The following is a 111,278-nucleotide window of genomic DNA, read 5'->3' as shown; positions in this document are numbered from 1 at the left end:
TACTTAGGGATGTGTATTTACATGATTAATAAATAAATTGTACAATTCTTACTGATTATCAATGAAATTGTGAATACAAAAACAAAATACAAACTTACCAACCCCTCTAATACCTTACATTTTAAATATGTATTTACTGTTAGTCTAATAAACTGTATATATTTATTTATCAAGTGTGTGTTTTTTAATTCACTAGGCGAATAAATTGATCTGATTAACCCAATCCTTCTGAACTCCAGGAGACATAGTAGATACAGTATAAAGCAAGTATACTGTGCAATACCACTACAAGATCAACGTTGTAATCGGTAGTCATGCATCTCCAGGTTTTCCAGGAGAAAACTGTTACTACTAAGCCTGTCAATTACTGATTCATGTGGAGAGCATGTAAATTGAAGAGTTGTCCCAGAGGTTTAAATTGGTAATCCATCCTTTCCTTTGAATTTAATCCTTATTATGACAATATAAATATGACAAGATCACATGTAGTCATTATTAAAATATATAAAATTCCCAATTAAAAAGACGTTTCTTGTGACTTTGTAATTTCAGATATGCTTACACATACTATAGTTCAAAGAACTACAAAGTACTAGTCAACATTTTGAAGGCCATGTGGTGCAGTGGTTAGCATTGTTGCTTCATCGCACTGGGTTCAGTTCCAGGCCAGGGCTGCGATCTGTGTGGAATTTATATGTTCTCCCCATGCCTGCGTGGATTTCTTCCCACAGTCCAAAATCATACTGGCAGATTATTTGGCTTCTAGGAAAATTGACACTAGGTGTTTGTCACGATCATCATCCCTCCTCTAGAGGGCGCGCCAACCCTTTTGTATTTTAGTTTCATTGTGTACACCTGTCCCTGGTTTCCCCTGTATTATTCAGAAAATGGATGCATGGAATTGATACACGCTGTGTTTTCTAAATCAATCAAAAACCCAGTACAGATTTCAGGAGAAACAAAAAGTATGATTTATGAAATGCACTAAAGCAATTAATACTCCAGCAAAGCTTTCTGCATGTTTAGACAACTAGCATTTAAAAACAGCTTACACTTTTACGTTTAGTGGTACAAACAGATTTCTCATTTGTGAAATCCAGATTAATCGTTCATTCTGAAGTTAAAGTGTGTGGAAACTTTCTGCACAATTGTCTATTTTCAATTGTTTTCATCTGTCAGCTTTAATCATCAAATCACCATTTATCTTCAGGAGAGCATTAGTATTGATACAGTAGATGGTACGAGTAATAATAATGACCCTGTATGCTTGAGGTCTGCATGTTTTATTTACCAGCAATTTAATCTGACAATACTGTAGAGATTAATCTTCCGAGTTGAGTGGGAAGTTTTCATAAACTAGTCACCCTAGGGCTGTGATTATTGAAAATAAAAATTTCAGCCCTATTTTCAATCTCTGATATCAACCCTAAACTGAACAAGCAGCCCCAATGACTGGTTAAAATGTAATTGGTTTGATTTAATCTGAAATAAAATCACAAAAATCAGGTCAAAGATGACTTTTGACTGCCAATTAAGGTTTAGATTATATACGTATGCTTAACCATTAAACACTAAAAAAAGAAATATTGAAAAGCAAAGGGAAAATTGTTACAATACTAAAACATCATACTGTACACCAATTACAAAAAATAAAAACAATATTACCAAAACTATATAGTATTAGTAATGAAAGAAAGAAGAAAATGAGGAGCTTATCTTAGGAGCTCTGGAGAGATCTGGTTAATATTCCCACGATACAGTAAATGTCACTTGGAGGAGATTTACAGAATTGATTACTGAAGTCACACAAAGAGAAATCACTCAGATAGCCAATAATCACCAAAGGTAGATATATGGCATTTACAGGTGGATTTTCAAAGCATTTTGCTCTATATTCCAAAGAAAAAGAATAATCTCTTCTTTTCCACTTGAAAGTATCATGTTTAATAAATGGAACACATTTTGTACTGGAGCAAATATCTATTGAAAGAACTCCTTATTTTTATAAACATTCAAAATTTGTTGTCTCAATATTCAGTTCCAGAGTTCAGTGATATAGTACAGGTTATATTTTCACATGTTGTATTTTGAGTGTCTATTTACTTTTTTGTATGAAACAATTGGAATGAACCTACAGTATGTGTTATGTTTGAATGTTGCGTTTGTGAAGTGTACAATAATAGGAGAAAGAATATTACTTGCCAGCCCTCCCACGTGATAGTAAACACCAAACGTTTCTATGTGTTGAACTATTTCAGTTTGTATCATCAACTTTTATGTGTCGTGCCTTTGTCTACACAAAACTATGCTTATTGGATTATATTCAAAAAGCAATTCTGTACATGTGATATATCTAATTAATGAATACTTTTCATTATGTCCTAGTCCGATATTCTAGGCAACATTTTAGACATTTCCTAACCCACCAGAACATTTAAATCTTGACGGGAGAATATTAAATTCAAACATATTTTGCTTTGCCATCTCTACTCTCAAAAGTTGGCACCTGTAGGACAGTGTAGGAAATGGCTATACAAGATTGCTTCATTCCTGTCAAAATGATTGGGTTTATAGAAAGGGTCTCGCATTCAGGTCTAATAGTGTCTTCAGTTTCAGCTTTAATCATACTTAATACTCAAAGAAAGAAAAATAAATTATTTTTTTAGTTAGACATACTGTAAATTAAGAAATATCTTAAGACTTTCCAGAAGTGATTATTCAGATATTATTCACTTTTTAAAGGTACAGTTACTTTTAGAAAATGCTTCAAGGCCTTACAGAAGAATTCCAATGACACAGATAAATAATTAGACCAACTATGGTGAGCTCAGAGCTCACCATAGTTGACCAGGCATCAACTATAATGTCTCAGACTAAACAAAAATCAGACAATACAAGGCCTGTAAGAATTGAGTTTGTGAGCCTTGGTTACACGGTTTGGTGAAAATGTGGTCAATCCTACAAAGACTACATCTTTAAAATGACTTATCACGCACTGCTGCAATCAGCTGTAAAGGTCACCTGACCCTGTCAAAACAGGAGGATGAATCAGTCAAACATGCTGTTTGTATGCTGTTCATTAGAAACATTAGTTCCTCGTGTCAATGAGGTGCCATGGCACCTGGGACAGATTCAGCATCACAAAAAATGAAAAAAAAACTGTATTAAAAATGTTATATACTTTAGGGAGAATTATTAATTTTTTGTGGATCATCCAACAGACATCATTAACCACTTTAGCCTGGAATATTACTTGTAGGCATTCATTATATATGTACACATTCATTTATGATTTGTTTAGCCCTTGGGGTACTGTTATATCATACTTAGAAAAGGTTTTCTTGAGCTAAAACCTGCTTTCACTCTGACTTTGCTGCTATAACTCATCAGGCTATTAAGGTATTTAAAAAGGTGGAAATTGTTAAAAGGCAAAAATTGTCAAGTCGCAAAGTGTTATGGGAGGTGCTGTATTTGAGTATAAATGTAAATTACTGCTTACATGGATTTGTTATTTAGGCTCAGAAGTATTATTAAGCAATTGATTCCTTCTCAGTATTAAAATCTGATGATGAATTAATCACTCTTAGCAAACCATTTAATTGCATGATCTTTGCATGAAGAAAAATAAGCTTTATTTGCTATGAAGTTTTAATAATCAGTCTAATGCCTTTCCAATGTGTAGGAACATGTTTTGAACATTACTTTTTATAGCCTGGGCTTCTGATCTGAGCCTGTGAGGGCATTCTTCATGAGAGCTCCTAAAAAAGTATACCAATATTGTTTTCTCTTAATCCTAATTAAGAGAATTATATCCTAATTATGATCCTAATTATAGCCCTAACTGTATTCTACATCAATCCTAATTATATTCTATATTCTGCTTATTTATCAATTTTGAGCAGTATGTGCAGAGTCTGAATTGATTGTCCTGTGAAACTCAGGTGGCAACAAAATGTGAAATTGGTGCAGGAGAGTGAATACTTCTGTAAACGTCTTCACAGAGTGCATGTTGCAATAATTGCTGGGATACAATACAAAATATTCAAATGTAGCAATAAGATGACAAGATGACATAGTTACAGTTAAAATCATAGAATTTGGACTAATGTTATGTTATGTAACAGCTGTAGGTGACTAGGAAGTGTTTCTAAGAGTTAAGATAACATTTGTAACACCTGGCAGTGTGAATATTACCAGCTTTAAGGCAGAGAGGATATTTGCTGAGGTGTACTGTAGGAGATCCCCTGAACAAAAACAATTGGAAAGTTTACCAAGTTAATTAAGTTGTGGGTAAATGATTGGCAATGAGCAGTCCAGAAACACATCATATAAGATCAAATTTAGGAGAAAAAAGGACAAGAGAGCAAAAGTGGAGAAAGGAGATCAGACCACAAGAGAGTCAGGAGGAGTTGGAATTTGAAGCTTATGCCAGGCGAGAGCCCCTACTTCATGATCATCCAAGCAAATCCTGATTGAAGCTAAGTATTTGAACCTTGCTAGAGAGAGCGTGCTATTCTGTTTTTAGGGAACTTGGGTTTCCTGAGTAAAAGATACGTTGGTTAAAGATGGTCCTTCTCTCTATGGGTACATTTTTAGAAAATAATTTTTAGAAAATGATCTCCTCTTATTTTTTTTTCTTGCTTGTTAAATACAGTCATTTCCTTCTTAAAACAATTTTGAAAATTGGTCAGCAAAAAAAGCAACAAGCTGTTGCTAGCAGATCATTTTTTCCCTTTTACTAGCACCAATACCTGTACACAATACAGTAATTCATTAAATTAAAAAATGCAACTGCTTGATAGATTTTATACAACCCATGTTTCGATCAGGAGACCCCAGTCCTGGTCCTGGGGCGCCGGTGTCACTGCAGGTTTTCTAGATCTCTTTCAAGCACCAGTACCTGAAGGCCTGGGAGAAGCAGGTAAATGTCACGATCGTAAGTCCGTCCTCTTAAGGGCGCTCTGGCTCTTTCTTGTTTCTGTTCATTTTTTGCACCTGCCTCCTGTTCCAGCCCTTCCTTATAAAAGCTAGATGCTCCTACCATTCTGGGCTCAGCTTTGGAAGATGGAAGCCTGGAAGCCCACCTACCAGCGAGTCCTGGAGTGGTCATGCTTTTAGCTGTACTTAAAACCTGTAAGCACTCCAACCCACCAGGACCAAGATTAGATGTATGGAATTATGAACATGATGTCAAAATAAACAAGGTTACAATATGCCCATGTCACTTGTATTTGAATAAAATGCATGCACACAATAAATAGCTTTTGCTCTTCAACATTGTCGTTTGGGTAATCTGGTCTGGTTTCAGGTATCGACCATTATAGTGTTTTGGGTAGAAACACTAATTCAGACTTAATGAAATAGCTCTTCTTGGCATTTCAACTAAATTCCTTGAAAGAAATTCCACTGTCATTTCTTTTGCATATTGCATCCTGATTTTTAATGAACATCAAGGCGAGGCGCAGGAGAATAATATAACCGATAATGACAGTGCTGAGACAAAAAACAAATGAACAGACCTTTCAGTTGTGGGTTCAGAGCTATTTTCAGTGAAAAAAAAATCCAGCAACACTTGATTCTGAGCTAGCAGACAAGGAGATAATCACACATAAAGTACAGAGTCTGTGGAATACATAGAACCTTTCTGTCCACGGCTGAAATCATTCCTCATAATTAAGGTGGTATTTTCTAGTCAGACGGTTCAATGGAATTAGGTGTCTATTGATTAGATTGGATGCACAGTGGGGTCGATTCCAGCCTTCTTGTAGCATTTGCATGTTCTCTCTGTGGCCTTATGGGTGAGCTCCGAGTACTTCAATTTCCTCCTGCAGTCCAAAGACATGCTGGGAACTGGCATTTCTAAATCGTCTCTCATGAGTTTGTCCTGCAATGGACCAGTATCCCATCCAGAGCGCATTATCCTGCCTTGTACCTATTCTCTACAGGATTATGCCCCAACTCACCCTGATCCTGTTTTATTTAATCATCAATATTATTGTATTAAGTTGCTTTTTGAAAATGGTTAAATGGCTGGCCAGTTTGAACCCCACTGCCTATACTGACCCCTAGAGGCACAGGGTTAAAATGGCAATTTAAACATCTATCCCCATAGCTAATTTTGTTTTTAATGTTTTATAAACCTTTTTAGCAGAATATTCCCAAAGCACTACGTATTTTAGAGTATTTATTAGTCTTTCAATGTATGTATAATCTGAATTTTCCTGCATGTCTAAAGTAGGTGTTGTGTGACATGCTTGTTTATCCAAATAAAAATAAACCAAATTGAAGCGGATTAAAAAGCAAATAGACTGAGGAAGTACCAGCAGAAACCCTTCATATAAAACAGTACTTGGCAATATTCTGCCTTGAACACTGGTGTTGACAAGCTCCTATGCCTTATATTGTTAGCGATAGCAGCATATAGTTGTGAATTGGCAATGAGTCATGTACTAATTTAGATCACACAGATATGTTAAATATGTAAATCAGATAAGGAGGATACGTTTTATCTTTGGACTTTAGATATTTTCATCATAGACTAGTAAAGGCTCATTTTGGGGCACTAAAGCAGGCTTTTCATCTATTGTGTCTATTGACATCATCTAATGGCTTTCCTCAATATTTTAGACGCTGTGGGATGCTTGCATGACTATGTTGAAATCACACATGCAACTTAATCCTAATTTAAAACATTGCTTATTTTATGAAAATGCTTCTGAGGTCATTTCTCTCTAATTGATTGATATTAGCATTTTCTGTACTTCCGTACTCTGATGTTGACTTCCAGCAGGTTCAATGTATTTTTTTTTAAAAAGGAGGCTACTAAATTTATATAAAAAAGGTTTATTGGTCCACACATACGTACCAAGAAAAACCAAAATGTGAAGCTGTGCACGTGTCAAACAAATGCTCAGTTTTAACTTTTCTCAGTCCAGTAAACTGTAAAGAATGAGAACATAAGTCTAAACCATAAAAGCACCATAATATAACTCCAGTGTCTTGAATTGCAAAAAATGAAAAAATAATTTGCGGGCATCATTCAATCAAAAGGGTGGGATGTCTGTGTACTATCTCAAAATCTAGTTCCACATTTCACCAGGTGCTTCAAAGAAGAAATGTTCTCTTGGATCAATTTCAAATGGTATGAGGCTGAATACTGTTCATGAAAGAACAGTGAATGCCACTTAAAAGTTTGTGTAGGTTTTAGTTTGTGTGTTTGTACCATTGTTGTGTGCTGGGATAGGGTGTTGTTCTAGTAGAGTTTGGCTAAATGATAGTTATCTTAGATTACTTCTAAAGTTCATCTTTTTTCTTCAGGATGATCTGCCGCACAAGGTCAGAGATGTATGGCCTGATTTCTCTAATGGACACACTGGGCCCCCATGAGTTCACAACTTTCCCATTGGTGTCCACCAGGTACTTCCAGAAATTCCAGTCTGGCTCCTTTCCTGAAGACTCTGATAAAGAATAAAGGAATTGTCACTTGCAGGAATAAAACAGAAATAAGATCGTTCAGGCAACACTGAAGCAGTATATAATCATACAGTACTTTTAATGAATGGCTAATTTATTTAGTAATTAACTACTTATTAACTATTTACTAATACAAAAAAGATAAACATTTCTGAAAGTTGAAATTTAAGTTAATTTAAGTGGATAAAAGACTCTAAAAGCAAAATCTTGATTTTTTGCCTATTAATCTTACCAATTGTACACAAGTTTTAAAGCAAGTGAACAGATGTAAATAAATATATTCATTAATTAATTTAGATATAAATAAAGGTTTATTTCTAAAACATTACAAAACCGAGTGGTTGTAAAATGGCTTCATTCAGATATGTTTTTGCATTTTGGCCCTTGGGGGTAATGGTCTGTTATATCCCAGATTGATAACTCTCTCTCTCTTTCCTAGCATCAATCCTGCATCAGCAGGGTCTGCTTGTCGGCACACCAGTCTCCATTTGGTGGTTTGAACCAAATCTTTGAGCTGACGTTGCAATTAACTGCGACCGAGAAATACTCCAACCGATGCATCGCTCCGCCTGCCGTCGTAGTGCCCAGATTGATAACTGAGAGATATAATATTACTTAACAATAAAGAAAAGGCAAAACTAACAAAATATCTGGGAAAACAGGATAAAAAGTGAATAATGTGGGAACTGTACATGTCTATTCATTTTCCACCAGGCTCTCTGAGGTTAATGTTATTGAATCTGTCAAAGACATTCCTGCAAATATCTTTGCGTGATAAGGTAATGTCTTTTATACAATTGCAGATTTTTTTACCAAAGCTCCTTGGAGGTGGTTTTCTTTCAGATGTTGTCAGTAGGATAAAAAAAAACCTTAGCACAAAGAAATGGCCTCTAAGATCCTAGTGTTAGGACATCAGATCACACACATAAAAGAAAGTTGGCTGTGCCAAAGGGTGTACTTTTCCCTTCACTCACCTGCCAGGTACTTGTAAATGTTATTGGCCCCAGTCCCAACCACAGCAATCTTACTGAACATGGGGAAGGAGACACTGTAGACCCTGCGGGCAAAGCTCTCGATCTCCTTGTCGCTGCCAGGCTCCTGCTGGCCAAACTGGTTGCAGGGGAAGGCCAGCACATTGAAGTGGTAGGGCCCGTAATTCCTCTGCAGCTCCTGCAGCTCCTTGTAGTGCTCGTCCGTGAAGCCACACTCACTGGCCACGTTCACCACCAGGGACACCTGCTCCCACACGTGCACACAAAAGCAGAGAAGGCAGCCATTTTGGTTTGAGAGCTGAGAGAGGGGGGAGCAGGGGGGAGGGGGGTACAAACCATAACAGGAGGCTGTTGTTCTTTCCTTTGCCTTTACCAAGGGTATCAGTTGTGAAAATTGTTCTATTATGTTAGGGTTAAAAATGCCAAGAAATGCCCTTGGACGGTTTTCACATTGTGTTGCATTTAACTTACAGTCGTGATACTTTGAATAAACAATTTTTGTTATACATATAACCCACTCCACACATTCAAAGAAAAAACAAAAGATAATATGAAAGAAAAATGGAAAATCCAATCACAAACCTAAATTAATTTAGGGACATAAAAATACCTTATTAGCTGAGTGGCTTCTGTCTGTGTAAAATATGGTTAGGCAGTCAATTTCAAGCAAAGATTCAACCATGAAGGCCAAGACGCCATCAAAATAACTCAGGGATAAAGTTGTATATTGTTTAGGCAAAATGGTATAAAGAATTTCAAAGACCCTAATATCTCTTTGAGCATGATAAATAGATCATTTTTAGTCTACACAAACCCTGCATGCTGCATCATTCAGTCTAAACCATCCCTACAGTCGAGCATGGTGGTGGTAGCAGTATGTTATAGTTCGGCTTCTCCTCAACTAGAACTGGGAAGCGTCTCGAGAATGCTGATAACATAAATAGAGCAAAGTATCGGCAAATGATCTGCTTCAGACCTTAAACTAGTCAAAAATGCACCTTTTTTACTTTGGCTGAGAGAGAATTTGGGCCAATCTGCCAAAAAGAACAGGTAAAAATTGCACCATGCCGGTGTGCAAAGTTAGTACCTACCCAGAAACATTTGCAGTTCTAACTATTACTGAAGATGCTTTTACCAAAAGTTGAGTCTTGTTTTTTTGTTTCTTTAGTTTTTCTTGACAAATGACTTTTGTTGAATGCTTCTGTATAAGCATTCAGGTTTTGTACAAAGAACTCACGTTTTTAAAAAAAATGCAGATGCATAATTTTGTGACTTTAAGGGGCTGGGCTGGAATTTTTGGAAAGTACTCCATATATTCAGAAGTTACTGTCTCTAATGTTTTAATACTACCTCAAAGGCAGAACTAGTCTACAGCAGACAGAAGGCAGTGTGGCTAGTCTTGGCTTAATGGGAGATGTCCCTTTCAATGTACAGTAGAGTGGGGATAGGTGATCCAGGCATTCTGCCTTACATTCCTATTTACCTTTGGAAAACTGATGATGATAGCTCAATGTATTTTTTCTTCACTCACAGCCAATGACAAAAGCATTGACACTGTTACCTAAATACGACTTTAAAGAAAGTATTTTAATATGGAACTGCATGTGATAAAACCTTAAACCATCTACAGTATTAAACACTTATGTTCTGCAGAATTATACTAAAATATCTGGTCATTAAAAAGGTATGGTCACTTATTCACTTCAAATGTGATGTCTACCCTTAAAAAAAGGCCTGCTTTAATTGTCACAGAGGTGTGATTCACCAGTTACAGGACTATCCCTGCTGTTTTTCCAGGAGATCCACTTTTTTTACCCATCTAAACAGTTGTATTAGGGAATGTATGAAGTTATGATTAAATCACTGATCTCATGACTGCAAGATCTTGGTCTTTGTTCCTGCTATGGTCACCTCCGTTGTTCCCTAAAGCAAAATAGTTTACCTGCATTTCTTTAGCTCACCTGGTTGTATAAAAGCAAGTAAGAACCATCAGCGAACACAAGTGATCTGCTAAATTCTGTATTACGTAAATTTCAGCAGCTGGTAGATAAGACTTTCTTTATACAAAGCCATATATATTACAATCACCCTCACACCCGAAGAAGACTCAACAGCCGAAATGTTGTGTTTTCTTTCTTCTCTTTTCAGCATGGAATAAATCTTTTTTTGTTTCTTTGCAGCCTACGCATGCTGACGCAGCTACCCACCTGAACTATATTAGAATCATTACATTTTTTATTAGTTTTTAGTGTGGTGTAATTGTATTAACTAGTGTATCTCATATTTCTCAACAGTTATTGTTGTTATTTATGAGCTCCATTCTGGAGGATTTAATCTCAGTACACGGACTACGGTGATTCAAATGTGAATCAATGGCTCCCCCTGGTGATACAAGTATTTCATTCTATTTCTGATTCTATTTAAAGATTTAAATGCCATAGTACACAAGCTACATGGAGTGCTGTTACCCTTAAATACATTTTTGTATCTCCTAATATGGTTAGACACTTATGACTTTATATATACTACTCAAATTACTTAAAAGTTAGTAAATTAAGGCATTCACTTATTAAGTGATTTTATTAGAATAACAGAAGTGTGCATTAGATAGTTAATTTAAGATGAAGCATCATGCCTATATGTGCAAGTTTATTACACATAATCCAAAAGTAACACAAGAAAATTGAATAATAAGCATTTAACTGATGAAGATCCCATAACTCTGCAGTAATACAATAAATTAAAGGTCTACATTCTACAAGGCCGATTATACAAAATGTATAAAAGACGACGATTTATAACAAAACTAGTCTTTTGGTAATAAAAGCACAACAAGCGCTGTTACGATATAAATTAAAAATGTAATTCTGGTAAATCGCACATTTTATTACTAGGTATCTAGTAAAAGGTATGTTCCTTGAATTACCACACCATAAAAACTTTAACCCTCTACTTTATATTTGCCATGCAAACTGTCGCGTATGCGTGTCAAAATTTGGGTTTTGCAGACAGACTACTTGCCACGTATACAGACGACAGGCACTCAGAACTCCAGACAGATTGTGGTTAGTATTTTATTTTAAGAGATAAAGACCAAAGCACAGAAATGGCATACAACATCTTTCAAAACATGCATGTTAGAATTTAATTGTATTCATGCAAAACAAACTACTAATAACCATGTTGGATGCATGTCACTATTTCTCGCACACGTCTGAGCATCTACGTTTGCATTGCACTTACCGAACCTCTGTATTTCTCCAAGGATACTAACTTTCCCCTGATGTTCACTACTTTAAAAGTATAAAAATCTTTCTGCTTTGCCTCTAAAAAGCTAGAAACAACTAAGAGCAATGTAAACAAGATTAAAAGCATTGTGAAAGATGTAACTATAACAATTCTGGTGAGCGAAACGTAATACTTTTACTGGATAGATCCTGAAGTAATTCAACCCCAGAACTCTGATTTCAGACAGAGGTTTTCTCGACGTCACATCTCATTGCCGTAAAGCACGTGCGTATCGTAAATTACAGTTAACCCCTTCTGGTCTTAATATTGGTTTTTGTTTTAAAAAAGGGAAGAAGTTATTAGTAATTTCATTAATGTTACCGTCTCTTCTTCTTCTTTTTCACAGCCTTAGTCCCAGACTGTCCTGGGGTCAGCTGCTTTGGTTGCTCTTCTCCATTTGTCTCTGTCGAGCACATCTTCCTCACTCACTTCACATACCTCCATATCTTTTCTCACACAATCTATCCATCTCTTTCTAGGCCTGCCTCTTCCTCTGTTACCTTCCACCTCAAATTCCATTACCCTCTTTGTTACTTCCTCAACGTCCCTCCTCATGATATGTCCATACCACCGTAACCTCGCCTCTCGCATCTTCTCAACCACATCCACCACCCTACATCGTCTACGGATTTATTCATTTCTGATCTTATCCTTCATTGAAATCTGCAGAATCCATCTCAACATCCTCATTTCAGTTCTTCTCATCAAGTTCTCTTCCCTCTTTCCAACTGCCAAGCATTCAGCTCCATATAGTAGTACAGGTCTAATCATAGTCTTGTACATTTTGCACTTTAACTTTCTGGGAATTTTCCTGTCACAGATTATTCCAGTTATTTCTCTCCACTTGTTCCATCCAGCTTTCACTCTTTGTTTTACTGCCTCCAGTGTTTCTCCTCCCTTTACCAGTTTTGATCCAAGGTATTTAAAGTCATCAACTTGTTTCAGTTTTCCTCCATTTGTCTCCTCAACATTGGTCATAGTATCTCCTCTTTTCTCCATTACCATTATTTCAGATTTTTCTGCATTCATTTTCAGTCCACCCTTTTCCAGACTCCTCTGCCATTTGAACACTATTAATGTTACCGTAGATCGACAAATAACTCAAAACCCGAATTCAGTCCAAAAAGAGAAAGAATATCCAAACCCACGTGGTTAGGAACGCTCCCAGAGTTGGGACACCCATTCTCACCTGTATATTCCCATTTCCTCAGTGGTCCCTGCCCATTGCTACCTACTCTGTCTTCTGCCCTGTGCCTTATTTATCTCCTACTGTACTTTGCTACTGTCCCTGTCACCTGAAGAAGGCTCCACAGCCTAAAAGTTTCTTTTCTTTACCCTTCGGCATGGAATGTGCCTTTACTTGTCCCTTTGTAGCCTAAGCATGCTGACTCACATACTGCACCTACTCGATGTTGAATGTACTCTTGTTAAATATTCTAACATTATTAGGTTTTCAAATGATTGTTTTATACTGAATATCAGTTTTCTAGATTTGAAAAATTACCAGTTTTATATGCTTTTTAAGGTTGATGAAAAATTCATAGAATAATGAATACAATAATTAGAATAATTCAACTACAGTGGTTCAAGAGATCAAGGGGAAAAATCATTTATGTGGAGTGAAACTCACAAAAGCATTTTCATTCACGCAAAGGAAAACTTTGCACTTTGAAACAAACTGCCCAATTCACACCTGGCCAGTTGTCATGGATGTCGGAAGGGACAAACCGTGGAGAGGCAGGAGAGCGAAAGAGACCCAATGCGAGGCGGCGGAACGGGGAGTTAGCCCGGGCTCGTTAGTGCAAAGAGTTCTCGAGTGCCGTATAGAAACCTATGCCCTCAGCCCACGGACGGAGCAGCGACCTGGTGCTAGGCGGGTCTCAGGACATCCGAACGTCAATGCCAAGCGAGGCAGAATAAGTGACCTGGAAATATATAGCCCAAGGAAAGAGGGAAACCGGAAGGACAGCAAAGCAGGAAACTAGGGACAGGACAGAGTAGGAGCGCCCTCTGGCTGCAGAGACACCAGTGTCCAGATTCTGCAGTCTTATATTATTGCTCACTGAAAATCTTCCCTTCCTCCTCTTTGCAGGTGGACTGACTGCAAACAGACACAAGGCTTGTTTTGGTTGACACTGTATTTTAACAAGTGATCTACACTGTTTTAGTCCTCAAGTCACTCTAGACCAATCTTTAAGCCAACAGCCATATCATCCTACAAATCACTACTGGTAACCCACTGAAGCTCAGTAGGTGTGAGCCTGTTCAGTACCTGAATGGGAGCTAAGACTGCTGCTGGAAGTAATGTTAGTGAGGCCAATAGGAGTGCTCACCCTGCAGTCTGTGTGGGTGTCATGATTGTAATCCCTCCTCTTAAGGGTGCTCTGGCTCTCTTGTATTTTAGTTGATTACATGCACCTGCCCCCTGTTCTGTCTTTGTATTTAAGCTTGGCGCTCCCACTATTCCTGGCTCAGCATTGGAAGAGGGACGCCCAGAAGCCCGCCTACAAGCGGGTCAAGGAGAGACCCGACAGCATAGGCTCACCACGGTGTCCTGACCATCTGGGTCCGGGGCTCAGAGCGCCTGGCCTCCTTATCCTATTTTTATTCCCTGTCCCTGTTCCGGATCTTAACATGTTTTGTCTCGTCTTGGATGGATCACCTGGTTTTAGACTTTGGACTGCTCCCCGGATTTCACACTTGGACTCCTTGGACTCGTTTGCCTTTATCCGGCCCCCGAGCACTAGATCACCATCGTCACGCCCACCCGTCTGTCAACCCATCCTGATCCTCGTCTTCTCCTCCCCGTTGTCCTTCTCAAATTAGTTCGGGTTTATACCGTCTACATAGGGTCCTGAACTACACTTCGTGGGAGCCTGGACTAGCCCCTGTTACAGAGGTGGAGGCACTATACTATAAAAAAGGTGTTGTCCATTGGATAAGATGTAAAATGGAGGTTCAAACTCTCTATGGTCATTAAAAAGTTTCTAAAAAAAAGTAGGGGTGTTGCCATAGTGCTCTGGCCAAATTTTCCATTGGCCTCTACTACTCATGGCCTGTTGCTGTTGCATCATCCATGTGGGGCTGCACATTGGTGGTGATGGAGGGGAGTCCCCATTTTCTGTAAAGCACTTTGAGCGCAGTGTCCAGAAAAGTGCTATATAAGTGTAAGGAATTGTTATATTATTATTACTCTTCTTTTGAATGACAGAAATGGTGTTTTACCACAGATTTCAGAGTAAATTCTGAATGAATTATCAAGTGCATTTTCTATCATTGCAAACAATAACCGGTGCCACCATTTCTTAGATCTCCTGTAGAGATCATAAACTCATAGGGGCAAGTATTTATTCAGTAAAACTCAACACCAATATCACCAGAGTGCCGTCTAACTGTAAATGGCTGCAGTGATATAGTGGGAGCTTCGCAGTCTCGCCAGGCAATAAAAGTCCAAATTCAAAGTTTAGAGAACCTATTTAGTTAGTTACATTAGGACATTTAAGTCAAATCAAGAACTCAGATTATTGCAGGTGTTCACATCAAGTGAATAAAAAAATTGATTAATTATGGTTGTCACAATACTAAATTGAGAGATCGACAGACATTTTATTCAAAGATTATTCAAATGTAAGCACCTTCGTTATAAGATTTCAGTGTTCAGTTAATTCGATTAGATAATGGCGTTTGCTTTGCTATAAACATACCGCTTGTGCATTCAGATAAATATCCGGAGATGACTTACACGTTTTTATTCACAACAAGGAGATATCAACTAAAGAAGAATCTTTCATTCAGTTTTGGGGAAAAAAAATGTTTAAAATGAAAATACGGATTAATTCTAGGATTTCAACTCAAATGGGTATGTGCTCGATGAGATCATTTTTTATAAGGTCCTTAAATCGATTAGTAAAGTAGATTTGTGAATTTCAAATTGCTTCATGGGCGGGGGGGGGGTATTCGATCCAGATATTCATCTTGCACATCATAAACCTTTGACACAGCTGTGGATGGTGATGGGCTGGTCCAAGAGTAGCTCTCTCGTAGCTACTGTGACTACTTAGGACTGACCTCGAAGAACTTCCTTCATCGGTCCAAGCGTGAAAATCCATCGATTGAAAATCCAAACGGTAAAACACGTGGAATCGTTCAGATCAAGGCATCTCAATGCACTCACTATTGGAGCCCTGGCAGTGTGGGGGCGCGCGTTGTTATGTTGCAGAAAGATATTCATCGCCCATGTTGAATTCCTTTATATGAAAAAGATATGTATAGTTAATTATATGAAATATTAAACCAAGAGTAAATTTGAATTTGAAGTCATAAGTCATTTAAATTTTGGGCAATTTGAATTTGTTTACTTTGTTGCTAAATGGGGGGTAACTAATCCTAACAGTAACATCCATGAATATTTCAAACCAAACGCAGACAGATTCTGCCCTCAGTTGTTTAATTAAATAACTTAACTTAATAACTTATGATTCGTATTAACGAAAACTTCCTTTGCAAAGCTTGATCTTCACTTTAACGTAAAAAAACACTCAACTAAACTTTTACTAAATTAGGTTTTGAGACATACAGTTATTTGAGAGTACAAAACAGGTCTCCGTGCCGTATCTCTTATGCTGCTTTGTCCCTCTTATGCCGCCCATAATGCTGTGCGCGAACAGTTTAACATGGCGGTCGTGGTTGCTGTTTTTATCAGGCCACAGGACGTACATAAACATTGCGAAGATGGAGGGCGTTTAAAATCTCGGTAAAGTAAGGAAGGCACAGAAACGTAAGGTAAAATAGTTGCCCCCTTTTTAAAACGTACAACTTTAGCTTCCTTATAATTTGCAAAACAGAGTTAAGAGATACGGGAAGAGGAGAAAGGTTCTTTTTGTGCGTGGGCTATGTAATGTAATACAAGCAGGGTATTTTGTAAGAATGTTGTTGCCCTAGTTGGTCGATCTGCCTGATCGTATAAACTGCTGTTTGAATTGCATTTCTTGTTTTACTGTACTTCATACTTTCAGAGCCTGAGGTTGATCCTGGGGATCACAAATGTGAATATATTTGGTAATGGCTACCTATATTATATACCCCCAACATAGGTTTATTAACTGCAGCTAAACGTTCATCTGTTGTTGATGGGTCAAATGTAATATTGATTATATATATTGACTGATTGCCAATTATCCAATAAATGTATTTTTATAAGGTTTACTCGATTAATTGTACCGATAATCTTCTATGCTTCACAAGCTGGATTTGTGAGATGGAAAAATTCGAGATGGTACACAACTGACATTGAACCTTCTGATTTTCTTTCATGTAGTTTTACTTTTTTCTAATTAGCTAGCAAAATATCTTACTCTAAAGTAACACTTAAGTATAAATGTCTTGCACCGCATTGCTGTTAGTTTAAAAATTGCATACAAATGGTTATCTTAAACAGCAGATTTGCTTAGTAAATATTTAGAGACGTAAAGATCGGTTTTAAAATCACTAGTATTTTGTGTTTAATGCAGAATGTTGCTATTATTAAATACGACATTCCTAGTTTCGTTTCCGTTTGCATTGATTAAAACAAAACACCAACATGCTTCTTCCTGCTCTCTTCGATTTTAGATTGCTTTTAAATAGAATTTTTCTTCTTCGTGCTTTAGTTCGATTTCTTTTTTAAGAGTTTGTCATCCGTTTTCCCATAAACCTTTATTTCATAGCTGATCTAAACATTGGTGTCGATTCTTTGCTACGGAATTTGTGGAGAACGTTGTAGGAGACGTGAACTTCACTTTTGTTTTTAAAGCTGTCGGTGAATAGGGAGTTAACAAGTCTTCAGCGTCACGTAGCTTATGTGTATGTATTTAATTTGGTCACAAATAGTGGTTATAAGGATTCATTTAAGAGTTTTAAACGATTGGCTGCCCCCCAAATACCTGAGAGGTTAGATCTTAAAATATTCAGGATTAGAATTTTATAAAGGTATACAAAAATATAATTGTATTGATGTTTGTTGTAACTGTTCAGTTTTATACAGAAGTAGATTACATACCTAAAACCTTGTTTTTTCGTAAGCAACGTGCACACACTGATGTAATCTGCAGCAGTTATAGTAGGGGGATTTGTTTTATTCGTGTCTTGCAACACCTAAATCTTGCATGTCCAGATTGCTCCTGACTCCATGCTGTTCCTTTCACCTACTCTAAGTAGAAAGTTGAGGATTCCTTTGTTTGTATTTTCCCTAGGTACCCAGTGGGCTCTGCCCCTCCTCCCTGTTGATCTATTGCTACAGTCTGCCAAGGTGGAGCCAAGGCAGTAGGTGTTGATCCCTAGGCAGCAACAAACATGCAGGAGCCCCAGAGCCCAAGGAAAATGGCTAAGCTCTTGCGCAGTGAGGCCAGAGCGGGCAAGGCCGTAGCATCCAAGAATGCGAAGGAGGCTTTGGCACCAAAGGACTGTGTTAAGACTCCGGGCTGGAGCAACAATGATATCAAAAACAGACCCCCAGATGAACCCAAAGACCCCGGGAGCCTGAGGAGCCCAGGTGCGACCTCACAGGAGCAGGGCCATGGGAAGTTTCGGAGACTGACTGGCAGGTCCAGCCCGGGAGAGAAGGGGAAAGGGGGAAAGCCGCAGCAGCAGCAGGCACAGGGATCGAATGCTGGGAAGAATCCGCCTCCCTCTGGAACAGAAAATCTCGGTACAACTAAGGGCCCTGCTCAGCTCCTCCAGCTGAGTGTGGAGGAGAATAAGAGCACCAAGGACACTTACGATAAAGAAGATAAAACACGGAGTAAGGCCACACAAAAATTGCTCCAAAATATTTTTTCAGTTTATACAGTGTTGTAATTTATAAATCAATGGTCTTCTCAAGAAGGCACTGATCCCCCAAGTTATATTTAATTAAATTTTAGATTAGAAGTATGCAAGACCACCTTGTAGTACCAGTCAAGTTCTGAAGGGGCTTTTCAAGCTCTTTTAGAATGTCAACAGCTCACTGCCTAAGAAAACAATGTTAAAGTAGTTTAGCTAGGGAAGTAAAGTAGCTGCGTTAGGTAATCAACAGCTCAGGTGGCATGTAAAGTTTAAACCCTTGTAATACTTGATGAGAGCTGGGAACCCCCTGATTTAATTAAAAGTAATTCATTCACATGGGATTAATTTGAATTTGCAGGTGAGGATGCTGCAGGCCAGTTGGCAGAGACACCCTCCCTGGAGAAGCCAGTCGGTGCTGTTGAAGTGATTGATGAGTCTAATCTGACCACTGAGCAGCAGCTGGGGCTGAAACAAGCAGAGGAGAGACTTGTGCGGGATTACATTCACCGGCTGCTCAAGGTACAGCAGTTCTCCTCTGCCAGCAGTGTGTTCCCTATGAATGCATCTGGGTCACTACAGCCCTTTTGTGACTGGAAGTATTAGCTTAAACTTTAATTATGCAGAGCTCCCTTATGTTCTTTTTAGGTTAGCTTTGATTTTTTTTCCAGGAAAAAGTGGGGTTTTGGTGATGAAAAAGGGAATAGCTGAGAAGAAAAAAAAACCTTAGGTAACTATAAACCTTGAGCACACAAGTAGAAGAGTAACTTATTGAAATACAGTTTCAACACCCAACATAATAAAGCCTACAAAAGGCAGTCAGAAGTAGTGCATTGAGATGGTTACAAAGGAAATTTGCTATGGAGAAGTGTTTTTTTTTTAAAGCAGGTATTGGCAAGTGAGCGTTTTAAGTATTTTTATGACAAATATAGTTTGTGTTTACAGATGGAGTAGGGTGAGCCCATTTTCAGGCACATTGAGACGTTAATGTAATTTGCACTGCAATAGAATTTGTGATGGTCTCCTCCCTTTTGTATTCAAATGGTGCTGAAATGTCTTTGCAGCGCTTGCCAGAGTATCCCAACTTCCAGTACCTATGCAAATTGTGCTCAGTGCACATTGAGAACATCCAGGGAGCACACAAACACATCAAGGAAAAACGGCACAAGAAAAACATCATGGTAAGTTCCTTAGAGGAAAAACCCACCTTCTTCTTCTGTCCCTGCATGAGAGTTCCCTTTATGGCATATTGCTGACCTTTTAGAAGAAAAAAAGTTGCTGCACAAAACAAGGGAATTATTTGAATGAAGGTCTTGCCGTGTTATTTACTTTAATTCCAGTGTGATTCAATGAAAAGCATAATCAGTCTTTACCGATAGGTCATTGTGAGTGAGATCTTGTTGTGTTTGGTTAACAGATGGGGTCATAAATATAAAATTTGTTCTTTCAATCTCCATCTGTTTTATTATCCTTTCAGTAGCTATCAGAAAGCTGCTTTTTTGGGTGAGGTCATGGCAACCTTAAGTCTATCGCAAACCATAGACCACAAGGTGGAACTATATCCTTGATATGACTCTAGTGCATCATATCACCCTGCAACTCACACCTGGCAACACACTGAAGCTAAGCAGGTGTGACCCTGGTCAGTACCTGGATGGGAGATCTCCTGGGGAAAAACTAAGGTTGCTGCTGGAAGAGGTGTTGGTAGGGCCAGCAGGGGGCGCTCACCCTGCGGTCTATGAGAGTCCTAATGCCCCCATTATAGTGACAGTGACACTATACTATAAAAAGGTGCCGTCCTTCGGATAAGATCTAAAACCGAGGTCCTGACTTTCTGTGGTCATTAAAAATCCCAGGGCGTTTCTCGAAAAGAGTAGGGGTGTAACCCCGGTGTCCTGGCCAAATTCCCATTGGCCCTTACCAACCATGGCTTCCTAATAATCCCCGTCTATGAATTGGCTTCATTACTCTGCTCTTCTCCCCACGGATAGCTGATGTGTGGGGAGCGGACTGTTACGCTTTGGCTGCCGTTGCATCATCCAGGTGGGGCTACTCATTAGTGGTGGTGGAGGGGAGTCCCCATTACCTGTAAAGCGCTTTGAGTGGAGTGTCCAGAAAAGCGCTATACAAGTGTAAGCAATTCTTATAATTATTATAGGACATGTGCCGTAGGACATAGGCATGCGTACACGCAGACATCTTTGAGATGCCAAATTAGTTAGCATGTTAGTTTCTGTGGAAAGTGGTTGAACAGTCATGCACAGGACAGAAGGCATTTTCTGGAATTGAACTTGGATTTAAGCCCTGTGAGGCATGCTTGATTACATGCTGCTCTTTGTCCTGTCAGTTACATTTTTAATAACAGCGAATAAATACAGGAGGGATTCTCTCAATTAATTAGTCTACAGAGCCTCATGTGTGCTCTTGGGCCTTTTCTCGTCTTGCATGGATGTAGGAGAAGCAAGAGGAGAACGAGCTGCGGGCTCTGCCTCCACCGTCGCCCTCCCAGCTCCAGGCAGTCAACGCTGCTGTGCTGGAGGCAGCCAAGCAGCAGGGCATCTCTCAGGAGGACCACGCTGTGCGGCAGGGTGTTGTCCTCACGATGGAGGAGATCATCAAGCAACAACTGTCCGGTAAGACCATTTGCATGCATTCTCCAGAATGCATTGCCATTGAAATAAGTGGTGAATGCCTACAGACAAGAGTTGAAATATATATAATTTTAGCCTGATTTGTATACTCAGCCTTATCACATGAATTGACAGCAAAGGACACAAAATTGATAGGACTGTGATTCAAATTTAAGAGCACTGCTGCTTCAAAAAATATACATTGAGCATATATTGCACAGTAGTAAAGAGTTGGAACTTATGACAGTAAAAAGGCATAATTTCTTAGGTGTTTTCCCCATTGCACTGTAGATAACAGTATTAAGTGCTGAATTATCTGTTTTAACCCTTTAAAAACTCTTTGGAAGAGGTACTGTTTTTATGCACAAGAAATAATCTGGTAAAAACATATATTAGAAACAAGGCTCTGTTTTGTCAAAGTTTAATGAATGCTTTAATTTTCTGCCTTTCAGCCTGTTCCCTCCGACTCTACGGCTCATGTCTCACCAGGTTTGCCTTCAAGACCAGTGATGTCAATATTGATGTCATGTTTCCATCCAATGTGAGTCAACACCCCCATTGAAAAACACTTGAAATGATTTGTTTTTGCGCTTAATCTTGTCAATGAGTGTATTAGTGGAAGGTGATTATGGCAGATAGCAGACAAAAGCTTTTAATCAGTGTGATTGAGTCAGCCAAGAACCTATTGTAAACACATCAGTTTACAAGGCTTGACTTTTGAATGGGCTTGCCTGGAGAATATGCTTCACTAGCTAAATGAGGATTGATTAGAAAAAAAATAACTGAAGATTTCTCCAAAGATTAATTCTTCTTGAATGTTAACAGCATATCTATTTTGCTTTTATTTTATAATAGTTTATAACAGTTTTAGATTATAGGTGAAATTTGAGTGAGAATTCAAATGTCTTTGAAGCACACAAGTAAATACTGATACATTGTTTCATTTCTGTTTTGTGAGGCAACAGGTTATTTGTTTACAAAAATAACTGCAGACTAACTGTAGGAATTGTTTTATATAAAAACTAAGTTTTGTTATGGTTTTTCTGTTGTCTTTTCAGATGACTCAACCAGATGTTTTAATACAAGTACTGGAAATCCTTAAAAGTAGCAGTAAGTTGACCTTCATTCATCCTTCATTTAGAAAATAAATATCAGAGCACATCATGTGGTTCGCCATGTAGTTCAAAATAATGAATCACTGCTTTGTTATTCATATTGGAACACAGCTGCTCTGTTGTAGTTAACAATGAGTTCATAATAAGTTCACAGCTATAGTCCAGTGTGATCTTTTATTTTTTCTTATCTCATAAATGGGCTAAGGGCATTTGTTCAAATCGCAAAGCTAAAACCATTAGCTGCTAAATTGTGTTTAGAGTGCATTTAAGAGTTAAGGTTGGGAATTGAATTACTACGACTTTAGATATTCATTGATGTGTTTTTTGGTGCAAAAGACAATGATGATTACAGTAACGTATTCCTTTTCAGGATATGCACGTTAGGTTTGTCATGATCCATGTTTAGAATAACTAAATGTCTTCTATTTTTTTACAGCTCAATACACTGATGTTGAGTCAGATTTTCATGCCAAAGTTCCTGTTGTGTTTTGCCGAGATGTTAGCAGGTCAGTGACCAATGATAAATGAAGGAACAAGTAAAATGTGAAAAAAACATTCACTGCTTTCTCCGGGATAAATAGTTAAATTAAATCGCTCGCGGGAGAAGGAAGTGTATGATGAAGTTTTCTAAAGTGTTTGAAAAATTACCACTGACTTTTTTACTTCAATACTTTAAGTAAGACCCTATGGTCAGTTGTCCAAAACCCTGATCACTGCTCCCTGTGGGAGATATACAGTCCTGGCTGGGCTGTTCTCTTAACCTCTAAACCCAGTGAACAATTTGCATGGCATTAGAGATTCAGTGACGCTTGGTCTGCTAATCCAAAAAGATTTAAATGGTTAAGATTAACCCTGTGTATGCTGTCTCTTCTTAGATATCCACCTTTTGCCCTTTGGGTTTAACGACCTATTTTTCTCTGTATGCAGTGGTTTGATGTGCAAAGTGAGTGCCGGCAATGATGTAGCCTGTCTGACTACTAACCTCCTGGCTGCCCTGGCCAAGCTGGAGCCCAGGCTAGTTCCACTGGTCCTGGCTTTTCGCTACTGGGCGAGGGTAGGTTCTTTATGTGCTACATTATCCATAGTTTGTTCATTTCAGCGTTTTCCTACCTGTGCAGAGCTCTAGTATTGTAGAAATTATCTTTCTGCCAGTAATGGCAGCTAAATTGCAAATACAGTATCACTCTTGCTAATGACTGTCTGCATCAGAACCTAATTTGTGTTCAGTTTTGATCTTGGTATCTTTTTTGCCAAATGTGTAAATGTTTCTTACTTTATTAATATACTTTATTTCATGTGCTGTTCATTAGTGTCTGGAACCCTGCTCATCACATAGCCAGATGCTCTCCCTTATTTTTCTTTGTCACTCATGCATGATTTGTGAAATGCATTTAGTCTATTTTGATATTTAGTAGATGATCTCTTAGTAAAAGTCCTGTTTTTTCTCAGTATATTTCGTTCCAAACACAGATGTTCAATAATATTGTTTTTTTAATAATGATTTCACACTAAAGTAATTGCACAGTATACTCAAAAAAGTATATCTAACACCACACTTATTCAAGGCCCCTCAGGACAATTCCAGATCATTCAGATGACATCTTGTACCACCAGCAACCTTATTTGTTGATTCACTTGCAGTTAATGCCCAGCCATCTACATTGGAGAAACAGGGCTGTGAAGATTAAAGATTTTTCCAAGCCTATTGTTGCTCATTTCACTTCTGATGGCCATGATCACACTAATCTCTCCTTTTGTGTTCTCAAAGACGGTTTTCCTAACTCCCACATCAGAAAGACTACAGAAATTAAAATTATCCTGCAGCTAGGATTACACCTTCCTCCTTCTCTCAACGACAGACTAATTGTCTTCTAAATTCACTCTATTCAATGTTGATTTCATTTCACACCTCTTTTCACCTATCCTGACTTCACACTACCTGATTGGCCTCTCTGTCTGTCCCCTGCTCCCACCCCTCGCTCCTTCTCTCTCACAGCTTTTGTTCTCCCACTACATTACCTTTGCTTACTGCCCTGTCTTTCTCTCACCTGAAGAAGGCTCCACAGCCGAAACATTGTGTTTTCTTTCTTCTCTTTTCAGCATGGAATAAACCTATTACTTGTTCCTACTCAAAAAGGCTGTTTCTGAATCTGTATATTAATAGCTGTCTAAATTAATTGTTTTCCAGATTTACATGCGTATGGTCTGTACAATTTTTTGGAAAACTTCCCTGACACAATTCATAGTTATTTTTATTGCAGCGCTTGCATTGGCAGTGCTTGTACACTATTACCTCATTTACTTTGTATTTTAACATGATGGGATTAACGGGGTGTCACTCTTTTCTGATGTTTTAATGTTAGCTTTTAACTTTTGCAGTTTGGCTGTTAATATGCGCGGTATGAGTACTATGCACTTGATTTAAATACAGTGATTTGAACCAAGATAATTTCTACAGTGTTATTGAACCTGAATGAATGAATTCAGAAAACTTTGATATATGAAGACAATTTAGTCAGAAGAGGGCAAAGGTAATGTGAATTGAATATTCTGTATTTCTATAGTAAAATATGTGTTTTCTTTAACATCAGGAAAAGTTCACAGCTGTTTCTGGACCGAAAATTAGAATCTCTCTATCGACACTTTGTGCAGTGTAGACCTTCCCAAAGTCTTCGTGTTCATTCATCTGAGCTGTGCACCACTTTGGCTTCACTGTGTTTGAATGCCGTTGGGCTGCGGTTCGATCTCTGCTCCAGCTTGCCCCTTGGCCTGACCCCAGTCTTTGTCCTTTCAGCTGTGTCACATTGACTGCCAGGCTGAGGGCGGAATCCCCTCTTACTCATTCGCCCTCATGGTCATCTTCTTCCTCCAGCAGAGGAAGGAGCCCATCCTCCCCGTCTACCTGGGCTCGTGGGTAGGTGAAGAATTGGGGTGTCTAATATAATACATTTTTTGGATCAATATATCAGTTTTTTTAAACCAGTCTTTTTCATCAAAATATTTGTATGCCCTTTTGTTCTGTGACATTGTAAGCCAGGTTTCTGCTGAAAGCTATGTGGAATTATTATTAGTATTATTATGCTTTAGTTTTTATTTATGTATGTATTTATAACCTGTATATATATATATTTATTATTGTTGATTCCATAGCACTCTATTGAATTCAGCAAAATGTGTTTGTTTTTTTTAAATATACCCCCTTCTGATATTGCTGTTTCAGATGGAGGGCTTTGATATGAAGCAGGTGGACGAGTACCACCTGAAGGGCATTGAGAAGGACAGGTTTGTGCTGTGGGAGCACCGGCCGTCCACCAGTGGGGAGAGTAAGAATGCCGGCAAAGCCAAAGCAGAGCAGAAGAAATCGGCTGCCAAGAAGCCCGAGACCTTGGATTCCAATGGCTGGCAAGGAAAACCCAAGAGCGGCAGGGTGCGCGCTGTGCTCTAATTCAGGTTTCTCTTGTCTTGATGTACACTTTGCAAGCCAGTGAGCTGCTAAATGGAATGTGGGATTGTCGTGCTTTAGCTCTTAATCTAAAGCACAACATTATTATTTTGTTATAAGTTCTTAAGGAGGTTTTCCTTTCCTATCCAATAGTTTGTTGGTGTTACCATGTCCTGAAAACCTTATGCGTGAGCGGACCCCGGTCGTGATTTCCAGTTGTCGATATCGTCCGATAATGTTTTGAGTATTTCATTCTCCTCTTCTCAGTTACATGTTATTCCCTTTCCTTTTATATAATGCATTACTAATGGTCGAATCCTGCATGCATTCATCACATCAAGAGAATGCTGGGTCTGGAATGGGAATTACAAGAAAAAAAGGCGAATCAAGTTGCTTTTGGAAACAGCACAGGATTTCTAAAAGCATGACATACAGAATAGGGAATTTCACTCATGTACGGTTTTGTGGCTCAAGTGGCATTTACACAAAGAATCATGGCTTTGGGCAGGGGGAAGACAAATCTCATCCAAAATGTTGAAGCCAAAACACTTGGAACGTTCCCAAATGTGAATCATTTGTGATTGATTGGTTCCTAATGATGAAGTGAATGAGTTTGTGATGCTTGTTACGCTGTAATGCCACCTCTGTGCTGTGCAGATACCGCTCACTTTGGAGTCCAGGCCGGAGGTGTCTCTGGGGCAGCTGTGGCTGGAGCTCTTGCGTTTCTACACTTTGGAATTTGCCCTAGAAGAGCACATCATCAGCATTCGCCTGCAAGAACTGCTGTCCCGTGAGATCAAGAACTGGCCCAAGAGGAGACTGGCCATTGAGGGTGAGTCCAGATCACGGAGTCGGATGCCTCTGATCCTCCAGCTTTGTTATTGCATGTGTCAGAAGTTCACTTGTTCAGTTTAGTGTGTTTGTCCACAGTCTGTTTTTTTACAATGTATTTAGTGAAATGTTACATTAATATCCTTCTGCTGTAAGAGGTTTGTGGTGCCATCTGACATTTTATTGAGCTCTAAAACAGTAATTAATTCTGACAATGAAACTGTAAAGCTGGTTGTAATCTGTTTATTTCAATTAATTTTCCTTAATGTATTGCAATGCACTGTAAGTGTGGAAGACTTTATTTAAATAATAGAGCATGGTTTGCCAAACATTTAAGGCCTACAGCAAGCACATCTGTATTAAGCAATGTGCATTTTTCTTGTGTTCCAATCTTTATTTTACCACAGCTTTTTCTCTTGAGTGTTGAAGATTGCAAATAAACCTTCTTTTGACTGCATCTTCTCTCTCTCTCAGATCCTTTTGCACTGAAGAGGAATGTGGCACGGAGCCTTAACAGCCAGATGGTTTTTGAGTACATTCTGGAGCGATTCCGCACAGCCTATAAATACTTTGCTTGTCCACAAAGCCGGGACGACACCACAAAGGGACAAGAAAGGGGCGGTAGGTGGGAGAAGCCAAGAGCTAAGGGGACTAGCAGGCAGCCGCAGGCTGGGACCCGGAGCAAGGGAGGAACACCAGACAACAAAGAGGGCAAAGGGACTGAGCCGAGGCTCCGGGAGATGGAAGAGGAGGAAGACACAGATGATGAAGAGGACGAGGAGGGGGTGCTAAGTGACGAGGACTACACTCCAGAGGGAGTTTTGCTGCCCGAGAGCTTTATGGACTTGGACTTGACCGACAGGGAGGAAGGCCTGTCCGAAACAACCCAGGGCAATTTTGCACAGACAACAGCTCCCAGGTTGAAGGGGAAGGCTGGTAGCCGCGGGGGGGATGGGGTCAGGTCGTTGCGCTCGGACCTAGCGGGCAGCCCCGAGGACGGGCCTGCAGGAGAAAGTGGCGTAGCTCCTCTTCGGGAGCACGGCCAGGAAGGCTACCTGGCTGGCGGCTCCTTATCTACCTCGCTTAACGGGTCAGCTGAGAACGGGCTGCTTGAGAGCGATGAGGAGGAGAGAGACGACAAGGGAGAGACGCCAAATGTCCCTGAAGATTTATACTACGTCTTTGATAGAATAATCTTCACAGGAGGAAAGGTAACTCATACTTGCATGTTTCATCATAGGTTAAGCCAGGGTGTCAGACTTATTTGATTTGATTAACTATGTTTGATTTATACTAGGTACAGCTAATACCCTTTAAAATGTAATTAACAGCCATTCTCTTCACTAGATGAAAATTTAGCAGGGTTTATTGATAATCCTCTGAGTACAGGATGTTTTTCAGCATTTTTAACCAGATTTTTTTTCAAATGTAATTGCAATTATTGTACATTAAATAATTGTAATCAAAAAATAATTTTTGCCAGGACAGAGATGAAAAAAAGTTCAGCTACATACACCACACACCATATGAACCATTGATTTACAAATGAGAGATTATTAAAATGAAAGCTTTCATCTAACATCAGTATTTTGGTGTTCAAAGTAATTTTCGTTACAACAAAGGAACTTTCCTTGTGACCTTGCTTATTAATATTGTTTTTATTTAATTTAATTTTTAATTTTGAATGTCTTCATTATTTTTAACATCATATTGGCAAAACATATTCAGTGCACCAGGTGTTCCAAAAAGTGAGAAGACAAGGAAAGAATTCCCCCAATACATAAAAAGTGATAGACAATATTAAAAAGATTGTAGTTCAGGTGGGTAGCTGCGTCAGCATGCGTAGGCTGCAAAGGAACAAGTAATAGGTTTATTCCATGCTGAAAAAAAGAAGAAAGAGAACACAACGTTTCGGCCGGCCGTGTAGCCTTCTTCAGGTGTCCGGTGTCAAAAGATGAGTTGTTGAATGACGTTTGCATTGCCTTGAACACTAACGCTCTGTCTATATGTTCAGTTTACAATTGGTACATATTTACTTAACTACCATACTAAGTTAAATAGGTTAAATATCATAAGCATGCAATAGTGCTCTTACTTTTATAAGGTTATAAAAGGTAATCCTGGGTAATTTTTTAAATGGTGCGTAAAAATAGGCAAAAATTGCACTGAGCCGGAGTACAAGGATGATAGAGACTTACACAACAAATTGTGGCTATAACAGCTGTCAAAGGTGCTTCCACTTAATATTACATTTATAGGTCTGAAGACATACACAATCACATTTTTCTTTTTTTCTCTTTAGTTTTTCCTGACCTTAACTGTAACTTGTCTCGACCGTCGAAATCTTCAGTTCGAACATTCAGGTTTTAAAGAAAATATTAGGGTTTGGAAATTTGTGTGCATCATTTTGTAATTTCACAAAAATGGGATACCATCGGAAGGGTAAGAATGCTTTTGCAAGTCACTGTTAGCATGTTCGCTTCTCCTGAACCACACGATACCCCGATGATGAAGTTCTTATTACTACTTTCCAACACCAGGGGTTTGGAGGATGTGTGCCTACAGCTCTTGTTTTGCACCGCTGGGGTTAGGCTGTGCAAAGTCTCTTGAATTTGTTGAGAGATCTTGTGTATTCTAGACATTTATTGGCTATTGTTCCTCTCCAGCCACCCACAGTGGTCTGCAGCATCTGTAAGCGGGACGGACACTTGAAAGACGAGTGTCCCGAAGACTTCAAGAAGATCGATCTGAAGCCACTGCCGCCCATGACGGCCAGGTTTCGGGAAATCCTGGACGGGCTCTGCAGAATGTGTTATAGTGAGTGCCATTCTAATTTTGATATTGAATTAATATAATTGAATATTCTATACGAATGTTATTGTTTTTCCGTAGTAATTCAAGTGCAGAAGATTGGATTTAAATGAAAGTCTTGTTTGCCAAACATTTCAGGCCTATAGCAAGCACACTAGAAATTTAGAAATGTGCTTTTTCCTGTATTCCAGTCTTTACTAAAGCTTTTCTCCAGAGTGTTGAGAGTGCAAACAGACCTTCTTTTGTCTGCGTCCTCTCACTCTTACAGATCGTTTTGCTCTGCACAGTGATTTAGTCAGTACCGTTATAATTATGATGATCCAGCCTTAAAGGTTAGGAAGGCAATACAATTATCTGTGGACATATTGTACATACTGTAGTGGTCCACATTGACAAACATTTTACTCCCAAGAAGCTGGTGCACAAAAAGTTTATTAACCCAGACGCCCGAGATGCTTGGTGAAAGTAGCTTGAGTGATATTTACAGGTACAGAATCAGTTTGACACATCTGATGCCTCTAAGACAATGGTGCACCATTGGCATAACTGAAATATAGCCTCTCAACAAACATTTGTTCGTCTTAATTATAGATGAATTGTCCCCGCGGCTGGAGGAGCAACAGAAGAGAGAACACATCCTAGCTAGCCTGGAGAGGTTCATACGTAAGGAGTACAATGGTAGGTGACAAGGTTAAAGATCCCAGACTTGTAAGAATAAGTTATATTGAAAGAGCTTTTCCTACGTTTTTTTAAAACTGTACTGTTCTGTCAAGCTTCATGGCTCTGTATTCGATGCATAACTCTTTTCCTTCTGCATAAGCGTATTTTGATGAGTTCTTTGTTTGAATACAGTAAGCAGTTTAAACACCCCAATTTGGTTCTTGGTTTAAATATAAAATGATGCTGATTGTTTGCATCTGATCATGACATTTGTGAAAATTAGATGAAAATTCAACATTTTAGTGTCATGTGCAAAGCTGCATCAGCATTCGTAGGCTGCAAAAGAACAAGTAATAGGTTTATTCCATGCTGAAAAGAGAAGAAAGAAGACACAACATTTCGGCCGTAGAGCCTTCTTCAGGTGTGTCATGTATGCAGTAGTGGGAAATACCTAATTTTTGTAACATCTGTGTATTTGGCCTTGTTAAACATACATAGCCTTGCTTACTGTTGGATATCTGCTTTTTGTTTCTTTCCTGAGTAAAGAAGTGCATCAGTACATAGGTAGCTGCTAGTCAGAGTGTGCTTGTAAGTGATACAGCATTTGCGTGCTCTCTGCCTCTTGTAGACAAGGCCCGGCTGTGTCTCTTTGGCTCCTCTAAGAATGGATTTGGTTTCCGTGACAGTGACCTGGACATCTGCATGACACTGGAAGGTCACGATACAGCAGAGGTAAGAAAATGTATTGTATTTAAAGTCACTGGGAAAAAATATGCAGACCTTAAAACAGTAATTCAGAAGAACACAGTAAGTGGATATCTTTCCCTAAATGTAATGCATCTGTGTTTGCTTTTTCTTCCAGAAGCTGAACAGTAAAGAAATTATTGAAGGTTTAGCAAAGGTTTTAAAGAAGCATGCAGGTAATAGTATTCATCTTAGTAGAATTAACTTCTTCAAGCCTAAGCTGTGCATGGTTGTTCTGATTTCATCCATTTTGTTTGCCCAGGTCTAAGAAACATCTTGCCTATCACAACAGCTAAAGTGCCTATAGTCAAATTTGAACACAGACAAAGTGGACTAGAAGGAGATATAAGCTTGTACAATACACTGGTAAGTCTTTTTGCAGAAATGTGACATGAGGTTGCCTTTGATGCATTGTTCTTGGTTCTGTCTTTGGGATACTCACCTGTAAAAATTAAAACAATTGTACGTCTAATCAAATGTAAAGGGGGAAAAGACTGAAGTAAAATTAATTTCATTTTCCAACAGGCACAACATAACACCAGAATGCTGGCTACATATGCTGCTATTGACCCTCGAGTGCAATATTTGGGATATACCATGAAAGTGTTTGCAAAGGTATAATTTAACTTGCACTACTGTTGCTTTGTTAAATTCTGTGAATTCACTTTTGTGAATTTAGAGTAAAGTTATTTTGTCGACTAAAAGAATTGGCAAAGTTTAAGGACATAATTCAGTGATTGGGAAATAAAAGCCTTTCCATCCTATTTATATCCAACAGTTGGAAATCTAATACACTCCAATTTCAGTTGCACCCACACAACACTTAAATGAAAATACTGGCACATCTCAAACTCAGATGAAGTACAAAAGTACTGAGCTTAGCAACACCCAGGAATTGATAAAAAAGCAACAAATTCTTCATGGCTGAACTGAGTTCTTTACTGTTGGAAGCTCACAATGTTTTTTTTTACCAGCAGCTGTAAAATAATAAGTTAGTATTAAGAAAAAAATCAATAAAATAATTTTCAACAATCATTAAATAAAGATGAAAAGGTCTGTTCTATGGTGAAACACCATATGTTGAGCAGTAGTGACTCTTGTATGTTCTCTTGTACTATATCTCAACTCAAAATGTTAATGCAACAGAAATAACAAAACACAATAGTGAAATGTGTCATATCATAGTTTCCTTATATGTTCTTGAAAAATCTTCAAGGCATCCAGTTTAAGTATACCTCCATAGAACTAGTTTTAAAATGTACTAAAAATCATTTATAGGTTTAAAACAATTCCAACTGTCTTGGTGGTAAGATCAAGTTTTATAGATAATTGGCAGTGTCTTCATTTCTGTATTTAAGACTTTGTTCTTTTAGCAAAATCATTTATTAAGGATTCACTGGATTTTATTTAAATAAAATAAACTTGTTAGATCTCAGTGGGTACAAGATTTTCTACTGGTGACATTCAGTATTGGTGACATTGAAAACTTTACTGGTTTTATGTTAAAGCTGAGGAAGTAACAGTTAGGAGCTTATGTTTTGCTCTTGGATGTATTTTACTGGCAAAGGTTTTAATGCAGCAAATCTCTAGGGTAAGTTTTTAGAACAGACTTTTGTTGACGGAACTGAACCTTTCCCCCTTATAGCGTGTCTATGTTTTATGGATGATATTTCATCAACACCAGGATGAATCTGAAAAATTTCATTTTTTCTGAACCACAGTTTACACTTCAATGTTCTTAGCAATTTGCTAGTTAATAGTCAACAGGGCGTGACTTTTTCTGGACTACATATAGAAGAATATCCTTATGCACACTAACCGTTCCCTCTAAAGTTTTGTAGTGAGATAATTTGTTCAGCAAGTTCAGAACACATTTTACAGGGGATAAAGATATCACTTATGCCAAAGAAGCTATAGCATGAATTTAGTAGAATCCAGGAAGGGATTTCCTATTGACCATGAGGCTCTTTCAGAAATGAAAAACAAAAGCAGAACCCGACAGATGAGTCTTCATGCTGCAGTGTAGTAATTGGCAAATAAAGTAAAACATTTTGAGAGTGAGCAGGTATTAGAGACTGTGTTCTAAGAACACATTGCCCTGTTGAGGGGGTCCCATTCAAAGTCATGGAATTTTATCCCTGATAGGGTAAACTTCTTTTGAATTTTAAAATTTGTTTGATCCATATTAGCATGTGGTCACTTAAAATGTCTCAGTGCAGCCATTCACTAAAGCCTTTCTGCTTGAAATTGATGCCTGAGTGTTGCTGTTCTCACTCTGAGGTAGCAAAAGTTAATGAGTGCAAGGAGGTAATCTGTTTCTAGAAATGGAAAAAGTTTATAGGTCTGCATGACATTTTAATTTTTTTCTGTGTTTTTGTTCCTCTGTTAAAGCGCTGCGATATTGGCGATGCCTCAAGGGGGAGTCTGTCCTCCTATGCCTATATCCTCATGGTACTTTATTTCCTGCAGCAGAGGAATCCCCCTGTGATCCCAGTCCTACAGGAGGTACAGTACGCTCTCAGTCACACCTCAGTCCCGGGTCACTAGGCTTTACTAAGGCACAGGGAGGGAGAAATCTTTTTAATATTTGATCTTCAATGTGTAAGCCCCACCACATATTTACATCAATATTGGCATAATGTTTTGTTTTCTTTCGGCATTTTACAGGAACAGATCAGAGGTTTTTTTTTCCAAAAAAGATAATTTGACGTTGAATGGTGGCATAGAAACCTGTTATCTTATAATGAGATCTTCTTATCTCTGCAGATATTTGATGGTAACAATGTCCCTCAGAGGATGGTAGATGGCTGGAATGCTTTCTTCTTTGATGATATTGAGGAGCTGGTAAGCTTTCAAAAAGGCAAGGGACTGTCAGAGTAATCGTGTCCCGACTTAAGATAATTTACCACATGGTGATTAATGGATTAGGCAGAGGTTCCATACAGAAGTCTGTTTGATGGTTCTGTTCTAATCTTTCATGATGCAGCTAGTTCAGACACCTAATATTGTAGCAAGACTGTACATGTGTTTTTTGGAATTTTTTTACTTGACCTCAAGTGTTCTATTGGCTGGGTAATTCAGACAGCAGTAGCCCTTGAGGCGAGCTGACTGTGTCCCGAGATCATGATAAATGGTTGAATGGAAACTAAGTGGTTGAATGCCTTTTCTTTCTTTGCTTTCATATAAACCTACAAATCCATTTTATAGCAATTGTACTGCTGGTTGTCTTCAAAATACACAATTTTCACTTGTTCTCTCTTTACAAGAAAAACTGTGGTGTGATTGTAGATTTGCACTGAACAGCCCAACTCCTACCTGACACAATCTGAGAGTCCTAAATTGTAGAAACTTCCATTTTGTAGACATAATTAAGAAAAAACACTATTAGATTAAGTGCTTTTGGCATTGATTTTTAAAGAATCAGTGCTGTGACATATCTATATAGTAATGGTCATAAAATAATGTTGACCATTATGGTCAGTACTACAGTGCCAAGGATCACAAAAGGCCATAAAATAAACGTGCCAAAGGTTTCTGATCTGGATATAGGTCTTGTTTGCAATCCACCTGTTTTCTCCAGATCCTTTGTGTTGTGATTATCTTGCACTTTCTGCTCATGCCCCTTCAGAAGAAGCGCCTGCCTGATCTGGGACAGAACTCGGAGTCGGTGGGGGAACTGTGGCTGGGCCTGCTGCGCTTCTACACCGAGGAGTTCGACTTCAAGGAGTATGTCATCAGCATCCGGCAGAAGAAGCTGCTGACTACCTTCGAGAAGCAGTGGACGTCCAAATGCATAGCCATTGAAGGTCGGGCTGAAGCGACATGTTGAAAACCCAAAACGGTCTTTCCAATTGCCAAGAGATGGAAAAAGTCGGGAATACGTCTTAGGCAGGCGTTTAAACTTTTTTCCCAAACCAAAAGCATCCACCTGTAACATTTCACAGTACAGAGACAAAAATAAAGAAATCTTAAAACGATTGAACAATCATAAATGTAAAACAAACACAATAAATCTTTTTGTATCTCCCCAAAAGATCTGCATGTTAGAATGACTAGAAAGGTGATGGAGGTATTACTGTCACGATAGGTTTGGAGATGATGGAGCCGAATGTTTGTGGGTAGGTGGCTCTTACTCTTTTCCTGCAGTGCTGGAAGTCCAAGGCTTAAGGAAAACATTGAGAAACGTCTGGATGGCTTTCATTCTCTTTTCTTGTTGTAGCTCTCGGTATTTGTTTTCTGGGCACTTTCCATCAATCGTGAGAATAATAAATGCCATGTTCCTTATTAGGGATATTTGCTTTCAGGTGGATTCTGTTAAACCATCATGTATTCATGGTGCAGCCTCCTATCATGTGGATATTTGTTGATATGAAAACTAGACATGTTGGAATGCAAGATATCTGAGTTTTGTCGGTTGGATTAATTCAAAATCTTGTGAGCCAAATGTTTGTAAACTGGGGGATAGGCGTAATAAGAATCTACTTAATCAGGTATGGTTTAAATGTGATGAGAGTGTTGCTCAAGAAATGTGTGTCAAGAAGTTTTTTTATGCTTATCTTACACTAATCGTAAAACGTGCAGGTAAGCAGCTTGTCTTCTCAAATAGTTCAGGTGGGTAGTTGCGCCAGCATGCGTAGGCTGCTATGGGACAAGTAATTGGTTTATTCCATGCTGGAAAAAAAAGAAAGAAAACGCAACATTTTGGGCGTGGAGCCTTCTTCAGGTGAGAAGGTTCCTGAAGAAGGCATCTGAAGAAGGCTCCATGGCCGAAACGTTTTTTCTTTATTCTTTTTTTCAGCATGGAATAAACCTATTACTTGTTCCTTGTCTTCTCAAATGACTAGCAATTGCCAAATTTGCTTCTTAGATATGTGTATTAGTTAGCTTACAAGGACCATGCTCCTTGAATACAGTGAAGTAAGAGGACCGAAATGGACTGTGGTGACAACAATAATTTATTTTTTTCCTTTCTTTTTAGATCCATTTGACTTGAATCATAATCTTGGTGCTGGAGTTTCTCGGAAAAGTAAGCAGTTCAGGTTTTTGTTCCTGTTCTTGTATTTGTTAATTGTAAGTTTCTAGCTCTTTGATATGTGTATATATATTTTTTTTTATTCTCTGCAGTGACTAACTTCATCATGAAGGCTTTTATCAATGGAAGGAAGCTATTTGGTACCCCGTTCTACCCTCAACCTGGGATGGAAGCGGTATGCAGCCAGAGCATTCTCTCCTCATTTACCTTTTTTGTAGTGAAGAAGAAGTTTATGTACATTTCAAGTAGATAGATACTTTATTGATCCCGTGAGGGAAATTGTAGTGCAACAGCAGCTTAACACACACAACACAGCCACAGTGTAACGAATTATATAATAATAGTACAATACATACAATACAATACAAGAGTTACTCACAGTCCAGACACACAAGAACGAACTAGAACAGAACAGTACACAGAAAAATCGTATCACACATATGAATATAAATATAGATGAAAATATAGATATAAATATAAATGTATTGCACAGGTCCCTGGCATATATTGCACAAAAAATGGTTGTAAACGGGAAAAAGAAAGAGAACAGATGTAGCAGTAGATGTGTAGATGCGTTTAGTCCAGAAACGGGTCACTGTCGATGTTGCCTCTGCCAAGACGCAAGGTGGATGTAGATGGCATGTTATTTAATTCTCTGTGATGGTTTCCTAAAGAAGTTGGCTTCTCCTTCAACATACCAGGTTAAACCAACTGATAATTTTTATTTTCAAAACAACATATTGTGATCAAATCTTAGGTGTAAAGTCTTAGTTTACCTCATTTTCTCCTCACTCTGACTGTCTCAATGTGCCCAGTCCCCATACTAACCAGATCTGATTTTGTTTGAAGGATTACTTCTTTGACTCCAAGGTGCTCACCGATGGGGAACTGGCTCCCAATGACAGGTGCTGTCGTATTTGTGGAAAAATTGGCCACTATATGAAGGACTGCCCCAAAAGACGCAGGTGGGATGTCTGGTTCGTTTTTGAGGGTTATTCTGAAATTTCCAAATCGTGAAGATGTTTTTGGGGCAAACTATTTTTTCAAAAACTTCTGGGAGGTGTGTGTGTGTGCAGAGGTACAGTTATCGCAGTGGCACGTCTGTGAGGTTGTGTGTATGCCTGTGTCAGGATGAAGAAGAAGGAAAATGAGAAGGACGATGATGTGAAGGAGGAAGAGCGAGAGCCCAGGGAAAGACGTTGTTTCCAGTGTGGGGACACGGGCCACGTGCGCAGGGACTGTCCTGAATACCGTCAGCTGCGCCAGAGGAGCGCAGCAGGGCCAGGTATACACCAGAACACACTGCTCAGGGTCACGAAATGTCACTCGTTTCCATCGTGTTTAAAAGATCAATGGCTAAAAGGGGGGCAGATCAGAGGAGTTTAACCTACGTTTTAATGAAACCTCCAAAAACTGCACAATGCAAGGGGCTAGAATTACTTTATTCAAGAAAAATAAATAGCTAAAATAAATTTGAATTCCAGTTCAAACAATGAGAAACATGGGGAAGTGGCTACAAAAAACAAGCTTTTTCCTTCTTTCTGCGTTCCCTCCATTGGCGCGCAGTCCCTCAGATGATGCGGACTATGGCGACTTCCCAGTCAATTCCTGTGCCTCAGCCAGTGGCGGCGTCCCAGGATCGGCCTGGCAGAACTCGGCAGTCCTCTGAGTGTGTGAGTACAATCTCCAGCTCCTGCACCAGGAAATGCACGACAGAAGCCTGACAGTTGAATTTAACTCAGATTGTCCAGGACTTTTGGTAAATGCCTGTACTTCAGTTTTTCCTTTCAGCTCAGTATACTGGTCGTGAGTGCCGTCGTAATGCAGTGGGTAAAGTCGCCAAGCCTGAGTATCTCTGGGGTATACAGTTGTGATCCTGGAGATACTTTAAATATCAATTACTTGTTCTTTGAGACAAATTCTGAAAACATTTTACTTATAATAAGCGTCGATTTAAACCACAAAATTATTACTCGCCATTTATTGAGGGGTTCCTTTTTCTTTCTGTGTGTTCACTTGCAGTCAGAGACACGTCAGACGCCTCCCTACTCTCCACAGCCCACACCCTTCAGCCAGTGTACCTCCCAGCCCGCCTGCTCCCCTCAGTCCCAGGCTGGGGGGGGCTCCTCCCAAGCTAAGGCCCCGGGGCCTCCCAAGCAGCACCCGCAGGTCCAGCTCCCGCTGTTCAGCTTCCATCCCTCGCACGCGGGACAGTACCACCCTGGGCTGCCGGCTCTGGGGCTCCTTCAGTCCCACCAGCAGCAGCACCACCCCGTGCCCATCCCCTCCACGTCCTGGCCCATCCACGGGCCGGTGCTCCAGGCCTCGGCCGCGGCGGGCCACCCCTCTCCCCCCGGGCTCAGTTTCTCCCTTCGCTCCACCCCCTCTAATGGCAGCAGCGGCTCCCCCAGTAACACCAGCCCCATGAGCCTCAACGACCCCAGCATCATTTTCGCCCAGCCGGCAGGCAGGCCACTGGGCCTCCCCCCCGGGGCAGGACGTGAGGGGCCCTGGCACAACCACCTCAGCCCGGGAGCACTGGTGGGGAATGGCACCATGGGGAAGTCAGGTACACACTGGGAGCACCTTCACGCACTCGCCTGCTCCTCCTGCTCTTTCTGCTTTTCATTCTCTCTGCCCTCTGTGCTTCAGGTGTGCTTTTCTTCTAACGTAAGAGTGTCATACCATACAGATGACATATGATAAAAAATGCCTGCATTCCCATTTGTTCTTGTGATCACACCTGCAAAATGTAAGAATCTATAGTGCGGATCACAAGCCCAAGTGCGTTAGATTTTAATCGAGTGATGGGAGAGTAATAACTCCGTCTTGCTGCAATTAGATTACATCTAACTCTGTCTTTCTGAAGTTAGATTGCAACTTTTGAATGCAATAATGTGGATAGGCTTTTGGATTCTGTTTCGTGGCATCTATTTCTTTCACGTGTCCGCCAGTTCTGCCTTGTGTGTTTCCAGCCCAGGTAAGTCTCACAGACACTGGGGCTATAAGGTTGCACCAGCAGAGTAAATCCCAGGGCACCTGTTTGGACGTATTGACGTATTTTTTGTGTGTGCTGTAGTGCCACTATGCTTTGCAGATGTAAGTGTGTGGTTGTGACCTTGAGCCTAACCTTGTCGTGTTTTCTTTGCTCAGACCAGGGTTTTCAGGGACAGTTTGGCAAAGCGACTCAGGGCTCTCTGCCCTGGGACCACAGCAATCCTGGTCACTACTCACTCTCTGCCTCATGGCCTTATCGGATGCCTCAGAGCTTCCTGCAGCAGGGAAACGGAGGTTTCCAACAGAACAAACCTTTCATAACACAAGGTATGACCGAGACACATCCACTTTGCTTTATGTTCTCAGCCAGGGATGCCATGTAGGGAGGGCAGAGGGTGGTAGTGGCACCCACCCTTGATTATTTTACAAACTGTGGAAAATGTGGGGTTTTCACATTTGCATTTTTTTCTGTTTTTCCTCATATACACCTACAATTCCACCACCTCTTTTTCGTGGGAGGTCTATTTGCTGTAATTCGTGGCTCTGAATGGGGCAGAGGTTTATTGACTTTTCTGTATTCTATTAAATTCGCCGAGTTTTTAAAACTAGATCTGTTATAATGTCATCTTATTTAAATAATGTGACTGTATGTAATTGAACTAACACTCAACTGCTTTGCTCCAGGTACAGTGATGCACAGCAACCAGCATTTCCCACTGTTGCAACATCGGCGGCATCATGCAAATCTCAACTACATCCAACAGAAGAAGTAAAGCCCCTTTTATTTTTCTCAGAAGTCCGTTCACGGTCTTACCTTTTAAAGAAAATATATTTTATCTTTGCATCATTTGGTCACGAGACTGTTTCTAAAAAAATATTGTATCATTTTTGTACATAAGTTTTTACTTTTTTGTGTCATCACATTGATTTGTGATACAAATGTCAAATATTTTAATGCCCCCATTTTTGAAGGGGTCCAAAAATGATTTTATTTTATGTGTAAAAGAAGGTTTTAAAATGTATTTACTTTTTATTAGCTGTGTTCATACTTCGCTTGCTGAAGGACAGTTTTTGAAAAGGAATTTGTTTTAAAAACATCGCCCTTATTCAGATAATTATGTAGTGCCAAAAAATAAATGTCCTTAACACAGACGAGAAAAATCTGAAAAATAAAAAAGCAAATGATCGAAATTGTTCCACGATTTTTTTGTTCATGCCAAGTTTGTAATCCTAGCTTACAAAAGGCATAATTGCATAAAATACATTTGACTGCTTCATGTAAAGTCTTTTTTCATGTGTTGACTGATCAGTATTGTGTGAAAAACATGGAATTTCTAAATACCAAAGATTTTTAATTGGGAAAATCTGGATTTGTTTTTCCGTTTTCTTCATTTTATAATTAATGGTGGTGGAGCTATTAAATAAATGTACAATCAAGATTGATGCACAGTTATACTGCCAGTTTTCATAATACATGGTGAAGTAGTTTTATAAGGTTTTATCCTTTTCTAAGTGATTAACTTAGCAAATGTTTTGCCCAGGAAAAACTGAGCTTTTAAATTTTCTTTCAATTTCAAATGTTATGTATAAGTATTGCTAATCATGCAAGCACCCATGTTTGTTCACTGGCTTGAATGTAATAACTTTACTGTGTTGAGTGTTTCATTAACACCTACTGTCCATCATATATACTGATACGATATATAAGAAAAGCTGCCTTTTTCTTATTGTTTAATATAAGTGTGTTATGCCCCAGAGGTGGATAAGTAGATCATGTCACTTCTTTCAGGTTTGTCACCTTTCTGGCACTTTTATTGTTAATTCTCTGCTTTACAGGAAAATAAATAGTAAAAAGGTTAGCCCCTTTAATATTCTGAGACCTCTGTTGCAAAGGCACAACATACTCTCGCATCACTATCACATCTAATCTCAGGCCCCACATCATCACATTGAAAGTAGAAAGTGTACTTTAGAGGGCTCTCTTATCTGCAGAATAAAGCATTACCTATTTGAACTGGGAAAAAACACCCATGCACTTCAATGTCCTTCCTTTTGTCTATATATATATAAAGAAAATTAATAATTAGAAAAATATAACGTTTGCAGGCAGACCAAATTCTGAACTCAAGGTCGTTTTTAAAGTCTAGAATCACACTGGGAACACTGTTACAAGGAGGTAGGTTTGGGTCATAAGGTAAAAATATGGAGCCAATTTCCTGCGCTGTAGTCAGTTTTTCAATTAATGCAGCTGCTTGCAACAAAACATTTATTGGAAGATGGAATCAGTGTGTAATGTGTGGGCATTTAAAAGATTTTAGCTGATGACTGATGAATACTTTTTAAGTACCAGAGTTATGATGACCAAAAGATTGCTGTTAATGCAAAGTAACATCGCTAATACAGAAGAGAGCAGTGATAGGAGTGATCAACGGCCGCAGGCAAGTACAAACCATCAAAAAACAACAGGATGATTGCAAAATGCTGCAAGAATTTCATTCCTCCCAGCTTTGTGGTGATAGGTGGCGTTTTAGAGATATTTCATTATGTCTTGGATCTATTTGTGCAAAAGTTAAATATGGAATTCAGAAATAGTCTCTATGCCAATACCACAGTGTAAGAAAACCTGAACAACTTACTGGTGTTTGTCTTGGAATGGACTTGGCAAATGGGTATGCTCACAGACTTTTCAGTTCCTATTAAGTGCATTATATTTTCTTTCCCAAAATTAAAATAGAACTGGAAAACAAGGCCTCAGCTTGAAATTTTCACCTGTAACAATCTTGTCGATTAAATTATTTCCAAGTTTCAAAACTAGCTTCATCCTTGTGGTTTTTAAAATTGCCCCTTAGTGTTGATTTCTTGAATTGATTCACTCCCAACTACAAATATCCAATGAAGTCAAAAGAACTGGCATGTTTATTTTTTAGCATACCAGTATCTTAGGAGCTGTAAATACATCTCTGTTACATACAGTAGCTTGTTTGTATATGGATTTGACATGAGGCACTAAAAATACTTCATTCAAGATCTTCATATTGAAGTTGAAAAAGGACAATTGTTTCATACTAGAACTGTTTCAGTAGGAATTTGAAATTTGTAATTTTTTTAAACATTCTTAGTCTGAATATTAATGTTGAATATTGTTTTACTTCTTAGGTTTGATTTTGTACAGATGCTACAGTTGCGGCAGATAGGAATATACAAATTGTCAAACTTTTTTTTTACTTAAAACTTATTTTTTTTCTTGCTTGGGTTATTGAATTAATTAATCTCTTAAATTTTGTTCATGTGTGATTTGAGCCTTCCCATGAGATTCTTTACTTGACACGAATGAAACACTAAATCTTCAGAGAAATGGAAAATTTACAAAATCATCCAGTTTTTCATTAATGCACATGCATTGAAACAAGTAAAACAAATGCAATAGGAATTTTAATTTAAAAAAATTTATTAAGAAGAATGAGGGCAACTATCTCTGGAACGGGAGGGTGCACTCCATACGAGGTAAAGTTTGCATACTGATGTTTAAGTAAACCAACTTTACAATTTGACAATCTAATTATGAAATTATGGATTAAAGATCTGCATTACACAAAAACAGACATGTGGAATCCACGACGAACCATAAGTAGGGGTAACCTGATTTACATTTTATATACATTATCAAATGTAAAATATTAACCAAATAACTGAAGAAGTCTATTAAAAAGACAAGAAAAACTGTTGCCTCTTTCAATGAACTGTAAGCAGAGTATGTACAAAACAATATTATCAGTCCTAGGTAGGTTATAAAAATCATCTTTCAAAAAATCTTTATTCATTTCCTCTGCGGCTCTTTTTATGACTCTTTTTTGACCTGCAAAACAAAAGGAAAATGTTTATAAACTTCTTTCTTTTGCCCAGAATGAAAAGCAGAACCAGTACTTTAAATTACAAGCTTCTCTCAGAACAGAACTTACAAACAATTTTCAATTTCTGCAGTCCTTTTTTGCTTGAGAAATTTGGATGGAAAAGCTGAGGTCTTAATAGGAATTATTTTGCCAAGTCAAAATTCAGTCTTCAATTTTCTTCTTAAGCATAAAATTAACTTTTACCTTTCTGGAGACTTGGAATGGCTCCGGTGCCTGTGGCTTCTGTGATGGCCTGGAATGAAAATAAATTACAAAGACATTCTCCTTTGGTAAAAACAGGAATCAATTGAGACCAAACATACTGCAATTAATGACAATGACCTGCCCAAGAGGGTCATACCCGTGTTGATAAGAAACAATACAAAGAAGAAAATAAATATCATAAGGCACACTCATAACAGGATAGGGTCATTAAAATGTTAAGTGTCAAGCAGAAAATATTTTCTTTGCATGATTAAAACTTCCTCAGAAACGAAGGTTGATAGTTACAGCTCTCTCTGCAGAATGTTCACGTCCAGGGCTTGCTTTTAAAGGAACAGCATCTTAAAATTGTAGGATATTACACAGACTCACAATGAATTAAGTAGGGAAAGTATTAAATTAGTACCAATTAAAGATCTATGAATTAAGTTAAGCATACATTTAGTACACAGGCAGGGCCAAATTAAAGATTAAGGTTGCATTAACTTATGAAAGAAGGGCAAAACACAAGACATCGCGAGAACAGGTCTAGAGAAATGTGAAAAACAAGCATTGACAGAAAGCGAGATTTAGCTTGTAACTTACCAAGTATTAATAAAAGGTATTACATAATGCCTTAAAAGATTCCTAGAAATTATATTTAAACATTTCATACATGTATTAATCTATTGGCCTATCAACATTACCTTTGAAAACCTCTGTGCTCCAGCCTATAGCCAAGGACATCTCAGGACTAGTCCTTGACAAAATTAGGGGACTCCACTAAGCTTTCTGTTCTTAGTAGCTTGGAACCAGTTCTACCATCAGTTCCAATTCATGCTATGAAATCAAAAGGGTTACGCTGGAAAGGAGAAAGAGTTAAGAAGTGGTTTGCAGAAACACGGGGGAGTACCTGGAGACTTGGAGCGGTGGCGCCTCTCTCTGGACCGGCTGCGGTGCCGGCGCGGGCTCTTGCTCCGATGCCTCTCACGACGGGGTGAAGGGCTGCTCCAGAGCCAAACCAAAAAACCCACAGCAATTACAATACCAGCCTGGCAAATCCCTGGCCCTATTTATTCATCGAGGCTGATGCTGACAATTCTGCCCTAAAGCGACAGGCAGGTAAACGAACGCTGATATAATAAAAGCATTACAAGGTGCTAGTTAACTTTTAAAATGTTATATCTTGCAATATAAAATATTGTCTATTGCTTCACATTAGTGTCCAGCTTTAAGTCACTGGAAAAACCCAAGTACTTGATTAATAGAAATATGCTGTTAGTAGACAAAGTGTTCCTGTTTTATTACTGGTCTGATCACTTCACAAAATAACACTTTGGTAATTTATATTTCATAGATTGGGAATTGGCCAGTGATAAGTGTCAATTAGTAACTACAAAAATCTCAACTTAATTACATCCCCGATTAATCAATGTTGCCATAAAAAGAAGGAATTCAAAAATTATATTACCTGCGCCTCTTAGGTGATCTGCTCCGTCTGAAAGTACAAAAGAGGAAGATAAAAAGTTTTAAGATTTTGTTATGCTGTTTTGGAGTCACTTTCTCAAACATGGTTATTCTATTTTCACACCGATGATCTCAAAACACCTTGAGAAAAACGTTCAAATGACAACAGCTTTAATCAAGTGAAGTGATCACAGCACTCTTGCTGGGAAAGAAAAAACAGAGCGAGGCGCTTACCTCCTGGGAGACCGACTGCGTCGGTAGCGAGGGGAGGGGGATCGGCGGGGCCTGTCTACGTCGCGGTAGCTTCGTCGGTGGGGCTCTGGAGACTGGCCTCTCTCCGGCTGCAAGCCATGACCGCAGGAGGTCACCGCATTTCACCGCAACAGAAGAAACACCAAGTGGAAAACGGGAACAAAATTAGGAAACAATTGTGAGATAGAAGAACATCCTGCAGACCGAGGTTCAGAGTTCTTGGTTCCCCTTACCTTCTCTTCCTCCTCCTCCTCTTCCTCCTCGCTGGTCTCCACCTCGTCTAGGTCCTCTTCCAGTGCACTGACCCGAGTGTCCAGCAGCTCTGCCTCCTCCAACACCTGCCGCTTCTGCAAAACAGATGCACACCTTTCGTTGCACACCTGTTCAGCAGACTCCGACTCTGCAAGTGCTTTTTAATCGCGATCATAATCAAAGAAACTTGTCAAGACATGTAAGGCCATGCCAGCAACCATATCACTCTGCAACTCACAACTGGCAGCCCACTGAAGCTAAGCAGGTGTGAGCCTGGTCACTACCTGGATGGGAGACCTCCTGGGAGAAACTAAGGTTCCTGCTAGAACAGGTGTTAGTGGGGCCAGCAGGGAGAGCTCACCCTGTGGGTCCTAACGCCCCAGTATAGCGATAGGGACACTGTACTGTAAAACAGGCACTGTCCTTCGGATGAGACATAAAACTGAGGTCCTGACTCTCTGTGGTCATTAAAAATCCCAGGGCGTTTCCTGAAAAGAGTGGGGGTGTAACCCCGGCGTCCTGACCAGATTTCCCATTGGCTCTTACCAATCATTGCCTCCTAATAATCCCCATCTATGAATTGGCTTCATTACTCTGTTGTCCTCCCCACTAATAGCTGATGTGTGGTGAGTGTTCTGGTACACTATGGCTGCTGTCGCTTCATCCAGGTGGATGCTACACATTGGTGGTGGTGGAGGGGAGTCCCCATTACCTGTAAAGCGCTTTGGGTGGAGTGTCCAGAAAAGCGCTATATAAGTGTAACAATTATTATTAATTATTATTATAAAGTGATATGAACTTCTTTAATCTGCTATTCCTAGAGATTTGCCTGCTATAAGAGTGCAGAAGAATGAAAAGAGCTACTACATACCTGTAGCCTAGGAAGTATTATGTCACACACTCTTTCGCTGTGCAGCAATTCATCAATGTATTCGTCCACGTGCATCAGCTCAAACTCTTGAGAAATGGAAAGGCAAGATAGTGTGAACAAGCATTTAAAAAAAAAAGTACTAAACTCCAGTTAATCTCACTTGGCATATGCCTCTAACAAAACAGCTGCCACAAAATACGGCCTTGTCGTAAAATATTAAAAACAACTGCATGCACACAACAAAGAAGCTCACCTCCATTCCGATTTTGGTTTTTGATTTTCCTGTAGTCATTGTACAATGGCTCCAGGTACTTATAGCAATCCACTGATGAACCAGTCAGTCTCATGTACAAGGCTCCAAGCAAACGGACATACCTACAGGGAATAAATGTGACTTTCACTTTGTATCCTCAGCAGGGCTAGTACCGAGAACTTTTTAAATGGAAGAAAATATAGCATACAAATGTAGCATCCTTAATGTTACCTCAGAAAGAATACCTCATGGTATGATAAATGATGAATACAAGCCAGTGCATAAAGGTAGAAAAACTATAAGAAAACTTAACGATAAGACCTGCATGGTGAGCTCAGCATCTCCAAAGAAACAAGAAACAAGCATCTCCAAAACACAATGGAACTGTCAAAACATCTACCACATACTGCCGTTTCTCACTAGAAGCTCTGCGTGCCCTCTTTACAATAGCTTGTCTTTCAGCTCAGTGCACTACACCTACTTGAAATCCTCGTTCTTTATGAATTCCACGATGATGTCTTTCTCCGGCTGGATCTGCAGCATCTTCAGGGTTAGGCAGAGGAAAGGAGTGGGTTTAATATTCCCTCCGTAAACTCCACCAACGTACTTCAGCTCCATGGCTTTATCCACCACCAATTCAGCTGCACATAGAAAATAAAAGTGGTAAAGACAATCAGCAGACAAACGTTACAAAAACACTGTAACGTTTTAATGAAGGCACAGATTAACGAAATCTGTGAGGTTATTTAAACTGTTTTTGCCACCTACTCACAACACTTCACTTATGTTTTTTTTCCAATTACTATTGCTAATACTGCTTGCAGCTAAACGGTGGATTACAATTGGTCAAATGGATCAAACAGCTGTAAATCTCTGTATCTGGACTAGAGATTAAATTAAAACCAGACAGGCCTCAAATAATAGCAGTGTGTTTATAATTTTTTTTAATGGACAGTATTACCATGGATATTACTGTAATTACTCGAATTGCGCTCTGTTCACACTTGTATTTTTACCATATCTACTTATTCAATTATTACCACGTGTCTCTGCTACTGCTCACCCGTAAGTCCGAAGCATTCCTCCTTCCAGTATTTTGACTCGTAGATCCGTGTGCGAATAATTTTCTCCACTAAATACTGTGGATTTGTTCCATGAATGCTATTAGCGTCTTTCACAGTTCGATTAGCCATTTTTCCTCTACAGTCCTCTCAAAACACTTCGCAACACAAGTGTTTCCGGTGCAGAAAACATACACTTCTGGAGTCAAAGGGCGTGTGTTTCAAGCGCTCGTGTCACGTGACATGACGTCACTGAGCACAGAGCACCCAGCCCGGGAAAGTGTAGCGTGTGTCGGTGGGGGTAGTTCTTATAAAGTAAAGGAAGTGATATAACTGTATAACTGTATGAAGTCTGGTGTATTTTAGGCGAATTAATAAATGACAAGAAACACTTCTTGTTAGTAGAAAATTACGTTTTAAAGATTGTTTTAACAACGAAAATCACACCTTCGTTATTTAAACTTTTGAGGTATAGTTTATTACCTGTGTGTCATCCTGGACAAACTTTTTTTATCAGTTGAAGTGCACTGAAGAAATCAAGCGGCATTACTTTCCTGCTTAGACATTCATTTTGTAAGTACATCTTTTAAATCGTAACATCTAGAAAGAATAACTGGGTTCCATCTGGAATCTGAGAGTCCAATGTGTTTATGTTCACATGGATTTCACTGTTTCTTGGTTGTTGACGACTACTCACCATCATTTCCATGAAGATGAGCATCATTTTCAAAATTCAGTCACATAATGTCATTAACACTGTCGTTTCCATGTTACGTTTTTTTTATGTACAGAATGACAGTAACGCAGTTAAACATACTGTTCAATTGAATACCTCAGTTGACACTATTGATATAATATAACTTTACTCAGAAACTTTTTCTTCTTCAAAATCAAGATTTAAAAACACATTTTCTCAGTATTTCAGTTTTGAATGCTTTATTACTTTTCGTGCACCTTAGGAGATAAAAAGATGAGCCGGTACCTAACCAGGCAGAGGAAAAGGCGAGTGTACACTTGGAATGGAAAACCTACGCTCATTGACAGGAAACTGCAGTTTTTCTATTACGAGTGAGTAGTTCAAGACTTCGGCTTCCTTAGCAATCAGATAGCTTGTTTCTACTAAAAACCATTATCAATAAGTTGTGTTTTTACACTGCATTCATCCCATCGTTTAGTACAAGGACACATAAGAAAGGTTACATGTTAGAAGTGTCCATTTTGCCTATTTTGCTTTTTGCATCTCAGAACCTGCACTTGCAAGTGAGGCAGTAAAATCCCATAACAACAACATGCCTATCTAGGTAGTGCTAGTACGGATCAATAATGCTGTGAGTTCCATGTTTCAGTTGAGTAGGAGAATTCCAGTGTCAAATTGAAAACAAAAGGCTTTTAGGGCAGGCTGATTGAGCTTCTGAGGTATGTAGCTGAGTACTGAGAAGACACATCTCCTTTCTGAACGGGTGAGTCTTGAGCAGGTGCCAAAAGGTGGTCAGGGACTGAGCTGTTTGGATTTCTGTTGGCAGTTCATTGCACTGCTGAGGAGGTTGAAGGGAGAGATACAGGAGTCAGGTTTGGCAGGAGCAGAGTGGTGGGAGGGAAGTAGGGTCTTGAATCGCAGTAACAGGGATGCAGTGGAGGGGTACAGGTAATGGAGTAGCAAGTGAAGAGCAAAGGTGAACAAGAGAATTCATGATGAGTTGGAGTGAACGGGTAGTATTAACAGGGAAGTCGGCAAAAGAGGGAGTTACAATAGTCTGATCATTTGGAATTGTGTGGAATAGTTGGTAAGGAAGCGGGTGATTCTGCATACCACTCTTGAAGTCATCACAGGAGCATGCCAGAGGGAGAAATCTGATGACAAAACGAGAGGTAAAAAGTATATGTGGAAGTGACTCAAGGAACAGGTCTAGAGTAGGGGTTCTAGGACAGAGTCCTGCGGTACACCTTATGAGTGTGACTGAGTGGCATATAGCAAGGTAGCAAACTAACCTGTAGTTTTAAAGTGGTAGGGTAAATGGTTAAAGAGAATTTATACAATACTGAGAATAACAATTTAAGAACAATGTTATTTACATTTATTGAAGTGCAGTAACAGTAGGTTTTGTGTATATCATAGATCAAAGGATGTAACTATATTGTGTATCACATTGGTGTGACTTCTGGATCAAGTCCATAACCTAAGGTTTTAACTCTTTTCTCTGTTTATACAGTCAAGAATGATAACTTGGGATGCAGTAAAATATTGGGGCTTACGTGGAATGTTATATATGTTTTGTTTGCTGTAAACTAAACATTCTACCTTCACATACTGTCTGTGCTGTCCGTCATAGGAAGAGTCCATCATGGCACCTAACCATGAGGGTTTTGAAGCCACAAATTGTAATTGAATGTCAGGTCTCAGGGAGGACATGAAGTCCACAAAGACACTTTAGTTGCAGATACATAGAGAAAAAGTGCTAAGTAAGTTAATTCAATTAAGTTAACACATAAAACTTAATATTGGTTCTGAAACTAAATTGAACGAAATTTGTTCTGTTTTTCAAGTGGGTTTTTCATGTATGCAGAAGGCACTTCAGAAGCCAGTTCTATAAAGCTCGGCCAGTACATCTTGATCGAAGGCGATGATGATGACAATCCCTTTATTGCAAAACTACTCAAACTCTACGGCAGTGGTGAGTCACTGGCAGGCATTTCTTCTCCAGTCTGATATAGAGCATGTGTACCATGAAAGTATTTTGAAAGAATTTAAAGATCGCTTAAATTCATGGAGGTGGTGAGGTTGTAGCAAATTGTGTTTCTTTAGCCCTTCTTTTTCCTTGAGACACTTATGAGGTTAAAAGTAATGGCATGGTTCTCTCATCTTTAGGTCCTAGGGAAAGAGAGAATAAGCGAGCAGAGGTGCAGTGGTTTGCCCGATTCTCGGAGGTGCCCTCTAACAAGAGGAAGATGTTGGGCAGGGCGCCCCACCCTCAGGAGATCTTCCTGTATGACGTGACTAACTGTGACTGTGAAATAGATGTGGAGACTATTCTTGGTGCTGTGGAGGTGAGTAAAATCACAGACACACATGTATGTTGAAGGTGATCTGGGATATTTCCTCAGACTTTAAAAATTGATCTCATGAAACATTTCTGTTTGTGATCAGAACATGGGCAAAACATCTTGCTACTTGGATTTTATTTACAATGTGAAAAATAATTCATTTAAAATGCTTTTTAGAACCTTAATTAAATAGTCAGTGAAATGTTGTTGCTAATAAGGGTGGCATTGGCTTATGACATGGCAAAGCTTGGGGGAGATCCGCATTCCTTTCTGAAGGTGATTTCTTAAGGAGAGACGAGTCTGAAGGCACTCTGTGTTCTCCAGGTGAGACATGTGGAGCCACAAGCCCCCTTCCCAGTGGAGCAGAGCAACGGCACCCTCTACGTCAAGCTGTCCTGGAACGGGAAGGCCTTCAGAGCGGTCACAGCTGAGCAGGTGGGACAGGGCAGTGGGGCTTCTCTGGCCCCTGCTCCCAGAGGCAGCCTGCCCACCCCCGACGTTGCTGTGATGAAGAGGGCCTTGGCTGGGGCGGTGAGTGTGGGGGTGCCAGCCTCAAGCCAGGCTGAGTCCCACCACTCCTCCTCCAAGTACTCCCAGTCAAAAGGCCTGAGTGCCCGACGGCAGGCCAAGTGTTCTTCCACCCCAGGCGTCCGGAAGAAGCTGCAGCTCAGCAGTAAGTGCTTGCTTGAAATTGTGGTTCGCGTGGTCATTTGCCATAATAATATTATTATTAATTTGTTACACTTATATAGCGCTTTTCTGGACACTCCACTCAAAGTGCTTTACAGGTAATGGGGACTCCCCTCCACCACCACCAATGTGTAGCTCCCCCTGGATGATGCAACGGCAGCTATAGTGTGCCAGAATGCTCCCCACACATCAGCTATCAGTGGAAAGGAGAAAAGAGTAATGAAGCTAGTTCATAAATGGGGATTATTAGGAGGGCATGATTGGTAAGGGCCAATGGGAAATTTGGCCAGGACGCTGGGGTAACACCCCTACTCTTTTTGAGAATCGCCCTGGGATTTTTAATGACCATAGACAGGACTATTTTACTATTTTTCTCATCTGAAGGACGGTGCCTTTTTAAAGTATAGTGTCCCCATCACTGTACTGGGGTATTAGGGCCTACACAGACCACATGGTGAGCGCCCCCTACTGGCCCCACTAACACCTCTACCGGCAGCAGCCTTAGTTTTCCCAGGAGTTTTCCATCCACATGCTGACCAGGCTTACACCTGCTTAGCATCATTGGGCTGCCAATAGGGACTTGCAGGGTGATATACTATAGCTGCTGGCGTTATTATTATTATCGGCTTCTCCGACATCAGCGGTCATGGTCTTTTACATTACAAATGGATTACAAATCTGAAAATACAAGTTCCTAATAATAGTACGCAGAGGCAATGCCCATCCCCCTGCAGCAGGGGGGAAAACAAGGTTTTTCAAAATAAGTGTTTTTTACTGGGGAGGGGACAAGCTGTAGGTCAGTACTTCCCCAGCAAACAAGGTATAAAAACACAGTTAAGAACTGTGGGTGTGCTTCCAACATTTCTCATTTCACATTTCAGAATGGAAAAGAGATTCCAAAAAATTTTAATGAACTTAAATGTTTGTTTTCGTTTGTTTTACTCATTTCAGTGGACATTCCTCAAGTAAATAAGTGTTAGATCGTAAGGAATGTTACTAACATCTCTGCCCATCTAACTCATTTGGTATTGAGTACTTAATCAATCCCAGGATATCATTTAGCTATTTCACCAAAGTATTGTTCGCACTGTTTAGCTCTCTGGTGTCTTCTGGTAGGCCCAGGGAAGTCCGCGGGGGCTCGGCTCACCAGGGATGATGTGCTGGAGGAGCTGCTTCACACAGAGATTGAGAACCAGAAGAGCGAGCTGACAAGCAAGGTTCTTGCCACTCCCCCACGGCCCCTCGGCATCACTGTCCGCCTTTCCCCCATCAGATCAGTCGCCATCACCTCCCCCGCTGTTCGCATCTGTCCCCTGCAGGGCGCTCAGGACCCTGCCGGCAGCACCCGTCCCGATCGGAACCAGGAGTCAGTAAAGTATGTATTTCTGCTGTACACTTTCTTGTCAGTAGATCCACGATGGGCCTAGTCAATACTGGCCCTTTTGTGTGAAGAGCTGAGAGTGTTGCTCACTTACAGCATACATCTTGCAAAATTAAAAGTGAAGAAGATAAGATAAGATCACTTTATTGGCCATATACAATTTCTTGTATTAAGAATTTGTCTTTTTCACATACCCCAACTTGCTCTCCATGAGACACACAGACAGGGAGAGAAGCTTGGGGTCAGAGCGCAGGGTCAGCCATTTATAGGCGCACCTGGAGCAGTTGGGGTTAAGGGCCTTGCTCAAGGGCCAAATGGTGTAGGATTCCTCTGCCGGCCTTGAGATACAAACCGACAACCTTCCAGGCATAGTCACGGATCCTTAGCCACAGAGCCACCACTCCTCCCGAAGGCTTCAAAGTTAAATGTTTTTAATTTATTTCTAATTTTAAGCATGGAATTAAACCTAAACCTTGTCAGAGGTAGAAATATTTTTATAGGAAGACTTCAGTATGTATTATGGAAACTGAATGATGATGATGATGGGCCAGTGAGAGTTGTCACTGGGCTGTTACAGGGACACTTCTGGAGTTTCTCCTCTGGATGGGGAAGTGGACAAAGTGAGGGTCTCGACAAGGTGTTCCAAAACCCCCTGCAAGAAAGAGGACACACCCAGGAAAAGTGCTGTGAGACCGCAGAAAAAGTAAGTATTTCTTCTTTTGAAATACCTCCAGACACAACAGTATGGGTGCCAGAGAACAATGATTTGTGAATCAGTTGAATGACTGTAGTAATCTCCATAATCTCTGTGCATCTTTACCAGGGATAAATGAAATAAAGATTCTAAATCTCTTGGAGTGTAATATTCATTGTTTGTTTTCCTTCTTGCTACATGGTGAGCTACGCAAAATCTGGTGAAAGGGTGATAATTCAGTAATACTAGGTACGAACTGGACTGTTGGGTCTTTAAATTCTAGTATTGTACGTACTGTGCAATTTCTGTTATACCAGGGACTGGACATTTCAAAATTATTTTGTGTGCCTTAACATTGAAATGCCTATGAATAAAACTGCATTATGTAGCACCCCTCTGCTTCACGAGCCTTCCTCTGCTGAGAGACAAAATTAATTGAATTGCTGTATAACACAAGTCTTATTCAGTTCCTGTGCTGTATTTTCTTATTTCCACTTGAAGGTTTTAGTGGAAGCAGAGTGTCCTTCACAGTGGCAAATGGATGTTCGATCAATGATCTGAACTCTGAAGCTCTTTGCATCAGGCTTGTATTCTATTGCTCTGATAGACCTGCTGTGAAGGAAGATAGTAAGGTTTGGCTGCTGTGTGAGCATCAGTTGTGTTACTCTACTATGGCCTTGTGGGGAAAATGGGCAAGTCTAGCTCAGGTACTGGGACTTTGCTCTCACTTATATTGTCTTTGGTTCTCCAGGGAAGAAGCAAAAGACAACAATGTAGACACAGAACAGACAGCCATGACACCCCGGTCCAAGAGAAAGTCTGCAATGTTAGTGTCCTCGCGCATCAGAAAGCAGTTGTAAGTACCAGGCTGCTCAGGCAGATCATGTTGTCAAAGCACAGATCTAGCATGTTAAGATCTTTGACCCATCAGGGTTGTTTTGGATCCTAGCATCTCTTTGGAACATTTCTCAACAGAACCAACGGCCATTTGTGGAGCTTGTATTAATGCATGCGCTAAAGCCAATTATTTCACATAAAAATGTCCCAGAGGAGCATGCCATCTATGGAGAAAGAATTATAAATATGGCTGACCATGACATCATGCAGAGTGATAGTTTCTGTGAACCAAGGGCATGACTGGCTGAAAAGTCATGGCTGTCTCTTGGAAATGAATGGAATTTTATTCATTTTTTTAGTTGTTTTTATATCGATCAGGTCTATACACTCATTTTCAAGGTTAATTCTTGATCGTCATGTTTTTCATTTTGATAATTTGGCAAATGTCTCTTCTTACACAATGATGTGCCTAACAGGGATGAAATGTAGCCTGTACATTTGGGTTCTGGGCTAGCACCTCACCTGTATGCCTGTGCCTTTACAGAAACCTATTGAATGGGGTTCAGGATGCACATTCAGATGTCGACGATGATGAAGATGAGGGGTTCATTCCATCTAAGAAGGATCTGGAAAGCAGCAGTGAAGAAGAGGCGGAAGCGGACAGTGAAGGTGACAGCATTGCGGAGAAGAAGAGCAGACGTGCTGCAGGGGCCTGCACCCCCAGAGCCAGACGCAAAGCCAGCACTCCGTCCAGAACTCCCCGAAAGACACCCAGTAAAAAGGTGTGTATTGCTCTGCCTTTGGTAACTTGCATGGACAGTGGGAGACTGGTTTAATTCTTCTGGTTTAATTTTCTCCCATTCTTGGATTCCTTTTATCTGTCAGTTATCTGACACTGTATGAAACCGAAGACATTCTGTGTGTACTGTAAGTTGAGTCCAGAGGACCTTTAAGCCCACCCACTGTAAAAAGGACTGACAACTTGAGCTGCATCTGGCTGAGTGTATAATGGTGTAGCTGATGTAATTAAGATCTGAAACAAGAATTGCCAGAAGACAGTGCAGGTGAAACGACGTGTTTGTATGCTCTTCTTGCCTCTTGCAGATCGCCCCCAGTACTCCTCGAACACCACACAATGCTACTCCCAGCATTCCCAGCAGGTCCCTGCCTGCCAAGAAGCCTGGGAACATACTGGAGGAAGCGAGAGCAAGGTGAGCGGTCATCTTCAGGAGAGCGACTGTCATCAAAACAAGGAGTTCTGGACTCTCACTTTATGCTTAAGACCTTTATTGGGCCTGTTATTTTTTTCAGGTATCAGTTAATTAAGATGTAATAATGCTACCATGCTATTAGTACTCACAAGCTTGCACTCTCTTGTTCTGTCGTGTCTCCATGTGATTATAGGTTGCATGTGTCCTCTGTCCCTGAGTCTCTGCCCTGCCGAGAGCAGGAGTTCCAGGACATCTACAGTTTTGTGGAGAGCAAGGTCATTGATGGCACTGGAGGGTAGGTTACAAGACGACCTGAACACTCAGCTTGTTTTAACTGAGATGTCCTATAATAGTGGCCTACAGAGCTTGTCCATCTTTAAATTGTAGAGGTCTTCTGTCAGAGTTTAAGGATTATGTTAGTAGTCTTTGCTAAATGAGTAAGTCCTCTGGGCAAAACTATATATATATATGCAGTGTTCTTAGCTCTGGGTTTTATACGGTCTGTTAACTTGTAATTGTACAAGATTCTGGTGATAGTTCTTATTCAAGTTGGGTGAGGATTTCCTAAAACTAGGTAAAAAGTGTTGTGCCAGTGGAGGAACTTGACAAATTTTTGCCAGCAGCCATATCACCCTGTAGCTCACAACTGGCAACCCACTGAAGCTAAGCAGGTGTGAGCCTGGTCAGTACCTGGATGGAAGACCTCCTGGGAAAAACTAAGGTTGCTGCTGGAAGACGTTTTAGTTGGGCCAGTGTGGTCTGTGTGGGTCCTAATGCCCCAGTATAGTGACGGGGACTGTAAAAAGAGGCTGTCCTTTGGATGAGTCGTAAAACCGAGGTCATTAAAAATCCCGGGGCGCTTCTCGAGAAGAGTAGGGCTGTTGCCCTGGCATCCTGGCCAAATTTCACATTGACCTTTACCAATCATGGTCTTCTAATATTCCCCATCTATAAATTGGCTTCAGCACTTTGTTCTCCTCCCTACTGATAGCTGGTGTGTGGTGAGTGTACTGGTGCACTATGGCTGCTGTTGCATCACCCAGGTGGGGGCTGCACACTGGTGGTGGTGGAGGGGAGTCTCCATTACCTGTAAAGTGCTTTGAGTGGAGTGTCTAGAAAAGCACTAAATAAGTATAAGGAATTGTTATTATTTAGTTAAATTTTGTGGTCTAATGTGATTAAGGAAATGGTTCAAGTAAGAGAGTTTTCATTGCTCCTGCTTAGAAGCATTTGTTTCAGGTACATGTTTTGCCTTATCTTAAGTCTAGTCTGATTCGAACGGCTCTGTAATTGGTTTCACAGGTGCATGTACATCTCCGGAGTCCCAGGCACAGGAAAAACCGCCACTGTCCATGAGGTGATGCGTTGTCTGCTGCACGCTGCCGATCAGGACGAGATCCCTCCTTTCAACTTCATTGAAATAAATGGCATGAAAATGACAGACCCCCACCAGGCATATGTACAGATTCTACAGGTGAAATGGCTTGAGAAACGTTAAAGAAAAACTTTCAGCTCAACCACTCCACAGCACAGTGAGTCACAAACACAAGCACCCACCCAGTAAGCCATGGCAAGATAACGAAGGGGGGCACCCAAAGATACTTGCGTGATTTTTATGGGAGTTTTTTTTGCATTCTCATGTTTTGTGAGGTTTTTGCTTTCCGGATGAAATCCAGTTTTCTTGCGTTCTGAGTACACCCCATATCCTTTTTACAATTTTGTGGGGGGACAACTTTTAGGAAACTTGCACTGCATGTTATCTGACAGTATGAGAGTGAAGCAAAAATTAGTAAGATTTAAGAATACTTCGTATTAGTTGTTATAATTTACTGCAACTACTCAGTAGAGTTTTTGATTTTACAGTATGCTTTAAATTTGCAAGGATCCAAAGTTTGTCAGTTTATAGATGAATGGCTTTGCTTTTCCTAATTTTTAATTCCTAATTTTTAATTTTTATTCCTGGCACCTTTGCAAGCAGATCTCTGATTGATGTGATTTTGTCATCACCTGTCATGCTGATTCTCTTTTGCAGAAACTGACAGACCAAAAAGCCACTGCTGACCATGCAGCTTCACTGCTGGAGAAACGATTCAGTACACCTGCACCCAAGAGAGAGACGACTGTGCTTTTAGTGGATGAGGTGAAGAAGGGGTTGGGGGACGTACCGGTGTAATTTAGAATCATCAGACTTGGCTGTCCAGCAGTGAATTCCATACTGCTTGGGTGACACATAGACATACTCCTCTGATAGCAGAGCCATTCATCATATGGCACTTAGCACACTCCCCAGCAGCTCCACCAAGTGGGAGGACTGGCATGTCTCTTGCTGACAGCACCGCAAGCAGGCTACTCAAAGTAAATGAATTACTAGCCCTGGAATTCTTAAAATGAAACTTATTTGTGAAAAATTAAGTGCACTGCATGATAAAGTAGGATTTTTATTTTTTTTATGGGAGGACTACCGCTATTATTAATTAGATACCATAGTGATCATGTAAATTCTAGCTTTTGAAAGTAACATATAAGGTTTTATGCAAGTATTGTACTTTTGTAAGTTCTCTTCGTGCATCAATATGAAGAAGTCTTCTATCTTTTGCCTTCCTCCCCCCTCCCCCTCCTTCAGCTGGATCTTCTATGGACCCGGAAGCAGAACGTGATGTACAATCTGTTTGATTGGCCCACACGCAGACACGCCAAGCTGGTGGTCTTAGCCATCGCCAATACCATGGACCTGCCTGAGAGGATCATGATCAACCGTGTGGCCAGCAGACTGGTATGGGATGGACACCAGTGGGCAGTGGTGGGGTGGATGTGAGAAAAGAAATGATGTTACCTTAATTTTAACTCATGCTGAAGTAAGGAGTGTTAAAGTAATTACAGTAGTCTTATCAAATTGTGCCCTGATTCATCAGGTTTCAGAATCTTAGACAACTAAGCAAAATAGGGTGTGCTCAGTGCTGTGGTGGGAGACCTCTAAGGACAACCAGTAACAGCTGGTTATATAAGTTGGGTTGATGGTCCAGTAGCTGTCACTCTTCCCTCTTGATCAGAATTTCCAAAGCAGTGTTCAGAGTATGGTGACAGGGAAAACATTAAACCAAAGTCCTGACTTCTTGGTCATTAAACCCAGATCCCATCATATGGTTCATAAATACAGGGATATTAACCCTGGTTTCAATTGATGAAGTATTTTTTTGCTCCTCCACCTGACCAGCTGTATAGTTAATAATAATAATAATGTTTCTTTATTAGCCCTATACAATTTCTTGCATTAGGAATTCGTCTTTTCGCATACCCCAGCTTTTCTCCAAGGAGACACAGACACACAGACAGGGAGAGAAGCTTGGGGTCAGAGCGCAGGGTCTGCCATTGTACAGCGCCCCTGGAGCAGTTGGGGTTAAGGGCCTTGCTCAGGGGCTAGTTGGGCTGCTGGCACATAATGGCAGCCTTGTGTCACTAAAGTGGGTGAAGCAATTTAAATTAAATTAATCCTCTTCTATACATGAAGCACTGTGGGATCATGTGTGATGATAGATACTTTATGAATACAACCAAATGTAATTTATTTCATTCCCTAATGAATAGATCTTCTGCTGCAGGATTAATTAAATCATGACATAAAGTAAGGTACTTGTATCAGTGTCTGGCGTTTTCTTGACCAGAAAAGCCCAAGCTGCTTAATTCTTGCCCTTGCCTGTCTGACATGATGTCTGTCATCGTTCACAGGGCCTGACCCGGTTGTCCTTCCAGCCGTACACTTTTAAACAACTCCAGCAAATCATAACCTCCCGTCTTAACAGGGTCCGAGCTTTCGAGGAAGATGCTCTGCAGCTGGTTTCTAGAAAGGTGGGCATTGTTTTAGATGCCTTCAGGGATCACAGGCTGTATGAATGACTGAAACGCTGTTAAGAAAACTTCAGATTTATTTTTCTTTTTCTTCTATTCTTGCTTTCTTACACGAGAAGCTAAAATATCCCTTTATCACATTTATATTTTTGAAAAGAAAGAAAGTAATGACTTTTAAAACAGGTAAAATCTGTTATCCTTTCAGCCACACTGAAACGTCTCTTAGTAATAAGAAGTAGTAATACTTCTGTGAGGGGTGGACAGTAGGCTCTGCTCAAACTCTGTCGTTGGGGGAGGACAGTACAGTGGGCTCTGCTCTAACTCTGCTGTTGAGGGAGGACAGTACAGTGGGCTCTGCTCTAACTCTGCCATTGGGGGAGGACATTACATTGGGCTCTGCTCTAACTCTGCCGTTATATAACTCGGCTATTTGGGACTGCAGGTAGCTGCTCTGTCCGGGGACGCGCGGCGCTGCCTGGACATCTGCCGGCGCGCCACTGAGATCTGCGAGTTCTCCAACAACCGAAATAGCAGCTCTGGGCTGGTGGGCATGAGCCATGTCATGGAGGCTCTGGATGAGATGTTCTCATCCCCCTACATCACTGCCATACGGTAAGAATGACTGATCGAGACTCTGCACACATCTCAGGACACTTCATTTCATACTATCAGTGATTGGTCTGGGTTAATTATTTTGTCCACTTTTTTTGCATTTTTTCATTATTCTTTGTTCATTATTCTCACCTTCATTGAAAGAGACAGACAGGTAGCAGTTGCCCCTCACTTTCTTCATCAGTCAAACACAACAGATGGGGATTTTTAAATAAAAATGGCACACATTACACTGTCCATGTATTCTAGATAAAGGTTGCCTTGGAAGCCATAAGCAAGTATGTTTGCCAAGTGATTTATTTAATTTCTTGGTTTGGAATGTCCCAGCTGCAAAGAGCATCTTTAACAAAACGTTGCTAAACATTAACAAACCTAGTTTAAAAAATAACTTTTAGTTCAACCATAGAGCCATTTTACAAGCAGAAATGTGCCCAATTGTTTTTATTTGTGTGTTCAGGCTTCAAGATGGGGTTGTTCTTGGAACACACCTCCCCCACAACCCTATTAACATGCATTCTTATGGAGAATTAGTTCTTTGTTTATACGTGTCTGATTGATGCAGCATTTATCATTAATGCATCAGCCACAAAAATTGAGATTGACCTGTATATTATTTTTTGATATTTTGGATATTTATTTCTAACCCTGCAATAAATAGTTGAACAGTCGAATACACTTCTTGGTCGATTCCTTCGGGAGAAGCTTTTCCCTGCCTGACCTGCTTGTTGTGTCCGGCAGGTGTGCATCTTTGCAGGAGCAGCTCTTTCTGCGGGCAGTGATCGCAGAGTTCCGGAGGCTGGGACTGGAGGAAGCCACTTTCCAGCAGGTTTTAGATATTAATCAATCCATATACAACTTCACCTAATTAATCGAAATATAACTTCATCTAATATCTATATATATCTAACAATAAGTTAAATATATCAGTAGCATAACTAAAAAATAATTCTGTATTTTTTTAAATACCCAATGTTCGTATTTCTTCTTATTCTGTAATGATGTTGTAACCATATTGAAAATATAGGAAATGTCAATTTAATCTTTTAATGTTTTGTTAGTTACCTGATTAATATCAGTTGCAGAAAGCTTAAAATTAGTCTGATGATCTAAGGTTAAAGGTTATCAACATCATGTCAGCAAACCTAGTTACAGCTATAAAAATATCTAAAAGTCATCCCAGGTTTAAATTTGTTTTCCATCTTCAGAAGATAGCCTGTGGTAGCTAAATCAGGAGGAATGACATAGAAGTTGTTTTTTTCCCACCAAACACAAGATCAGAACAGTGGTCTGGAGGCAACAGGCTGTTTCACTGAAATGCAGCAGGTTGGAGTCTTCATGAAAACTCATTCAGCATCAGGATGTAGTACACTACCAGCTGATATTCAGCACCTGAAACTGGTCTCTGTGGCAATATAAAAAAGACACAAAAGTTGCCAAATTGCAACAAGTTGATTCCCAAGTCAAATGGATGAAACAAAATAAGCTTCTGGACAGGCTTTTCATCAGTATGATATGATAAGACCAGAAAGGGGAAACGCATGTTGTAAAAGAATGTGCTAGATAAATCCCTTCAGAAGAGTGGCGTTGTTTTCCCCTGTGCTGTTTTGCACCAGTCTCAAGGCCTCTGACCCTGTGGCGTGCCCCTCTCTCCAGGTGTTCCAGCAGCACCGGGCCCTGTGCCGAGTGGAGGGACTGCAGCCGGTCAGCCTGTCGGAGGGCCTGGCTGCCTGTCTGCGGCTGGGGGCCTGCCGCCTGCTCCTGCTGGAGCCCAGCCGCTGCGATCTGCTGCTCCGTGTGCGGCTCAATGTCAGTCAGGACGATGTGCTCTACGCACTGAAGGAGGACTAGCCACCAGGGGGCGCTGGTGCGACACTGGGAGGAAAAACCTCCCCAAGCACAGCCAGTACTGGCACCATTTGAAAGAAAAGAGAGTCCATCCTAGACCAGAAAAACTGCTACTGGCTGCATATTACACCCATTGATGAACATTTCAAAGCACTTTTAATTTTCTTTGTCATCATTTATATTTGTCTTCCATGAACTGAACATTTATAGGCAGCTGTGGCCAGTATTCAGGCTCTGTGCTCCTGCGGTATAAACGTGGAAGAACCGTCGTGTTTATTTTTGGTGTTTACAACCTGTGCCATTCGTGAAGAACAGGGCTAAATTGAGGACAGTTATGTGTATTCTTGTGGGCTCTGCTTCGCAGGAGCATGTCATTCCAACAGAGCTGAGCTTAGAATGCTTTTAGAGATTCTGCATTGTGGTGTGTGTCCTTTTAGTGGTTGGCTGTGGAAAACTACCTCAGTGGAATCCCATATCATCTTGGCTTACAAGAGGGCTTTCACCTATTCTACTATTAGTTCTACACCCTCTCTTTTAAGTCGCATGAAATGAAATCTTCAATCGCATTTAGAATTCTGTTTTTGATCAGGTGATCGTTTTAAATCATCACTTTGACCCATTAGCTTACTGGATTTAAAGTTGCTGGTAGAAAATAAAGATTGTAAGCAACCTTGGATTGCAGTTTCTTGTATTTGGCCTTATGACCTTATGACCTTATGTTGTTTAACTAAGCAAGAACAAGATTATTGTTGAAGGGTGTGTATGATTAACTTTAACTTCAACTTTTTAGATTTGTCATGTGTAATAAAGATATTGGATATTACCTTCTTCAAGGTGGACTTGTATATGCATACTATGTACAGTTCCAAAAGGGAACACTATGATGGTTAAGTTTGATCGTCTGCATACAAATACATGCAAAATGCTGTTTAGGCCATTATTCAAACTTTACCTCTCATACACACACAAATTGCTCTCGCATACACACAAAATGCTCTCACTCTCCATTTTACCTCTCACATTCATATAAAATGCTCTCATATGACAATAAAGCTATTGCTTCTCGTGTGGCTAAGATGTTATTAATTAAAGCTACAGTTTGGTTTAGTGCTCGTTGCAGTTGAGGTTAATTTCTGTTTTGTCCCTCACGTTCATGTTGTGAAGGTGTTTTACGTGTATGTGCGACGTAAAACCTGTGAATGTGAGAGCATTTTCTGTATATGTGAGAGCATTTTGTGGGTATGCGAGAGGTAAAATGGAGAGTGTGAGAGCATTTTATATGAATGTGAGAGGTAAAATGGAGAGTGAGAGCATTTTGTGTGTATGTGAGAGCAATTTGTGTGTGTATGAGAGGTAAAGTTTGAATAAAGGCCTAAACAGCACCTCATTATGCGAGGTAACTCAGTGTTATGTGCCTCCCCTAATTCAGATCATTCCTATAGATTTCCTATTGATGCCTTTTGCACCAATCTTGTAGTGAATTTGAGCTGGTTCATTTTCGTTTCAGATCATGTATGATTTGTGCAGATTTTAAACAGTAGTCTGAGGCAAAATCGTTTACTTTCAAGTGTGTGTGACATTTTATGTTGAGTATTTTTAATGTAATATTTTGCTGTTTTATCAAGTACTTAGGAATGCTTTTGTTGTCATTACATTTTATATATAGTTTATTTAAAAGGTATTTGACATTTTACATATTTGGCAGTATCCAAGGAATAAAAAAATATTTGATTTGTTTTCCCCTTACACCTGTTGCAGCTCAGACTTTTTACAGTGTGATACCCATATAAACAGGGAAGGAAAATAATAGCTAAAAAATAACAATAGTATAAACTCTAAAACTATAACCATTGTTTTTACATAAAAAACATTTGACCTGTTGTGTAAAGTCCACATATTAAAAACCCTTCAGTTCTGCTGAAGTTCTAGGAGTGCACATGTTGCTAGAATGGTATCATAGAGTAGCTTGTGCCTAAACTTTCAGGCCGTCCCATGACCAATAGCATCTTAATTTGACATCTGGTGCATCTGTTAACTGCTGTGTTCTTCAAACCATGTTACTCATGTCATTTCTATTAGGATAAGGGCAATCCTGATGGTAACAGTGGCTGAATCTTTGCTCTGGTATAGAACATTGGTAGTAACCTCTCCTACCCTCTCCACAAGGTGGAGTAGAAATCACTGAGGGAAGAGTCTTTGGATTACCTAAAGCCTCAAATAAATCCGCTTCTTAGAGCGCCAAAGCTATTTAACCATGGCTAGAGGTTTAAAACAACAGCTGATACAGTTGTTTCAGAACAGTTTCCCCATGTTAACCGGATGAGACTTGCAGATACTCTGAGCATCTGTGACAGAGTTAAGAACTTTGCAAGTTTTTGATCAAGTCAGCTGGCTTGTGACAACACCTCTCCTGCTGGGTTCAGGTTGGTGTACTGGTTGGCTGTTTCCAAGAGCTCCAGCTCGGCCTGGATGTCGGACTGGGACTTGGCCAGGAGGAGATAGGAGTGGTTGAGGATTTCGATTGAAGACTGGGGGGGTCCTGGGAAGGTGCAGAGGCAGGGTTCACACTGCAGCGTGGGATTACTGCGGGTGAAGCAGGTGCCCAGCAACTTCTCTTCCTCATACACATACTCGTTGCCTTGGAGACATCGTATGAAGTTCTCTGTGTCGAGGACTACATAGTCTTCAGTGGTGTCTAGGTGGTCAATGTAGTCTGCCTGAGGTTTCCCCTCTGATGGAGACCCCAGGCCATGTCCAAGAGCAATGAAGGGAGGAGAAGGTTGATCCCCTCGCAGTTTTATGCAATCCTGCAATTCTTTTTCGGACACTATCTCCACAGGGGACGAAGTGATCTCATCATCGCAGAGTTTGTCGTTAAATGACTGCGGTGGCTGTAACACAATTAAAAAGATTTAGCTTGAACTCTCAAGTCTTTATGAAGCTTTAAAAACTAACATCCTGTGCGCTTGCTTAGGTAATACAAACTTGCTTATTAGTTCAGTTGAAATTTTATTTGTATGCTTCCAATGGTTAAAAGTCAAGGTGCTAGGGCATTTTCTGGTTATAAAATTCCGAATTGTGCTTTCAAACAATTGCTTTGGCTTTTTCCCTACTTGATTTCAGCAGGTCTGGACTTGGTAGTGCTCAGCACAAGACACTAGGGTCTTATTCATGACAGCTCTGTGTTACCTCAATCCACATTTCTACCCAGATAGTTTTGTTTTTATTAAATTGGCACCCAGACATAACCTGCTGAGTGTATATCATAAGGTTTCGCACTGCTATCCCGTGTAAGGGTGTATTCTAAAAGCCCTTGCCTCTGTCACAAAATACATTTCCTGTAATATGTTAAAAAACTCAGAACGTAGTGATGTCTATTCCTGTCCTAAAGAAAAAGTGTCTGAAGCAAAGACTCTTTTGCTCTTGTTTAAAATGGTAGTTTGTGCTTTATGTTCTTTGTCAAGGTCAATAACTTTTTTAAGGTATTTCCTGATGTTATTTTTACAAGAATTAAATTGTTCAACATGGGTCTCAAATTAAATATACTGGTTTTGGATACAATTTAGATTTTGATAGGATCAGTCTTGGTCTTAGTTTCAGTCTCAACATACCCAGACCTGGTCTAGGTTTTGGTCTGGGATTTGACAGGTCCAGCAATTGGTTTTGCCAGGTTAGGCCTCATTCTCGAAAGTTAAAGTCTGCTGTATTTATCTTGGCTGTATGGACATGAAGAGCACTGCTTTAAAAGTCTGATGTAAGACGGCAGCTTTTTTTTTTCTTGTTTTCCTGTTATCTTACCAACTGCTTGTTGATCTCCATCAGGAAACTTTCCAGCACTTTGTCAAGGTTTGGAACTGGTGGCCAAAGCAGCAGTTTGATCTTTCTTCAGAGAAACAATGAGAATTATTTAACTTTGGACTGTGAGAAACACATAAAAGCAACATGTTATTCATTTTTAATTTAGAATCTTTCGAGTGGGGGTAAATTATATAATAGAAGGGCACTGAAAAACAAATGGATAATTTAATATGTTGGTTCCATGTGCTGTGAAATCTGTACTGGAATTTGGGGAGAACATATGCTGTTAAGGAGCTGGGAACTTACCTTAAGCATTTTGAGCATGTAGCAATTAACACGGCTGCTATCAAAAGCAACACTAAAGGGATGAATGCCATCAGTAGGTATCCTGAAAATGTGTAAGACATAAAAACATCAACAGTGCACTGTACTGAAACTATCAGTACACAGATGTTCAAAAATGGATAATAGAGCATACAAAACCAAAAACTCTTATCAAACAGGTCACCAATCAATGTAATCAACAGAAAGATCTGGAATTTTTTTCCAATTTAGCAGGTTGTAAGTGAGGTGTATTGTAACTGCAGACCCACCGAGGCGAGAGGGAACTGCCACAGTAAGCGGTTCAGACCAGTCGCTCCAGGAGCCACTGTAATTGTGCCCATTGGGCCTGGCCCTGACCCGTATGTCATAAGTGTTCCCAGCAGGCAAATCCAACAGGGCGCTGGTGTTGGAGGTTTCCAGGGCCATTAGCTGCAAAACGTAGGAAAGCAATTAGCAATGCTTCAGTAATTCACTTCTAATCACACAAAAAAAGCAAGTAAGATGCATAGGAGTTGCAAAGTGCTACTTGCTAAAGGTAAAGAGTGCTACCTCTTTCAGGCTGAGTTTTGGCTCACGTTGAAGCTTGATTTATAGGACTGATGGTTAACAGATTCTGTTGATTTTTTTCCCCATTTTATCCCATTGGGGAAATGTGTTTAATGGCACACTCCCAACATAACAACACAATGACAGACAACATTTTAGCAACCAAGAAGTCAGTGCAACAGTGTTGCAGCAAGATAAGGGAGAAGATAGGTACGATACGTTGTTTGAAAGAGATATTGCATATCTCTTTGATTGGTTTAAAGTTAAGTTTGAAACCAATGACAACCTGAGGGGCTCCCCCTCCACCGGAGCCCTGCCCTACCTTTCTCTGCAAGTCCGCCGACAGAGAGGAGTGAACCTCGTATTGCAGCTGGTCGGCCAACTGTAACAGGGGGGGTTCCCAGTGTAGCCACACCCACCCTGTCCGGATCCCCCCTGTCAGGGCCCTCGGAGGGTCGGTGCGGACTGATGACAAAAGCACGAGACTCCGTTACCATGGCAGCAAAGGCCTTACCTGCCAGCCCCTTACTAAGTAAATCAGGGGACAAAAACACGTGAAAGACTTGAAAAGGAGAACTTGTGAAGGTCCAGTGCAAGGTTTCCTCCACTTTCTCGGTTTCAAAATAAACCCATCTAGTATTCAGTTTTAATTCATCCATCAGTTTTAAGTGAGACAAATTATTTGTTTCTTTTCCACACCCACAATCCCTTGTTTAGGTGACACCAGGGGCCTCAGTTCCTGGATGTTCTGATGTACCTTCTTTTTTTTTTGAAACCCAGACTCTTAAAGAGTTGCTCTAATATGTTCAGTAACTACATTTCTATAATACTTCTAACCAGTCTCCGATGTGTTTTTTTGGGACAAGACCTTTAATTAAATGAAAAAAACCTAGAACAATATGTCTAACTAAGGAAATAATGAGGTTAATTGTTCAATAACTTAGGTTGGAACAAATTTCAGAAGACACTAGGCCCTCTAAGACTTTGAGACGTGGACTACTAAGCAAATCAAATAGAGTTTTGTCAGTTCATTCATCAGTAACTTGGTTTAGATATCTGCATCATGTTTAATTATAATAATTGCTTACACTTATATAGGGCTTTTCTGGACACTCCACTCAAAGCGCTTTACAGGTAACCACCAATGTGCAGCATCCACCTTACAATGGTCTACAACGGTTGAAGCATCCAATATCCCATTGAAGCACTTTTTTATATTTTCTGTTGAAATGAGCTCTATAATAAGCCCTTGATATTTTTAATACACTAAAACAGTATCTATTTTTAATGCATTGTAGCTAACCCGATTTCTGCTGATAATAACATATCCTTCGATCACTGCCATGCCTTACCTATGCCATTCATCCTGAAAGGCTCTGTAAAGAATGTCCGGTTGTGATGCGTTGAGCTGGCTTGCAGAGTGACCGTGATGTCACAGGATTCTTCTCCAGGAAAGGTGCAGTGGGCGATGGGGTCGTCCGAGGTCGTCTCATTCTGCACGCACTTCTTCTGGACATGTGCGCCCTTGCTGGGAAAGAGAAGGTGGTGGAAGAGGCCCTGTTAATACTGAATGCTGAGCGCACATTAAGAAACTAGGAGCCAGTTACTGGGCAAATACAAATTGGGGGTTAAGACAAGATCTAATAGCAACTGATCGATCATTCATGGTGTGGAGAAGACGTAGGATGAATATTTAAATGCTAATGCACCATGAAGCTCCTACCATTTACTTTGTTTGTAATAAAGAGTGAACTGAGTGTCTCTCGTTGCCTCTTTGTCTCTCCACTGGCATCTGATGTTCCTGAGATCATGGCTGTGGCACTGCAGGTTGATGTCATCTGTCAAGAAAAACACATTGAAACTTCAAAGGAAGCTTCATCTCCATTTCTTAAGGTACACTGCCTAGAAGTCAGGAATGGCAATGTGTGTACTTTCTCAGGAGAAATAGGATCCATTTGACCCTGGCTCAGTGCATACAGCTTGTGATTAATTATTAATGATGGCACAGCTATGGGCTCTGGGTGGTACTCAAATCACTGGTCCAAAATGATCCCATTAATAAATAGATGTGTGCTCCTTCTGAAACTTTCTGTGGCACAGGGGTTAGCATTTCTTGCGGTGCTACCTGCATGGAATTTGGATGTTCGCCCCACGATTCCATGTTTGGTAGGTTAATTGGCTTGGAAAACTGGTCCCTGTGTTAATGAGTATTCCTGTTTCTCTGTGTGTGCCCTGCAAAAGACTGGCATCCCATCCAGGTGTATCCCGCCTTGTACCCATTGAATAGCCCTGTGACTCTGCACTGGATAATGGTTGCACTGGCCATATCACCCAGAAACTCACAACTGGCAACCCACTGAAGCTAAGCAGGTGTGAGCCTGGCCAGTACCTCGATGAGAGCTTCTCGGAAAAACTAAGGTTGCTACTGGAAGATGTGTTAGTGGGGCCAGCATGGGGCGCTCACCCTGCGGTCTTGTGGGTCCTAATGCCCCAGTATAGTGACGGGGACACAATACTGTAAAAAAAGGCGCCATCCTTCAGATGAGACGTAAAACTGAGGTCCTGACTCTCTGTGGTCATTAAAAATCCCAGGGCTTTACTATCGAAAAGAGTAGGGGTGTAACCCTGGCGTCCTGATCAAATTTCCCATTAGCCCTTACTAATCATGTCCTCCTAATAATCTCCATCTATGAACTGGCATCAATACTCTGTTCTCCTCCGCACTAATAGCTGATGTGTGGTGAACATTCTGGTGCACGATGGCTGTCATCGCATCATCCAGGTGGGGCTGCACATTGGTGGTGGTGGAGGGGAGTCCACATTATCTGTAAAGCTCTTTGACTGGAGTGTCCAGAAAAGCGCTATATAAGTGTAAGTAATTCTTATTATTAAAGCTGTTAGAAAATGGATGGATGGACATATACAGTAATCATTACCTCTTTTTTCAAAAGAGTGGGCTCAGGACCACCACTCCCACCCCCCCCAAAATCCTGATCTGATCTCCTCTCGGGCCACTGGCCATACCTCAGGACTATTGATTCGCTTTGTAACTTTTTCTTCACCTCAACTACGAGCACCCAAGGAACTGTGTGAACCTAGATTTTTTGTACAGGGTTGACCTGTGTTTGTTCTCAACCCTGCTGTCTCAATGTGTGTTCAGTACATGCCTTTCCTGCTACCCTTTGTGGTCTGTGTCATGAGGTTCTGTGTGTGAGTGTATATGAATCTGTACTGGGATCTCTGTGGCAATGGCAGTCTTGTATGAGGTGTACTGTTCAACAGAGTGTTCATGTCTGACAGTCTGTTACTTCTGCCAGAATTTTGATAATTGGTTCGCTCAAATGCATTAACCATCTCTTATAATAATTACTAATTCCTGGACACTCCACTCAAAGCACTTTACAGCTAATGGGGCCTCCCCTCCGTCACTACCAATGTGTATGGCTGCCATAGTGCACACAGTACTCTCACCACATATCAGCTGTCAGTGGGGAGGAAAACAGAGTGATGGAGCCAATTCATAGACAGGAATTATTAGGAGGCCATGATTGGTATAGGCCAAGGGGAAATTTGGCCAGGACAACAGTGAAACACCCCTACTCTTTTCAAGAGACACCCTGGGATTTTTAATGACCAGAGATAGTCAGGACCTGAGTTTTATATCACTGAAGAACAGCGCTTTTTTACCTCGTCCTCGTCACTATACTGGGGCATTAGGACCCACACAGACCACAGGCTTAGTGCCTCCTACTGGCCCAACTAGCACCATTTCCAGCAGCAACCTTAGCTTTCCCAGGAGGTCTCTCATCCAGGTACTGACCAGGCTCACTCCTGCTTAGCTTCACTAGGTTGCCAGTTGTGAATTGCAGGGTGATATTCAATTCAATTCAACTTTATTGTCATTAAACTTACACAGGTGCATAGTATGAAAAGTGTTTCTCGTTAGTCACTCAGGTGCATTATATAAATAGGACACAAGATAAGACAATAGACAGTAACACAATAGCAATAACAGTAACATGTAATAACATAAATAACATGTAATCAAGTAATCAAAACTGTGCATAATTCCGCAGAGCAAATATAACAGGACAAAAACAGTGCAGGTAATTCTTGGAACAGTGCAGAAATAGTATGGTTAAAAATAGTATGGTTAATTAATAAATATTAAATATTATTACGACCGGTACAGTTTTACTGGGCTATCAAGGGGACAGTACAAATTCGGCTTACATGTGTGTGTAGTGGTGTAGGTGATATGGCTGCTTTCTTATTAGAAATGTATTCATTGTTTATTAAAACTAATTAGAAACTAAAATTGACTACTGTAATGCTCTACTCGCCAGGGTATCTAAATCTACTCTGAACAAACTGCAGTATGTCCAAAATTCAGCAGCCAGAATCCTGACCAGGTCTAGTGCAAGTGTTCACATTACTCCTATCCTGGAGTCCTTGCTCTGGCTTCCGGTCAAATTTCGTGTAGACTTTAAAATCCTCATGCTCACCTATAAGGCTCTGCATGGCTTGGCACCTCAGTACCTGTCTGAACTATTATCGCCCTACTCCCCACCTCGCAACCTTCACTCTTCTAATTCTGCTTTCCTTACTGTCCCCCAAGCCCGTCTATAATGTATGGGTGACAGGGCCTTATGCCCCCAAGCTCTGGAACTCTCTGCCCAAGGATATCAGAAAGTCACCTTCTCTAAACTCCTTCAAATCCAGACTCAAAACCCTCTTCTTCAGAAAAGCCTTTACTTAACTGGTTCCATTCTTCACCCCTCTGCTCTTCTAAGTACCACCATCCACGGTCTCCTCTATATATTGTAATTGTGTTTTATCTTGTATAATCTTCTTATTTATTATTGTATTCTTCTTTATTGTTATTGTCATCCTGTAAAGCGCTTTGAGAAGCCACCTTTAAAGGTGCTATATAAAATAAAGTTTATTTGTATTGTTATTATTATTATTATTATTATTATTTTTATTATTATTATTGTTATTAAATAAAACAAAGGATAAAGGAATGTTAATGGCTGTCAGCTGAAATTCTGAACTTTATGCTAGGATTTCCCTACCTGGATGCTGAGGAACCACTGCACTGACAGGCCAAGACCACTCACTCCAGAAGACTCCGCTGTTGTAGTCGTCATGACGTTTAGCACGAACCTGGGCGCTGTAGATTTCGCCTGGGATCAGGCCCACCAGATTGTAAGCTCTGGACTTTGAAACATTTACCTTGAAAATACAGACACAAAGCAATGTGACATGCCAACACTAACCAAGGAGCTGTAAATAAATGCAGAGTGTTTCAGCAGGTAAAATGAGTAATTTAGGCATGGTGTTGATTCTTATGTGACATCTGGCATTTAGGTGAGGAAAGTCTCATTCTCCATGCTGGTACATTGTCCCACCTAGGAAAGAATGTCAATGAAAGCAAATAATCCCATCCTAGCTGCCTTCAGTCTGGAGCTGTCTGCTAGGACTTCACTGGTCATTGATTTCTGAATGTGTTGGGGGTCGTAGAGGCAGAGGCAACCACCATGCATTCATTTCAAATGAAACATTTAGAGATTAAATCTCTGGAAAGGAACTCTTTTATGTACTGCAGATCCCAGATGGGATTTTGTCGGGATGCACCTTAAAGCTGTTAGACCTAAAAGACCTCTGGCATAATCATCCAAAGCTCACTTCAACCATCTTTTTAGGTCTAGCTTTTCTTTACTTTTGTTACATGATTGGTGATGTGGAAATTTATCTTGATGCTGACAGTGTTTCATTAGTATGTTAAAGATTTAATGTACCATTAAGATTTACTGTACCATTTGAGAGCAATGAATCATTAGCTCGACCTTGGGTACTTTGTATTATCATACAATTAGTCTTGCTATAAGTGTATCATACTTTTTAGGGTACAATATAATAAGTAAGAGCTGAATGATATTTCATCTAGCTTCAATAGACCTTATGAAAAGGAATATACAAAACAAATGCTTTCTGTTACCCTTCTAGTTTGTTGCTGTAAGTTGGCAGGAGCATATTTGATCTCATACAGCATTTTTCTGTATTGAGCTGCAGGGGCGTTCCATGACACCCTGAGCTGCAGTGGTTTCCCATTCTGGACAAGTGAGACATTCGCAGGAGGATCAGGTAGAACTGAAAAAAAGAGGAAAATAGGAGGAAAACTGTGAACCAAGTCATGTTACCTGCTTCATAGCCATAAAGGAACTTCATGAGTAAACAGTAATAGCAGAAAAAAAGGTATTCAGCATTTAGAGTTTCTTACTCTCAGTTGTTGAATGACATTTCCGCTCTAGATGACTTCCATCATATCCTAACAGAGTCACAGAATCAGAGTCTCACCCTAATCAAATATTATTGCAAAGCGAAATACGTTCTTCACTTCAGTTTCGTATTGAAATAAAAGCCAAAGTTCATCCTCCGTTAAAATTTTCTACATTTTGCCCTTAAGGAGTACATGAATTACATTTCTCCTATTGCTGTCCTATTTCTTTTGTTCCATACGGAGTTCAACAGATCACCCTGCAATTAACTGCAGCTCAGGATTTCAGTTCCTCAGCATGTGCACTGACCTTGGTTTTCAACACTGACGTTTCTGGTGTAGATAGTGTTGTTGGTGCTGCAGTCCACAACTGTGATGTGCATTACAGTGAACAGAAAGACATCATGGGCTGGGAAGGAACAAACATGAAGCAGCGTGTTCCGATCCCTCTGCTGCGTGAGAGCACATTTCTTTTCTTCGCTTTAAAAGAGAAGATGCCACATGACAATGGAGGTGCTCCCGCATCTCAATTACAACCCTTCGAAATTGGAAACAACAGCAATGCGTGCAACTGCTTGTAAAGTTAAGGCTAACGGACCTCTTCACTTGAAATTTGTGAATGAAAGATCCATTCCCAAAACGGAATGGACCAATGAGAAGGACTGCAAGAAACAGGGCAGGATGTAAAACTGTGTGCTTAAGTTCTGCGCTGGCATGCCTCAAAGCTACTCTTGTTGTGGCCCCATATACTGAATATGTGTTTTGTACTCCTTAAGAGCTTTGTCTCAAACAAAATACTGTTAAACATAGTTCAGGGCTGGTCTGTCAGACATGCGGGTGTACACTATATCAGGCTTTCATGTCCACAGAGAAAAGTGTGCAAAATGTTTAAATAAGAATGATTAGTAGAAATAAAAACCCAATATGTATGGTAATCCAGGGACTGGAGTATTTTTACATTGTTTATACCCCTCTTGAATTAATCATTCAGTCTATACATTTTGCTGGTGTGTGCGACTGCAGTCAAAAAATCTTTCAACATTGCTTGGGTGGAGGTTGGGTTACACTGAGGTTGTATTTTGTTGCATTCTTTGGATGATGTTGTTCTCATGGAAAAAAGTACAGCAGGGCTCCATTTTATAAGCTGCTACACAAATTGCAAGAGGAGAGTCAGATGTTATCTCTTATCTTAATTGGATCCCCCCTTTCCCCTTTCTTTTGCCTAGCCTATGTGCTCCTTTTTTTAAAACAATTTTGCCATCTTGAAAAATACGTTAAAGTCTACATAGCCAAATTAATAGGAGTTTATATGTACAGTCATCTTTTGTTTTCAATACTTCTTGACCTAATTTGTGACTTCCAGTTTTGTTTAAACGCATATTTTTGTTTTCCTCCTATTTACATACGTTTGAGTCATTTTCAACATTACAGCCACAATAAGGCATTTTGTTATACATAGGATGTGCCACATTTAACACGACTAACAGGTTAATGTACAGCATATACTGTATGTCCTGTTTGCAGATCACGATAGAATTGTTCTATTTGTAATATTTTCATCTAGTACTGTCTTGCAGTGCCAGTCAGGTAAGAAGCTTTTATCTATATTCCTCCCATACTTACATTTCTGTTTTGTAATAGAGCTCATAGGTAGAATCGTTGCCTTCCCAAAAGCAAGTGAAATCACTTTCTGTCCGAGTGAAGCATTTTGGGTCTTGATCATCAGCGAGGAGCAAAGAAGCTGTTAGAAAAAGGATGGTGGGCAGTGAGAGACACTGAAAGCACTGAATTGTGACATCTTCAGGCTTTTACAGTAATTGAATAGATTTGGGTATGGTGTATAGCAGGTCAGTGGAATCCTTTGCACCTGATTTAGAAATGTTGACAACAGAATTGTGGTTCTCAAAAACCTTTAAAAGGAAAGACACACATAATACAACCTTGTATGAATATCAGCAGCCTCTGCTCTGAGTTTCGTACAACTATTTCTTGAAAGATCCCAGAGATTCGTCGTGAAAAATAAGGTTGTGTATCAGACAACCACCAATACTTGATTTTCATATCATATCCTATTATTTTCCACTTGTTTTTCTACTCAGAATTACATATTTTGATCCACTTTTCACTGCTCATTTCTCTTCACTTCTTTTGCTCACTTCATTTCTTTGAAGTGTTACCAATTTTTAAAGACTCTAAAGATCTAATTAAAACAAGAATTAGATCCAGGAGGTAACTTGGAGCTCAGCTGGAAAAAAAGTCAGAGGGTTTGGGTTTTGGTAACATTCTAAATGATTATAATTATCTAGGGATTTAAAATATACGGTTGACAAGATGTAAACAGGTCTTCTTTGGTTTGGCTAAGCTTCAATATTTTAATAGTATCTTATCCTTTGCTTTGAAATACGTGTTACAACCAACAATAAATCTTGTGACAAAAATGTGGCAGTACTGTATCAAATTTGCACTGTGAAAACATGTTTCATGAACATGAAAATATATAGCAGAACTGACTACATGTACTTTTTTGACAATACAACCAATTTGTAGTCAAAGGGTTTGTAGCCCACTTTGTGAACTCTGTTGTTTTGGCCTTTTAGGATTCCAGCACCTCTGTTGATGCAAGTGTAGTGTGGTGGAAAATAGCCCTTATTATCTTCCTCTTCTCTGGTACTGCTAGTGGTTTATATGGTCTTCCAAGGTTGAATCATTTCAAGTTGTGAAAAGACGGTGTGTTATATTGTAGTACTCTCCTCTATTTGTAAAATCTTCAGATTTTTAAAAAATGTTATATGAATTACTGTGCATTACTGAATAGATATAATGTCAGAACATTAATAGTAACTATATAACTGCTGTTCAGTAGTTGAGAAAATCCTATTAGATAGTGGAAGATATTTTGTTATACTGCATATACAGGTAAACATATAAGTAAACATATAAGTTTACTTATAAACATATAAGTGAGTAAGTATTCAAAATGAAAAGTAATATTTATATGAACACAACGTATCTAAATGGATAATATTAATAACACAGTCGACAACAGACATCACATCCTTTTTTTGAAATTCAAAATATACAATGAATATACAATATTTTACATACATATAGTTACAATAACCATGAAAAGGCAAAATAATTAATAGTAAACTTGTGATGTTAATTGCATATAAAAGATAGTCATGAAATAGACATAATTTCCAGAAATAATGTATTTTGGAAAAATAAATCTTGAATAATTGATACAAAGAAAAAACTGGATTTTTTTAGATTATTATTTTATCGGTTTTCATTTTTAAAATATTTCTTCCCCTGTGATGTAATGTATAATTTATCAAAAACTTTCAGGCCCACCATATATAGTTTTTAAAATTAAATACTAGAGTTGCCAGACGTAACATGAGTGTATTATATCATGATACTCATTGAGAATCCATAAGACATTTTTCTGCACAGAGAAATTACATAATTCGATACACGTTTCCTGTTATATCCTATCCTGATTCCTGTAGTATTTGTAGCTTATCCAGTAGTTATAGATCCATATAATACAAAATCGTATTGATTTAGAATAATTTTAATTTAAAAATCAGAAAAACCAAATTCCAAACTAATTGTAGTTACATGGAAATGAGGCACGTGTGGGGATGCAAAAACTGTACCTAAAGAAAAAATTCAATCCTTCCCACGCTATGTTTGTGTCCTGCAACCACAGGATGAAAATTGTATGAACTCTGATGCTGAGATACTAACATCCAAGAGGTAATTTGTCGCCAAGACAAAAACAAAGAAAATGTACCTTTCTTTATCAGAGGAGAGACAGGTTCAAAGGTGGAGACCAGCGAAGTCCTCCAGCAGATCCAAACAGAAACAGAGATCCAAAAGCAGATTTTTAGCTCGAACCCAGGAGCCATAGCCAAAGCAGGTACTGGCTATATCCCATCACCACTTTCTTTCTGTTGTTTGCTTGAAACAGGAGGCTTTCGAAACGTACGGGCATTATCTCACAGGGCTCAGCTGAGCAGATCAGGAAGCCTGTGGCTGGTGGATTGAGGCAAGAGCCCAATGGGGGCCTCATTCCTCCCCCCCCAAACACAGCTTTGCCACTGTGCCCCGCACCCTCCCCACTGCCAGGTACAGAGAGTGTGAAACTGCATTGGGTGAGCACCGTTTTAGTGGGCCCCTGGAGTAAAATGACAAAAATCCCCTTCGAAAAGACAGGTAGAATTCAGCTGCATTCTGCCTGATTTCTAGGATCCTTTATACGAGTTATTTCAACACTTCTGAGACAGAACGGTAGCAAGCGGTACAATCCAGAATACCTTGCCATTCAGTTATGTTTCTTGTTCCCAAGGGCAATGCAGTAGTTTGATCACAAATCAGATCCGCCTCCAAGAAAAAGGCCCTAGTAGTGGCAGATGCCTAGTGACACACTGCAAAATGATCTGGTGTTTCTGATGACCTCCAAAAGGAAGTTATGTACTTCATGCAGTGAAACAGTGTTTATGGTAGCTCTTGAGCAGCTTTGGAAAATGCCCAAGAGAAACAACAGTTACTGACACAGAATTGAAAATGTGACATGATTTGTGAATTTTGTCATAGCAGACGTAATGTAAGAATATCATACAGTCATTGCTTGTCTTTCACCTCTGACCAGGACAACGTGGGACCCTTAGTATCTGTTTCAGCTCTTGTTTAAGGATCTCAGTTTACCTCTTTTAGATTCCTGGTTCTGTTCGATACAAAAGAAAACGTCTCATTTTTACTCAACCAGTTAGCCTTTGAATTGCTGGTATTTCTTCAATGTGCACCACAGGCACAAAGTATAACCGCAGGTCCTTCGTGAGAACTGTTCTCCTAGCCATCAAGTTCTCTTTTTCCCATCTTAATCTCGCACACGATCTGAAGTAGTCTTGAGCTTTTGAGCACAACACGAAAGGGGCATTACAGAAAATATGAATTGTTTATAAAAATGATTCATTATCTAATAAATCACACTTGATTCTAACATATCGCATAATGTTAAATGTAGAAATGTAATTTAACAAACCTAATGACATAAAGAAACGCTTTGTACATCTTCTTCAAACAAAGGTTTGCTTATATTGCTTCTATATGGTAAGACTAAGTGTATACTGTACATTGGGATAGGGAGAGAAACATTTTTTACCTAAGTTCTAGAAAAGACTAAGAGCTTAACCTGCATTCCTGGAGGTTTTCAGACACTTTATTTTCTTCTCTTGTTGCACATGTTAGAACTAGGCAGTGATGTATGGCAGAGTAGTTTTAAAATGAGAAAATGAAGTGCCCTTTTTCGGCGACCTCCCTATCAGCTTCTTCAGGACACAGAGAGACACTGAGAGCACCAGGAAGCAGGCACATGTCTCCTCTGTGTGACAGGCTGAACCCATGGCTTGTTGTTTAAGGAAATCCTTTGACAGATCAGCAAGATGCAGTAAGGAAAAGGGCCAGGGACTTCTAAACCACAAGGCATAAAAATTTTTGAAATGTGGTCTCCCGCTGACACTTGAATAAGTGACAAGTCTTGAGCACACAGGGCTCCTCTTCTGTGTAACTACAGTACTTGTCCTTTCTTCCCAAGAGTAAACACTGTGTATTAAGTGCAATGAGGAATCTACAGAGTCTTCAATAAAGGAACTATATTATTTTGCATTTCATATCAGTTATGGCTTTTTTCTTGACTGTAAAATGTATTGCATTTGGTGCTATTATTCCATGTAAAAATATTTTCTAAAATACACACTATCCACTCACATTACCCTCCCAGCTGCTAGTTTTTGATCCAGCTGAGCTTTCAATTATGCAATCGAATCCTTGAGTAACATGATTTATTTTAACTCTCTGCCTCGAGTTCCTATAGATGTTGGAGATAAGCTTTTAACCATGGTATTTTGTAGGTAACTTGATCCACAGCGAATGAAGCTGCAAATGTTCCAAGCAATCAACTTCAGCAAACTGTTAGTTGGCCTAAGGATTTATTTAAGAGTTCAGATCGAGTGAAAAGCAGATGTGAGGGTTGGAAGCCCCTATTCTGTACTGTTGCAACTGGCAGTTCTTCCATAATATTAATATTAATTAATAATAATATTAATTTTCACGGTGTATATTTCAGCTGGTGAGGAAAAAATACCTCTGTAATATTCACATTTGTAAGGACAGCTTAGTGAATGTCTTATGTACATCTACTGCTGCCCTCCTTAGTCAACAGTTGACTGTTGCTGTTGTCCAGGAATTGATGTCACAAGATGGAACCCAGCTTGCATCAGGTGTTTTGATCCTTATCCATAACGCCCTCCTGCTGGTGGATCAGCACTGATAGCCAGTTATTGCTCATCTCCTGCCGTCCTCCATCTTAACACCTTTCTCCCGTTCCAGAGCCAGCATAAGGCTCTCTCTCTCTCTGCTGCCTCTCCCAACCTTCGAACTGCTGTCTTTCTGTCCTTCCCAGTTAGCCCCACAGCTCTCAGCTCTCTCCACACTGAATAGGGAATCCTCTGTATCCAACCGCCACCAGGAAAAAAACACCTCTGCTACCCTTTCCCTCTGCAGTTTTGTACCAGATCCTCATATTTAGCATGTTTCCTCTCAAAGGCCTCCTCACATCCTTCCTCTCATGGCACCGTCAGCTCAATGAGGATGATCTTCCTCACTTAAGGGGACAACATCACCACATCTGGCCTTAGGGATGTTTTTACAACCTCTGGAAACTGCAGCCTTCCTCCAAGGTCCAGTCTCATGTCCCATGCTGGAGCTTTATGCAGGAAAGAATCCTTGATTTTCCTTGACCTTGTCCACTTCTCACCCTCTCTGACAAATGCAACTGCGTTTGTAAATCCCCCATGAGCTTGCCGTTTCTTTTCGCCTCTTTCTCCAGGATATCCAAGAGTGTCATCAAGGCCTTGTCATGCCATCTATAACTACCTAGTGGAAGTGCCACCCTGCCCCCAGAGAGAGAAGGTACCTCTCTCTTCACAGAACCAGCACTTTGATCTTCCCTCACACCCCACATTTGCAGATCCAGTGGTAATGGGAGGGTGTTGTAGACCGCCCACCTCAGGAAAGAGATGCGAAAGGGCTCCAACCTCCACAATTCTGTCCAAGTCAATGTCTTTCAGGAGGAGTCCACTTTGTCCATTTGTCCACTTGTCTCCCTGCACTTCGATCTCCACTGTCCTGGACCTTTGGCTCTCCTCCCGAGGTGAATAGCATGACAAGTCCCTTTTTGCCGACCCTGTATTTATTAGGTTTGTGTTGTGAAGATTGTGTCTTGCTTTTTATAGGTTATACAAAAAAAGTTAAAGTAGGCAGCTGCGTCAGGCTGCAAAGGAAGAAGTAAAGGTTCATTCCATGCTCAAAAGAGAGGAAAAGAAACACAACGTTTCGGCTGTGGAGCCTTCATCGGAAAGAACCCAAAGAAGGATCTACAGCCGAAACGTGTTTCTTTTCTTCTCTTTTCAACATGGAATAAACTTTTACTTGCTCCTATAGAAAAATAGTGCATATAAATATAGGCCATATGTAGACTTCAATGTAGTACTATCTAAATACTTCTGAAATCCTCTCCTTCAATTCTATATGAACCACTGTGTTTTACTGTTTTAATTACATTTTCTCCGAGAATTTTCCCTTTCATTAACAAGACGGGCTTCTGTGACTGAGGTCCAGAGGCACACAAGAAGATTATTAAGCACTTCATCTACAAAATCTAGGATATGAAACAACAAACATAAGAGATAAGCAAGACTATCCTAGTTACATCTTTATAATGCACTCACTTGATATCAGAAGGATAAAACTGCTGCTTCATTCATTGGTAATGTCAGAGTTTTGTTTCCTTCCTTGTGATGAGTCCAGTCATCACAGAGATGTTTTATTTATGAACATAGACATACATTACAGACAAAATTGTATAATTCAGTGAAAATATATTTAAAGCGTATGACAATCTGGTTTCAGAAACAAAACAGCCTGTTTAACAGACATCTAAAAGCTTCAATGTTAAAAGTCTGATGCTACAAAAATAAAATACAGTAGATGTTCTGAGGAATCTGCACAGTAGGTATTGGTCACTTTGTTAGAGTACAGAAAAGTGTTATATGTAATAATTAAGAGCATAAACAACACCAGTAATATACAAGGTAATTATGAACTCAACATACCATTTAATTTTAAGTGCTAAGTCTCAAAGCCTTTACAAACATGCCCAAATAACCAAGTGATCATTTTTATTCTTCCTGCTTTCCCTTTAGAACAGAGATGCAAAATCACAGAGCATCACAGGGGCTTCTGATTTTCATTCCCTTCACTCTTAAAGACTTACTCCAGATGAATCAGATATTGATTTAATTGGCCTTAGTAACAAGCTTTTCCGAGCCTGAAAATCATTAAGGAGAAAGAGTTCCTGATGAAACGTGCTTGGGCCTCTGTGGGCCCAAGAGAGCCCTTCTGACATTCAGAAAATTCTGAAAATTCAGTTTAAATCTGAATAGTCTACTGTTTTTCTTAACTGTATATCTGGACTAATTTAAGAGCAAAAACTATTAAATTCTCATCTATCTTACAATTTATTTTTTCAGATGCTTTCGTCCAATGAGACTTGGATTTGAACTCATTTATACAGCTGGGTATTGTACTGGAACAACAGGGTAAAGTATCATGCTCAACGGTACAATAGCAGTGTCTCTCCTGTGATTTGGATCCACAAGGCAACCAGTTCTAGTTAAGAGTTCAGAATGCTCCACACTACTGTTCGCTCTTCTGTGTTTTCAAAAGATTAGACAAAAGATTTGTCCAAAGTCATTTTTTCCATACTGTCACTTGATAAGAAGCCTGTAAACACAAAGAGCAGACCAGGCTCAAAGTTGAAATTACCAAAATAAAGACAATCCCATAACAGAGGGGCTCAGCGGTGAGGTTCTCCGTGGATTTAATGTAGCTCTACACTACAGGGCATCACTGAACAGAAATGCACTATGATAACCCTGTTAGTGGCCAAAATGCTATGAAACGGACAGATGTCACCTCTGAGCAAATGTTTAATACTGCTTCCTTTCAGGCCTAACAATGTTCTCAGGAGAAATCCTGCTGTTTGTGTGTCGACTGTCATTTCATTTCTCCTGGCTGTTGGTTAAAGACACATGTTCATCAGAAAAGTTAACATGATTTTAGACAATAGATTCGAGAGTGTGATGACAGATTAAGGCTAAGGCTATGTAACAACTCTGGGTGATTCCCAGACTGTACTACTGGTGTGTGCTACCTTGTTAACACAACGGATTAGTAACTGAGAGCCCGGTGAGTGTAGAGATGTCACTTTTGCACCTCTTCTTCATTAGAGGCAAAAACGAAGCACAGTCAAACTCAAACTGGTTTCAGATTTCTCTGTAGAGCCACTCTTGAGAAGTCCATGTCATGGATTTTAAAGTCAAAAAGGCATTTTTCCCTGCTTTCAGTGTCCTCTCACTGTTTTACCAAAGTGTCCTTGTGGTTTATAAGGAGTCTTAATTCCAGAGGTTTGGCAGTTGAGCTGCAGTGCAATTTCCTTCTCAGGTTTCATGCTGGACGGCTACAAAACCTACCAGCATCTGGAAAGAGGGCTAAGATTATGTCATGCTTCCTCGGCAGTGGCATCTATTCCAGCATAGGTGAAGTTCTCAAACAGAGCCATGTTCACGTAGGCCTGAGTGGAAACAAGCAATGAAAGGAGTGAGTATTCTAGGCATGAAGAATAACAGCCCATTTGCAAAAATGTCAGTTACTGAATGTTGCTTATCAGCACTTTTTTAAACTGCTTGAAAAATGTGATACACTTATATATATATAGTCATGTATTATAAAGCCTAACCAAAGAGGATATGTTTCTGTATCAACTTTGAATTATTATAAGATGAAAAATGGCATACAAATTCACTATTTGTACCTAGACTATTTGAACATTTCTGTCATCAGATGAAGTTACTTGGCCACTTTGTTTATTACAACGACAATCTCTTATCTTCAGAAATAAATGTGCAAACACAACATGTGGAACGTTTTGACAATTGTGCATGAGTTGCAGAGAGATAAAAACTGATTGCGTCTGGTCTTGGATACTAGAAAACAACAGAGCCTTTTGGCCATACAGATAAACTAAACAATCTACTCCAGATTCTGAAGTTTATTGCCGTTACTGCAAAGGTTCTCTGTACTTTAGCTTTGAACTTTATTGGTGCTGTGGCAAATACAACCTGCTCATATTTCACAAGCCACAAATCCCTTCGTATGTACAGTAAACAAATTAAGGAACGAGTCAGACCTTTCTGGCTTCCTGCATTCGGTTGAGCTGTACAGAAATCTGAGCAAAGGTGGGTCGCTCGTACGGTCGGTCCCTCCAGCACTGTCTCATCATCTCATACCTGCAACCACAAAGACATCTAATTTCTTTCAGGAAATATTCATGCAAGCTGACGTTAATGACTAGTGAACTAAGTGAATCTGTACAGTGAGCTTCAGCTTGAATTACTACGTACACCTCATCATCACAGTTCCTGGGTTTCTCCATCCTATATCCCTGCGGTAACTTCTCATAGAGCTCTGCGCAGGTCATTCCACAGTAAGGAGTTCCACCTGGAAAAGCACCAACACCACACTTCCATTATTTCTGGCACTGCAACCACAGAGGTTAGGGTTTTGAAAAACGCATTCATTCAAACAAAGACTAATGGCAGAAAAGAAATGTTGGCAATGATAGAAATCTGGAATATAGAAGGAAAGTGATCTGAAAGAAATCAAAGAATCTCCAAATTCTAAATACTGGATTTTGTATTTTGTGTAAAAGTGAACATTGCCAATCATATAATTTATATTCACTTAAAAGCAATCATTATAGATGTTTCTTTTGTTCTCCACACCCATATGTCTTGTATTTCTGCTCTTTCTCTCATTCCCCTCCACACCCAAAGAGGGCACTACATCTGAATATTTACAGTATTCCTTATTCTTCTTTGTTTTACTTTTCAAATGGGAACTGCAATGCTATTTTTATATTTTGGTATAACTAGTGAGCAGGAAGGGCCACTTCACATTGCAATTCACCCGAACTCTTGCTCTTCCCCATGACGAGACCAGGGGTTGGCGACAACATGGCAACTATATATTGAGTTCATGATTTTGTACTTAATTCAGGATATGCAAACTTTTGCGATACCATCAATTAAATAACCGGTCTGAGAAATTGGGACTGGAGTTCCCCTTTAACCTGTACTTGTTTCCTTCATTTTTGTGGCATAAGTAGAGAAAAATCTGAAAAACTGGATAATGCAAAAACAGTGAAAGTAGTTCCTGTAGCCTTTTAACAGGATCAGGCATTTCTCAATCAAAATGTTTGTCCATTTCTCTGTGCAGAGTCTCTCTAACTCCCCATTGTGAATAATTTTGAATATGAATAGATTCAATGAAAAACATTGATTTAAAGTCTCTTAACCATGGAGGTATGCTCTTTGTTGTTATCCTACTAGAAACCAAGCTTGGTTTTCTTAGCAGAGGGAACCACATTTTTGGATACAATATCCTGAAAAAATTTAGAATCCATTTGTCCCTCAGTTCTAGGGCAACAGAACCAGTGGAAGTAAAACAGACCTACTTTCACAGTGGGTTCCCTCACAGAAAGGATTTCATTCCTTTTCAACATCAGCTTCAACTGTATATGCTAATCTTACTGCTGCTGGGACTTCCAAAAATGTTGTGTCCAGTTTTTGTGTGTCATTCAACCACATCATGTAATGCCATTTGGCAGTTCACTGCTATTCTGCAAACTTGTGTCTTTTCTTTCTCTGTTGCTAAGGAATTCTGTCACAGAAAGCAGATTTACTGTATGAGGTCAGCCTCAAATTTAAGTGTTATTCTGAAAATGCCAGGGTTTGTTGAAAATTCCCAGTTGATCTTGGGTGTGTATTGGCCTCCCCTATCCACTTCTCAGACCATGCTTTATGACATGCTTTAGGGTCATGCTTTATGACCTATTTTCCAGTGGGGTAGCCACTGTTCAATTCAACTTGACTGTAGGAACTCAACTTGAACTTCTTGAAGGTGGAAAACTTGGATCTTCACCTTTTTGTGATTTTTTATAGCTCTTACCAAGCCTGTGGAGTTTTATAACCTTTCATTCTTAAACTGTCTGACAATTTGCTTTCCTCACAATGATTAATGATACTGACTTGATTGCCTCTTTGTGAAATCCTCTTACTCAACTGGCCTTCAGGGTGATTTCTTCCAGACGCTTTGAGAAACAACCCAATGACCACACAGAAGTATTACATTTTCAGTATTTTTTGTTTAGATTTATAGGGAATTAATATATTTTTATGTTGTATTTAGAAACAATAGGTTTGGAAAATGTCATATTGCAATATTCCATACAGCCAATGAAGTTTTAATATTTGTATTTATTGATGCAGGAGGTACTAAATGTACTGTCTATTGTATCAAGGGTAAGACTAAATTTGGAACTAGTTGTACATATTGAATAGTTTCACTTTGTTTAGCACAGCTATAAAAATTAGTACTGGTTCCCTTTATTCACGAATTCTCAGATGAGGCCCTTTCACTGAATTTACTGCTTGAACAATACCCAAGTTGTGATAGAACACTCAGATACACCAAAAGTGCTGTTGTGACAGAAACAGAGAAGTATAATTTCAAGAGAAGTTGGTGGGTTTTGAGGGAATTAACTAAAAGTTTTTTACTAAAAGTTTCATCTGACTTGATGGCATATATTTTTTCTATGGAAATGTACAACCTTTTCGAAAGTGGCTGTTAGAAAACACATCCCTGGTTCTAAACTTCTTGCTATATACAAAATTCAGGATCTTTTCCCATATGTGATCCACTCACCAAACAGTTGATATTAAACATTTCAAAATTAATTTAGCATTTTCAGGTTCCCAGTTAAAAAAAAAGAAATTGCCTTCCACACACAGTATAGTTGGTTTAGACTTTAATTTCAGCATTCATTTTCCTTGATAAAAAATATGTTAATGCATGTTTAGAAAACACAATAGTGTGAGGATTAGAGATGACCTTACGTGGTTTCTATTTGACATAGCACCTGTTGAAGGATAGGATAGGATAGGGTCAACTTTTTTTTAAGTTGAAGGATAATGCTTTCACTTGCTGTTAATTATAATTGCTGTGTGTATTTCAATTATTGCAAGTTCATAAGTGCTATTTTATTATTTTTGGAGAGAAACGAAGAAATGACTTACCTAAACTGACAATCTCCCATAGAAGCACTCCAAAAGACCAGCTGAAGAGAGGATTACAAAATATTACATACTGCCAGTGATTACTTAATTTAATTAATACTTTGTACACATGACAAGCAGATTTCATTACTAAGTGAACTGCTTTCTGTTTTATTGTTTTATGGTGGTACAACATCTCAGAGATCTAAAATCCTAGAAGGCTAAATATTTCTATGTCACAGTTTTAACGTTTTCTGACTTTGATGCTCTAGTTTCTTCCGAAAATCACTTATTGAGCACTGGCTAGCTACTGTGTCATCTGATGCTAAAGGTTGCTGGTTATATACAGCAAATAAAGGAACCACAATATAATATATCTATTATAGCCATCTGATTTGACCATAAAATAGTTTTTGGGTGACTAAATTTGTCTTTTTTTTGCTTTTGGCAGAAAAGATAATATTAGTCTTTAAATAGAGAACTTTAGTCATGTGCTGTACAAGACAACCTTTATGGATTCAGTGGCCAGACAAGTAAACAAGAGGGGTTTATTTTGCCCAAAAAGATAAAGAAGTGCAAGTCTAGTCTCTGGGAGTGTTTTCCACTTCCGTTGTTTTTAATGTTTTAGAACAGAAAGTTACAAGTATAAATAGCACCTTCTTCTCAACTAGCTGGCTGCGGCAGTCACTTTTTGCCTGCTTCCTGGTTTATGTTATCTGTCTTTCAGCAGACATTTATCAGTAGAGACAGCAGGAGGCCCATAAGGGTGTTTTGCGTGAGGAGATTTAATATCTTCGAGTCTCTGAGTTGCCAGGACTATAAACAACACAGTCAGATTCAGCTTAGGCTCACTACTAGTTTGTGATACTTAGATCACAGTGACCAGATTACAGATTGTCCACCTGATTAAAGAAATGTTCTGGGGCTGCAACTGTTGTTTATATAAGTTCGCGTTAGGATCTTAAATAGAGATAAATCTATGACCAACATTAAAAAAGAGAAGAAAAGCCACACAATATTGGTTTTCTTTGCTCTCATACATATTTCCCTATATCTGAGCAATACCATACTTTGAATATGAATGCATTTTGAAACACTATAATAAATGCTAAATTAGTATGAAAGGAGAACACACTTTCCGTTTCGCAACATTTTGAAACACTATAATAAATGCTAAATTAGTATGAAAGGAGAACACACTTTCCGTTTCGCAACATTATTTGTACGTTGTTACAATAAAGTAATCAAATAAGATCTAATTTTAAACATGCTGCTTCCAATCTACAATCTTTGATGTTCACTTATATTCATCATATAAGATGCTTTGGTTTATTTTTGAATACATACAGATTTCTCTTTGATTTGAAAAAACTGGTGTTTAGCCAGTAATTCAGAGTCACTGATGAACCCTCACATTCACAGAAGTACTTACACATCACTCTTTGTTGTGTAGACACTGTAGTTTAATGACTCAATTGCCATCCATCGTACTGGTAATCTACCCTGGAAAACAATGTAACAGGTATTATAGCTTCCATTGTCAACTATTAAAAACAGTTCTTTATTTCTTATACTGGTGTAACCTATTACATTTTCTAATTCAGAAAAGCATGTGTTTTGTTACACTTCTGACTGATGATTAATGATTGATGAGTAATGATTGTGACACAACCTGAATTCATGTGCTTCCAGTTTATGGGTTTCCTTTATGTTTTTTTCTTGGCCAATGTATTTCAGATTATAGGTTTACTTTGAATTCAATTAAACCTAACAGTCTAATTACTTTTATGTGTTACAGTTCACTCTTAAATGATACATGTTAGGGCAATGGCAGATAAATGCTGTTGTATACACCCAGTGACTTTATGGAAATTATTCAAATGCTGTGCCTTTGAAATCCATGTAATTGTAATGCTTTGGCACAAACTGTCCTTTAAATTGTCATGTCATTCACCAAACCGCTTTATACCATACGGTGTCGCGGGAAGCCAGAGCTTACCCGACAAGCAACGAGCTCAAGGCAGGTACACCCTGGATGGGGCGACAGTCCATCACAGGGCCAATCATACATGGGGACAATTTGGAGGCCACGGTAAAGGCCGAGTGGAAAAATTTGGCCCGGACACACTCTTATCGAGAAATACCCGAAGATCTTTAATGACCCCTGAGAGTCAGGACCTCGGTTTAATGTCTCATCCGAAAGACAGCTCCCACTACAGTATAGTGTCCCCGCCACTATACCGGGGCATTAGGACCCACACAGATCACAGGGTGAGCGCCCCCCACTGGTCCCACTAACACCAATCCCAGCTGCAACCATAGCTTCCCAGGAGGTCTCTCATCCAGATACTGACCAGGCTCAACCCTGCTTAGCTTCAGGGGATAGCCAGTTTAGAGCAGTAGGGTAATATGGCTGCTGGCTTCTTTAATTGTTAAATTGTTTTTGATCACAATTACATAATTAATCAGGTGAAGTATCTGTGTTTCATACAGAATGTTTTGTACGTTTAAAATGTTATCAATTAATAACTTTAAATGTAATGTAATACACTATGTAAGAACATAATCAGTTACATTTTTACAATGTAAGAAAGCTCTTTTTAGTCTGGTCATGTGAGCAGACACCTGTGAAAACTGTCCAGACAAGCAGGTAACACAGTTGCTAGTCTGCTCAAACCACAAGACACCTTGTCTCATTGTTATAAAAGGCACAGAAACCACAGGGTAGCATGGCTTACATCTGTGAAAAAACCACAGGACACAAAACAAAGACCAAACTGTGAATGCTATTTGGAGAAAAGTGATCGGTCATTCAATCCAACAACTTAACCCTATTTTATATCATTTTCTTCTGAATAATAATAATAATAATCAGTTCTTGTTTTTTCTTTGCTTTGTGAGCATAATCTGGTTTCACATCTCTTTTCTCTAGAGGTTTTGTGGTGCATGAAAAGAGCCCCTGTGGGTTCCCCACTCAGTCTGGTAGCTCACTGGCTTCAGCCAGTGCCTGATTATGCATGTCTGGCCTGTACTGTACATCACCAGCTCTTTCAGTTCTATTGCTCTGGTACTCCCATCCAACGAGAGTCAAAATACTCACCATGGTCTTCTTCACGTAAACTTCCTCCCCTCTGGATAGTCCAAAGTCTGCAATTTTAGCTGTCAGATTTTCACCTACAAGGACATTCCTTGCTGCTAGATCCCTGTGAATGAACTGTAGAAAGCAGAGAGTCAGGATAAAAAACAACAACAACACATATAATATAATTTTAATGTTTACTAGTTTAATACAAATCATTTCTAAATTTGTATAATTATGCTTGTCTTTATATTATAAATTATATTTGTATATAATTTATATGCTAATTGATATAATATCAGAATACATCTGATATTTTTCCTGTATTGATGAAACTTTAATTAAGTTATACAGATTATGCTAAAATTACATATTCAAAAAAAGTACCTATGCTGCTGATTATTATTATTATTATTATTATTATTATTATTATTATTATTATTATTATTATTATTATGAGATTTATGAAAACAGCTTGATTCAGTGAATCTCTAACATGTCAAGTCTTGGTCTGATGCTGATAGAATCACTTAGTGTACACAAACATAACAAGAACCAGTGGACTAAATGATTATCCTTTCTTATGTGCCAAGAATTTTCTCTACTCTGTTGTTAATTGAATCCACATTATATTTACATTTTAAAGTGCTACGCATATATTGTGGTGTAAGACACAAAACTCAAGTTTACAAGCATGAGTGTGTGCAGTATTGACCTGCTTCTCGCTGAGGTAGTGCATGCCGGTTGCCACGTCGACAGCAAACTGCAGGAGCTGCTGGGAGGTGAGGGTGGAGGCGGTGCCATGCTCTTTGGCAAAGGCAGGGTCTGTCTCCAGGACCCTGCTCTTCCTCAGGAAGTCCAGCAAGTTCCCATAGGGGGCGTATTCTATCGCAATGTACAGGTACCCTGGGGATGAAGTAGTCAATCAGCAAAGCAGTAAAACACCTCAACACTTTGGAAAGTATACCAAAATGGGCTGGGAGCTAAGCGTTTTTGGTAACGTTTTCATGTCTTAAAGAACTTTGGGAGTCTTTTTTGAAAAACTGTAAGTTGTGACCTCTTTTGGGAATCTTTTTCAGTTGAGGTGTTATTTGCAAATGACTGAAACAATTTTTAGTTGACGCTGCTTCCCTGGAAATTGTGTAAGATGCACAATAACATGTTTTGGCAAAAGAAAGCTGATTTGGAAATATATACATATACTGCAAAGGAACAAGTAATAGGTTTATTCCATGCTGAAAAGAGCAGAAAGAAAACACAATGTTTTGGCCGTTGAGCCTTCTTCAGGTGTGGGTATACAGTATATACTGTATACTGCAAAAACACCCAAAGGGTTTTAAAGTGTCATAACATAAAATGTTTGCTTATTAGATGACTATTTAATGCTTGTTTTAAGGTAAAAAGGTGATGCAAAAACAATAAGAGAGAAAAGTGTGTTTCAGCTGGCTGTTTTGCAAAAGAGTCACAATACGTCTTTTACTTTCTACTTTTAAAACTTTGGTGTTTTAACCTAATCAGTTCAAGACACATAGCCATTTCAGCATGACACTTGTCACTAGATAAGACACACTGGCTACTGCAGATTTAAAAATCAATAGAAAAATAACCTTTTTATTTTTAATTTTTTAGAGCATTCTCTAAACTCTCTAATCTCCCAATCTTAGTTTGTTCATTCTGTCTTACTAAATATTTTTTCATTAGATAAACAGAATGTATTAGCACATCTTTAAAAAAAGTGTTATCTTTTAAAAAGAGATCTTTTAAAAGAGAAACAAGATACTTATCGTATTAACATGTACGGTGTCTTTTGAAGAAAAGAAAAATAGGTTGATGTTTTTCAGATCTTCCAAGTTTCACACTGAGGATTCCTACTTATTTGTGCTCAATTGACAATACATGTAAGAATACTTTGATAGTTCCTCCAAATGTTTTTTTAAAGCAAGAGGATATTGCAAGGCGTGGTACTAATATATACCACAGACCAAATGGAAAATATTTAGCTTATAAGATATCATGTTTAATACGTAGTGTCTTGGTGGTGCAGTGATTATCCTAGCCCTGGGTTCAACTCCACATCTGGGTGGAGTTTGTATGTTCTCCCTGTGTTTGTATGGCTTTCCCCTGGGTGCTCCAGTTTGCTCCCACAGTCCAAAAACCTACTACTAGGTTAAATGGCTTGTCGGAAATTTGGTCCTGATGTGACTGTGTGTATGTATCTGGTTTGTGTCTGTTTGTTTCTTGTAATGGACTGGCATCTTGTCCAGGGGATATATTGCTTTATGTCTTCCTCCCCCACAACACTATATGGTTAGGAACTGGATGGGTGTTTAATATATTCTATTTTTGGTTTTTGTTTTTCAGAGGGATAAGCATCATGTAATCATCTCTGTGCTTCACCCGCCTATCATTTCATTTCTGATGCTGTGCAGTGATATGAATATGTAAGAAAATGCAGTGGCAGCACGCACCTCGTCTGCTTGGTGGCAGTTTAGACCTCAGGTAGCCGAACTCACCTCTGTTTTCACAGGCTCCTATCAGGTTGATGATGTTAGGGTGGTGACCCAGCTTACAAAGAACCTCCAGCTCTCCAGCAAAGTCCCTGTGGTCATTTTCAGAGGCAAATTCTGTTGGTGGGGGGTGTAAAAGTATGCAGAGATAAGGAAATGGTGGAAACAGCAAAATACAATTTCAGTTCAGTATTTTTATTACACCTGGCTCTTTCAAAAAATACAAGATTCTGGACTTATGTTGCGCAAAGACAAAAGCAGCAATGAAAATGTTTAGATTTTCCTACATACTGACCTTTCAGCATCTTGACCGCAGCACTCATTTTGTTACCATCCTTTTTGACCATGGCCTTTATGACCTGTCCGAAGTTGCCCTCCCCAATGACATCCTCAAATTTGATGTCCTCCCACTCTAAGATGGGATATGACAAGGGTTCTGGTTGTGGCTTGGGTCTGCGGGTTAGCGTCAGGGTTCCCGAATTAAACTGGAGGATAGTCTCCTCGCCCTGTGTGGTGAAAAACCAGATATCTCAAAGAGGGTTACACACTGGCATCCAGGTTGCTCTGTCGTGTTTCAAAGCCGGTGAGTGCAGCTGTAAGAAGAATGTGCACAATCTAGGAAAGCGGAAAATGTTCCTAAGTACTTCAGCGTTGGATATGAGGATCTAGTTTAGAAATCATGCTCTTTCATGTTCTAGTACAGCAAATAATACTTATATTATTCTGCAGTAATAATCAAAATTGTGGTTCTATACGTTTGTACACCATGTCAAAATTTTAAACTGAACACCATAACGGAAAGTAGAATAAATCAGTTCACAATGCAGAGTGTTAAGAATAAAACTTTTAACAAGGAAGTGCCATTGTGAAGTGTGAAATTCACAGTACAGTGAGATTGTAGCAGGTCTGACGAATCTACCTGTCCCTTCTTTCCCCTCGTGTGGTCTGGAAAGCTTAAGTGACACTTACCGACCCTGACTGATAGGTGAAGGTCCTGCGCCGATGTAAGAGGTTCTTGCGGATGCAGAAGAGCCCCAGTAAGGCCAGAAGAATTGTCATGCAAGTGACGGACACCGAGCCCACCACAGCCAGGAGCAGCTGGTAACCTTCCACCACTGGCCGAGCTCCAACTTCCTGTGTCGTTGGGGTGAAACTGGGCGGACCTGTGAAGACAGGAGCAGGTAGTCAGACAGAGATCACCACTGCGAACAAAGTGTCCAACAGATTCTCTGATTTGGTTCCATTGGATGGATGGATGTTTGCCCGTTACATATATAGGGGCAACAACATCCTGTTGCTGTTTCCGTAACATTGACTGTAGCTTTTTATGGAACAGGATTGTTAGCCTTGTGCCCAACCTCCAAAATGGAGGACCTGGCATCCAATGTGAGACACGAACCTACTACCCTGAGATTATGAGTCTCATACTCTACCAACAGAGGTAGTCTGGTTCCACTGGGGCTAATGTAAAAAAAAAACCTGTTTGCTAAATTATTTCTGTATAAACTGCACATAGCCTGGTCTAATAGTACTGTCCTCTGTCTCTTTTGAAAAAATAATCTCCGTATGAAAAACTTTAATACTTTATCCTCAAACAGGCAATTGAGATAGCCTTTATACAGGGAGGTTCTGTTATTTGATGAGAGGAAAACAAAAAAAATAATTTACTGAAACAGTCTGTTCTCTAACGGATCACAGTAGTTAAGAGCAAGTTTCATGCAGTTTTTAGATTTATAAGTATCACTATATATATATTAACTCTTAACTGAACTAATATACAGCATATAAAGGAACTGCAACAGTTTCCACTCAGATCTGCCACGAACAGTTCTCTCTGCCCATCTCCAGCCTCTTGTGTTTACCCAGTCTCCAGTATAAAACACTTACCATCCCCCTGTGTCCAGACACTGACAAATTTGCTCCACTGACCCGGGACCTTGGAGACAGCGCGGACCCGGAACTGGTAGAGGGTACTGCCATTGAGAGCTCTGATGTCCTGGGTGGTCTTGTTGCCATCGTCGATGTCCACCCACTGGCTCTTACCCGCCAGCTGATACTCGATGATGTACTTGACAATGCCACCGTTGGGATCCAGGGGGGGCTCCCACTTCAGCCGGACAGTGTTGGCGGGGAGGATTTCCGCCTGGACATTTCTTGGGGAGGATGGTCCTGCAGAGATGACAAACCAGCTCCCTGAGTTATCATATCACCCAATCACATGATTTTCTGATAGCTGAAGCAACTAGGCTGAACAGCTTCTGTGCAGGTTTTTTATTGTTTGATACATTTTGGAGTTTCATTCGCTCTACTTTCATCACATTGGTTTTTGATAACTCGGTTGCATTATTAAGAAAATAATCTATTTTTCAGAAAGCACTATCTCCGCCAGAGTTTTAGGGGCTCATCCAGTATGTTCAGGTGTTACAGTGCACAAAGTAGAAAACAAAACAGTTTGAAACATCTCCGCGGTCTTCACACCTGTTTGTGTAGACCTGTACCTATGTTTGGGTGCATGAGGAATTGAGACCTTCTCTAAAAAGGGACAATTACCCTGGCTGTTGACTCGGAAGGGTAACGGCTTGGAAGGCGGCCCCCAACTGCCACAGTTGACCAGCGTGACAACCACTTGGTAGTCGCGGTGGTACTCCAGGTTGTGGAATGTGGTGGAGAGCACATTGAGCGAGGTGGTCTCTTGCCACAGCTTCTCCTGGGAGGGTCCGTAGAGTATCGCTAAATAGCCACTGGCCATACCGGGGTTCCCAGGCAAAACCCACCGCACTGTCACGTTACGACCTTCCACCGAGATGAAATCAATCACCGGGCTCAGCGTGGGCTCTGATGACACAGAACACTCAGTCAGGCACGATTCCTGGGCTTTCCCACACCTGGCCATGGAACGCCAGTGTCTTCTGGTTCTCATTCTAGCTGAGAACTGTAATGTAAGCCTACCCTGAACTGAAAACAATTAGCTGTGGCAATTGCATTATTCCAACCTTTTGCAGCTTGCAACCATTGGTGATTTTAAGGCCCTCTAAATACTTGTCAAAAAGTTGAAACTGTCAAGGTTTTTCAAAGAGAAACTGGGGTGGCCAAAACCAGGTTTGGGAAGCTCTGGCCACTACTTTTCCTCTTGTGCCTAAACACAGCCAAGAGGGATGGAATTTTATATGATGGCCCACTCTAGAAACCAAACAGAAAAAAAGCAGGGAGATATTTGCAGACATTGCATCATTGAGTCACTCTGAGGTCTGACTCCATCCATCCATGCATCCAAACAAGAGACAAAGAGTTAATGCAGGCATTTACCTGGACAGTCCGTTTCCACAATGGCCTCAGGTCCTTCAGTGCCCTCACCTTGCTCCCCAGGACGAGTAAGCTGGACTCGAACTTGATATCTGGTGGAGGGCTTCAGGTTCATCAATGTGATGGGCTCACGGCTTTCAACTAAGAGATGGATTGGGTTAAGATCATTAATAGCTGAATGTCTTGTGCAAATGAACAATCAACAGCCTTCCTGACTTTAAAATCCTCACTCACCTTTAGGCTTGAATTTGCAATTGATTCCTTCGTAGCATTTTGCCTCAATCTGTACTCATCCAAAACCCATATAATGTCATGGATGTAAAATTCCAGGAAATTACTAACCCTGATCTATTAGATTCTGAAAAGGTCACCATCCATCTGAATTAACTTCTATTTTATTTCCCAACGTACAGAACGTTATGATAGCCTAGGCTGCATAACTGCATTTAAGACTCAGAAACTGTATATTAGAGAAGGGATATACAGTTTCCAGATATAATGCTTCTTTTTTGAAGCATTCACTTTCCAATTTCCATCAAGTATAATTGAGATGTGTCTCAATCTTTGGCAGTAAGACTCTTAACCTGGTAACTCACTCACCAATGATGGAGGACCAGAGGGCCTCACTTTCCATTGGTTTGTAAAGGATCTTGGTGGAAATGATAGGACCATCTCCTTTGAAGGCATCCACAGGCTGCAGAATCAGCTGTTTGCTTCTCCTCTCCAGAAGTTTTGGTGGAGTCAAAGGGCAGGGTGGCTCTGACAAAAATCACATTTTTTCTTATCATGTGTCACATGCATCAACCTCACATATTTTTACAAAGGAGTTTACATTTTTCACTTAAGGAAAATGAGAATCAAAAAGCAGTTTAAATCCTTAAAAATGGTTTGGGAAACGATTTGCAGAATTTCAGAAAAGATGAGGCAAGAGTGTTGTAACTGGCTCTTGAGCGGCTCACTCAGAGTGCAGGCAGGGTACTACGGTCCTACATCATCCATTAGAGTCTGGGACTTGTCAATGAGCTGACTGTAGCTGGGATTCCCCAGTGGCAATGTGCAATTGGCACGCTGCAGGGTTGGGATTATTCAGCCAGGGATCTCTCTAACCAAACAGCAACGCCTGTGATTTATGAAGTGTTTTGCAGATTTGAGGTGATGTCATCATTACTGGTCCTGCAACAGAAACTAGGGGTCCTGTAAGGCACTGCAGAGCCTGAAACATGTTAAATGACAAATGGCTCTTCAGGTGGGAGTGTTTCACAAAGTTCCACAAATTCCCCAACAAGATCCACTCAAACCTTCAAGGGAAATATCCTACAGTCTCACCTTTCACGGTCAGGTTGAACTTGCGGGAGTCCTGGCCCCCGTTTGTGGAGACTCGACACTCCCAGAGCCCCCCATGGTCCTTACTGAGCCGAGGAATCTCAAAGAGCGCTGTGCTCTTGTCAGAATCCATAGTGGTGCGGGTGGCCTTGGTTGCAGGAAAAAAAAAGACTTCTTTGTTTTGCCCTGGGCACAGGTTTGCAAACACTTATCCATTTAAGGTCTCTTATTTAAATAAAAATGAACAGGGACACCTACTGGTCCAGCAACACTACACGCAGCAGCAATCTGTATTTCCTAAATGTTTCCGATTCTAGTACTCAATAGGTACTAGTGATCCTAGCTTCTGAATTCTGATGAGATCCTTCTATAAAGTGGTATTGCTACTCTCAGTTCATTAACTTACGTTGAACCATTCTAATTTTTGTATGTAAGATGTCTTGGATCAACATTTATAATACATCACTAATTATTACAAATGACACAAGGCTGTTTATCCATTCTCCCTCATTTGGTTGCCAGTAGCTTACAGATCATAAGATTTTATCCACACCTTTCTTAAAGGATCCCAGGAAATTAGCTCTAACAACACTGTCGTGCAGTATGTTCTAGGCACCAACAACCCTTTGTGTAAAGAAGCATTTTCTAATTTTAGTGAAAATTCTCTCCTGCTTCGTTTCCACTTGTGTCCTGAAGCACGTCCCTGGATTAACATTTCAGAATACTTCCAAGGTGAAATGCTAAGATTTTTTAATTCCCTGGGATCTTGGTGCCGTTCCTACCCTCACCTTCAGGATGGTGCCATCCAGCTTACGTAGCTCAATGCTGCTGTGGCTTGGCAGGGGGTTCCCAGTGGCTGAGCAGGTGATCTTTGGACTGGAGTTCATGTTCCAATCCAAGTTGCTCATAAGGTCCAAAATCTGGGGTGCGTGATCTGACATAAATCACAAACAGACAAAAACATCTTTGTTTCATCTGGAGTCATTTTGAGACCAGCTTTATGAAGAAAAGAGCTTCATGCAAAAGAAAGGTTTTAACAGCTAATAGGATTAAATTCCCCAAATTCTCACATTACATTCTTTTAAAATGAAAATGACCATTCCTCCATATTTTTTTTAATGATCATTTTAATAACCATCCACTTTGTTGCTCTTCAACAGGTAGACCTCCAAAGAGAACATGGGGCGATCTTCACCTGACTTGTCACAATGTTGCCCTCGCCACCCTGTGGGACACTGGCAGCCACTGAATCGATTGCAGGTCCCTCCATTCTTGCAGTTGCATCTCAGCTGACAGCCAGCGCCATAGTAGTCCTCATCACAGGCTGCAAGGCAAAACCAGATGTGTTTAGGAGAAAATCCTTATACAGGACCTCCATATACTAAAATAAGACCCAATCTGATAATACTCAACCAACTTCCCGCAAGTGGATCATCATCAGGTCTTGTACAATGGAAACTGCCTATGCAAGATATGAGTGATCTCATCCAATGTACTGTATCTCCTTTGGCTTACGTGAAGGTAAAGGATGTTTTTATCATGTTGCAGAGCTGTGACATGTCCTCCAAGGCCACCCACCTGTGTTACACTTTGGACCCTGCCACCCACTGGCACAGGAGCAGCCGTAGGGGTCTGGCTGGCAGAAGGTCAGGCCCTTGCATCCCCTCTCTGCATTGCACGCCTGCTGACAGTTTCGCCCATACCTTCCCTCACGGCAGGCTAGGGTACGAACAGGTAGGACAGGGCAGATTAACAAGAAAAGTGGAAAACCGTAAAGAAAGTAATTTTCAATCACCAAATCATTCCCCCCATCGGAAATGAAACAGAAAACCATATTGTATTTTGGTTATGCTAGCTGTGAAGTGCATGTAGTGTTTTTTAATTGCTTTTTACGTTAGCTAAGGACATGGCAAATAGCCTTTCTTCTGTATTTCATCTCATCAGCTTGGATCCCAGGAGACCGAGTCTGAGGGAGGTCAGTTTGCAGTAAGTCAAAGATTAAAAATTCAATTTTTATTTAGTTACTATAAATGCACATTTTAATTTTGTGATAATATTTGTTCTGTGGAAGTTGTAGACTCAAGGACTTTGAGGATGAAGTCAGGAAACAAGTGTGTTTTTAAAACATTACTGTTTTATTACACATTATACTCCAGTAATGGGGAAATAAAGATCTGAAATAACCATCACACTATCAGATTCAACATTTATTTCCTATTTAGTACTTCTGGAGCATCACTTGTCAAGTTCATGTACTTCGAAAGCAGCCTCATATTACAGATTAGATCTGCCATTAGTTCAATGTGAGGAGGTCATTGCTGTCGATGATGGACATACATACTGATATCTGGGACTGTGTCTAGTCGAAAAGGTGCTCAAACAACAAGGATGTGTCACACCTGGGCTGGGAGCAGTTCTCACAGCAACATAGGACATTCCCACTGTCACTTGCCTGTCCTCAGACCCCGTGAGAACACACTGGGGCCACTTCTCTATACCTTTGATTTATCAATCAGTCAGCCAATCTAACAATCAAGCTCCTGATTGATCTGTCTATTTAAAGCTTGTTTCTCTGCTAGACAGACGCTCTGACATTGAGCTCCCTAGAGCCATAATAGCACTAGCTCTACGTGCCTCTAGTCTACCACAAGCACTGGTGGTCTGGTGTGGACAAATCATTCCTATTACTGACAGCCACCTGCTTGTCTGTCTCCTCTGAGTCGCCTCAGCATAGATGCCTCCTCGGCTCTCTGGAGTCCTTCGGAGACGCACAAAGTCCTGTGGTTGGGTTTCGGCCTGACAGTTTGCTTCAGCGCTGCTCAGCAGTGCCTGCAGCCTAATAGGGTGATGTTTAATTTCCAGTGTGAATGGAATTGCTTAAAAATGACAGGAAATAAAGTAGCTCAGCATAAATCTGCAATAAAGAGGATCACTGCTGAAAAAGCCCTAGAACACAGCTTTGTAATGAGACCAGCCTAGTGTTAGAGAGTATCCAGTTGGTTGTTTTTGATGAGCTGACACATAGACTTGTCTCTTGGAATAATAAGGCATTGCCTCTGTGCCTACCTGTCTCACAGCGTGTCCCCATAAATCCTGGAGGACAGATGCAGTCGCCTTCCTTGTCATGACAGATACCCCCATTTAGACACTCAGGACAGTCCTGGTCACATTCAGGGCCCCACTTATTCTCTGCACAAGCTGATGTTCAACAAAAGACATGTCAGTGTGGCTGAAATAGTCTGCTTCCAGACTATTTATATTTAAATTTATATCCAGTTATTTTTTCACACTCAGGGTGATGTAAGTACATTAGTACATTGCCTCTGCTCCTGATTTTGAAGCTCCCCAGTCTTCTTTAGGCTTTTTATCTCTTCAAGCACAAATTAAGCCAATTATTCCTACAAATAAGTGACTGAATACTTGTATGGAATAAAAAAAAGTAAGGAGACCACTGATTCTCCTGGAGGATTGTAGAGACGCCAGTGACTGAGGAGTGTCATGACTCATAATCATCTGCTGTTATATTACAGTATAAAAGAAGCACAAAGTAAATTTCTGCATGTGGGAAAACAGGCAAAGCAAAATCACAACTTTACCTCTGACAATGAGTCTGAAATAGACACTGGAGAGTGGGCTGTCTCCCATATAGCAGGCACTATAGACCCCACTATCGCTCAGTTTCACTTCATCCAATTTGAGAACTGCTGTACCATTGGTGATGTCTGCTGAGTGTGTTATATGGTAGTAATTTCCTGCAAAGAGCATATTAAAAAATTAAAAGATAAATCGCGGGGTTCTCAACTTCTTGCATCCAGTTCTTTACAAGCACTTGGTCTGACACAGTTCATGTGCGTTGTATACTTTCAGTACTCTGTTCAGACTTTTTGTTTTGATTATATTGCCACCTGGTGGGATCAAGTACAGTTTGCAAGATACTTAAAATTAAACATGTATTTTGTATTGGATTCCTGCTCCTCTGTATGAAATTAAGTAGATTTCCTGGTAGAAAAGGGAAATATATGTTTACTCCATGAACACCCTTGTTTACATAATAATGCAAGAAACCAGTTAACAGTTCTTTAACATCTCTCCACCTTTCTTACCATTAAATTTCCACATGATGTCTGTTTTACGGTCGATGACAGCCTTCACAGGCAGCTGCACTGTCTCATCTTTATTCACAGTAATTGTGAGGCCTTTTGGTATGAATTGTGCTGGATTGAAATGCACAAAACAAGAGAAGTTAGAAATAAGAAGACATCAGATACTTGTACCTGATACCTGTAAGGCAATCCAAATTTCCTAAAATTAAACATGAGTAAAAGACAGTTATGGCTTCTGCCTATTTTCTTTTAATAATGTAAACAAAATTTATTTCAGCCGGCAGCACGGAATAATGGTTATGATTCTGGAGCTGTTACCACAGTAATGATTACTTGCACTTATACAATGGTTTTTAACCCAAAAGTTTGCAAAGCATTTAGATTTAGCTACACACTAGCATACTGAACAGCTCTTTAGGTGGACACATGAGATATTTTTCACTAACTGAATTAAGGGGAAACTTCGGGAGGCCAGATTGTGCAAGCCTAAAGTAGAATTTAATTTGAACAACAGCGTGAACATCTCCTAGTATCCCAACCACCTTATACCGTGGAGTGGCCCCGATCATCATACTTGGGCATTGTTCTAGAGAACAGAGTGTCACCTACTGGTCCACTAATGCCACTTACAGTAGTAACGTGTATGTCCTTGAAGGTCTCCCACACAATACTAAACCCTGCGTTGCATAGTTTCTGAGAGATCTAATGAGATTAAGCTACAAGGACGCAAAACTGTAGTGTCTATTGAGTTCAAGTCTTCAGTGCAAAAACTGCTGTTGCTGCTTTGAGCTGGATTCAGTGGGTATTGGCGTTAACAGGGTGTTAACCTATAAGAGACTAGTGTCCTGTTCAGGAGGAGTCTGCGTTTTGCCAAAGACTGGGAAATGTTTATTTTTACTTTTATGAAGAAAATATAAAATATTCTACCGTACACTTCAAATCTTACATATTCTGTATCTCAGTAAGGTAAAGCAGGAAGCCTTATTATCACATATAAAATATGACTAGCACAACAACAATTTAGTCTGTTCAGACCATATACGGAAAAGAAAGCTGATTAGAATTATCAATTCATACATTGCATTGCCATAAATTGATCTGTTTCCATTATATAATAAGTCAGCAGAAAAAGTCTTTACCTCCGTAGTTATTGATGAGCATCACTTCTGTATGCTCTGAGTCCCCGGTGCCAGTGCAGTAAAAGATGCCCTGGTACTCAATTTGTCTGAATCCAGTGGCTCTAACCTCCTGGTCATTGGTTCTGGTCACACTGAAACGGGGCTGATTTGCCAACTTGATGATGTTGTTATCCTTCCTGATCTGCAGGTTCAGAGAGTCCCGCTTCCCCGACACACAGGTCATGAAGAAGTCTTTAGCAGAGAGGGCCTCAGAATTGGAGATCATCGTTATATCCAGGACTGCACCTGTGAGCCACACAGAAAAGGTATGACTGTGTGTCCAGAGGTAGCCACCATATACTTTTGATGCAGTGTTACAAAAAAACTAAAAATGCAGGTACATAAATTACACTTCAGATTTACTGTAATGAGTGTGTATTTACTCAATGTACTGTACTATTAGTACCATGTTATCTAACATTAGTGAAAAGCAACCCAACTTACTGTTTGCCAGCCGAGACTGGACTTCTTCACCAGGGCCTGTATTCATAGACTTTGATACTATACGTCTATATCTAACCATGTCTGGTTACTGACTCACCTCACTTAATTTGGTAAGAACTGCTTCTACGTGTTCTGCTTAATTCACAGTTAAGAACTGTGTTTAATCTATTTCTTTGTTTCTACCTTAACTATAAAATGTTGCTAGGATACCACAAAATCTCAAAAAACGTTCTGTCCGGAATCAGAGATGAAGGTAGATTGAATGTTGAGATAATTGTATTTTTTTGCTTGTATGAGTGTCTGTCTTTATTTCTAAACGTGAAGTCACTGACAATATAAAATGGTGTTACCTGATGTCCAGGTAACTAGGATTGTCAATGCATTTTTCTTACATTTGTCCTTAGCAACAAAGTAAAACTATAAAATTGTCCTGAATTTTATGTGTTCAATCCTGAATTTGAAATATATAATTAGCTGGATAATCACCCTGTAAATAGTGACCTTAAGAAAGTGTTTCAGATTCTATCCATTTGCAAAAACAATTAGCCCTCATTTCAGTTGAAGTGGTTAGTGATATTTTTGTCATTCCCAGGAAAAGACTAGTACAATCGCTGCACTATCCATCCATCTCATGATTTTTAATTGTTTCATCCAATTTAGGGTGGCTAGGTAGCCGGAGTAATAGCAAGCAAGAGGCATAGGGTGGGAAACACCCTTGAACAGAACAAAAATCCATTGCAGGGCAGACACAGACACACATTCCCTCAAAACAAGGCCTATTTTCCCAAAAGCCAATTAGCATGTTTTTGGACTGTGGGAGGAAACCTGTGCGAACATGGGGAGAACATGCAAACTCCACGCAGATCCCACCCCAGGTCTTCCTGGTCAAGAACGAAACTCAGGGTCCCAGCTCTGCGAACCAGCAATGCCATCCACTGCACCCCTATGCCTGATTCTTGTGTTTTAAAATAAAAAGCTTCAGTATATTCTACAATGAAATGCTGGAAATTGTAACATAATTTGATGATACATAATGATACATGATCACACAAGTGACTGAAGCATTAATGAAGCTATAAATTTGCACTTGAATTAATTAGTCCAAAACCATTTTCTTTCTCTAATAGCACAATAACAATTTTAGGTAGTACTTTTGGAGGTCGGAGGTGTAAGTCATATGCTTTCCGTGCAAAATAAACAGTTGTTAACAGTAAAGAAGTCATTAATTATGTAGTTATAAAGCAAATACAGTTCCCTAAAAATTTATTCAGGCTGTTCTTCTGATGAAACAGGAGCCTTAAACGTCAAATAACGGGAAGATTTACAGAGTGGGGAAAGTTTCTTGCTTAAATAATTCTAAATGTGTTATACAATAATCTTAATAGTATTGCTCAGAGCTGTATTTGTCACAAATAATTACAGTTCAGGGTCACATTTATTCACAGTGCTGCAGGCAGTATTCCATACATCCTCCTCTGGAAGGGATTACACTGACTGGATGCCTCGTGTAGTGTGCTATGAGGTTCTGGAACCTCACAGGGGAAATTTATGAACATTCCTCCACTCAGAATCAGAACGCAGAAGTCCTTCAGACTGGTTGGTTTCCGTTAGTGAACTGCTGTTTTGAGTTACGATCACAAAAGTTCAATTAAGTAGAGGTCTAGTGATTGAGATGGACAGTGAAGCACATTTATTTTGTGTGTAGTTAATCATTTTTGTGTCAATCTGTATGTGTGCTTTGGATCATTGTCTTGCTGGAATGTTCATTTTCAGCCAAGCTTGAGCACTTGACAGAAAAAACAAGTGTCTGGCCAAAATGTCCTGTTACGTGCTGGAGTTTATGATTTCCCCCATCTTAACATCTGTGGGCTCAAGGACCCACAGATGCAAAACAACCCCAAAACATAATACTCCCCACCCAAAATACACAATATTTCACAGCGGGCATGAGTGTTGTCTCAAAGCTTACTTTTCATTTCATCATATCTCATGATATTGTTTCAATTGTCATTCAAGTGATGTTTTATGAGTTTGAGTCTTTTTATTGACCCCCCTTCAAAATCAGGCTTCTTCCAGCCGCCTCTTAAACCGCTTGTTTCACATCCTGTGGAAGCAAGATATATGTGCATTCTCTTCCTCGCAGGGTGGATACTTACCAGTAGCCTTAAATTCCTGAAAATGGACCCTGTAGTGCAAAGTGGTACTTTTTTATAGCCACCCCCCAACTGGTGGAGGTTAATGACCATTTTGCCAACACTCTTTGAAGAGTTCTCTGACCATGATGTTTTATGCTACTACTGAATGTTTTCCACCTCCTTTTATACCCCAGGGAGACAAACCTTTGGTGGCCTTTATAGATAGAGCAGAATGTTATTCCAGATTTGTTTTTGTTCAATTTTTATTTAAAGAAATACATAGAAGTGTAAATAACTGTGACCTCTTGTTTTATGGAATTAATTATTAATGACAAATACTGTATACAGTAACTGCACAGTGCTACTCTGATTACAGTATAACATAATTGGAATATTACAAGAGAGACAAGCCATACAATCCTTAATTCATTCTGCTAGATGAGGTTTTAGTACTTATTTAATCAGGGATGTGAATAAATCCGGACAGCACTCTAGTAACTGTGCAATTAATCATTAGTAAGGGTATAAACTATTAAATTACTGGTTGTTTTAATAATGTATAAATCTGTAGCCCTCTTGTAGATGTGTTGCCAAATTTATTGTAAACACATATTCATTTAGAAGTGCAATGCTGTTGTTTTAATTTTTTATCAGATTAAGCAAAACAAAATTCAGCAATTTCATCCATCCATTATTCTGGTTAGGGCCATGAAACTCTGGAGCTGCTGTATCTTGGAAGCACAGAGCAAATGTTGGACAAACCAGGAAGCTTCAGCAAGAACCCACAGAAGCTACATGCACACTTCACACTTCACACCACCACCTATATTTCCACCTCTGCTGAGAGAGGTTAAGGAATGAAGCAATCTAAATACTTATATATCCATATTATTTTCTGGAGAAAAAGTAGCCAACTCTGTTCTAAAAACAAAAGCAGCTGTAAAGGCAAAGCTTAACCCCAACCTTTAAAGATGCTCTATGGAAACCAAGTAGACATAAAACCTCCTTAGAAGCCACACATGATGAAATTTAATAACTAAATTGAAGTCACACACTTAAGTGGTCAAAATAAGTATCATACCTAAAATTCTGACATTTAATTACTGTTATTAATACAACCCCAGAGCCTTACCCCAGTTGCAGTAAATTGAGGCCAGCATTGCAGCAGAGTTACTCTAAACAGGGCAGGTTAACAATGAAAAAGCCTCAGTCCTGCTCCTTCTGGAACAGTCAATTTACCACCTAACAGTGTGGCTTTGGGTGGAGAGAATAACCTTGACTACACATACATCCAAACCAGAATCAAAACCCTGCAATTATGAGACAGCAGTCCTAAGAACCCCATCATCACGCTAAGTCTTAATATTCAAAGATGGTTTAAGGCTGCATAAATATTTTAATATTATGTTTTTTAATTTCACCATTCAACAGTAGGCCTATAAAAAATATTTTGAAGCACTCCATACAGAGCAACTGTATATCAGTATATCAAATTTCATTATAGTAAGTTTAAATGGCTTTATTTTAATAGTTTAATATACTGTAAAAGGTGTTTATATTAAACCATTCTTGTTATCTCTTCAAAAGCAGTGTGAAGAACACTGTATGAAAGAAGGAGACACTGCAATACCATCCTATTCCCCAAACAACGCTTACTGCTGGTAAGGTTACAGCAATCTAAGCTTATTCTGGAAACACAAGCACAAGGCAGGACTACATCCGGGATGGGACGCCAGTGGATTGCAGGACACACACAAACAAAGACAATTCAGACACACAGCTTTCACCAAGCTCGCATGTCTTTGCAAGGAGGAAAAATACCACAGACTTAGCAGAGAGAGTGAGGCTCCTTTGTGCTAGACCTTCAAGAGTATTAATCCATTCCATATTACAAGCCATTGTTTTTGGACAGGGGGAATGGAGAGCAGGGCATTTACAACCAAACAGTGCACGAAACATTGTACGCAGAACCTTGTGTTTCTGCAAGTATCGCTGAGCAAGACAGTGGGAATAAATAGAAGTTTAGTTTTAATTTTTATTTTTCCTTTTAGTTTACAAAGAGCAGTTCTAGCGAAGTATTACATACGGAATTTTCATGGGCTAATGAATTGAAGTACTATGAAGAAAGTGACTCTTTTCCATCAGGTGATGAAAAAGAATCACGTTCTTCTACAGTCATCAGATGCTTCCCATGGTTTTGTGATAAAGGGGCATTCTCTTATTTAACCTCTCTGTCAGTGTTCGTTGGCTTCTCTCATCTGAGACATCTGAAAGTCATTTCAAAGACTTGAAGCAGCAGAGCTGTAGCCTAGGTCTGTCAGGAATCAGGCTGAGACAACCATGATTTAAGATGCAAGTATCTGCCACTGAACTGTGTTCAGTGACCATTATTGCTAACTGTCCCACACCTGCATTCTGCTGCCAGCCTGCTGAGATAAGGGGGTTGAGAGTAAAGCATGATGCCTATTCTTTTACTCCCCAAGAACACTTTTTCCACCTCCTTGAGTCTGGAAAATATTATTCTAACACTCCACTTTCTCCTGCACTTTAAATAACCCTAAATTAAATGAAAGTCTAAGGCACACTCAAGAAATGTGATGCAGTGAGACTCTTCCCAAATATTCAGAAGCTCTCAGCAAATGGTAAACTGGAAAACACATGTCACAATCACCGGAAGTAAGGATAGGTTTCCCAGTGTATCGAGGACACCCCTCAATTCTGAATTAAACTGCCATATAATACCCCGATAAGCAGTTATTATGGAAAGAATAAAATACAAGAATTGAATTACTTCAAACTCCACGCAACGCGCAGTAAACACAAAGAGAGAAAATCAGCTTATAAAACGGAATATTTCTCAAATGAAAAGATGTTAGAAAGATATAGGAAATTGAAATTAAAAGGAGATTGATATTACCAGGTACATCTACCAGGTTAAAGTTTTAAGTCAAACACTAGCGAAGTGAGAAGAGAAAAAGTCAGAGAGCTTTCACAATGAGATCCAAATGGACTAAATCTAGTATTTGGTCACTGATAAATTTTCCCCCAAATTAAACTGTTTTGGAATCTAAAAAGCTATACTGTAAGACAAAAAATCAGTGCAATTGATCTATGAATCCAGAACAGTGTTAAAAACTCCAAATGCAAAATATATTTATATATAAATGTACATTATTTCGTATTTTATACTATCGAAAAAAATTACTTAGCGGGCGCCTTTATTCAAGGCAATAGAACTATCGCAGATTATTATGATTTTTGCTCTGAGGTTACCGGCCAATAAAAGTGACAACCCCAATCATCGTAAACTCGGCTATGTATTTTAATCTGAGACTGAATTTGTGTATATGTGTAAAACTTCTCAACCTTGCACACATTCCGTAACGCAGAATTAAAAATTGGGGGCAGCGGGTGGTGTGGTAGGAAAAGGGGATAGTACTTAATTCTTTAAAATCGTTGTGGTTGTTCCCCACAATAAGAACAAGAACAACAACAACAATAATAATGAACACCTTACCCGTTACTGAGATGAGACATAAAAAGCACAGGTAGAGTATCATCGTTGGAGATCCTAGAGAACTTGTAATCCTTTGCAATTGGTAAGAGTTTTGTACTTTCATGGGATCCTGTCAGAGTTTTCCAGATAGGGAGATCTGAATCGAGTCTGTCAATCCCAAGCGTGTATTGTACATTTTCCTTCGCTTTGCGGTTTCTCGGAGCGCCTGTGCCTCCTTCACGGACCTTTGAAGTTCATTCCAATTGTAGAAACGGTGGTTTAAGGTTAGAAAAGAGAGGAAAATCCGTTGCCGCCGCAGCAGCTTGACTTTTCTGTTTTCTGATGATTCCCGGAGAAGATTCTTCGGGGTGGAAGAGGAAGGAAAAAACGTCACGGAGGAGAAAAAAAAAGTCTGACTGACAGTCGTCCGAGAAGGAGCCTTAATTCACTGTCTCCAGCGCACTTTGGGGAAAATATCTGCTGTTATTAATAAACTGATGTGTGTCTTATCGTTATTTAAGTTTAACAGGACAATTACGTTTTATTTTAAGGCACAATTGAATCTTGGTACCGACAAGTTAAAACAGTATGAAAACATGAAAGCATTCTACAAAGGTGCGGTATACTGTAAATATTGGTGATATTACCTTGCAAAAAATATATATATATAAAAGAGGCTACTGGTACCGCTTTTATATTACCTGGGCTCTAAAAGGGTTGGGATATAAAAGCTGCACTGTAAAAACAAATATTCTGCAACTATTCTGTTTTATTTTCCAAATATTCTACACAAATCCGGACAGTATTTGAAACAAATAAATTACTGTTAATGTTTATTTTCACAAACGCAAGTGCAAGGTAACTGAAAGGACCTGTACCATAACATTGCAGTTCTTACTGAATTAAGACAAGCAAATCGATTTTCCTCAGAAGCGTATTCAGTTAAAAGTTTGTCTTGAAGTTACGTGTGATGTTTAGTCTGAAATAACTAAATCTAGACAGAAATGAACTGCCAAAGACAGGTAAGCCCCTTCTAGAACTCTCTTTCCCTGTCAGAAAAAAGAACTTAAAAGTTCTTTTTTTAAGAACTTAAAAGTTGAGATTTGGTCATGTTTGTAGTCATTTACTGATTAAGGAAGTGGTGGCTGGTCATTTTTCCTGCATAATTACATGGAAGGCGACCAAATTTAATTCAAAGTAAGATGTAATATTCATTTACATTTGCTCTTGATTTCTCATCACAGCTTGATTTAATTTTACAGTTCCTGGCATCTTCCAGCAGCTGAAGGAGATTCCCCTTACCATTCTGTAGCTTTCTTTCCTGTTTTCAAACAAAAGGCTGGAGCTATTTTTAAAATACTCTACTATTTTAAATAACGTGGAACCAGTTTTGCATTGTTATTTTCTGTAAACGGGATTAGTAAGAAATTAACTCAGTTTGCTGAGCACTTGAAAAGAATAAGAAAATGCACAGGGTCGACCAGTAATGATGCCATATTGCACATTATCTCAGTCCCGATTTTGGAATTACATAAAAAGTAGTGAGAAATTGGAATGTACAATTTAGAGTATTTTGAAAAGAACTTTAGACCTTTTGACTGTGGCTGAATGTTTACACGTTCTTCAACATGCTTATGTCAAAGAGTTTCTGAGAACTCTTGTATCATTTTAAAAGTCAATGGAGTGTTGATGACACGTGCCCTTTGCCTCAGTTCTCCTGTTCTCTGCCTCCAACTCCCTCATCTTTTAGCCGCAAATAGGAGAGCCCCTAAAACAGCTCTTCCTGTTTCCTTAGTAGTCGGCCAGGAGCCCTCCCTGCTCCAAAGGATCCACCCTTTGCTTTGATGCATCCCTGATCAAAAGATTTTTTTTTTAATCCTGAAATTTATAGACATCCACACCAAACAGCATCTCTTTGCAGAGTCAAAAGCCATTGTGGGGTCAGGCAGTACTCAGGCAGGAGTGCCCAGTGTGAGAAGGGAGGAGAGTTGGGAAGCTGATGGGGAAAGTGTGGATGCTGTGTCAACACCTGGCTGCGTTTCTGGGGTGGTGGATAGACTGTGCTGCCCCAGCAGAGACTATTGTCCCTAAAGGCTTTTGTTATTCAGTGCTAATAATTTGTTGTGGCATTTGGGGGGGTAAGTTGTGAGAGAAAAGGCACCATCTTATCATCTTCTCTCAGACTTTAATATATTAAGACGCGAACACACCCCCAAACCTATCTTTTATAAACACTGAAGATTTCACAGCGAAGAAAGTGCAGAAAAAGTGTGTGAGCCTGCAAACTTATGCCATCGAATTTCATTTCTTTTAAAAAATTGCTTAACTTACTACAACATTTTTTCTAATAACATATACTACTCAATTTTATATTATAAAATTATAACAACACGCAGAGCAGATTGAAAATGAATAAGATGCTGGTCAAAAAATGTTGATCATACAAAATAATTAAATTACGATCGTAAAAATGACTTCGAGAATTTGTATAGCATTTGAGGGCTGTACTGTGAATTTTACATCATTCGGGGGGAAAAAAATCTCTGAATTTGTGAGAAAGTTTGTATTGAGTTCCCATTTCCACCCATTGTAAAAGGATCTGGCAGTCTTCCACACGCACTAAACCCAGATTGGCTATTGCTCCCATGAATGTTTTTTCACCCAACACCATGGGAACTGTGGCTGTACTAATGGACCCTCAGTCTGCATAGGAAACATACCCAGGCCTTTCTCTTAACCACTTAATCATTTAGTTATAATAACATTTTTGTCCAATAGCAGTTTATGGTACATTGAAAAACATCCTTTGGGCTTTCCAAAGAAAAAAATTGTTTCGACTTAGGACTTGTTCAATACCTTTTCCAAATTCTCATATACTGACGTGATTTTTGAGGGGGGAGTGAAAAGGATAGGGAATGGTTGGGCTCATGTGTTATTGCTTCTGTTTAAAAGAAAAAAATGCACTCTTTCCCCCTCATCTTTTTCCACAATGCTGGTGGAATTATCTACTATCCAGCTGTATCTCTGGAAGAGTCATCCACCTATTGTGTGAAATAATAAACATTATTTCACAATGAAGACATCTTTCTGACTTCCTTTTGTCAACTTGATTCACACCAAGAGGCCCCTTAGAATAAACAGCTCACTCATATTCATCTTTAGAGTCCACGTTGGTCAGAGCGAGTAGGATAAAGGATTAGAGCATTGAGGGCCGGAGAGACATGGCAGTGCAGAGAGATTCCTCAAAACAGGATTTCCTCTCTGCCTTTCTGCTCACTGTCATGCCGCAATGCCTGATACAAACACCAAAATCCTGCATGAATGATTTTCTCTTCTGTAATCTGGCAGCAGAGAGATCTCAGTGGGAGAAAGGTGTATTTCCCTTGTTGAACTTTAGCAAGGACACCCTAGAACTGTTCTTTTGCTTACAAAATACACAGCAAAGTGTACCTTCACTTAAGATGTTAGAAATACAGTATTCAGTATTAGACAAAGAAGCTCTCGGACTGTCTGCTTTAACTGTTGATTCAGCACCCAGATAACAGCATTAGATCAAAACTGAATATTTGATTTATTTCCTCATCCCCAAGAAAGAACAAATAACATTGGGGTGACAGCTGAAATAATTGAATGGTTGGAACTAATCCAAATGTTTAAAAAATGAATGGAACTGAAAAAAAAACAGTAGAGTAAATAATGTACTTTTAACATAATTCCCAGCGAGATAGTAACCATGCAAATTACCTGTCATGCTGAGAGACAAGTGACGACTAAGAGGAAATCCGCACTGCTGTCTGCAGTTTATAGATGAAAATATAATATTTCCAAGGTCTACTTTTAACCCACCACTGGAAACAAAACATCCCAACAGGCTGGAAAAAATGTGCAGCTGGGCCCCTTGAGGTGGGGCAGGGGTGAGAGATAGCAATCACCCCCACTGTGAGTGGCAAAACATAGCAATCCACCGAGTCCAATGTAGGCACCAGCCTTGTCAGTGGCCATGCCTTCCAATAGGCCCAGTCACACCGTGTCTCTTATCAGTACTGTGTGGCTTTTCATATTGTCTAGGAATCACACATAATAAAGAAAAACAAAGTTAGTGTTGGTTATGTTTTCATGCCATCCCACTCTTCACACCAGTGAAACAGTTCAGGAGGTAGGCAGGTCTCAGTAGAGATCAGAACTCCAGCCGATGGTAAGCATGTTAAATCAGTTTATCTTTCAGTCAAAAATGTATTCCTGCCTGCAAGAGAGAAACACACTTCCTAAACGCAATGCTTACTTACCTGGGATATCTACATTA

At 39.8% G+C, this 111,278-nt stretch overlaps 6 protein-coding genes across 9 annotated transcripts; 2 read left to right on the top strand and 4 right to left on the bottom strand.

The window, feature by feature from the left end:
• Positions 1-6,827: 6,827 nt before the first annotated feature.
• gpx7 (glutathione peroxidase 7) lies at positions 6,828-11,943 on the bottom strand. The gene is made up of 3 exons (XM_015355450.2): positions 11,709-11,943; positions 8,448-8,709; positions 6,828-7,457 (listed from the first exon to the last, which is right to left on the bottom strand). The coding sequence occupies exons 1-3, from the start codon at positions 11,838-11,840 to the stop codon at positions 7,294-7,296; spliced, it is 558 nt and encodes a 185-aa protein (XP_015210936.1). The 5' UTR covers positions 11,841-11,943; the 3' UTR covers positions 6,828-7,293.
• Positions 11,944-16,417: 4,474 nt separating this feature from the next.
• On the top strand, positions 16,418-40,672 carry tut4 (terminal uridylyl transferase 4). Of its 2 annotated transcripts, none has more exons than XM_015355630.2 (30): positions 16,418-16,530; positions 17,984-18,531; positions 18,913-19,073; positions 19,616-19,732; positions 21,007-21,184; positions 21,634-21,722; positions 22,240-22,291; positions 22,733-22,802; positions 23,224-23,350; positions 25,091-25,210; positions 25,517-25,723; positions 26,396-26,570; positions 27,044-27,780; positions 29,236-29,386; positions 29,972-30,058; positions 30,669-30,772; positions 30,903-30,960; positions 31,047-31,150; positions 31,310-31,399; positions 33,176-33,289; positions 33,551-33,628; positions 34,413-34,590; positions 35,763-35,810; positions 35,909-35,991; positions 36,666-36,781; positions 36,947-37,101; positions 37,383-37,489; positions 37,839-38,385; positions 38,970-39,140; positions 39,498-40,672. In XM_015355630.2, exons 2-30 carry the CDS (start codon positions 18,084-18,086, stop codon positions 39,584-39,586), a joined length of 4,761 nt encoding a protein of 1,586 aa, XP_015211116.2. In that variant the 5' UTR covers positions 16,418-16,530; positions 17,984-18,083; the 3' UTR covers positions 39,587-40,672. The 2 variants fall into 2 exon arrangements, with proteins under 2 accessions (XP_015211116.2, XP_015211115.2); XM_015355629.2 differs by having other exon boundaries at positions 16,418-16,535.
• A 1,571-nt stretch (positions 40,673-42,243) lies between these two features.
• Positions 42,244-47,249, bottom strand: prpf38a (pre-mRNA processing factor 38A). The gene is made up of 10 exons (XM_006634839.3): positions 47,063-47,249; positions 46,481-46,640; positions 46,000-46,121; positions 45,747-45,832; positions 44,857-44,970; positions 44,606-44,712; positions 44,376-44,402; positions 43,818-43,909; positions 42,908-42,956; positions 42,244-42,669 (listed from the first exon to the last, which is right to left on the bottom strand). Exons 1-10 carry the CDS (start codon positions 47,190-47,192, stop codon positions 42,627-42,629), a joined length of 930 nt encoding a protein of 309 aa, XP_006634902.1. The 5' UTR covers positions 47,193-47,249; the 3' UTR covers positions 42,244-42,626.
• Positions 47,250-47,322: 73 nt separating this feature from the next.
• Positions 47,323-62,041, top strand: orc1 (origin recognition complex, subunit 1). Of its 2 annotated transcripts, XM_015355640.2 has the most exons (19): positions 47,323-47,633; positions 48,020-48,128; positions 49,605-49,732; positions 49,927-50,105; positions 50,427-50,775; positions 51,909-52,009; positions 52,112-52,167; positions 52,751-52,876; positions 53,619-53,723; positions 54,249-54,486; positions 54,809-54,915; positions 55,109-55,210; positions 56,218-56,389; positions 56,948-57,055; positions 57,539-57,688; positions 58,642-58,761; positions 59,204-59,373; positions 60,112-60,199; positions 61,027-62,041. In XM_015355640.2, exons 2-19 carry the CDS (start codon positions 48,031-48,033, stop codon positions 61,219-61,221), a joined length of 2,592 nt encoding a protein of 863 aa, XP_015211126.2. In that variant the 5' UTR covers positions 47,323-47,633; positions 48,020-48,030; the 3' UTR covers positions 61,222-62,041. The 2 variants fall into 2 exon arrangements, with proteins under 2 accessions (XP_015211126.2, XP_015211125.2); XM_015355639.2 differs by having other exon boundaries at positions 51,909-52,167.
• An 826-nt stretch (positions 62,042-62,867) lies between these two features.
• Positions 62,868-78,124, bottom strand: mpl (MPL proto-oncogene, thrombopoietin receptor). Its single transcript, XM_015355641.2, has 12 exons — positions 75,966-78,124; positions 73,790-73,907; positions 72,477-72,646; positions 71,888-72,039; positions 70,962-71,121; positions 67,610-67,724; positions 67,239-67,414; positions 66,209-66,351; positions 65,610-65,769; positions 65,323-65,404; positions 65,017-65,101; positions 62,868-64,109 (listed from the first exon to the last, which is right to left on the bottom strand). The coding sequence occupies exons 1-12, from the start codon at positions 76,078-76,080 to the stop codon at positions 63,603-63,605; spliced, it is 1,983 nt and encodes a 660-aa protein (XP_015211127.2). The 5' UTR covers positions 76,081-78,124; the 3' UTR covers positions 62,868-63,602.
• A 1,888-nt stretch (positions 78,125-80,012) lies between these two features.
• tie1 (tyrosine kinase with immunoglobulin-like and EGF-like domains 1) lies at positions 80,013-107,341 on the bottom strand. Of its 2 annotated transcripts, XM_015355424.2 has the most exons (23): positions 106,997-107,341; positions 100,862-101,146; positions 99,723-99,833; positions 99,216-99,371; positions 98,686-98,817; positions 97,198-97,338; positions 96,815-96,943; positions 96,408-96,553; positions 95,623-95,767; positions 94,897-95,055; positions 94,300-94,437; positions 93,544-93,828; positions 92,881-93,162; positions 91,963-92,156; positions 91,289-91,499; positions 91,000-91,110; positions 89,202-89,392; positions 88,508-88,621; positions 86,840-86,910; positions 85,429-85,469; positions 82,696-82,792; positions 82,482-82,581; positions 80,013-81,866 (listed from the first exon to the last, which is right to left on the bottom strand). In XM_015355424.2, the coding sequence occupies exons 1-23, from the start codon at positions 107,097-107,099 to the stop codon at positions 81,795-81,797; spliced, it is 3,414 nt and encodes a 1,137-aa protein (XP_015210910.1). In that variant the 5' UTR covers positions 107,100-107,341; the 3' UTR covers positions 80,013-81,794. The 2 variants fall into 2 exon arrangements, with proteins under 2 accessions (XP_015210910.1, XP_015210911.1); XM_015355425.2 differs by lacking the exon at positions 93,544-93,828.
• Positions 107,342-111,278: the final 3,937 nt, after the last annotated feature.

The sequence above is a fragment of the Lepisosteus oculatus genome, chromosome 9 (assembly GCF_040954835.1).
Source record: "Lepisosteus oculatus isolate fLepOcu1 chromosome 9, fLepOcu1.hap2, whole genome shotgun sequence".
NCBI lineage: Eukaryota > Metazoa > Chordata > Actinopteri > Semionotiformes > Lepisosteidae > Lepisosteus > Lepisosteus oculatus.
Note: the sequence above shows the minus strand (reverse complement) of the source record. Positions and strands in the feature narration are given on the sequence as shown.

What these genes read in the sequence shown, in the direction of transcription:
- gpx7 (XM_015355450.2), bottom strand. Translation starts at nt 11,840, where the DNA reads ATGCTTTTAATCTTGTTTACATTGCTCTTAGTTGTTTCTAGCTTTTTA. An exon ending in TGGAGAAATACAGAGGTTCG is followed by an intron (nt 8,710 to 11,708) that starts GTAAGTGCAATG and finishes GTGTGGGAGCAG; the next exon opens with GTGTCCCTGGTGGTGAACGT. An exon ending in CATTTACAAGTACCTGGCAG is followed by an intron (nt 7,458 to 8,447) that starts GTGAGTGAAGGG and finishes ATTCTTTATCAG; the next exon opens with AGTCTTCAGGAAAGGAGCCA.
- tut4 (XM_015355630.2), top strand. Translation starts at nt 18,084, where the DNA reads ATGCAGGAGCCCCAGAGCCCAAGGAAAATGGCTAAGCTCTTGCGCAGT. An exon ending in CAAATGCATAGCCATTGAAG is followed by an intron (nt 34,591 to 35,762) that starts GTCGGGCTGAAG and finishes CTTTCTTTTTAG; the next exon opens with ATCCATTTGACTTGAATCAT. An exon ending in GAGGAGCGCAGCAGGGCCAG is followed by an intron (nt 37,102 to 37,382) that starts GTATACACCAGA and finishes ATTGGCGCGCAG; the next exon opens with TCCCTCAGATGATGCGGACT.
- prpf38a (XM_006634839.3), bottom strand. Translation starts at nt 47,192, where the DNA reads ATGGCTAATCGAACTGTGAAAGACGCTAATAGCATTCATGGAACAAAT. An exon ending in TAATACTTCCTAGGCTACAG is followed by an intron (nt 44,971 to 45,746) that starts GTATGTAGTAGC and finishes TCTGTTTTGCAG; the next exon opens with AAGCGGCAGGTGTTGGAGGA. An exon ending in CGCAGTCGGTCTCCCAGGAG is followed by an intron (nt 44,403 to 44,605) that starts GTAAGCGCCTCG and finishes TTGTACTTTCAG; the next exon opens with ACGGAGCAGATCACCTAAGA.
- orc1 (XM_015355639.2), top strand. Translation starts at nt 48,031, where the DNA reads ATGAGCCGGTACCTAACCAGGCAGAGGAAAAGGCGAGTGTACACTTGG. An exon ending in CTGCAGTTTTTCTATTACGA is followed by an intron (nt 48,129 to 49,604) that starts GTGAGTAGTTCA and finishes CTGTTTTTCAAG; the next exon opens with TGGGTTTTTCATGTATGCAG. An exon ending in CATATGTACAGATTCTACAG is followed by an intron (nt 56,390 to 56,947) that starts GTGAAATGGCTT and finishes TCTCTTTTGCAG; the next exon opens with AAACTGACAGACCAAAAAGC.
- mpl (XM_015355641.2), bottom strand. Translation starts at nt 76,080, where the DNA reads ATGGCTCCTGGGTTCGAGCTAAAAATCTGCTTTTGGATCTCTGTTTCT. An exon ending in AGTGGTTCCTCAGCATCCAG is followed by an intron (nt 67,725 to 70,961) that starts GTAGGGAAATCC and finishes TTTTCTTGACAG; the next exon opens with ATGACATCAACCTGCAGTGC. An exon ending in CGGCGGACTTGCAGAGAAAG is followed by an intron (nt 65,770 to 66,208) that starts GTAGGGCAGGGC and finishes TACGTTTTGCAG; the next exon opens with CTAATGGCCCTGGAAACCTC.
- tie1 (XM_015355424.2), bottom strand. Translation starts at nt 107,099, where the DNA reads ATGAAAGTACAAAACTCTTACCAATTGCAAAGGATTACAAGTTCTCTA. An exon ending in TTTACGTGAAGAAGACCATG is followed by an intron (nt 86,911 to 88,507) that starts GTGAGTATTTTG and finishes ATTGTTTTCCAG; the next exon opens with GGTAGATTACCAGTACGATG. An exon ending in ATGGGAGATTGTCAGTTTAG is followed by an intron (nt 82,793 to 85,428) that starts GTAAGTCATTTC and finishes GTGCTTTTCCAG; the next exon opens with GTGGAACTCCTTACTGTGGA.